The sequence below is a fragment of the Bicyclus anynana genome, chromosome 19 (assembly GCF_947172395.1).
Source record: "Bicyclus anynana chromosome 19, ilBicAnyn1.1, whole genome shotgun sequence".
Lineage (NCBI taxonomy): Eukaryota > Metazoa > Arthropoda > Insecta > Lepidoptera > Nymphalidae > Bicyclus > Bicyclus anynana.
In genome coordinates, this window is record NC_069101.1 from 1,108,571 (window position 1) to 1,230,466 (window position 121,896).

The 121,896-nt window shown below is 36.0% G+C and overlaps 1 protein-coding gene across 3 annotated transcripts; it reads right to left on the minus strand.

Annotated features, from left to right (window-relative positions):
• Window positions 1–15,141: 15,141 nt before the first annotated feature.
• LOC112056272 (potassium voltage-gated channel protein Shaw) lies at window positions 15,142–118,363 on the minus strand. 3 transcript variants are annotated; one of them, XM_052887286.1, is made up of 9 exons: window positions 118,132–118,363; window positions 55,017–55,157; window positions 53,667–54,039; window positions 40,056–40,173; window positions 33,354–33,548; window positions 32,290–32,970; window positions 31,515–31,650; window positions 30,980–31,024; window positions 15,142–24,148 (listed from the first exon to the last, which is right to left on the minus strand). In XM_052887286.1, the coding sequence occupies exons 4-9, from the start codon at window positions 40,068–40,070 to the stop codon at window positions 23,760–23,762; spliced, it is 1,461 nt and encodes a 486-aa protein (XP_052743246.1). In that variant the 5' UTR covers window positions 40,071–40,173; window positions 53,667–54,039; window positions 55,017–55,157; window positions 118,132–118,363; the 3' UTR covers window positions 15,142–23,759. The 3 variants fall into 3 exon arrangements, with proteins under 3 accessions (XP_052743246.1, XP_052743244.1, XP_052743245.1); XM_052887284.1 differs by having other exon boundaries at window positions 30,899–31,024; XM_052887285.1 differs by lacking the exons at window positions 53,667–54,039; window positions 55,017–55,157; window positions 118,132–118,363 and adding an exon at window positions 41,419–41,706 and having other exon boundaries at window positions 30,899–31,024.
• Window positions 118,364–121,896: the final 3,533 nt, after the last annotated feature.

A 121,896-nucleotide genomic window follows, 5' to 3' on the forward strand; every position in this document is an offset into this window, starting at 1 on the left:
GCAGTGTTGTGAATGCCTGTAAAAGATGGCTGCAGTAGTTCAAGAATTTTGTAACTCACTTATATATAATGTTTTCTGCTGTCATTGTTGGCGTTACATATAAATAAATAAAATAAATAAATAAATAAAATAAATAAATAAATAATTATATGTAAGATGTTACGCTAATCCGCATTGGGTTAGCGTGGCGGAGTATTGGCCTAACTCCTTTCATTCTGGGAGAAGACTCGAGGTCAGCAGTGAGCCGAATATGGATTGATAATGTTGATGTAAGTTGTTAATGATCGTGACTGTGACTGTACTTATATCATGGCAATATTAAAAAAAACATACAACATTATGTAACGTTATTTATTATATATACAAAATTTAGGTGCGAGCAGGTTTTTATAGAATTTATAAGTTATAATAGAGAGTTCATACAGACTCACATGTGTACCGGTCAAAATCAAACCCTCCTTTTTGTTTCACCACAGCCGGTTAATTAAATAAACCCGTAGCGTCCGCGCGCCCGGATATCCCGGCTTTATCGGGTGAAAAAACTGAACCAAATTGAAAAATGTCATCCATAAAATAGCGCAAAAGCTGCGTGAATATTGCAAGCGGCTGATAGTTCTAGATATTATGTGCCGATGTGCGCTATAATCTAGATACTTTATGGACGTGCAGATAGCTTTCATTTGACATTTTTTTTCTCTATTTGTAAACATTATTTTTGTAGTTCTTTTTTGATAAAAATAAGTAATAAAAAAAGTAAAAGTGAATTGACGAAATGATTGTTTTAGTGCAGTGTAGTCTGTGTAAACCCCAAACCCTGTTTTTATAAATCGGCGTTTTACATTTTTTTTGCGTTTTGGTTGATTTAAGGTACATTTTTTTATAAATTGTGTAGTATTAGGTATACATCGAAAGATATTTTTGTAATCTATATAGACATTTAAGTTTTAGGAAAATCCTGTACATATATTTGCAATTATCTCTATAAACTTGTATTGTAAAGGCGTAATAAATTAAGCTTACTTGTCAAACCAAAACACTCTATTTATAGTTAGGTACAGTTTTTTGTCTTTATAAGTTGCTCTTCAATATACGTAACCTAAATACTGTATTTTGTGTTATTGTTCATAGTCTTTTAGTGGACAGGCTAACATGGCAGCACCTGGTGACCAATCCGTCCACCAATCCGCATTATGGTAACTCGGTGTATATCATGAATGTGGAGATATAGGACTTGAGCCTAAATCCCATATCCACTCTCGTTTAAGGGGGAAGTCATGCACCTGTGGTCCTGTTTCAAAATTAGTTGGGGGGCCCAAATGTAGGGTAAGGGAGAGGACACGGTGCGCCCCCCCCCCCCTGCCGGTGTCGCCGTAGTGGTTCCGCAGGGAGCTACCGGCTCTTACTCAACAAGAAAAAAAACACACGCTTAAGATTTCTCACAAAAGAAATGACAGATAATTAACTTATGTAGGATATTTCCAAATTTTGGCTGCACGTTTAACCATGAAAAAAAGGAGATCGTGGATTACCTACATTTTACTTATTTTTGCTTTCACCATAAGGGACCCCTTTCGTCCGTGGGACCCGTACCTTTATCTACGGCGGTAGCCACGCCCCTGATAAAGATCATATTTATCACAGCTAGTTAAAGCTTTTTATCTATATTCTGCATCGATCTCCTATTAAAAAGTTAGAGGTCAATGATTTTCTGCGATATTTTGGGTAGGTAAAACATTAATTATTTAATTACATCTTTAGTGAAAATACACTTTAAACCGAGTTAATTATTTTGTATCCATTCTCCGATGTGACCCAGGAAATGCATTAGTGTTGCAGAATGCAATTGTTCCGGTCCCGACGGGTGCTGCGGTTCACTGTACCGCTCATGGTCTACTAATTACTGTATTTATTACTATACCGAATTGCTTTTTTTAACTATCCGAAAGTTTTTTAATCAACTTCAAAAAAGGAGGAGGAATTTGACGCGTATGTTTGTTTTTATTAACCGACTTCAAAAAGGAGGAGGTTCTCAATTCGGTCGGTATTTTTTTTTTTTTTTTTTTTTTTTTTTTTTTTTTTTATGTATGTACACCGATTACTCAAAGACGCCTGGACCGATTTCAAAAATTCTTTTTTTGTTTGAAACGGTATAGTCCCCATTTGGTCCCATTGCCATCATGTCAAGATCTGATGATGGAATCCTGGAGAAATTGAGGGGAACTTTCGAAAATTATATGGGTGTCTAGTGAGTTCGTATACTTTTCCATTTAGTACTTTTAAGCACTACAATTTTATGAAGGTTTAAAATCGATCTGATGATGGAGCCATAAAACAGACGAGGGAACTCCTCGGCGATTCACAGCAGTTACCTTGTGTTTGGGCTTGATTAATTTGTATTAATGAGAACTTTCCTTATAGATAGGTTGTGACTGTCATTTAGGGGTTTGGTGATGAAGACCAAGGACAATTAAGGGAACTCCTTAACAGTTTACAGTAACTACCTTGTGTTTGGCCTTGATTAATTCGTACTGCTGAGAACTTTCTACATAGATGAGTTGTGTCTGTTATTAGGGGTCTGATGATGAAGACCAAGGTCAATTAAGGGAACCCCTTAACGGTTTACGGTAGCTACCTTGTGCTTGGGCTTGATTAATTTGTATTGCTGAGAATTTTGTACCAAGATGGGTTGTAACTGTCATTAGGGGTCTGATGTGTTCGTTTGAGATGAAATTTTACACTAAAAATGGAAAAATAATAAAAATTTTAATAAAAAAAATACAACCGACTTCAAAACCTAAAAACGTACCCACGAAACTAAAAAGTGAAAAATAACATCATAATATGTTCTACCTGCTGATCAGTATGAAGGCGGTGCTTAGCCGGTGTTGTCTTAATTTAAGCCATTTCTGACAGGACCACATGAAACAACACTGTCTGCAAAATCTAAATCTATAAGATATTCTCACATGGCTTGAATTAATACATCACCGGCTTAGCACCGCCTTCATACTGATCAGCAGGTAGAACATATTATGATGTTATTTTTCACTTTTTAGTTTCGTGGGTACGTTTTTAGGTTTTGAAGTCGGTTGTATTTTTTTTATTAAAATTTTTATGTTTGATACATATCATTATTGACATTGTCATTATTAATCTATTTGGAAAATTATTTTTTGGTTGAAAGATTGTACTTCCAGATTCATCATTACTAACCCATATTCGGCTCACTGCTGAGCTCGAGTCTCCTCTCAGAATGAGAGGGGTTAGGCCAATAGTCAATCACGCTGGCCCAACGCGAATTAGAGAATTAAGAAAATTATCTGGTATGCAGGTTTCCTCACGATGTTTTTCCTTCAACGTTTGAGACGTGTGATATTTAATTTCTTAAAATGCACACAACTGAAAAGGTGGAGGTGCATGCCCCGGTCCGGATTCGAATCTACACCCTCCGGAATCGAAGGCAGAAGTCATATCCACTAGGCTATCACGGCTCTTCTTCACTTCCAGATTGGTCCCATTTAATTTTCACAAAAATCGGTTTAGTTGTTTCTGTTAAAATCAAAATAACTGAAATAAATGAACGAAGTTATATGTTAACATAGGCTTTTAAAAAGCTTTTAAAAAATTTTAAACCATTAATAGTTAAAGCCTTAATTTTCGCGGTTTGCGTTCTACCACCAATACTGTTCAAACAGATGACCGACGAGAAATTTAATTGAAATTATACTAAATTAAATCACTATCTCAATTAATATATAGTGGCTATGCCGTAATTATTTTCCAACTGGAGCCTATAGCCAGAGCCAACGATGGTCAGATCTACCTCATTGGCTATACTTTGAGTTACTTACGAGTATGAATATGAGTGAGATATCCGGCAAAAACGTACCGCCAAGCGATTTAGCGGTCCGGTACGATGTCGTGTAGAAACCGAAAGTGGTGTGGATTTTCATCTTTTTTCTAACAAGTTAGCCTGCTTCCATCTTAGACTGCATCATCACTTACTATCAGATGATATTGTAGTCAAGGGCTTAATTTGTGAATAATAAAAAAAGAGTATCATATTGAAATGCTTATGGGTGCTACATATCTCGTAAAATATGTCTCTTTAGGTATATTAGTTATACACACCCCCCGAGGTTTTATCCACTTAGTTCCCATTTCCATGGAAATACGGAATAAAATAAAATCAATCAATCAATTTATTTATTTGCAGATGCATGCATGATATATTATATACAGGTGGTCGGTAGATGTAGACGGTAAATGTATCTTGCTAATTTGGCATGCAAATTCTTTATTAAGTATGTGTTATTCGTCGTCATCAACATATTCGACTCACTGCTGAGCTCAAGTCTCCTCTCAGAATGAGAGGGGGTAGGCCAATAGTCCACCACTCTAGCCCAATATAGGATAGGCAGACTTCACAGACGCAGAGAATTAAGATAATTCTCTCGTATGCAGGTTTCCTCACGATGTTTTCCTTCACCGATTGAGATACGTGATATTTAATTTCTTAAAATGCACACAACTGAAAAGTTGGAGGTGCATGCCCCGGATCGGATTCGAACCCACCCCCTTCGGAATCACAGCTCAATGTGTATGTGTTATTAAATTAATTCAAATACCAATTTCAACATTTAAAATTTACATCTAATGTTTACTTATAAAATTTTTGTAAATATAGTTCATGTACTCGCTGATAATGTAGCTTTCCATTGGTGAAAGTATTATTAAATTCAGTCCTATAATTAAGGGGAGTGTATAAAGAAAAAAACCAAATCTTTCCTCTTAAAAATAAGCTCAGATTACGCACGGGTCATTGGCCTCGTTAATATTAAAGTTTCCCGCAGTTTCCGCAGCCGGTCCAATAAAGCCCCGGAATAAAATAGTAACTCTGCTGGGTGACATAGCAATAATCATACCCAAGTATTAGGGCCGTTATAGTGCTGTAGGAGAAATCATCGATAATGCTTTATCGATTTTTCTCCTCCAGTCTCAGTCAAAATTATTTATCTTGATATCAACTTGCATGATAGTCGCTAGACGTGCTATAATGCGATGTCTGGCACCTGCTACATTATGAGAGTTTATTATTTTATTTTTAATTAATTTCTGAGGCACCTTAAACTCAAGACTGAACTTCACAAACACATATAATCACGATTTTTGTTTTTATAGTTTAGCAACATAAACAAGAATGAAAAATAAAATGAAGAAGTAGATACGTAAAGAACACAATGTAGTCGTACTAAATAACTTAAAAAAAATCAGATTCGCACTCTGCTTCATTAATTTGTATAGAACGTTATTACCCAGCAGCTAAACATAATTAGTAATTGAGCTTATATATATATATATATATATATATATATCCCACACCCTCTGGAATCGTAGGCTGAGGTCATATCCACTGGGCTATCACGGCCAAATCACAAATTTTAGTATTATGTAAGGAAACTTCAATGAGCAATATTTATCAACATTATATTAAAATTCAACTCATCTAATTTACAGGAAGAAAATTTTTTTAGTGCGGATATTTTTATATTTTGTACATAAACAAAATTTAATGATCACGTATTTTTTCTTTTTTTTTTAACTCAAAAATAACAAAATTATCGTTAGCTAAAGTTATTTACTTTTGAACAGAATTTTAGGGTCACCCTATTGTGCGTTTATTTTATTTTCGTTTGATACCTAAAGGACGTCACCAGATCACTTTTAAGCTGAATATATCTTGTTTAGTAATAATATGTATATTATTTTGTTATTTTAGAGACATAAATTAAAAAAAAAAATTACATAAAATGTATCGAACTGTTTGTAGATTTATATTCTATTAATGATACAGAACCACGAAAAAAAATATCCGCACTAAAGACCGAATCACCCTGTATTAGTGGATATATATTAGTGGATCGTCACTTCCTTTGTTCATGAAGACAAGTTCAGGTGCCAGATAAAAATATTTTTGATATACATTTTAAAATCTATCTATACCATTTGGCTGTCGTGACTTACATCACTATTTCCCTTCACCACATCGGAGAAATTAATGACGCGCGGGAATCAGACCTTCGGCTAAATGTGATATAGCTCCAAGAATCCGTATGTTCATGCTTCATAAGTTTCATTATCTTTTCATATATTTTAAGAAAGTACTCGTATCTGCTATTTTAAAGCAATGATTATTTCATTGTTTTAAAGTAAGGCTAACCTTTGTATGTGTAAAGGAATGTTAACACTAGAAACGCGTTTTAAATTATTTAAAGTCATACAAAGGGTAGTTTATGAAAATATCGTTGCATAAGAATATGCAACCACCATATAAAATGTAATAAATTCTTCATAAGTATAATAAATGTTGATGTTCCTTCACATGCTCCTTCATATATATTTGTACACCCAAGCTCTTGTAAATTAGATGAGTTGAATTTTAATATAATGTTGATAAAAACTGTTTATTGAAGTTTCCCTACATAATAATAATATTTGTCTAAATGGCATCATTCTTGAGACGGCGCGTATTGTGAGGAGGTTCCTCACTCTGGAGTCCTGACCACCGATTGCTTGGGCACTCAAATGTCCCGCAGCGGGAGGGTTGATTTTTTTTTATAAATTTTTAATAGTGTTTTGTATTTTATATTTATATTGACATTGTTAAACATTAAAAAAAAATTATAAATAAATGAGAGAACAGAAAAATTTGGCCCGTGATTTGAGCCGTGATAGCCCAATGGATATGACCTCAGCCTACGATTCCAGAGGGTGTGGGGTCGAATCCGGTCCGGGGCATGCACCTCCAACTTTTCAGTTGTGTGCATTTTAAGAAATTAAATATCACGTGTCTCAAACGGTGAAGGAAAAACATCGTGAGGAAACCTGCATACCAGAGAATAATTTTCATAATTCTCTGCGTGTGTGAAGTCTGCCAAACCGCATTGGGCCAGTGTGGTGGACTTTTGGCCTAACCACTCTCATTCTGAGAGGAGACTCGAGCTCAGCAGTGCGCCGAATATGGGTTGATAATGATGATAAGCCCCGTTCTCCCCTATAGATCGACACGTTAATTACCCTGATGACGATTGTATCGGACCAGTTAATCAGACTAGCATACATTTATTATCACAACAGAACGCAATATCATAACCAACTAACCACACTAACCGAGTTCATCTCGAATTATCGTCTGACCGCTAATCCTTGCATATCCGGTTAATTTAAATTGAAAATTGTAATCAGAAATTGAAATTAGTAGTAGGCATTGTTTTTAGGTTACTATGTACTATATATATATATCTATCTACAAATATTATAAAAAATTGAAGTTTGTGTTGTAGGAGGGGATAATCTCTAGATGTACTGAAACGATTTTGAAAACTCTTTTACCACTGGAAAGCCACGTTATTTGTGAGTGACATCTCTATATTTCATCCCCATGTTTTCATGGGAACTTAGTATCTATTATATAAAGCTAAAAGGACATTATCACGAAATATTTCGCAAACCTATTGACTTATAAAGGTGGAATTTTTGCAGGGACGTAGTTAGTAGACGTCCGCTAAGAACGGACTTTGCGAGAGGGACAGATTCAGGTCTAAGGGGAAACGAAGTCGCGGGCTTAGCCTAGTGATATATGTACATATAAGTTATGATAATATGTAAAATACGCCAAAACAAGCGCAGGTAATTAAAATTTAATCAGAATAAACTTTTACGATAATTATTTTACTATTACATGTACTAATAATAATTAATTTATCATAATTCCCAGTAGTAATCCCGATTAATTGGTCGTGTAGTGCCGAATTATTGAGATTGATTGATTTGGGTTAATTGGTTTAATAATATGTAACAGGACTACATGGATTGTTAATTAATACCTACAATAGTGAATTATGAATAATTATTCAATTAAAACTAAGTGCGTGAAGAGTAGGTATCTACTCGTACAAGAATTCCCGATACGTTAGGTACCTATAGTCTGGCTAGTTCGTTGATTACACTCCCATGATATGCGGGCGACTGGAGGAAAGACTACATGGGTGTGAAATCGTGCGTGCGGGGAAGTGAGGTGCAACAGTCGTGGGTTTTTCATTCATCGCTACACGCTTCCTGGCCCGCGCGGACCATCGGGAGTGTTAAGAACGAAGTTGTCAAGCTATACTAAACGTGGTATTTTGTGGTTGTCCGTGTAATTATTAATTTTTTTTAACTCTGTCTTTAATAATAAAAATACGATGTTTTGACGAACTGAAATGTATTGTTAGCCTGTAAGTTTTACATAAGTGAATTCTTTGTGAAATAATAAATATTTTAAACCCATGTGTTTATAACTCGACAATTTGTGTTTCTAATTTGGCTATATCCCTCTCTATCTATAGCATTATGTTAAACAGAGAGATGGGGCAAATTTGAAACACGGTCGAGTTATAAAACTTAGTTACAAAAATCTACTGCAGTTGGGAGTCGGTTTTGTAAGCCGTCATGCGGACGAGAGCTTTTTTTAACGGACTTTTAATAAGCGTTCAAATACAAGAAATCCATTCCCAAGTATATGTTCACACGACAGCGTTTTTAAAACACGACGCTTTTTTTCGAGCAGTGTCGAATTTTCAATTTTGGGCGTTGGAAATAGACCTTCTTTTAACTAACTTCATACTATATTTTAACGCTTTTTAACGTCCATTAAAAAAACTCTCGTGCGAATGAGGGCTTAGCCTCCGTGCCTCGGAGAGCATGTTGTAAGTCAGTCATTATAGTACGAGTTCGGCGTTTGTTATTTACATGTTATTTGTATTTTCTTTTTTGTAAAAGAATATATGCCAATATTCCCATTCCGCTCTCCTATCCCTCCAACTAGTCGGGAAATACTGTAGGAGTGGGTACGACAATAGACCAACGGGGCGGGGATCGAACCACCACCCGTCGGTGATGAGTCCGACCGCTCTTACCGTTGAGTTATTGAGGCTCTCGTTTAAGTTATTTCCTAGCTATTGAATCTAATTTAGAATTAACTGAACGAGTTATAAGTCGGTTTTTATTAAACAGCTTGTCCTTTGATAAATGCCTCCTCTAACGCTTTAATTTTTTTTCTGTCGTTGACAATGCATTCAGTACACACATAGTCAAATGTTATCATGCAAACCCGCATTGGAACAGGAATAAAAATATATCTTAGTAGAAATACAGCAGTTGCAGTTTTATCTCTATTTTTCAAAGCATCCTTTGTTCAAAAGTTAAGAGAAAATCAAAAAAGTAAAAGACGTAGAGCAGCGTCTTCCGACGGAGACTGTAATGTGCAAACATCAAAGTGTACTGACGCTTCGGAGATAAAAGGTTCGGGTGCAGCTCTGAGTGCTAGCTTTAGCATCTTTCAAAATAGAGAACAAAATGAACTGAATCAATATAAATGTATTTTTTTTTGACGTGGCAACGTCTTGTAATTCGAAGAAGCCGGCTGCAAACTCGAAAAAAGATGACGTCATGCGCCGTTCCCTCGCTCTAGGGTTGTCAACTTTTTTTACAAGAAATAAAGTATATTCTGGTGTATGAAGATTATTAAACAGTATTTTATTTATTTACTTCTTATGACGTTGTCACGTTTAACTGTCGTCAGTAAATTAGTTATTAATCATTGAAATGTTCGCCTCAGTTTCGAAGCGTAAAGTAAATCTATAGCATAAAATCTTTGACTGGAACACGGTAGCAAAATTAATCCTTCCGATAAGTTACTTCCCCAAATGAGCTCGATTTAAAAAAGACCTACTATACATACACATGGTAAGGTTAAGAACCTTTCTATGTGATCAAAGCTCCGTCTGAATGTAAAGTAATATTATCTTAAGTTATCAAAAGATTTCATCCTTATTGACTTTACAAAGAGAAGCTCCATGTTTTACTCTGCGAATATAAAACATTTTAGAATGTGACTGCGATTGCCAGATATCCTTCATTTCTGAAAATATGCTCCTACGATAGCTAAGTACGGTAATTTAAGTACGGAGGTTGGTAGCTTTGGAAGGAAGGAGGTTTCAGGGGTTCCAGATTCACAATTGCCCTAGTTTCATTTTTTAAGTTATTGCATAGCTTTTATCGCGGGCTTTGAGCGCGGCGACCGAATCAAGAAATTCCGTAACGAAAATAAACCTAACACTTCCCACTACGACCGGCACCGTGGTGCGGCGTTGAAAGCCGCGCTTCATCTTACATCGTTTCAGCTCGGCAGACTTCGGCACGGTGTTTGTGTGCGTCCCGAATAAATTATATTTGCATAACTTGAGTGTCACACGTATTTTTTTTTATTCTTTACAAGTTAGCACATGACTAAAGTCTCACCGGATGGTAAGTGATGATGCAATCTAAGATGGAAGCGGGCAAACTAGTTAGGAGGAGGATGAAAATCCACACCGCAACGCTAAATCACTTGGCGGTACAGTCTTTGCCGGTAGGGTGGTAACTAGCCACGGCCGAAGCGTGCCTGGACCTGAAGACCTGGACCAATTAAAAAAACCTCAATTGGCCCAGCCTGGGATTGAATCCTGGACCTCCGTCTTTTGAATCCACCGCGCCTACCACTGCGCCACGGAGGCAGTCAAAAAGCTTTTATAAAGTGAAACGTCTGGCTTTAGCAAGCTACATTTATTGAAAAGAAGAATTTCAGCATAAGAATATTTTCCTTTCATCATATTTTGAACATTATAGATATTATCTAAGTATTCCCGAGGGCAGGTGGGAATTTGGAACATTGATTTTACGAACCATGATATCTCTTAGATATAACTGATAGACCCTTATATTTCTATAAATAGGTTTTTTACAGAGTAAATGCACTTAATATATTAAATGATTATGAAACACGGCTAAAACTCACGTGATATTACGTCGGAGTATGCCCGACTAGTTTCGAACCCATACGGGGCCCTTAATCATGAGCTGGTTCTTGCATCGCGGCACGATCCAAACTGCGAAGCGGCTGCGCGACGCGCTGCTGCACGCATTGCGCGCGCGGAGAGGGGTTGAGTGGTGGGGAGTGAAGGTTCCGTTACACTCTCCGACGGTTCATTAATGTCATCTTCATTAGACTCGTCTTCTTGTAAGCAAACCGAACTAACGCTATCATGTTCTAAGTTTGTTGTATGTGACAATGAAAGAAATAGCGGTTTCCACGCTGTGGGCAGCAACCATCCATGATCCCGATTAAAATTCGGATGACGACTAATTTCTATCGCTTCACGTATCTTACGAGGTACTAGAAACTTTTCCCTTGACAATACAGAAGCCTTATCAAAACGGATATAATGAGTCGTACCCGAAGCTAGAACATGCTCGGCTATTGCTGAACCGTCCGTGTCCATATTCTTCATGCTCCGTATATGTTCTTTTACTCTTGTGGTGATGTTACGGCGAGTCTCACCGATGTATGATCTACCACAGTCACACGGAATCTTGTACACCACTTAATATAACTACTATCTAGCTTTATCATCATCATCATATCAGCCGATGGACGTCCACTGCAGGACACAGGCCTTTTGTAGGGACTTCCAAACATCACGATACTGAGCCTGCTTCCAGCGAATCCCTGCGACTCGCTTGATGACGTCAGTCCACCTGGTGGGGGGTCGTCCAAACACTGCGCTTACAAGTGCGGGGTCGCCATTCCAGCACTTTGGGACCCCAACGTCCATCGGCTCTTCGAACTATGTGGCCTGCCCACTGCCACTTCAGCTTCACGACTCGCTGAGCTATATCAGTAACTTCGGTTCTTCTGGTTTTTCTTCTTGGTTCTTCTTCTTCTCTTGCATCTTCAATAAAATATGGCTAATAATTAATTTAGTTTTAACGTAAACAGAGTCTTTCTATTACTTTTGTAACCTTGTTTAGGCAATGTTTAAACTACCTATTAGGAGGATTACAACGAATAAGCTCCTAAACCACAGTATTAATAAAAAAAATACCAATAGAAACAACATTATCAGTGAGTAGAATAGGTTTTATTTTATTCCCGTATTCACGGGAACGGAAATACTGCGACGAGTATGCTAGTTATTTTATAACTACCATTGTTCTAGTTTTTTTTTTATCTGATTGTGTAAGTGTCATAGGCCTATTGGGATCTCAGCGGCAATACTGGAGGTTTTCGGGGACCGCAGAAACATCACCGGATAGGCCAGTGGCTTTGGATCTTACGGTCCTGGGTTCGAATCCTGGGGCGAAATAAAATGTTGAGATTCTTCTGAGAAATTGCAGTCCGGAGTTCAGAAGTTGGCGATGCTTAACTCCTAGCTATAAAAATCAGGTCTCGGTCATTATTATTATCACTCTAAGCTCGCCAACCTTCAATAGGGCAGCGTGGTGAGTCAAAACTCTAGAATAATGTATGGGAATGACAGACCTTGATCACGTGACCTGTCGATAGCAAATGTCATTCCCATCCATCTTTCTAGTTTTCGAAGCGTTAGCGATCGTAGAAAGTGAATCGACGCGCCACTTGGCTAGGGGGGGCTGGACCTGGATACAAGGGTTATGACTAATGATGATGATAACATATTTTAATTAGCTACCTCAAGAAAATATATATACCAACATCATTATCAACCCATATTCGGCTCACTGCTGAGCTCGAGTCTCCTCTCAGAATGAGAGGGGTTAGGCCAATAGTCCACCACGCTGGCCTAATGCGGATTGGCAGACTTCACACACGCAGAGAATTAAGAAAATTATCTGATATGCAGGTTTCCTCACGATGTTTTTCTTCACCGTTTGAGAAACGTGATATTTAATTTCTTAAAATACACACAACTGAAAAGTTGGAGGTGCATGCCCCGGGCTGGATTCGAACCTACGCCCTCCGGAGTCGGAGGCAGAGGTCATATCCACTATCAGGTCTCTCACGTCTCTATATACCAACATACTCGTTTTTATTAAATAAGCAAATAAAATCTCATTAAATTCTAACTTCAACAGCGGTGGTTGTATCATGAAAAACTTTAATTTCACCGACAAACTGGCGTCTGTGCAAACATAAACAAAGATAACTTTCTGCTAACATTATGTATTAAAAGTGCTAACTCGTTAGAATATTCTGGAAAGTTGAAGTTTTCCATCTAGGTATTAAGAGCGCGCAGCGCGTCGGTACGATATGGATAAAATTCGAAGCGCAAACGAGACGCCGAATTATGACTTTCACGTGAGTGACTAACTAGCACGGAGCGATTGACGCGCGACGCAAATTTTATAACGTGAGCGCCAAAACCATTTTTACCTAATTGCAAGTAAATTAAACAACATAACGAAAAACAAAATGGCCATGTTCAAGATATATACCTAATTTTGTATACAAAACAAAAATTTAAGAAAATAAGTTTGCTTTTCCTGAGATTGAAAGCAAAATGTGAGCAAAAAAATAAACTATCGAGAAAAGTTTGACAAATTGTGTATTTTGTATAGTCATAACGAAGCTAACACTTTGAAATATCATTTACCCAAATATCAGGCTTCTAACTTTTCCAGAACCTGAGATCCATCCATCATCATTGACAGTCGATGGTCGTCCACTGCTGGACATAGGCCTCTTGCATGGACTTCCAAACAAAACGGCCAGCAACCAGCAGCTTCCTGCAACCCACTTGATATCCTCAGTCCACCTAGTGAGGGGGGGGGGGGAGGGTCGACCAATACTGTCCTTTCTGGTGCAGGGTCGCCATTCCAGCACCTTGGGACCCCAACGTCCACAACTTGGCACCGCCACACACGATCAAGTAAATAAAGAAATAATATTTCTAAGTTTTTTAATTTTCTTTTCACTGCCCACATCCCTAAGCATTAGACTTGACGGTAAATAAAATTTAATTGTTAGTAGTTTGCTTATAGGTACGATGTCGTGTAGAAACCGAAAGGGGTGGATTTTCATTCTACTCCTAAGAGGTTAGTCTGCTTCCATCTTCGATTGCATCATCACTTACCATCAGATGAGATTGTAGTCAAGGGCTAATAAAGGACTTGTAAAGAAAAAAATATATATATAAAGTCAGTCCGCATTTTTTTTTTTAATTCTTTACAAGTTAGCCCTTGACTACAATCTCACCTGATGGTAAGTGATGATGCAGTCTAAGATGGAAGTGGGCTAACTTGTTAGGAGGAGAATGAAAATCCACACCCCTTTCGGTTTCTACACGGCATCTTACCGGAACGCTAAATCGCTTGGCGGTACGTCTTTGCCGGTAGGGTGGTAACTAGCCACGGCCGAAGCCTCCTACCAGCCAAAACATGAAACCAAACCGCATGATTTTGTTTAGTATGTTGCTGGCTTAAGATATTATCTCTGACAGACAAAAATTGAATTTTCAACAACATCAAACAATATAGAAGTTCCTTTCTGAAAGTTAGTAGTAAATATCTCAGAAAATGCAAGTTTCTTGATTGGAATATTCCAAGTTTTTCAGTGTAACTACTCAACAGATTTTCTTTTCATAAACTTCATAGCAATGTACGAGTAAATTTATAATGTTGTCTAGTGGGAATTTTTCTTTTTTTAAAAGATTATTTGCCATATATTTTATATTATGACCAATATTCTCATTCCACCACCACCTCTCGGACACCATGAGTCCAACCGCTCTTACCGTTGAGCTTTGAGGCTTATATATTACACTTACAAACTGGCTAAAAACAAAAAGTTATGAAGAAACAAAATCACTATTATTAAATAAACTCAAATTTACGTAGACATAAATTTAATACACCTTTACACTCACTTGCATACACACATCCACACGCACACTCACGCACACACATACACACACACACCTCCACATTCTTTCACATACTCCCATGCGCACACACACATCACACTCACGCACACACATTTGTGATAACTGTGAGTAATTGTTAAGAAAAAACTATTTGTTAATTTAGTAATTTTAATACCTCTGTTATAGAAGAGCGAGGCCTCCTAACACGGGTTTGAACTGTTTGTTAAAACTGTATATTACTAAGAAATAAACGATTATTATTATATATACTTTAACGTTATAACTTTTAAAGTATAATACTGTAAAATTGTGTAAAGGGGGGTAGTGGCTAAAACCCAGACTGCGCCACTGTGTAGTTGGAATATAATTGAAACACATTACATGATTTTCAAATATTTAATGAACAATATTTCAAATATGTTTTCGTATTGTTCAAAATTGTATAATATATAATGTATATAGAACGCTATACAATAAGATACAAGCCCTGTTTACTCACTGTAAGCCTTAACCTACGTCAACTTGTGCGACAACCAACTAAAAGGATTCAAGATTTTTATCATATTATATCTTACTATTTATATAATTAGAAATAATCGTTAATTTAATATTTTCATTTTTGAAACAATATTATAGAGCTTGCTAAAAATAAATTGTAAAAAATATATAAAACTGAATTAAATAAATAATGTTATATATTATTATTTTATTATTATTGGTATCAAATTATTTTTATATTTTTTACATTTTGTTGTATCTCTTAATGAATTTTTATAAATTTTATATTTAAAGAATGGAGCTTAGGTAATAAAAAATTGTATAAAACTCTAGTTAAATAATCATCAGATTTGTCCTTATTAATCCTTAGATGAAATAATTTTAGATAAATAAAAACTGTACAACCATAAACCGAATAAAATATTGAATTAAATAAACAAACAGTTTTTTGTGTTTTATAAATCGGATACCAGATACGATTAGTTGAAAATTTATTACGACAAAATGACGTATCCCATAACCAATGCTCCGCTGAATCCATAGAGTAGGTACTTATGAAATTGAAATTATCGAAAATCCACTTTTTGTAGGTGTATGCTCAAACATTTCTTGTATTACAATCTGAACTTATTCAGTTCACTTTTCACTAAGTTACTCACTAAATGTTTCCTAAATTTGTCGGGTTAACACCAACATAAATGGAATTTCGATAAGTCCAACTATTAGGTACAAGTCTCACTCAGTACATTCCAAATTCATGGCTTATGTATGTACCTCTATAAGAAAATGGTCATTTTATAGAATGTTAGTTAAATAACCTTCCATAATTATTTCAGTATAATAATAATTATAAGACACGTGAACTCAACTAATCATACAAGTTTATCTCACTATACAATTGGTTCAATAAATTTACACAATATTAATAATAATTATAATGATTTAATTTAATTAATTTAACATCTATACTAATCTATACTAATATTATAAAGAGGTAAAGTTTGTAAGTTTGTAAGTTTGTCACATTTTTTAAATGGGGTAATCTTCGGAACTACTGGTCCGATTTTAAAAATTCTTTCACCAGTAGAATGCTACATTATCGGGGAGTGCTATAGGCTATATTTTATATTGATATCATATATATTAGCCGAGTTATCACAGTTTTTGTCATACAGGTCGGACTGAACTCCTCTTAAACAGACTTATTCGCATGCGCTGCCTTAACTATTGTGTAAAATTGAAATAAATGTATGGAGACTTTATGTATCCTTAAAAGTTCTACAAAAAAGTCCGCGACACGATATATCTATCTTCTATATATTAGCAGATATAGTACCTTTTGTGTTTTAAAAATTATTAATTTTATATACTTAGGTTTACGTCATTATTTATACAACTAAACTTTAATCCTTATTAAAATAAATTATTTATTAATCACAAGGATATTATGGAGATAAGATTTGCCCTTTACAGTATGTTAATTACTTAAATAGTTTCGGAGATAATACAAAATTTCTAAAAGACGCAATAATTCCGCTTTATGACGCCCGGCGCTTTCATTTACGTAGTTCCCGTTCCCGTGTGAATATGGGGATCAAACATAGCCTATGACACTCGCAAATAACGTAGCTTTCTATTGGTAAAACAATTTTCCAAATCGGTCCAGTAAATCCAGAGATTACCTCCTACAACCACACGAACTTTACCTCTTTATATTATTAGCATAGAAGTCTCTATTTCTCTTGGACATACCACCACTCTCGAAGGACTGAACCGATTTTGCTAAGGGTAGGAGTAAGGTAGAGAAGTTACAGGGTAGGGTAGGGTACGGGTAGGGAAGCGTAGGGTTGTGTAGGGGTAGGGTAGGTTTAGGGACGGGTTTAGGGTAGTGGTAGGGTAGGGGTAGAGGTAGGGTAGTGGTAGGGTAGAGGTACGGGTAGGATAGGGAAGTGGTAGGGTAGGGGTAGGATAGGCGTGAGATAGGGGTACGGGTGGGATAGGGGTGAGAAAGGGATAGGGTACGGGGAGGGTGGGGGTAGGATGGGGGTAGGGTGTAGGTAAGGTAGGGGTAGGGTGTAGGTAAGGTAGGGGTAGGGTGTAGGTAAGGTAGGGGTAGGGTAGGGGTAGGATAGGGGTAGGATAGGGGTAGGGTGGGGGTAGGGTAGGGTAGAGGTAGGGGTAGGGTAGGGTAGGGGTAGTAGTAAAGTTGACATCGAAATTTACGCGGACGAAGTCGCGGGCGTCCGCTAGTTTTCATATAAATTAACTTTGTGCTATCTAAATGCATTTAAATAAGATTTTTAATTACTTGCATTTCATGCTCTAAATCAATCATTTAATGTTCAAAATCAGTTCAAAAAGCTTGGCAATAAATAACTCTATTTCGTTATTACAATTCTGTTTCAAATTAGTTTCGCATATGATGCATCAAAAGTCCCAAAGGAGAAGTATAATTGTACTAATACAATATTTACACACTCATAAACACCCTATTGCATTATGACCAGTGCGCATATTCATATAAAATGTATGAATCCAGAGGGATGTCTGATGCACACCATTGACGATCAATTTTTATCACATTTCTGCAGCACCCACGACTATAACTGATCGCGTACTGAGCTGCGTGCATGACGGCTCGACTTATGAAACGTCTTGGCAGACGTTTGCGCTGCAGAAACGTGAGAATAATTGACCGTCAATGGCTGACTTGATGCATCATATTTACTACAAAATTATAATTATATATACTTTGTAATATGTAGGCTTTACAAAGTAAAATGTCATTAATTTAATATTTTCATTTGATTATTAATTCTACATTTTTATTTCAGATGAATATAATAATTATTATATTATATTAATCTAGTACAGGTACAAGTATAATTAGAGAGGAAGCTTTAAAATATAAAATAATATCCAAATTCTAACAAAATAACATACAACGTTCTATATTTTTTTCATATTTTAAATCTTGTAAAATGGACAGGTAACATTAAATCGAGAAGCGGTTCAGTGAAATATTTATATTTTATCGAACAATTTATCGAATATCACTTCAAATTAAGCCCTAGCATATAGTGTTGTACGTTTTATACAAGCGTTATAATCGATAACAGTAATTTATTAATAATTAGTACGGGTAAATGAATTTACACTAATTAAGTAACATTATGATATTAATATAAGAAAAATCATGATATTAAATTCACAATGTGAAGATAGTTATTATATTTTTCGTGAAAACTCAGTATGTAATACCAGAAAATACACATAACTTACACTTCTAATAAAATTAATTGATTTTTAAGACAAACTAAAGCTTGTTAGATATTTAATATCATAAAATTTAATGCTGCTGATTATAAAAAAAATGTTGTTTTTAGATATTGATTTTTTTTTATTTTTTGTGATTTTCTAAAATATGCAGCATGGCGGTGTCAGCCTACGGTCAGTTTGACCTCCGATCTTCAGATAAGTAGCTTAATTTGCAGCGATATTTGGTAAATAGTATAAAACATTTCATAGTCAACTATCTAAGCCTTATGTCTATGATAATAATATATTTTAACATCTATATTTATACACGTATAAAAATAATATAACACCAAGAATGAAAGAGAGTGCCGATGATATGTGTTCTAGTGATTTTATGTTGAGATATAAAATTATTAACGCTAGTATATTTTGTTTTTTATTTATTTACAGTGATCATTAACTATACGATATTATAGAATTATACTTTTATAATATAAAGATGAAAAATGCTTGTTTAGTTATTCTACTTCATGTGTCGATAAAAGTTGTGTGTAAGTTTATCGATATTTAAGGTTACAACAATATATGAACTTATGAAGTGTTTTAACATAGAGTCCAAGCTCGAATCATGCCCAATGAATGATATATTAATTCTTAAGCGCAGTTTACATTGTTCTAAGTAAATCATCGAGTAAGTCAACTCTGGCTCGACTCAGGTAAGAGATTCAGCGCCCAATTGCCCGTAGGTATAGTGAGAAATGTAAACCTACCTATTTGAGGTCTTCTACTAAGCAGAGGCTTCAAAAGACATTTTGGTTTGAGGAAATAAGTTTCTGCGATACTTTATAAGGCCCACATACTCGTAGTAATATAATTATAGTCACAACACCTTACTTTTACCTTTTATGTTACCCACTCTTTTGAGCTCTCCATAAATATATATAATTGATTGGATCGTTGAACTGGAATGCTATTGGAGCAATGTGAGCAGGCTTTTATATTATTTGACTAACGAAGCATGAAATATTAAATTAATACTTAAGCATTCACATAATGTTTGCTTTGAATTATTTAATTAGGAAAAATGTTAAGTATTTGTTCTGTTTGATTGAATTTAGGGCAAATTCGTTGTAATCTACTTCCTTTGTGGTCGTCTACTGCGTGAGTTGAAGAATTGTTTCATTAACGTTTATTTTGGAACAATAGGCACAATATTTTCATTTTGAATCGTCGATTTTGTTATTATTTTTTTTAACATCATTACTTTTAAAGGTCAACGATTATAGCCAGGCTTCTTTCTTTCGAGCAATTGAATGCTCACCAGCTTACTCCAATATTTTTGATTACTTGTACTTTGTAGCGTTTATTTTAAAAGAGATTTCCAAGTGTATGCGTGTGTTGAAGCTAACATATTTCGAAATTCAATATATTTGTATGCTGTTAATTGAAGAAAAAATATTTAAACATTTATTTAAGAAACATAAAGGCCTTTTTAATTCAATTTATTTTCTAAACAAGCATTTTTCTGAAATGGACCGTTATGTCTAAAGGCATATGAGTATCTTTAATTATACCTATATATAGTTGAAGCACATAAATCCTAGCTGCAAAGCTGCTAGTTCCATATATGGTACTTTGATATCTGTTGTTATCAGTGATTGGAGCATCAAGTTTGACATCACAAAATACATTTCCTTTCTTTACTGTTATCATTATACGCGCAGTAAGCTCGTTATGAACGGTCTCGGGCTATTAATCATTTCCTATGTCAATTTCGCTTACACTTACGTTCCTTATATGGAACGATTTCTTATATTATACGATGTCTTTTATTGTTACTAGTAGTAACAATAAAAGACATCGTATATGTTTGTATTCTGTAATTCTGTCCTAATGAGTTAACAAAGTTTTGATACTAAACTAAATTTATGAGTTTTATGTTCTAAAAGGTTCTAAAAGGTCCAATTGGTACAAATAATATATTCACGTTAAATATTTACATCCTGCCGCATTTACTATCTAATGAAAATTTCCTTCATTAGTGTTTTTGTTCAATATATTTTGGCATTAACATTTTGTAATTATTCACAGTATTTTTCTAATATTTTATAACTCAAAATGAACAGTAAGCCATTTACCTTTGAAATATCCAGTTTATCTGTTTGTAGTTACTCCACCGATTTGAAAGACAGCTCAGCTGAACCAGAATGCCCTGTTTTATCCGATAACATACTTTACCAGTGAACTATTGGCATATTAAATCAATGATTAGTATATAGCGATAGAATGTTCCAGTTATGTCACAGAGATATTAAAAAATTCAAAAATGTATTGTGTGACGTAAAATACACTCCACGATCCAACAACATGTCAGTAGTGAAGTCGTTTAAAATATTTTTATCAATATGTTTGTGGGCAATAAAGAACAGCTCTGCAGCTAGGTTGAATCCAATAAAATTATGCTTTTAACTAGTTCCAACATAACTGAATGACTAGATAATGTTAGGTTAATATGATAGGCATGTGTCTATTAAGATACATCAATCAGATTTTACAATAACTTGATGCAATTGGTATGAGATTTCATACAAATTGAATAAAAGATATTAATTAATCGTCGAATTGTATAGTTCTGGAGTATTCAGTCAGTTATTACATTACGTATATGTCACATTTTCATACAACATTCATTTCGATGTAATATGAATACGTCACTGACAATACACTTGACTGATATTTCAAAATAGACCCTAAGTGACTATATAGAAACGGTAAAACATATTCTCGAATGAAATGAATTCTATATAAATCATAATGAGCAAGATAACGTAATATAGACCTTTATTCGTACAGCATAAAGGAAATTGATTGATGAGAAAATGTTATTGGCATCTGGAACCTTTTCTGTCCACGTCATATTTGTACGAGAAGCAGATGTCGATAACATTTCCGCTAGGGTTGTCATATCCAATTAATATTACATTAACGTCGTGTCAGAACAAAATGCTCATATAACATCTATAATAATTAATGTTTGCTTAAATAAAACAAATATGAGAAAAGGTAATTAGCACAATAAAACGTTTAGTGTGTAAAAGTAAGTTACTTAAAAGTTTAATATACTCGTATTAGGTAGGTACATAAAGGTCATAAATCATGCATTGACTTATTTAACAAGCTGTTTATTAATGCAAATATGAACTAGATTTTAAAGTAAGGCTCATAATTTTTTTTTTCAAAAATAGATGTTGAATTTTTTTAGGATGTTAATAAACATATTTAACAAATTACAAAATCAAAATTTATCAAATTGGTATTTCGTAAAACCGTGATACGTGATAGTAATACTAGTTAGATATGACACAAAAAAAACCATGAACATTAAATATTCTATAAAGTCACTTAGCTAAATGATTATTAACAACTATATTTAACTAAAATTCCAGAACCCTAATTCTCAATGACATTGAAATACTACGAAAAGTTTCAATTTACAAATTGAACCTTCCATTGTGACCTGATTTCAATGTCTAAGAGCTTTACGTTCCAGAATTATCAGCATTGTTTGGTAAAAATTACAATATAGTTACTTAACATGAATAAGTATATGATATGGATATGATAGACATTGGATAGATGTGATTATATTAAATATAAATAATAATTTAAGACTCGTGCCTTAAAACTCGAAAATATGCAACAGCCTTACAAAAGTCATTGTCACTTTACTAATTATTACATACATACGTATGTTAAAACATGTATGTAACCATGAGTAAGATGTACACGCAAATGTAGATATTTTATCTGAATCTTTCACTTTCTAGTGCAACACGACTTGTACACAATTTTATAGCTGCAATACAAGTCGGAGTCAAATGTATGGTCTTTTAAGGAAACTAATGTGAAAACTTTTACAACATTTCGTATCGTGTTAAATTTCGTTATGTGGAGCATATATGCCAGCAGCCATTACGCTTCGAGGTATTCCAGTTACACTTTGCTAGACAAATTTGAGTTGTTCCCATATCAATTGAAATTCAGTTGTAATTTCTCATCTTCAAACAAATCTGAGATTACCATAATTGGGACATTGCATTTTTTTGCAAAAGAATTATTTTGTAATCATCGGAATGAAGACTAAGTTGCTATACCTACGAGTACATAAATCAGATGATAGAGAACTTTAAGTTATTTATATTTGAGTTATGTGCTCCTTAAATTACAATGGACATTATGTTAGATATGTTGGTAATACTTTCATGGCACATTGTATTCTAGAGTACCATTTCCATTTCAATCTACTCGTATGACCCAAATTAGTTTACTGCCTACTCTTTCTTAAAAAACCTTTTCTTATTTTCGTGATTTATTGTGAATTTGCGAAAAGATCATATCACATAAAGTTTGTTGGTTTTAATTTTTTTTTATTCAATTGAGTATCAAATTCTTTACTTTTCTGACGGTGCATTCATGTTGTAAACACTCGTCGCTGGAACTGAATATTGTAAATTGAAATTGGATTTGCTTATGAGAATAAATTTGAACAAAAATAACAACGTAAAAAGGGATGGTGAAGTTTTAACAAGGCTTATGTTTAAAAAATATGTAGAGGTATTAATATAAAGGTCAAAATTTGCAGTCGATAAAGTTATTAGTAAAATGAAAAATGATAAAAAGCGTGGAAGAATGGAAAACGATGGGTAAAATGGATTAGTAGATAGTACGAATTTATGTCAATAACTTATGCTTCAACAATTTTAGTTAGTACTTTTATATGTAACACAATATATGGTAATAAAATTACGTACTTCATGAATATTTTTAAATTTAAAATAGTTTAGACTTTTCTTAATATACAACTTAAAACTATCACGGCCTTTAATGCTTAACTCTTAAAGTTCTGATGAATTGTATTTAGCAAAAAATACTTCTAATTGAATGTTCAATTTACATTTTTAATACACTTTTATGTATTACCATAGTTAATTTAATAGAAAATAAATTAGTATTATTAAATTGTTAATTACAAATTCAATTTTATTTTTAGCATTATTTTTCTAGGCTTTAGCCATTTTACCCAAATCGCTTTGATTCTAATATATTACAAATATAGCGTGCTTTCGTAATTCCAAAATAATTCTTAGTATACTATTGGTCTCTTTCACTAACTTAATAGTAATATTAGTTCGATATCATACAGTATTATTTGTTAATAACTTTATAACTGTTATTTATTATTCGTTATGTTGAAGCTGATGATTTTCTCTTTTCGATGTTGGTGTCCCTAAGTTTATTTTCATCAAGTGATTCTATTTTATGATTTCTAAGGAGAGGTGTCCTTGCATCTGTCTTTTCTTCTATTTTGTCATAATGCTCGCTGTTATAATCATTTGCCTTGACTGTGTTATCACTTTCAACCGAATCGTGTCTGCTACAATTTTTACTTTCTTCAGTGGGTTTTTCTTCTGGTCTTTCAGTGTGATATGCCATGTTATCGAAGCACTGTGCTGGCACCAAGTTGACTGACTTCATCATCGGTATAGCTATTGCTAGAGCGGGGCTCATATCGCGAGGGCTTGGAGTAAGGCGGGTTGCTACTGTTAAATCCATTCCCGGCATTAGGCTTGCGACTGTAGAAAAAAGAACACAATTAGATTCTAGATTGCATAGTGTCGTAATTAGGTTTGAAGAAAGAAGCTTAAGCATCAGTTTTCAAGAACACAGATAACCGTCTCTAGAATTAACGTTAATCTCTCAACATGGGACGACAAATAACAATTACTGGTGAAATATAACGTGACAGATTAAAGCCAACTCTAGTAGACGAGTTTACTTAAAAGATTACAATTGCTCAGTCAGCGAAAATACTTGGGTTGGATTAGTTTCTCTTTCATTGGAGTAAAAGTTATATTTTGGTTACTTATTTAAACATCAATAATGTGAGCATGCGACATTTAGATATCTTCAAGTTAGTAAACGTATAAAACATTTTACGAGTAAAGAAGAATTTAAGGTATGAAAAACATTGAAAGCTTTCTGAGTAACATCTACCCAAAAGGTTACATCACAAAGGCATAGATTTTGACACTTATATTTAACACTGAGGACACTTACAGGCCTAGCACGAACTTATACTCCTTGCCACGAAAGAAGTCCCGAAGACGCGTCGCTAACGTCTTAATGGCATTAACATTTGGTAATGGCGGTCTTATTATGTCAATTTTAGTTCAAGGTTTAGCCACGGAACTCCTTTCGTGGCGCGAAGTGTAATTATGGAATTGCCGTTGTTGTTACTGGCTAAATTTATATTTGTTTGTAGTCCACAGACAACAGTCAGCCAATCGGGAAGTGTTTTGCCATTAAAATTTCATCTGTCAAAGTTCAGTGCTAACCCTCAATATTACACAAAACTGACAAAACTCTCACAAACGAAACAATATTTAATGATTTATATAATATTTTTGAATGAATACTATCGCGTTTATGAAAATATCTTGAACTAAAAACATTTTTTTAGAATTGTGACAGATATAATTTGTATTCTCTATTTTATATGTATGGAGTTGTTAATACATGTCATTTAATTCTTCCATACAAATATTATATTCCAGAATTATGTATGTATGTACCTATACAGCAAGAATAATTTACTTTAGTAGATCCAAAGACCTTACGTTTGTAGACCTTTGATCAAAAGGAATATCAAATTAAGAACAAAAAATTGATATCTTTTATTTCTTAATTCACGAAAAAAATTGTTTAAATTAATTCCACGCATATTAAAATTTTAATAGGATTCTCTCGTCACTCCGTTTTGTTCGACTTTGTCTTTCATTCAGGCTCTGAGAGATATCTTTGGAGGAAAATGTTTCGGCCTTCGCCATTATCTAAATTGAGATAAATCTTTAGAAATGAGTAACAAAGCTAGCTTCACGTTCCGTTTAAGTCATGACACGATGAAAGCAGCTTCCCTTGAAGATATAGGTGCCAATAAATAAAACAATTACACAATATACAATATGTAAAATCCGCTCCGTTTAAGTTTGCAATATTCGAAGAGTATATTTGCATCAATCTACAACAACATCTGATATTTTAACATTTAATCTACAATTTAGTTTAAACGGTACGTTTCTAAATGTTCATATTGTTTTATCCCAAAATTCATAGAAATGATTGAGGCTTATGATTTGTACCTCAAGTAGATATGTACATAGTAGCGTATTGTAGGATAATATTTTCTACTCTACAATATGCCATAATTAACAACATCAAATCTTCACAGTAGCTTGACTCGAAATTTGACTCGTATTTGAGTGTCTCTCGTTCGTACCTAGGTGTGAAAAGGTTTCTTATTGCTGAAATGTTACTAATAGTATGTAGTTGAGTTTGTACTAGTACATTATTTAGTTTGTTTAGTACATTATTTACATGACAAAACATATTATTCTTTTGTTTTCTGAAGCTACTCTCTTTGTCTAATTGAGATTTGAAGTCGCGATAGTATTCAAGGTGAACTCAGAATTTGTTAGAAATTTAGTATTTGTTTCTTTTTTCACAAGTAGGTACACACTTTGTGAACTGCGTTATAATATAAATAGCTACATATTTAAATAGTCCCAATAAACCCAAAACCAGGTCCGCTACATGCAGACTCGATCTCTCTCATCGATCATCTCATCGATCAATCTCACAAGACACCTATGTCTAGTATCGCGTTCATCGGCTGTTGGTAATGATGATTTTTATATACATAATTAAAGTTCACAATAATATCAGTTCTCAAAGTGTGCACCATTCTAAAGATAACCGCACATCTATAAACATCGATGTCACACGTAGCGGACGTTTGTTGAATTCAAGTCACATTTTCAATGCCTGAGTTAAATTATACTTTACTTTACGACACTTACAATACATAAATAAATTGCAATTTACCGTACAAACTAGACATATTCTTGCGGCACCGCGAGAAAGTGCTTTTTTTAGTATAAAACGGAAAATATGTGTCTTTATTATCAGGATTTAATATTTCTAATCAGGAGATAGATATTTCACAATGTTCAATTTATAAATGCTGAGACATTATTGACTTTTTAAAAAGAAAACAATAAAAATTAGTAGTGATATACATTATACACAATTTAAAAGAAGAAACATAAGTGGTCGATCCAACTCCACTAGCTAGACATGTTTCTTATCTTACAATATCCCTAGTATAGAGACACGAAAATGTAGCAAAAGAAAAGTATTGTTTTTTGCAGATCACAGAAGTTCGCAAAATAATATTTTATTCAGTATTATTCAATATTGTTGTTTAACATGCGATGTTAAAAATCGATTCACTTGCATCCTATATCCTAAGAATCACAGTAAGCTTTTTAAAATCAAGTATTGGGATTAATAGGATGTAGGATATAGTAGTATCGTAATCTCGTTTGAAAGCGCGTGCGGTTAGTACGGATTATGCTGATAGATGTGCAGTCAGCTTAAAACAACTAAACTTGTACCGCCTTGTTGAGTAGTGCCGGGATTTCCTGTGGTGTTGAGTTACAAATGGTTGGTGTTTGTACGTGGTTGCCTGAAAGTATACTGTTGTATGAATATTATAACTAAATATATAATTAGATAATAATAATTATTCAAATATTACGAAGAGTTAAGTATAAGGTGTCTCTTTTCGATATATAACGCCTTATAAGAATACTTTAATGGATATAAAAACTAACGAAAATAGTTACACTCAGATAATTTTATACAATAAAAATCTCAAAAAGTGTAGACAAAAAGTAAAATCCCGTATTGATCTGTACTACCTACTCGTATATCAAAACGCTATACTTTTATAATATACTCAGAGGCAAAATTATCCGCCCACTTTAATATACTCGCGTCATATTAAAAAGGGCGGATATTTGTGCCTCTGATATTAAAGAAACTTAAATTAACTCTTCGTAATACTTGATTATTTTTTTCGAAATATAAATATACTCGTATATCTTACGGATGTATTTTACTGTGGCGTACTTTTACTTAAAGAAATAAGAAATAAATATGACAGCAAAAATCGTGTTTTACGGGGAAGTATATGACATTCTATTAAGCTGAGTGGCACAAATATTGTGATTGACTAACACTTGGGGAGAAACATTCCATTTTTGTAGTTATCATCCCATTTCTGATATGGCACTATATGGGGATAACAGGTAATCTGCTTGGATATTCGCTAACTTGATGGGCTTAGCAAAACGAATGTCATGCTAATTTCATATTTCTTATATTCGCTGCTTTATCTGCTGCTCACCGAACAGCATTTCTGTATCTTGGTCCAAAAGGCATGGTTCTCAATGTAAATACAGGATTAACACATACGCCTATAGCTGATAAACACAGAGCTTTACTTTATAGGATGTGTACTTTACATGCTATGCGAAGTGATACCTTGTTTATACAATGGTTATATTAACCGTCACATGGGGTTATCTGCTTGCTCCGTCTACCATTACCATAACAGCATAAAGAACTCAATATCTAAAATATGAATTTAGTAGATTTAATTTCTTAGAAACCATCGACTTAGCGAATATTCCAAAGGAAATTTTGGCAGTTGAATGTGTCTGTATGAATCGTAAACATAGCTAAATGATTTACGAACAACTATTCAACAGTTGATGGTAAGATTTATGAGCAAACTATTATGGTAACAATACCATAGAAGAGAAGAATTGTACTAGTACTTAAGTACTATTAAACTCACAGTAAATGAATTTCTATTCAGAAGGTTAGTAAGAAAGAAAGTTGATCTTAAAACAGAACCATTAAAATTGTTTAAAATACGCTTATAATTGTTGTAGTTATTATAGTTTATCGTTGTTGTTACAAACATTAGAAATAAATGAAGCAGAAAGAATATGAATCCGTGAATAAATTCGATAAACGGATAGCTTAGCAAGTCGATACAATTAAAATTCTGTAATCGACAGACACGTAATGAGACTGAAGCTTTAAATGTTGATTATTACAATAACTATTAAATATAGAGTGGACTAAAATTTGATGTTGTAAAACTCATTGGTACGAATATCATTAATACAATACAATTTTGGTGTAATATACAAAGGAGTAAAATTTGATGCCACAAAATGTATAGTCAGAAATGATTGTAGCGTTACCAAAACTCATTATGTACAGGCTAATGTGAATTGGAATTGCTAGATAATGTTATGCACATGAAATACGAGTAGGTAGGCTACTATAGCACATAATAGTTCAATAAGGGAACTATAGACATCTAAAAGCAGTAAGGAACAGGTAAAGCAAAACTAAACTATACAAGCCCCACTGAACATTCAATTCTCGAACCTTCCTGTCTCATCGGTGATTAGGACCTACGTTGAATCCAAGTGCTGCGTTTGGTTGAGATGCCTTGTTTGGTGCAAGTTGGTGATAAAATTAATGATCATATTAATGTGTTAGAGTTATTAACATTCCCATAAGCTATATCCGTTCGTGCAGGCGATATAGAAGCCCGTTCCTGGAGCCAGTCAGTGTGTCGCTTTTTAAAGCATATTTAAATTTTTTCTTTTGCAGTTGTTTGGTGTTGTTTGGATCATAGCTTCAAGTTCGCTACGATCACCATCTGTGGAGGATTACACCGCGTAAGCTGTTAGTTACGTGAGCACCTAAAACTATGTTACATTTACAAGGGATATTTTTAGTAAAACAACATTATATTAGTTGTGTCTAGGTTAAAATGGTAACAACTAATAAAACCTCAATCAATATATGTGCCAATTATAGATATTTACAAAGAGTTTTGATATTATAAACTAAATATATTGGACGGCTTTGTCTTAATATATGAAAATCAATTCTTGTTCGTTAGTATCGCTCAAACTCAAAAACGGCTTGATTTGATTTGATATTTTGTTTTGTCAAATAATGGAGTAGTTTAAGAAGAAATAATAATCAGGAAAAATACAAAGTAACTAATAGAGTTAGTTTTATCAAGCGGTATGAACCTTTGCATCTATTAATATAATGAAAGAGGTAAATGAAAACATAAATTCTTATTACATTATGAGAAAAGGAGTTAAGGAAAAGTAGAAAATTATTGGAATGATGTAATAATTTTATTTTTATTGGACTCTTTGATATCGTTATCAAATATGAAACATTTTATATGTTTCATATGTTTTTATACAAAGAAAATAAAGCCTGTAATAAATATAATATTTGGTGTGTCTACATATTATTCAACGTCGCAACGTATTAGCGGCAATATTTGACGTTATAGAGGTATTGAGGTTGTGTATTACAATAGCATGAAAGGTTTTCGGGTCAACTTAAAATAAAGCTGGGCTAACCTATTTTCTTCGGAATCGATTGCCTTTATCCTTTGTTATAAATACGTTACATTAATACTAATCGGTAACACATAAAATTTTGTATCATTATGTGACATTTCGTTTCAGTAAACTCGCTGGCTCATCGCTCTAAATAGGATTTTGCTAATCAATTTGTTTGTCAATTGGTTTATTGTTCTGTGTTAGCATTTCGGGGATATCAGCAATTATTCTATAGTACCTTTGTTTGGATGCATGCCATTTTATTTCTAAACATGAACTAATCTCATTATTCGTTTTACGCAATTGATATAAAAGTACCTAGAGTTCAGAATGAAAAGCAGATTGAACACAAAATATTGAATTTACAAAAGTTTAAATGCAATATCAATTATAAATATCGTTTTCAAGAATGAGGTAAAGAAAGATGAAAAGGTTCGACAACGACCAAGAATTAATTTAGATCATAATAATGATATTTTTTGGGGGCAAAGAACAACACTGGTATATTATCCGATCCGATATAGAATCCGATAAAATATGTTTCTACTTATTGTATGGTTATGTATTTTACTAGTAATATCCCTTGATTTTAAATTAATTTTATTAGCGTGTTATCTAGTAAGTTATAATACAGCTGTATTTATTAAAATCTTCAGTAAATCATACATACTAATATCACAAAAATATAGCATTGTAGCTTATCAATAAAATTATCACAATAAATGTATTTGTTTTGATTTACTGAAAATTCCATGAGACTTTCAAGTCTTTAATTAATTTCGTTGTTAATTTTGAAAGGTGATTTTGTTTGAGTAAAATCTGTAATAGAATATTTCCTTGCCAATTATGTTGTGCCAAATAAGTTGCCAATAACCCCTACCAGTTTCCATAAATGTGTTAGTTTACATAATATTTTTAGTATTATATTTATAATACAAATTTATAAATAATAAATTATAATTTTAGTAACATTTTATCATAGGTTAATAAGATATTATTTTATTTCGTTTACAAGCTTCCTTCAAAGCTTACCCATGTTAGGTCCTATCATGTCTTTTGGATGGTTTGTCTTAATGGCATTCATTCTTCGATTTACAGCTTGTGGACCCATACCTGGTGCAATGGGTCCTGCTGGACCACCGGGCACTCCTGGAGCACCTAAATAATCAAAATTATCTATTAATAAACTCATTTTACATTATCTATTAAGTTATTTAGAATGTCATCATTAAAAATCCTAGTGAACTGAAATTTTTTCCATAACAAGCTAGTCACAGAAAATGAATTCCTTGTGATTTTTTTATGAAATCACTGTCAAATCCAATATTTTCCTCAATGCTGGAACAGGTAATAGTTATTTCAAGTATTATAGATACTCAATATTGACCAATAAACAAAACTTACTGAATTCGATAGCGTGATGATCTTAAGTCTTAATTTTAATTATTTGCAAGGGTTAATTTTACTTATTTATGTTTCTAATTACACACATCATTACGATGTTTCACTATTTTAGAGTGACTAGTACCTCAACCACTTGAGCATACCCAACCCAATAATTAAAAGAGTTACAACAATCCTGTTTTGTATAGTAGATACCTACCTATAAACTGAAAAAATAATAATAATTAAATATTGATTATCTTACGCATCGGTGGCCTGGTCGGCTCCACGTTGATGACTCTTCGCCTCTTCTTGGGCAGCTTAGCTCTCGCCTGCGTGTGCGAGTAGTACATGGCGAAGTTTGACACTATGACGGGCACGGGCAGCGCTATCGTCAGCACCTGAGATGTTCATTATTGTGTTATTCAAATTCATTAGATATGGCAGCGTTACGTTGTATAACTTCAAGAATTTTCGCATAACTTATGAAAAGGGAATAATTGGTTAAATTTTAATTTTCTTCGTGAATTGACGAATCCGAGCGACAATTTAACAGATTCTTCGAATGTTTTGCAAGTGAAGATGCTCTTATTTTAGACTGTGACGTTCATAGATTTTCTGTTACGTTCCAATAAAAAAAACGTTACGTTCAAATTTTTCACGCAGAAGAGCTAAATAAATTAACTATTCCTATTGAAATTATTTAAATTTCTATTGGTTTTCTTTCTTCAAAGAAATTCTCAGTAAATATTAGTTGGACAATCTTTGGTACTACTATTATATAATATATTACAATCAAGATCAAACCATTTTCCAAAAATATACATGTATTACTTTATAATCTAAAGTTAGCGATAGCCAGATATTTGTTGCCTGCCGATTGGTTACGATGATCTAAACTATAACTTTAAATAACTAAAGATAGTTGCTTATCTAAGGTTCTATATTAAAATTAGGAAGGTTATGCCATCAAAGGTAGTTCTAACATAAAATGATTTGTTGGCTCTAACATAAAAAGATCAAAATATTGATTTACTTACACCAGCCAACGCGCAAAGTGCTCCGACGAACATACCAACGTAAGTCTTGGGCGCCATGTCACCATACCCCACCGTCGTCATGGTGACCAGCGCCCACCATAACCCCAGTGGTATGCTGTTGAAGTCGTTGTGCGGATTTGTCTGTATCCTCTCCGCATAGTACACCAGGCTCGCGAATATCACAATACCGAGCACTAAGAAAAACACTAAAAGCGTCAACTCCTTGGCGGACGCCCTAAAAGTCTGAATGAGGATCTTAAGGCCGGACGAGTGCCTTGTCAATTTAAACAGTCTCATTATTCTGATGATGGAGAAGAATTCTAAAATGTCAGCGTTCTCGACGTGAGACGCATACTTCTGGAGGATCAAGTCGATGTAGAAACTCATTGTTGCGATGTAATCGATGATGTTGACGGAGGATTTGATGAATTCGCACTTGTTGGGGGAGGAGATGAACCTAACGAGGATTTCGAGAGTGAACCACGCGTTGCACACACATTCGATGTAGAAGAACGCTACGTGGGCGTTTGTTTGCACTTTGTCCAACGCCCAACTCTGCGTTTGGTTCGCGGTGGTCACTGTATAGTTTCTTATCACTGGCACTCTCATATCCGGATGCGTTTTCAGGCAGAACGATATGATTGATACACAAATGAAAAACACTGATATCACACCGATAATCTGAAAGGAGAAAACAGTTGGTAATTTTATTATCATACTTTAACTAATGCTTAATTACATGAAATTCTACCAAAGGAAATGATTGATAAATGAGCAGATATATTTGTAAGATATAATATTATTTAAATTGACGTTATCGTTACTTGAGAAGTTCAGTAACTTGTTGAAATCGTCGTAAAAAACCAATTACGTAAACACGCTTTCGCTCACAATGTAGAGACACAAAAAGAGCATGATTAATTTTAATAACATAGTAAGAATGTTCTTTGTAATGATATCTAACATGCCATTGATTGATTGTCTTTTGTTTTTTATAGGGTCTGGTTGGCGTCACCACTACAATCATATTTTTTTCCAAAGAAAACCAAAATAAATGTTCTCACCTTGGCAGCATTAGAACTATACGGCTCGTCGAACAGTGACCACATCTGAGGCTTGAGTTGTTGCCACCACGACACCGTGCCGTTGTAGTAATCCTCTTCGAAGCCAAATTTGCGCGCCACCTCCTCATCAGATGGCTTCTCCGTGTCCAGGTCCAAGCGGTCCAGGACGGCCAGGGTTTCTTGTGTATCTCGATGCTAGAACAAATACTTACATGTAACTTATCACATAACCAAAACCAAATTTAATATAGGTATTAGATGAACCGTAGTTTCATCCACGTAGTTCTCGTTCCTGTAGGAATAAAGAGATAGAATACATCTACTCACGAATAACTTTGCTTTCTACTAGTAAAAGAATTTTTAAAATCGGTTCAGCAGATTCAGAGATTACAAACCCCACTACCTTATAAAGTTTATTGATGAGAAAAGTTGAAGTAAAACTCTGACCGAATTTCAGGTACATCGAAAATAAAGAATACAAGTTATTGGACTGTAATCACACCAGCTCAACAACAGTATTGTAGCAGCGTTGTGGGTGTCAGCTCCATATACCGTCTTCCTATCATATCTACAAGGACCGTTAAAATAGGCTGATAATGTAGAAATGATCTTCGATTAAAGAGACCATTCGATTCGGAGGGCGTAGGTCCGAATTCGGTATAGGGCATGCACCTCCAACTTTTCATTTGTGTGCATTTTAAGAAATTTAATATCACGTGTCGCAAACGGTGAAAGAAAACATCGTGAGGAAACCTGCATACCTAAGAATTTTCTTAATTCTCTACGTGTGGTGAAGTCTGGTGGACTAATGCCTAACCCTTCTCATACTGAGAGGAGACAGTGCTAAATAGTGAGCCGAATATGGTTAAGAAACACACCTGAGGTTAATAATAATCTAGTCGAAGACGGTACTTAGCTGGGAACTTTGACGTTAACAAGGAAGCTGTATGCATAAATCTGAATTTCAATCAAAGTTTTACAGTTTTAAAAGCTTTCAGGTTTTTTAATTTTTAAAAAGATCCGGCAGCTACGAATATGCGTGATAACTTTTAAAATCCTGACACCATTTTTAATTACTTACCTGATCCTTTTGAAATTTTAATTAGCAAAGCTTATAATTACATTCTTTATAGATCACGACAGAAAATAAAAAAAATATTATTTCGTACGATTCGTTAAGATCAGCCTTTTAAAACGTTTCATCAATAATGACCCTTTTTATTTTATTCAATGACAAGTTAACCCTTGACTGTGACCAAACCTGATGTTTAGTGACGACGCAGTTTAAAATGGAAGCAGGCTTACTTGGAAAAGGTTCAAGTTTATTCTACCCATACCTCTGTCGATGTCTATGTACCTATACCAACTCTATCTATCTTGCATGTCTCTCAACAAGACTTTACTTCATGTCAACACTAAAAAAGTGAAAAGTAGCCTATGTGTTAATCCAAAGTAAAACTTATATCTATTCCAAATTTCAGCCAAATCGCTTCAGTAGTAGCGGCGTAAGAGTAAAAACATAAAAAAAAAACATCCATACAAACTTTCGCGTTTATAATATTACTAATATTATACTTTTGTTTAGACACATATTTATGTAATGTGTCTGGAACTTAATAGTTTCTACAGTTGGTGAACTGATCTATCATATGAGAATATAACAAGCAATTGTGATACGGTGTTTACCAAGTGGGGCTAATTCAGAAACTTGCTAAACGAGTAGCCTCATCTATTCAATCAGCTGTAACCAAATTAGGACTTTCAAAGTTACTAAGCAATCAATCGTTAGCGTTGGTTTCACTTAACTGTTTGTTTAAATTAAGGATTAGAGCGAAACAGAAGGTTAAATAATGTAACCCTTAACAAGTATCGTGAATTAAACATTCTTAACTGGTATTGTGGCTGCTGCACGCCCCGCCGATGTTTTCTTTATTTCCTGACAAACATTGCCTCAAGTCATTGCATTGCGGCAAGTCCGAGACTTTCAGCTCTGCGTCACTTTTCAGGATACAGTTATGGGCAGTTAGCGAACGCTCGCGACTTCGTCCGCGTGGAATTTAGTTTTCCACAAATCACCTAGGTTCTCATAGCTCTCAGAAGCTTTAAACTTACTAGTATTATTATTTTATTATAATAACTTTCATGTTCCCAGTCGACCTGCTATTCATACGTCATGTTCCACCTCATTAATTCTGTGACATTTAATTTCACGGCCCCTACCAATGGGAATAATTCTTCGACATAATTTAAAACGCCGTAACTTTACCAATTTGGAATGAACCCGGGAATGTTTTATTGTTAGTAGGCTTGTTGAATTTTATTTTTGGCGAAAAAAATCAGTATCATATAAATCAGAAGCAGAATATTCGATTTATTGTTGGTTCATTTTTATCAGCTTGTTTTATCGGCCTTCTACAGGATCAGTCTTCTTTAATGAGTGGGAATATAGAACGTAGACCTACCACGCTGTTTCGATGGAATGGATGACCAGACCTTTGTGATTGGTAAGCTGAAAGTTTGTCAGATTATGGTTCCTACCATAGGTTAGTTTTGTAGGTAACTATTAAGTTTGGATAGTGACGGATTTGGGAGGTAGCTGGTTTCAAATTACCACCATATTATTATTGATTTTTCAACGGCAGTGATGTGTGACTATATTGCCCGTTCATTTATTCAAAAAATTAATGAAAATTCATATAAAAAAGGATCAATCTCATTTCTAAACTTTCATGTTTCAAAAACCGGCCAACCGGTCTTGGCGGTTGCAGCTCAGTCATGTCAGCGTTGCGTCGACGCAGCGTGTGAACACTATGATTATCAGTATGTAAAACGACAGAGCGTCAGTGCTGCGTCGACGCAACTCTGACGCAACGCGCTGTGTGGACTGGCAGTGAAGCAGATCTTGCGTCGGTTACCTAATCCCTTCAACACGGCACTCATGGCGCTCATCCGTGCGGTCAGGCGGTATCCATAAGCGGATTACATACAAGTCAATGCGAGGAGTAAAGTCAGCCATTGATGGTCAATTATTCTCACGTTTCTGCAGCGCAAACGGCAGCAAAGACGTTTCATAAGTCGAGCCGTTGTGCACGCAGTAACACACAACCAATTATAGTCGTGGGTGCTGCAGAAACGTGAGAATAATTGATCGTCAATGGCGTGCATAAGATTCGTTTCACTGCTTGCCACAGTAGTGCGCGGCGTAGTGTATAATGGCCTTACTACAAGGAGTTTTAGTAACTAGAACTCATTCATGGAAGTACTACTACATTGATTATGAAATGAAAATATACCTTATTTTACACCACCAAGAACATACAATACAATATGCAATATACGAAATGCATAAATATTAATTTTCATTCTCTCTTTCGACTTTCGTACAAACTGTAAATCCCTGTTTCACTTCCTTCTATTTATATTTCCAAATTAAAGCCGATGTTCTGCTGCAAGGTCTAATTTATGCCTTTTCATTGTAAACCACAGACAGACAGACTTTCTTATTTATAATATTATTATTAAACATACTGTTAGCTTAAATACACTGTAAAGAGTTTGTCGCTACATTTTTTCTTTTCAGCAAACGAAGCGGAAAATCAAATTTCAAAGTTTTTTACATTTGAATAAATAAATTCGCAAACATGAAAAAATCTCCAGCGAAGTTTTTCAATCCAATGAAGTCTATTCACATGAAAAATATTTGCAAAATTCAGGAAATTAAATACCCACAGGAATTAACAGTTTGAAACTGAATAATTCATGAAATGAAAACATCATGTACTTTTTCCACGGTTTTATAATATCTAGGGATAAATCAGCAAATAGAAAAAAGATAAGTATCGAGAAATTCTTTTGCCACCAATCTCGCAGGACCCAGGAATTTTCCGGAATAAAAGCTTTTGTGTTAATCCAGGTTATAATAACTCTTTTCTAATTTGCAGTTAAATGTGGCAGTAGTTTCGTGAAGGAGTAATTAACACAAATACATACATAGAAACTATCTGTTATCGCCGCATTGCAACGACTTGCGGTAGGGACGGCTTCAGTGTGCTCGTGGCGTTCGAGCCGTCCACATCTCTTGTTGTGTACTTCTTTATGGGTTACTTGGGAAAAGCGGGAAGAGTGACTTGAATAAAAAAGGGGAGTGTTTGTTAACAAGGCGCCTTTAACCCTACACACAACGTTCACAAGTGCGTGACTTCACTCAAGGTCATTCTCTGCCATTCTAGAGTCTTATTTTGGTTACAGTTTGATTTGTTAATTAAGGTGTCCTGACAAATGTTGTGAATCATAACCTTTGTTCCAAATTAGTTTTCTTATTTTAGTAATCTCTTCTGAGTCTGCTAAAATATCTAACTATTACTTATTAAGAACTTTGTGGTAATCTCTGGATCAGAACCGATTTTTAAATTACCTTTAACACAAGAAAGACACGTTATTTGTGAGTGTCATAGGCTATATCATATTATATCCTCGTTTTACACGGGAACGGGAACTACGCGGGTGAAACCGCGGGGCGTCGGCTATCATGTTATATTTCTACTAGTAGCAAAACGTTTCGCTCTTTTGTGCTTTATTTAAAACTACAAAACCCGAGCAATTTTCATTTTCTATCCTCCAGGCTTAACTCGAGACGGGCTTAGTGAACTGAGGCTCATTTCGAACAATTCAATTTGAAGAGAACTTCTGGTGAAGGATCTCTAAGAAATATTCCACAGCCTTTCAAGGATTTAGTGTAGCACAATATTGGGTGCCTTATTTCCCTACAAAATTATTAAAATACAAAGCCAGGAAGGACCGGTTTCTAAGCGGTTGATCATAATTTTATAAACAATCAATTAGACATTGACTGTAATTTTACTTGATGTTATAATTGTAGCTCTCTAATGTAATAATAAGATACAGTTTCTTCAATCACTGTTTACTCGTCTAGGCTTAGGCGCAAAATATAATTCTATGCATACTAACATATTCCGTTAAGACATATTATGTTACATATTTTATTACACTAGTGACATATTTTATTTTATTAGAATATTTATCATACGACATAATGATATATTATATATTAGTTTATTTTATGATTTTTATAATTATTATATAATTTGTGAATTATGGTTTAGGTATTAGTGTGTAGTTATTTGTATGTATGTATAATGTACATTATTATTACGTACAAACCACCTACAGTTGTCTTAATAAGTTCCTAAGCCTAAGGTTGCCTGGAAGAGATCGCTACTATAACGGCGATAAGGCCGCCTTTTGTATTCTACTTTTCCTTTTTGTTTCTGTTTTGCTTGTTTTCTTTGATTTATTGTGGTGTACAAACAAAGAGTATTAAATAAATAAAAAATAAACGTACCCCTAAAATCTATAATATGTTGAGGTTTCCAAATATTTTTAATATCGTAAACCTTAAGTTTGATAGGAAAACTCTGAAACATTCTTTATATCCACGTTATATAGGTAGATGTAGGTAGAACTGTGTATTGAAATTGAGACAAGTGATTGATGTATTAGGGTCTTTATTAATGAAAATTCCATAACCTACTTAAGGAAACCCTCTTCAGAAAACGATCAACGATTTTATAATTTATTCACTAACCAGCGTTTCAGAAACCGTCCGTAAGTGTTTTAAGGTGTCGAAGTAGATGACAATCACTTTGATGAATTATGCTGAGCATAATCATGGTGGCAAAGGTAATGGGTTAACGCTCGATCATATAGAAATCTAAAAAGATATGACTGTATGTACCAGTCTATCTACTCCTACTGTTTGAATGAAATACGTTACACGTGCGTTACGTGTAACTTACGGGTACGTGACGTCACGGATACGTGGTTTTTACAAAAAAAAAACCATTTTCAAGCCCTGTTAAATTTACTGAATAAAATCACGACTATTTCACTATTTTAAAACACTTAAGTAAAGTAAATCACTGTATACAGATTATCCAGGTTTCTAATAACAATTATTGTATCCACTTAATTATCATAAACTAGACGAAAAAAAATCACGTTAATTTACTTCGAGCTTACTCGTAGCTCGCTCAGAATGGTCCTGCCTCTGCCTACTCATAAGAAAAACACAAACAAAAACACGCACATTTCATGCTATGATTTTATATAATCATAATAAAAGCTTGGACCACAAAGTGCACTTCCCACTTTTCGATCAACATGAAAGTTATAGATTTCTCATTTACGGCCCAAAGTTGACATTACGCGTCCACAAACTTCACTCGCACCGTTTCGTTATCGAAAAACGCTCGCTCGTAAAAAGGAACGTCACGGCTTATTGATGCCTTTTAACGATACAATAACGTTCCGTAATACGTAACTTTTATATTAGTACTACAGCTGGTGCGGGGCTACATAGAATGTTGTTCTTGTCATATTACTCGTGGGATTATGTTAGTTAAAATAACAGTTACCTACCAATAATAGAGTTGATATTATATTGGAATTGTGTATTGCTAAACTAAGTTGTATTTATGAAGATTTTCTGAAGGTAAATATTTTTATTGGCTATGGGAACACCTACATAGAAGATTTAAAAATGTGCGTTAGATATTGTCATTCGAACTTAGGTTACGACTAAAGGTCGCGTTCCATACGGTAAGTAAGTAATGGTTGGGACGTGGACGGGACGGGACGGGATGGGACGGGATGGGAAGGGATGCGATAGAGTGTGGCAGTCACCTGTGTGTACGTCATCCAGCAGCACGGCTCCACCTGGTTGGCGTCCAGTCCCCAGAACTCCAGCTCTTCCTCGAACAGCGGCCCGCATACATCCGTGGGGTAGTGGAGCTTGCCGGTTCTAGAACATAGAAGAAATCATTATCATCCATCATCATCATCATTTGTAGAAACTTCGTGACTATTCTGAGCCGTGCATCCAGCGACTCCCTGTGACTTTGGGGACGTATGATGTCGTCGAAAAAAAATTATAATAAACTAAGATATAACCGACCAAGTGTGAGTCGCACCTTCGCACCAAGTGACCATGAGATATTGTGTGTGTTTGTGAAGTTAGCAACAAATGACTGCGCAATGAATCAAAACGGTATAAACGGCGCGGACGGGAAGTGTTCGCGTCTGTACGAATGCGCAAACTTATTCCACAGCTAACTTCACAAACACAAAGATCTGTGGCGAGCACTGTACCTACGAAAAAAAGGTAGCCTTCCGTTCTTGGCGACCGCGACCTGCGACCGTGCGACCCACTGCTTAGTATCTATACTAATATATAAAGCTGAAGTTTGTTTGTTTGATTGAATGCGCTAATCTCAGGAACTGCTGGTCCGATTTGAAAAATTGTTTCAGTGTTAGATAGCCCATTTATCGAGGAAGGCTATAGGCTATATATTATCTCCGTTTTCCTTCGGGAACGGGAACCACGCGGGTAAAACCGCGCGGCATCAGCTAGTGAATTTATATGGAGCACTAAACAAAGCCCGCACCGCGTCGCGCGACCACTTATGTTTAGTGCTCAATATAAATTCATATTCGCAGGTCGCGGTCGCGCATCACGGTCACCAAAATTGGAATGCTACCTTTAAACGACAATAAAAGAAAACTAGCTATTCTAAGAAAAAGATAAACAGATAAAGCTTCTGATTGCAAAGTCGATCGAGACACGGTATAACGCGTTAAACTTTAAACTTGCAAAGTTTTAGAACAGTTTCCACCGCATAAGTTTTGTTTGAGTTACAAAGTTTCAAACTTATAGGGTCTCCGAGCCAACGTTTGAATTAACTATGGGCGGAAAAGTGCAAAGTTTGTGTCGTTCATTAATCGTGTTAATTTGCCGCCATTTCAATAATGGAAGCCTGCGATAGATGTACTTCATTTTATATATCTGGTGAAAGTTGGCTAACCCTTGGTACTACCATAGGATACCGTAAGTACGGTAAGCATTAGGCTATTATAGGATTAAAAAGTAATTACAAATGTAAGAAAACTAATGTCGAGCAAAGTTTATGATTCACAACACTTGTCAGGACAACTTAATTAACAAATCAAACTGTAATCAAAATAAGACCCTCGAATGGCAGAGAATGACCTTGAGTGAAGTCACGTACTTGTAAACGATGTCTGTAGGGTTAAAGGTACCTTTGACTGTTAACAAACACTCCCCTTTTCCACTCAAGTCACTCTCCCCGCCTATCCCAAGTAACCCATAAAGAATTACACAACAAGAGATGTGGACGGCTCGAACGCCACGAGCACACTGAAGCCGTCCGTACCGCAAGTCGGTGTAACGCGGCGATAACAAGGCTAACTTTTTTTTAATTGTCCTAAATTATCGCTATCATTATCGTTCTACTAGATTGGAAAAAAATATCATATTGTTTTAAGACGTGATAACTGTTTCATGACGGTACGTTAACTAATACCTTTACCAAACGGAGCGGAGCGGAGGACAAAGATATTAGTTAATAATTAGTTTAACGTTTAGTACATCAAGTAGATAACATTGTGGCGTCTCATAATGGACGACAGAGGTTTCACGTTGAAAAATTAAAAAAAAATACATGATTGTTAAATTAAGTTAGCTTTCATTAATTCATATCAATATATTTCGGACCCATAATCCATGTAGTCACTATACGAAATTAATATTTTTTATATTAAATTCATATGAGTCAACTACCCAAATATAGAGTTTGAAAAGCCATGCTGTTGTGAAGATACAGTGTTTTGTGGTTACACTCATAAATAAGGTCCTCGATCATGAGTTAAAAGTCTGAAAAAATGCATTAATAGTATACAGTATTCCTAGCTCCCCTCCTAGGGGACTCATCATCATCATCATCATTGTCAGCCGATGGATATCCACTGCTGGACATAGGCCTCCTGCATGGACTTTCAAACAAAACGGTCTCGAGCCGCCAGCATCCAGCGGCTCCCTGCAACCCGCTTGATATCTTTGGTCCACCTAGTGGGGGGTCGACCAACTGCGCTTTCCGGTGCGGGGTCGCCATTCCTGCACCTTGGGACCCCAACGTCCATCGGCTGCCACTTCAGCTTCGCGACTCGCTGAGCTATATCAGTGACTTTAGTTCGTCTGCCTAAGGGACTATAAACAACGAATTGTGATTTCTCAAAAGTAAATATTTTACATACAGTGTTTTGTCATGGTACGGCAGCATGGCTTTGGAAGGTAACTGGTTTAAGTATCTATCGTAAGAGCATAGTCTAACACACTTCGTAGAATGAGGCATATCTGGCTATGGCAGGCTCGTCTTCAATAAACATGGCGACAAGGATACGTTTTTCCGCCATTATTTTACAACACTGACGTCAATTAATTCATATCAATTAAGTGATATATTAAATTGTATTTACGTTGGAATTTTATTGGAGGATTCGGCGTTGTGCAATTTAAATATTGTTTTTAATTATTGCCTGAGGAAAATTGTATTTTATTACTGGCGCTTTATTAAATAAACAATATTATATAGGTATTTTTGAAAGCTCGAAATTCATCATACATTAATTTATTTTATTTTATTTTTATTTATATACAATTAAATTATTAAATATCTCGTGTCTCAAATGGTGAAGGAAAAACACCGTGAGGAAACCTTAATTATCTACGTGTGTGAAGTCTGCCAATCCGCATTGGATCAGCGTGGTGCACTTTTGACCTATCCCCTCTCATTCTGCTCGAGACTTGAAAATGGGTTGCTAATGACGATTTGTTGTTGGCTGTATAAAGATCTGAATCTCGCAACTTGCTCAAACGATTTACTTGAAATTTATTTATTTTTATTTATTTAATACATTTTATTTGTACACCACAAAAATAAAAGAAAACAAGCAAAACAGAAACACAAGAAAAAGTAGAATACAAAAGGCGGCCTTATCGCTTAGTAGCGTTCTCTTCCAGGCAACCTTAGGCTTAGGAACTTATTAGGACAACTGTAGGTGGTGTGTACGTAATAATATTGTACATATACATACATACAAATAACTACACACTAATACATAAACCATAATACACAAATTATATAATAATTATAAATATCATAAAATAAACTAATATATAAATATATCATTATGTCGTATGATAAATATTCTAATAAAATAAAATATGTAACAAGTGACTAAGATAATATGTCTTAACGGATTTTTTAAACATACCAAGGGATTTGGATTTCCGAATGTCGACTGGGAGTGCATTCCATAGCTTAACAGCACGAACAACAAATGAACACTTATAAAATTTACTCCTATGGAAAGGCATACACAGAGTAAGAGCACGACATGTTCTTAGCTCTGTTTGCACTCCCAGAAATGTGAAATTCTCCTTAAGATAAGGAGGATATTTTGGATTGAAGAGCACACAGTACAGAAGAGAAAGTACATGCAGATCCCGGCGACGGCGAATAGGAAGCCACTTGAGTTTCTGACGAAATTCAGATATATGGTCATATTTGCGAAGGCTAAATATAAACCGAATTGCAACATTTTGAAGTCGCTCAAGTTTATTAAGATAGTCCTCAGTCAAACTGGGATAGCTTGCGTCCGCATAATCGAGAACAGAGAGTAGGAGAGAATTTGCTAACATAACTTTGGTAGGAATTGGAAGAAGAGAACGTAGGCGTCGTAACGAACTCAACGTCGCAAACGTCCTCCTACTCAACTCCTTGATATGCATGCACCACGATAATTCCTTGTCCATAACAACTCCAAGGTTTTTAACCGAATCACAATACGGTATCATGACACCGTTGTAAATAATAGGTGGTACGTCGCCCCAAACAACTCTTGAGATTAGACTAGGACTGCCAATAATAATTGTTTTTGATTTAATAGGGTTAACCTTAAGCCCATACTGTTTGCTCCATACTGAAATTGCATTTAGATCTTTATTAATAGCAGACACAGCAGAGCCAAGGTTCTCAAGAGTTGACGAGCGATATATTTGCACATCATCTGCATACATATGGTAGAGAGAAGTGAAACATTGAGTGATAGAATTAATGAATATGGAAAAGAGTAAAGGAGATAACACGCCACCCTTAATTTACGCCGAAATTTAGTAGGTATACAAGGGGTTTTTGGGACATAAAATCGATCTAGCTAGATTCATTTTTAGAAAACGTACCAAATAACTATATTATGACCTAACAAATGAACTAACTAAAAATGACCATGTAGTTAGTCTGTACGCCGTAGAAGTAGGTGCAAGAGGATTACCAGCAAAATCTCTCTATAACTTGCTTAAAAACCTTGGCCTCTCTAGAAGTGCAGCTAGTTCTATATTAGAACGAGTATCCAAAGCTGCTCTAATAGGATCTTACCAAATTTGGCTAGGCAGGGAGATCAACACGAGCAGAGAACGGGGAGTGTTGATCGATCGTCAAGGAATTCCTTAACCCTACATTCTGTAGTCACAAGTTCAAGACTCTGCTCGGAGTTTTTATCTTTATCACGCGTTAGACACGGCACCCGCACGGTGAATCCATGGAATGCTAAGATATTCATCTCAATACCAGACGGGTGTTAACAAAAGAGGTGCACTTAGTAGATACAACAGGGTATCTACTAAGTGCACCTCTTTTGCTAACACAAATCCAAAATATAAAACAAAGACCTCTATCAGTTTTATTATAGTACAGAAATTTGCAAAAACAAAATTTTCCAATGCCCCAATCAACCCTCTAATCGCCACGATCCAAAAGTACAAAGTTTGACATTCATTGATCGAGCCGATTTGTTCCCGGCGAGGTTAATGGCGCACAATGTGTCCTTTAAAGCCTTTATCTACATCGTTAACCCGTTAATTTCCCCGCCCTCGAAAACCGTGCTGTAGTCAAGCGCAAACATTCTATTGAAAAATACGCATCACTTACCATACCAACCCGACTTTGCTGGTTTTTAGTTTCTATGAAACACTTTCTAGTTAGTAAATTTTAAAATAATCATTGGATTTCAAGCAGGCGTTATTTTTGCAATTGCACGTTGTAGAGTCAACACCTCCTGAGGATGCTCCGGTTTCGGGGTGAAACATACGTAGAGAGTATTTTGTCGGACCTGGGTGACGTTGTCGCATGGGTTCGTCGGCTTTTCGGATGATAGCAAAATAAATAAATGATTATAAAATCATCATAAGCAGCCAAGCCACTATAGAACAAGCAAGGCCTCAGTCTTTATCTATCTAAATAAGAGTGAAAGGTCACTCATCACAAGATTTACTACCTAATGAAAATCGCTTGACGTACAAAGATGAAAATTTGGCAGGGAGGTAGTTTCTAGTTGATAGACGTCGGCTTAGAACGGATTAAGGAGGTCTAAGGGCGGACATAGTCGTGAGCCTTCGCTAATATGATAGGTATACTTAAGTACATCTTAGACAAACCACGCTGCTCTAATGTGGGTTAAGGTGATAATTTCTTGATTGTATAACGATCAAAATCAAAAAATATTTTTTTTTTGAAGTAGTAATCAGGTATTTTTTCACTTTCAAGAGGGATGGCCTCTCCGAGACACGGGGGTGTAATACAAATCCAGGCTGCAAAATATAACTAAGGATTTCTTGGAAGAAAGAAAAGTTAGTATTTCTTACACCCTCATTCGCACGGGAGCTTTTTTAACGGACGTTAAATAAGCGTTCAAATACAACAAATGCATTCCTAAGTATATGTTCACACGATAGAGTGACTCTACGTAATATCTACTCTATTTAATGTTATACTGTTGAGCTCGAGTCTCATCTCAGAATGAGAGGGGTTAGGCAAATAGTCCACCACACTGGCCCAATGCAGATTGGCAGACTTCACAGACGCAGAGAATTAAGAAAATTCTCTGGATCGCAGGTTCATCATAATGCTTTTTCTTCACCGTTGAGACACGTGATATTTAATTTCTTAAAATGCACACAACTGAAAAGTTGGAGGCGCATGCCTCGGACCGGATTCTAACCCAAACACTGCGGAATCGGAGGCAGAAGTCTGGGCTATCACTGCTCTAAATACTCGTACATATTATATCTTCTATATGATTTTAGAAAAAAAAATGTTGTTTAATTTATCAATACAATATTCTGGAATGAAGAGGAGATTATTCATTGGCTGTTTTTTGATCAATTTATATATTCTAAAAGTAAGCCATTAATTCCAATGATAACGACACCCGAACCCCGTGATTTATGCAACGTTTAAAATTTTAACCATCGATTTAAGCCGTGACAGATTTATCGCCCACCGCCGGAGACACTACAATAATAAATCTTGATAGTGTTACACAAATACATAGTCCGGACGACAGTTACGTCAGGAATACGGAAAAATTGCTTTATTTATTTTTATTAGTTATCCTAGCTTACCATAGCGAGCCGTGATACTGATAGCCCAGTGGTCACCTCTGCCTCCGATTCCGAAGGGCGTGGGTTCGAATCCGGTCCGGGGCATGCACCTCCAACTTTTCAGTTGTGTGCATTTTAAGAAATTAAATGTCACGTGTCTCAAACGGTGAAGGAAAAATATCGTGAGGAAACCTGCATACCAGAGAATTTTCTCAATTCTCTGCGTGTGTGAAGTCTGCCAATCCACGTGGAGGACTACTGGCCTAACCCCTCTCATTGTGAGAGGAGACTCGAGCTCAGCAGTGAGCCGAATATGGGTTGATAATGATGAAAGGAGTGTGTTCAACAATATTATACGGAAATCTAACCAAAATCCACATGGATTTGAGTAGCTATTGAAGTTGTATTAGAAGGATTAGCGAGATAATTTTGTTATTGTAACTGGAGTCAGACATGATCCTGATATCAAAGGTGGTTGAGATAACATCCGACCTGTCGCGCCTCTATCAATTAAATTATTTCCCTCCGTATCCCTCCGGAGGGCGAGACCCTCAGGGCGTGGCGAGACGTGCTTACGAAAGTTTTCTTTTACTTTATACTATCTGACTCCAGCTTTTTTTATTCCCGTAAAAAATACTTTTGCTAACAAAAATTAAAAGAAAAACCGCTCTGAGTATACTTGTTAAGCCGATTTAAGATAAGGCTTATTTTATTTATCAAAGTTAAGCTTGATTTAACGGTAAAGAAGCCGTGAAATGCTTAGTTCTTATTTTTTTTTAACTACGGATTTTACATTAATACTAGCTGACGCCGCGCGGTTTCACCCGCGTGGTTCCCGTTCCCGTAGGAATACAGGGATAATATAAAACCTATAGCCTTCCTCGATAAGTGGGCTATCTAACACTGAAAGAATTTTTCAAATCGGACCGGTAGTTCCAGAGATTAGCGCGTTCAATCAAACAAACAAATTCTTCAGCTTTATAATATTAGTATAGGTTTACGGCGTCGATCGAGTTTTTGTTACACATTAAAACGAAACGTTTATCATTAGACCATCTAAACCAACTTATTATATATAATCGTATTACTCGTCATCAACCCATATTCGGCTCACTGCTGAGCTCGAGTCTCCTCTCAGAATGAGAGGGGTTAGGCCAATAGTCCACCACGCTGGCCCAATGCGGATTGGCAGACTTCACACACGCAGAGAATGAAGATAATTCTCTGGTATGCAGGTTTCCTCACGATGTTTTCCTTCACCGATTGAGACACGTGATATTTAATTTCTTAAAATGCACACAACTGAAAAGTTGGAGGTGCATGCCCCGGACAGAATTCGAACCCACACCCTCCGGAATCGGAGGCAGAGGTCATATCCACTGGGCTATCACTGCTCTCTAATCGTATTACTAAATTGCTCTAAACTGGGAATCGTACTCAGGACTTTACCATTGTAAATCGAGCCATCGAGGAAACTGTGGTTTATAGGCTAATTTTTAACATAATTAATATAATAATTTAGTACGATTGATCCATGCGTCAGGTGACCCAAGAGCTGGCGCTTATTTGGCCCAAAGAATAAGTCTTGCTATCCAGAGGGGTAACCTTGGGTATTGGGTACCTTGTCTATAGGTGAACAATTACATGGTGTGTATTTGTTATAATTATTTTATTTATTTAAAATTTATTATTTTTTTTTAATCTTAGTCTTAATTTATGTAAAAATTTTAATATACATAATCTAATTATTTATTTATTTATTTATTTATTTCCTTAGCATCCATGCATATAGTTTTTAATTTCATAATTAGAATATTATGACACGAGATTAGATAAAATATATTAAGTACATTTCATTGGACAAAATTAAAATTAAAATAAAATTAAAGTAGATATTTGAGTACCTGAGTGAATTATAGAATTAAATTATATTGTTCAAAATTTTAAATAATATAAATGTCAGGTATGGTAATGTCATAATAATTGATTAAATAAAGCTATGAAAAGTAAATAAACATATCCAAACAATTACAATAGTCAAAAATAATGAAATTAATAAGCAATTTCCAATTTTAAAATAAATTGTAATAATATTTTTAGTTATTTATAAGTCGATAGTTTAAAAATTTGTAGGCTGTCGTGCTGGATTAATATAGCCAGGTTTTAGATTGTAAAACCCCATCTATTTTATAAAAACAGGTTTTTATAAGCCATTTCCTATTTCCGCTTAAATGTCTTATCATTATTTTCCTTTGAGATATATTTCGGGATTTTATTATACATTTTTATCGATCGATATAATGGTCCACTGTTCGACATTTTAAGTCATATTCTACTCGTACGATAGATATAGATCCTTCTCCACAACGCGGGGTCGTACCCCTTCTCCCACGAGACTGAAAGCAAATTAGTTAAATTGATAAGGGAGAGACAGTTCGGCTGTTATCAACAACCTCTGATATTGGGATTAAGTTGGACCCTTTCAGAATATAATGGACATGCAAATTATGCGACAAAACTTCGTTATTTATAACGAAACTTTTCTTCAATTAACATTCAGGTGCAAATTCAGCCCATAATTAAAGGTTATCACAGGTTATGACACTTTTTTTAAATGGTCTTATATAGTTCATATTCGTTCTACTAGATTGAATTTTTATTTCTTTTATTTTTTGAGACGTGATTACATAAAAATTTTAGTACATCAAGTAACATTGTGACGTCACAAAATGGACGACAGCGTTTTTGACTTTTGGAAAATTTGAAAAAAATACATTTTTAAATTAAGTGTTATAAAATCATTACTTTTATTAATTAATATCGATTAAGTATAATATAAAAATAAAATTAATAACTTCCTTAAAAACCAAAAATTAAACTATCTGAATATAATATTTATATTTGGCGCTGTTATTAATTTATAATGTAAATTATCTCAGTTGAAAACAATATACTGCGTCCATACATTCAGCCCAGGTAGAGCGGTTTGTTCGTTCTACCATCAATAATTCAGAAATAAATTTCAACTCACTCCCGAATTTCACTCTACAGTGACGCTTGGGTGACTTTATAAAATGAACTATAGGTACGTACACATGAGAACTCGGACTGGTATTTTATTTTTGGGTGTTCCGCAAAAACGCGGTAGGGGTAACACTGCACGCTCCTTTTTCCATTATCGCTGCAGCCATTGGCGTGTGCACTAAATAAAGCCTTTTAGGCTTTATTGTGAACGATTTCCCGACCAAACGGAGCGCGTAACGCATATAAATGGAGGATTTTTTGGATTTTTGTAGGTACGAGTGTACGCAGTAGTAAATTTGTTTTATTATTTTTTTTTATAGCCGCCATTTATTTCTTGATTCACATTACCGTTTATTGTGTTTGTGATGCACCAAAAATGATATAAATATAATTGTTTCGATCATTTATGATGATTGCTTTTACGATTAGGGAATTTTATTGTATTCATATATACAAATTTACTATTAATAAAAAAATGAAAAAAATTGATGATTGAAAATTGAACAAAGGCTTTTATTTTTTAACTAGCGAATGCCCGCGACTTCGTCCACGCGGAATTGAGTTTTTCACATATCCCTCGGGAATCATGGATTTTTTGGGATAAAAGTGGCCTATGTGTATCCAAAGTCATATCTAATTTACATTTCAAATTTCAGCCAAATTGGTTCAGTAGTTAAATAGTAACGAACATCGAAACATCCATACAAACTTTCGCGTATAATATTAGTAGGATATAATATTTTTTATCTTACATTATGTGTAAATTACATTTTTATGTGTTAGAAACAACCTCTTTGGTAACCATGGCGTTATAGCTAACATAAGTAAACTAAATCATTCTAAACCCAAAAAGGTAGACGCCGAATGTTACCCGAGAAAACAAATGAATGGTGCAGGAAAATAGAATACGAAAAATGAAATCCGTACAAGGAAAATCTTTTAACACCGACCCTCGACCATAATAGCGTAGTCAAGAACTCAGTTTCTTGAGAACAATCGTTAGAACATGGATAGAATGGAAGGAAAATTATTATGGACGCGCGAATAAAATTCCGAGAAAGATTATTATAATTATGTTAAAATTTCGTGTCGATGTTATTTTTTTACTCCACTAAGAATAGCTTGCGGCTTTTTTTATTAAACTTTATATTTATAGGAACCTTCCTCTCTATATTTATGAATATTGCATTAAAATCGTAAAAGGTATGTAGTTTAAATTCAAGAATTTGATTTTAATGCGAAAGATCAAGTAAATAGTGAGTACTTACAGATATTATATCGCAATAAAATCAGTTTTTCACAAATCCAAAAAAAAATATATATATTACTCATATCGTATCATAATTATGTAATTCATCATTTTTAATTTCAGCTAAATCGGCTTAGTAGTTGCAGCAGCGTGAGGAACTAACAAATATACATGTGTGTGTAAATATACACTCCCACATATAATACAGAAACTTGATATTAGTGTTTAGATTGTATAAATGAGTCGCAAAGAGCTCTATATTACAAAATGCGACATTTCGATGAATGAAAACTCCCAGTCCCAATTCAGATTTGAATAAGTGATGGATCGCGACTATTTACATTGGAAAGCACTTCACTTTTTATTTTTGAAGTATTTTTCTCCCTTGGGTCCCGTTTACTTTACGTGTGACAGGTTCTTTGGACAATCAATCAAAGCCGTTCTATGTAAAAGTATAATTTTAGGGATCCGTACCTAAAAAACTTAAAAAAGAATCCTTACACGACGAGGGTATTAAGACGTTCGCTGTGGTACGAGGTCAATTGACCTCGTAAGACTAGTGTCTTCAAGAGTTACGAGGTCAATTGACCTCGTACCGCACCACATAAAGTTTTAGTATGAGGTCAAAAAACCTCGTAACGCAACAGAGGAAAGTACGAAAAATCAGTGCTACAGCGAACGTGTTATTCAGATCTTCCTTATTTTATAAAGGCCTAAGGACTGACTGTTAAGGTAAACTATGGCTTTCGGAGGTAGCAGGGTTCTTGTTTATACCAGCTATGTAAAAGCGTATTTTGTTATGAAATCTCTTGTGCAAATCGCTTAGTTTCGTTGCAACACTTCGTAAAACACAATCGTCGATAAATTAAAAAAAAACTTTTATGGCTCTAGCGAAGACTTCACATAAAACTAAGTTTTTAGTGACTGAGGTTGTGAAAAATCGACATCGATATCGCGCCGTCAAAAAAGTTACAAACGTCAAAAGGTCACGAAAATCAGTTTTTCGCAAATATTCCGCGACCTATTAATCTGTAAACCGTTAATTTTACAAAGAAACTGCAAAAGACATTATTTGTAGATAATTTTATAAGGAACAATTTTTATAATGACTTCTATTGACCTCCGAGCAATAGATCGCGAAATATTTGCAAAAAACTGATTTTCGTGACCTTTTGACCTTCAATTCAACAAAAAATCGATAAAATCGACAAAAATTCAGCTTAGAATTTTTTCCCCAGATTAAACCTAATATTACTGGACTATATGATTTCTCATGATGTCAGTAGAAAATAGAAAAAATCGCGTTTTATACTTGAACCACTAACATACCCTCGAAACCTGATGCCTCCCAAAGATACCATTTTCCATAAAACACTCCATATAAGCTTGCCTTGCTTACCCGTAAGTACATGAGTAGAAAAACTTTTATAAAATAAAAAATATATGCCCATCACACTCTCTTACTCCACTAGCATCCTTTAAGTTTTAAAAATGTTCCTCCAATTAAAGTAAATATTTACCAGAACATTATTTCCGGAGGCTATTAAAAAGATATTGGATTTTTCTCCGGATAAGCTGATAGCTATTTTAATTACAGCGGCTTTTAATATCGTTAAGGAATTTTAAAAGAAAAGAAAAGGATTAAATATTGGTAGAGAGTTAGCGTTTATTTTCTTAGCATTTGAATATTTTATGAAGCCACTTACCCGGAGTTAATAAATTTTCATTTAAAATTACTTGTGATCAATGATATCCTATACTAGAGATGGGGCACTAGCGCATCAAAACAGGCTAACAAATGTGGAAATTTGATTTAATTTAATTTAGTCGCTTATTAAAAATCGAACGTTATTTAAACCAATAATACCTAAATATCGTCTACAATGTCGAGTTGTGTGTTCAGGAAGTGTAAAAACTATATATACATAAATATATACCGGAATTAAAGACAAAATTGTGCATGTGTGCGCTCAGTTGTGTAGCTAAATTTGGATCGCTTTTTGCGGTGATTTTGCAGGGACGTAACCTATCTATAGTATAAAATTATCATTGCTTGTGATAATTCAATATTATGATATTATTTTAGGGCTGGTCAAAAAAAGACTCGGAAAAAGTTACATGATCTCGTAGACGTAAAGTGATACTAAATGACAACGCAGAAGCTTCCCTTCCAGCATTTTACTTTTTACAGTCTGTTTAATACATCTCTACGCAATTAAAAATAGGTACTTATTAGTTGGAATATAAGTAGTATTTCATTAACGATGGAATGGTAAGAAGGCCACGTAAATTGTCACTAAACTTAAGTCTATCAATTTAGAAACTATTATATATACTTATGTCCTACCAAATCTGAGAATCGAATTTAGGAACAGGTATAGGTTAGTGCATTATCTATGTTGAGTATCTATGAATATTTCTGTGACACCAGGACATGTTAAGGAGTTACTATCTTATCTAAGACTACTACTAATGGTTATAAATAGAGAGTGCCTTTCATTCATTCATTTTTATCATTACCTTGAGGAGGCTCTGCGTGAAATTGGTGCTTATCGGAGCATCCCTAGTTTTGAGCCCTGTGTCGTACTTTGCGACCGCCTCCGTCAACCACGAGAGCTTGATGTCCAAGATCTTCCAAAAAGTACCCGCTTCTTTTAGCTTGGAGAGCTTGGTAACTAGGTTCTTCTTTAGTTAAGGAGTTTCCTTGCAGTAGTTGAGGAGTTACCTGTAGTAGTTGAGGACCTGCGCGAAGACGCCCGGGTGCCTGTCGAAGAAGTACTCGTTGAGCACGGGGTCGTAGTTGGCGAGCGCCTCCGTCAACCGCGAGAGTCTGGTGGCAGGGATCTTCTGTAGTTAAGGAGTTTCCTTGCAGTAGTTGAGGAGTTACCTGTAGTAGTTGAGGACCTGCGCGAAGACGCCCGGGTGCCTGTCGAAGAAGTACTCGTTGAGCACGGGGTCGTAGTTGGCGAGCGCCTCCGTCAACCGCGAGAGTCTGGTGGCAGGGATCTTCTTCAGCGTGGCCTTGTACGTCTCGTGTCGGATGCCGCCCACATTCAGAACCACGCGGTTCTCCGCGTCCATGTTGAGGAGATTCATCTCTGATGGCAAGAAGGTTGGACTTAGAAAGAAGGTAACAATAGAATCATCTACGAGTATATTTATAAGTGTTGCCTAATAAATTTCACCATGTATCACCATGGCTGTACCAACGCTAAACAAAAACAGCAGTAGCGGAAAACTAGGACAATTACCTAGGGTATATAATCTAGAATTGCTTAGTGCTACATTATCCTCGTCGTCAGCCTAATTATATAGCCATACTGTCATGGGCTCCAAAAGGGGCCTTTTGAAGCTTAGACCCACCACGCTGCCCCAATGTGAGTTAGCGTGGTTAAGGATGATGGGTTTGTTACTCTGCAACATGATCTCTACTCGTTTCTCCAACTCGGAACTAAGATGAATTTCTTGAAAGAAAGAAAACTGAATATTTCATAGACTATTCAGATATTCAGTTTCGAAGCTGAATTGGCTATCATTGTGTCAGCCATTAACAATCAAGTATACTCACAAGCCTGCACCACTAATAGCTTGATGTCCCATAAAACTGATTGTTTGTTGGTCGCGATCGGCATGCTGTCATGCACATCGCGACCAACACACGATCAGCTTTACTCGTATCGGCTGACAAGACGTTAGCGCTGCAGGCATGTGCATTTAATTTATCGTCAGTGGCTAGCATTAGACCTACGAGGTACGTAGCGATGATTTATAGTTGGGTTTTTCAGTTAAATATCATACATAATACTAGCCGACATACCGTCGTTACGTACATCGTCGTACGTCGGTACATACCATAGTTAGAATTTCCGGAAGGATTAATTAAAATATAACCACAAATACACACACAAATTCTAGTGGTAAAAGAATAAAAATCGGTTTAGTACATCCAGAGATCGCCCCCTACCATACTACGAACTTTACCTCTTGATAATATTAGTACCTCTGGATAAGCAAGACTCTAGTAAGTAGTAAGTACGTAAACAAATATATTTTCCTAGTTAATTTATAAACTTACTTGAATCTCCCCAATCCAACTTGACAATAATATTGCTATGGTGACCGACTTTGTCCTCGACGCCACATCACCTCGATATAGTCGTCCTCTAGTCTGCTGAACCTTGGGTGCGATGGCATTGCTGATGGAGAATCGTTAGGCCTGCAACAGAAGAAACATTTCTTACTTCTGTCACTATTCTAGAACATGTTAAAGATGCAGATTTAGTTATTCCTTCACTTTTTTGCTACAGAACTAGCAAATTGCATACTTTTTTATTAATTGATTATGAAACGCGGCTAAAATTCACGTGATATTAGGTCGGAGTATGCCCGACTAATTTAAAACCCATACGAAGCCCTTAGTCATGAGCTGGTTCTTGCATCGCGGCACGATCTAAACTGCGAAGCGGGTGCGCGACGCGCAGCTGCTCGCATCGCGCGCTGGGAGAGGGGTTGAGTGGTGGGGAGTGAGTTAGCCTGGTTTCATAATCAATTAATATGAATAACATTTAACAGCCTATACAATTAAAATGACATATCACCTATATTTCAATATTTATATCATTTGTAGAAGCTGGCCTATTTCCAATTTTGATCTTTATTATCAACCCATCAAAATAAAAAACAAATCAATGGACAAAATGTCATCCACATACTATGATACAAATTATAAATGTCATCCGGTGCTTACGGTGGATATCATAGTATGTAGATGCACTTTGTGAAATTGAGTCGTTGTCCACTTCAATGGGTTGATAATAAAAACCAAAAATAGTAAATAGGCCAGCTGATAACTATTTTATTCAATTATGACTTAAGCTTCCACAAAAATTGATTTATAAGAAACGAATTCAACTTTAATGTGACATGAAAATATGAATCTTCAGTTATTTTTATATGAAGTCTAATCGGATTGCACTGCTCATTATTATTAACAGACGTCAAATCTATGGAAGTCACCATTCAATTTAAGCTGGGGCTGGGAAAAACACGGTCTTTTTATATTAATACAAGCGTTATAAATATAAATAGGACGCGAAACTTTGCGGGTACTTCTGCATTTACGGCGGCTGTGAATGAGAGTGGCACAGACTAAAGACTTTTTGTCGGACGACAATCTTGTCGGGTACTTCATCATAGTTATTAGCCTATTTTAAAAGACCCAATACAGAGTCATGCATCCATCTTTATACAGGGAGTTGTGGAGGTCCACCATGCTGCTCCCTTTATAGAAGGGGTGTGGAGTAAGGACCCACCAAGCTGCTCCGGGTTTAAGCGCTTGGTGGGTTAAGGGTGATAATAATTAATTAACCGCGACCGACTTAAAGTGTTCTCCAAGGCAAGTGTGTCATACAATCAATATCCCAACACCGGGTTGTGAGCTTTTAATTAAATTAACAAAAAGCTCACAATCTCATAGCAGAAACTAAAACGGACCCCATGAGGTATGGAGCCATGAGGTAAGAGTATTCAATTCGTATGAAATACGAGTATTCAAGTGCAAATGTAATGGTTCGGTAACGATTAATGAATGTTTAGCTTAATTATGCGATTGCTTTGATCTATCGGCGGATTTTCGGCTAGATTTGGATTTCGAGCCATTAAGCAAATAGGTTAGCTGTTTAACTTTGCATATACGGTCAATTGTAAACGTGGCTTTGTACGATTAGCTACGCTGAATCAACCGAATTTATGGCATTAAAACTAGATTTAGGCCCTTATTCGCTCGTCCAAATATAACAAATGCATACCCAAGTAGGTATATGTCCGTTGGAAATTGATCTATCTTCATTTAACTTCATACTATATTTGAAAGCTGTTAACGACTGTTAAAAACTTTTGTACGAATTAGGGGTTAGAGTCTGCTATCCGAAAAATACATATAAACCCAGAAATCTATACCTCTATACTAATATAAAAAGCTGAAAAGTTTGTTAATTTGTTTAATTGAACGCGCTAATCTCAGGAACTATTGGTCCGATTTGAAAAAATCTTTCAGTGTTAGATAGCCCATTTATCGAGGCAGGCTATAGACTATATTTTATCCCCGTATTCCAACGGGAACGGGAACTACGCAGGTGAAACCTCGTGGCGTCAGCTACTATTAATATATTCTCGGAGAATCAGTATTGCCATACGAGGTGGCAATATTGCCAGCCTTCTGGGCACTTTACCAATTGAAATCGAAGTCTTTTATCCGGAGAAACATATTGTCATGTCTGAAGTCTGCAACTACTTAGTATAAAAAAAAAACCTTTTTAATATCGCAGTGTATGCTAAAATCCTGCAGAAAAAGCCGGCTCATGGCAGCACTCAGATGTGTGCTTATTAGAATTTGTATTGAAGGAAGCAACTTCGCTAACGATGTTGATCTTATGCTGGCGAAATGAGTTTCGTAATAGGGGATGAAGTACTCAGCTTTCAAAAATAAATTAGTTTCTCTTTAATTATGCGTTTATTTTGTGTTAATTTATTCATTTTATCGTCATTATAGACCTCTATTATTGACACAATACTTCCACCTTTTAGGACATCGAACTTGGACCCATCACGCTGCGTCAATGCGGCATGGCGGGCTTTTACGATCACTATCACATGTTACTAATTGGGACTGACGGCATGACGTGTGTAACACTGTATGCAGCCTATTTCCCCATAATCAATTTTTACTGAAAATTTCTTAGAAGAATAGTTGAGATTTTTAATTTCTTTTTTATAATATAAAACCTTAGTTTTTAGTTTTTACTGACCAAAGAAATACATTTTTTTATATATTTTATTTCACGTGGTAGTTCGTTTACTAAATCATATTATAAATGGTTCTTCTGTTTTTTGTTACTCTTGTCTTGCATTTAATCAATGTGTGTTTTAATTTTGGTCCAGGCTGGTGGGAGACTTCAGACGTGGTTAGTCACCATCCTACCGGCAAAGATGTACCGCCAAGCGATTTAGCATTCCGGTACGATGCCATGTAGAAAACAATGCAGATGTCATGTAAAATAATAAAAAAGGGAACGTTGTTTCTAATTCGGATCTTCCACTTTATGTGGGGTTCATAATATATCACGAGCAGTGGCGTACACTTCATAGATGCAAAATTGCAGTGCCTACCCTATGTACTCAATATAAACCTATGTTGGACCATAGAGTACATAGTTGGACAAGGAATTTTCTAATCTCTACTAATGTAGAGATTAGAAAATTCCTTGTCCAACTATAAGGTTTAAGGCTTTTAACTAGGGTATGCATTATTAAATGCATACCCTAGTTAAAAGCCTTAAACACGCCACTGATCATGAGGTCCCAGGTTTATGAAACAGAGAGCTTCTATTCCATGCTATTCACAATATTTATTATTTACTGTATAATTCTCAACTATTTCCACCGCAAAGTTTGTACAACGGTAAACATACTAGTATGTGAAGTTTACTTGTTTCAAGCAAATATTGATGTTGTTTGTTTACAAAATTAGTTGAGTTTTATTCATTTTAGTTTGTAACTTTATTATGCAAGAGCAGCTTTGGAATTTAAATAAAATTGAAGAATAATATTTTAAAAATAATGTTACAAATTATTTTGTTACGATTCTGTTGAAGTATGGGAATAAAATATAGCCCATAACACTCACAAAGAATGTGACTTTCCATTGGTAAAAGAATCTTCAAATTCGGTTCAGTAACCCAAGAGATATCGGTGAAGGAAAACATCGTGAGGAAACCTGCAAACCAGACAATTTTCTTAATTCTCTGCGTGTGTGAAGTCTACCAATCCGCATTGGGCCAGCGTAGTGGACTATTGGCCTAACCCCTCTCATTCTAAGAGGAGACTCGAGCTCAGCAGTAAGCCGAATATAGGTTGATAACGAACGAAACCCAGAGATACAACCACACAAACTTTACCTCTTTATGATGTTACAGATGATAGAATACATTTATTTTTCATTTATTTATTTGGTCCACTAGTGATTGTTACAGTATTTATATAATTACAATCTCAAAAATACAAATACAAGGCTCTGTACAATCAAATTAAAGTAGACCCTTTTTTGGCTTTTGGAGAGTTTTTGGCTGGTGGGAGGCTTCGGCCGTGGCTAGTTACCACCCTACCGGCAAAGACGTACCGCCAAGCGATTTAGCGTTTCAGTACGATGCCGTGTAGAAACCGAAAGGGGTGTGGATTTTCATCCTCCTCCTATCAAGTTAGCCCGCTTCCATCTTAGACTGCATCATCACTTACCATCAGGTGAGATTGTAGTCAAGGGCTAACTTGTAAAGAATAAAAAAAAAAAAAAAAATAAATAAAGACCCGGCATGCTTATTTCCGTAATATTAAAATCCGTTTAAAGATTACATAAAATTATTACATAATCTTACTTCCTACTAGACATGGACATTAGAATCATTTCATCATCATTATCAGCCGATGGAAGTCCACTGCTGGACACAGGCGTTTTGTAAGGAGTTCCAAACAGCACTTGAGCCGCCAACATCCAGAGACCCCATGCTAAACGCTTGATGTCATCGGTTCTCCTAGTGGAATATCATCTTACCTATACTAATATATATGGTGTCCCGTAATTAACCGTTCGCGTTTTATCCAATAATTACGGGACATCCTATATAAAGAAGTAAAGTTTGTGAGTTTCTGAGGTTATAGGTTGTAAATACTGAGTAATCTTTGAAATGCTGGTACAATGCCCTTCATATCTTTCAAAGACCTATCCAACGATACCCCACACTATAAAATAACCAAATAAAATAAATCAACTCCACTTTACATGTAAGGAAGGTACCCTAAAAAAATATATCCCCGTCTTCCTACGGGAACGGGAACCACGCGGGTAAAACCGCGCGGTGTCAGCAGGTGTTGCATATTTTGACACTCCTCGTGTATATTTTAAGCATATTTAATGCATATTTCAAGCTTTTTATGTCGCATATGGTTTCTAGTATCATAATAATTATGCGCACGACTTTTAGATATAAAAATAATGAATATTCTATTATCTCGTATAAAAAACAAGTACACAGTACAAAAGACCTGGACACGCGGGCTGTTCTTATTAAAAAAGAAATTTGTTCCAGTCACACTGCCAGAGAATTTACCTAGGCGGCAGATCCAATGGAAAATCAACCATACTCCATTGAATTATAGTTCAATTTTGAGCAGATATAGTGGGCGGTTGAAAATTTTTTTTTCGCCTTTGGGAGCGATATGAAATGTAGCCAGGGCGAACAAAGGACTGTGGGAAACTTCAACAGATATAAAATGTTAAAGGCTACAAGACAACTTGAAATTCAAAATGGACATCAGAAAAATGTTCACAATGTTCTAAATTAAAAAATCTGACATTTCGTAAAGGTATGACTTTGAAGCTCCACAGTTAAGTAGTCGGATTTACAAGGGTTGGGTTGGGAGAGCTTGGGTTCAATACCCACCTGCAAGTCTGTCGACCCCTTCCTTTTCTTTTAGATCTGTGCTGTGAATAATTTTAATTATCATTGTCATTCATCATCATTAACAATCCATTTTGTCTCAACCTGTGCTGAAATGGCGACCCCGCACCGGAAAGCGCAGAGTTGGTCGACCCCCTACTAGGTGGACTGAGGATATCAATCGGCTTGCAGGTAGCCACTGGATGCCGGCGGCTCAAGTCCATGCATGAGGCCTATGTCCAGCGGTGGACGTCTATCGGCTGATAATAATGATGATGATGATTCGGCTCACAGTTGAGAACAAGTCTTCTCTCAGAAAGTCAGAACGAGAGGGGTTAGGCTAATAGTCCACCTGGCCAAATGCTAAAGTGGTGGGTTTTGCAGACTTCAGAAACGTAGATAATTAAAAAAAAATTCACGTGTCCAGGTTTCCATGTAATTTCTTTCCTTCTACGTTTCACAAACGTGATGTTTATTTTTTTTAATGCTGAAAATTTTGAGGTGCATGCCCCGGACCGAATTCGAACCTACGTCCTCCGAATCAAAGGCATAGGTCATATCCACTGGCTTGTCACGGCTCTCATCATCAACATCACCAATCTAATATTAAAATCCCATTGTAGAGCATGGCCCAAGTTCTTACAGATACATTTACCATCTACATAAATCTACCACCTGTTTATATGTACCGCGTGTATCTGCAAATAAATACATCGATTGATTGATTGATTGATAGATTGATTGATGGATTGATTAATTGATTGATTGATAGAAGTGGTGGGTGCAAAAGTTGTAAGTGGTGTTTAAAGGCATGGAATTTAAGTATGTAAAAAATATTTATTTATTTTGCTTTTGCTATTCATTAAAGCTTTTGCATGATTTTAACTCGTATCCTGTTTTCTAACTAGTTCATAAAAGTTTTCTAAAGCCACTGTAAGCTCACTGAATAATTTAAAACAACAAAACAAAATTAAGCATGTTCAAAGTTCTCCAAGTAGTTTATGTATTAAAAGGTTGAAAATGTCAAAGAGTAAAGGAAGTCCGTTTATGAAAAGCTAAATTGAATTTAGTAAAGTCTAGAACTATCGGATATCTAAGTTCTTCAATTCACTCACAGACTGAGTTAGTTTGTTGAGCGGCTTCTTTGAAATGGAAATTAATAGGAAAATTATTCATAGACTTGTCAATAGAACTTCGATAGTTTCAAAACAAGTCGGGCTTACACCGACAGAACTGTTGGCTATAAAAAAGGCGTCCACATATTCGTATCGTACGCAACGCAATAAATGGATTTTAAAAAAGGTTGATTTGTGCGATCCGGATCAGTGGACGCACTTGTATGATTTTCTATATAAAGAATACTACGATCACTTTGATGCGATGTGGTCAATACGTACGATGCGGATATTATGTGGACGCCTACCAATTAACAGCAATGGACCTTAGAACTTAACCTAACCTAACCTCTGTGGAGATCAACTTGAGTCTTGACAATAATTATTATTAACATGCCCAAGTCTTTTTAAAAAATGAGTTTTGGTAAGTTACAGATGTTGGACTGCATTTTTAACCGATTTAAAAGGAGGAAATTCTTTATTCGATGTTTGTTTTCTTATAACTACGTCGTTTTGAGAATTTTTTGTACTTTGATAGCGCTTTTAGATTGGTCCCATTAACTATTTACGAAAATTGACTCAGTGATTCAGGTTTTAAGAACAAAATAACTGAAATAAGTGAACGACATTGCGTTTCCTCCCAATGAACTTAGCTTCCAGTTTCATCTCCCAATGAACCTAGTCCGGTTTCATCATCTGATGATAACAAAGCTGGAAGGTATGACAGGAAACTTCGTAACATTTTTTTTGGTTCTAGTTAGTACAGTTATTTTTTTTTAATATAATGGTTGATGGAACAAATGGTCCACCTAATCGTAGTAAATGATATTTTATTAACAGAGCAACATTTTGCAACGCACACGTTCTAAAGTCTACAATGTTGTCAGTCTGAGGCGCTAATAGTACAAGTTCTGAGCCGCATATGCCTGGAAAACAGTAGTAACCAAAATAAGTAGACCAGGCCTGAAGCCAAGTGGTACGTCGATTCTCTTTCTACGTTCGCAAACGCTTAGAAAATTCAAAAATGTATGGGAATGACATTTGCTTTCGACAGGTCACGTGATCAAGATGTCGATCGGATCTGTTATTCCCATACATTTTTCTGGTTTTCGAAACGTTAGCGTATGTAGAAAGAGAATCCACGTGCCACATGGCTACAGTCTCTGTTACCTACAACTCTAAAGTTCTACCAAAATTTCATTAAAATAACTAGTTTCATTAAAACTTTCAGTTGTGATGTTGCAAATCAGTGGTTTTACATCTCCCCGTCTCGGAGAGCACGTAAAGTCGTCGTTTCTGGTCAATCATTTTAATAGCCTATTTTAACGACCCACTATTGAGCAGTTGTCTTTCTCCAAATAGTATACGGATTATGCAGTTCAAACCCACTACGTTGCTCCAGTGAGGGTTGGTGGGTTACGGTGATAATGTTTGGGTGTAACACAAGCATTAATCAACTCTGGACTTACAATGAAATTTTTTCGGAACCAAGAAAACTTCAATATTTCCTATTCATTAAAAAAATCATCTGTTACGTTGTCTTAACAGTGACGCAAACAACGAATCGCAATATAGCGATCAGCGACTAAACGTCAACTTATCTGCATCGTAGGTACGTATCGGACACATTGCATCAAATAGTTTTTAGTATTCTTTGTGCAGAAAATCGTACAGGTGCATCCTGACTGATCCGCGCGCATCGAATGGATTTTATGTACTGTAAAATTAAAAATCTGTTTGATGCGATGCGTCCGACGTGTTCGATTTGGTTAATGGCAGGCGTTCACTGATCCGCATCGAACGGATTTTATCTACCGTAAAATTAAAAATCCATATGTTGCTATGCGTCCGATACATACGATGCCGATCTGTGGACGCCTGCCATAAGTGGATGCCCACCTTAACAGAGTTTTTAGCCACTTATACATACATATATATGAAGTATAGATAAGCCCTCCACTACACAATTTGTCATTCTCGTATCTCGCCAAGTGACGTCACACAAAACTAGTCGGCATTTGGAAAGGTATTTTTAGCGGGAAAGCCTCCGTTCCGTTTCACGCGCGTTCGACACGAGCGCCACAAAGATGGGAACTGTGAAGCTGTAGCGTTCCGTTTTACGTTCCGCTTTGATCAAAGTGCTCATGTTACTGTAACTTGCTACGTTTTTTAGATAATGGTTCATCCCGTTGGCTCTGTTCTGTTTTGATGGTCAGTGGTTTGCCTTTGTGTAACTGCGGGTTAATTTTTGTTGTTTTTAAAGACGTTAGCAAGTCTCATATCTTAACCATTTTTAGGATTCCGTACCCATTGGGTAAAATGGTTATAGTTTTTAATGGTTAACAAGAAAGAAAGAACCAAAATACATTTATTGAAATTTAAGTATTATAGTTAATCCTACACTAGATAGGACTGTAATATAATTTTCTATTTATTATTTAAACTATTTACATATAACTTTATACATACACATCACATTATATTATTTGGAACGCTCGTAACTTTAATTTTAAGTTTTCGACTATTACCACCATTAGATTAAATTAAACTATGACATTACCTGACTTTTCAAAGTGCTTGTAAACTAAGCCTAATTGAAATGTATGTTTTATAAAATTATATGTTTAAATTACTTTATATCACTTTTTATATCTGTAGTTTAATTAATAATTATTTATTATTATATTGTACTACATTTATTTACTGCTTATTATTTTAATTTATTCATATTTTATATAATCTGTGACGTCACACGTTTAGCTGAAATTCAGCGGCGTGTATTAAGCTTGTATGTAATACTAAGTAAGACTAGTAATTCACAAAACAATTAAAACATAGCAACATAGCAAATTGTAATCAGTGTTTTAATGACAATAGGTTGTCGAATTGTAGGAAACATTGTTTAGTGAATGTAAATGATTTTATTAGTATTTATATTTATAGTCTCAATCTAATGTAAACGATAGGGGGGATGTGGGAGGTCATTTAGTCCCCTTTCCCCCCTGGAGTTCACCAAAAACGGATTTTAAATGCTTACAGGTGAAATCGCGCGGATTTTTATTTCCTTCCGCGTACAATAATTTACGTCAGTCGTTACCGTAAATACGTAAAGCGACACGCGTAAAAGACGACTTTAAGTTACAGCTCTTTGTGAGAAAGCTCATGCGAGAAACGGAGTAGCAGAAAGTACTTAGTAGAAATTAAATTATTTATTCAAATGTTTTATATAATATTTTGTCTTTTATTAAATTATTACAGGCTCTGTTAGAAGTCTCAATACAATACATATACGGTAAACTGGCTGGATTGAAGTCCCCAAAGGACCGTAACTGCAGTACAACAATAAGTGGTCGTTACTTCTCTTAGTCTTCTTTGAGTGGCTCTCCGACTAGCGACAGAGAGAAGTTTACAAAGCGGACTGCCAACCCGCTTTGTAAACTTCTCTCTGTCTTATTTAGGCGAAATAGTAGAGCGCTCTCGATTCCGTTCCACTCTCTGATTTTCCTCAACCAGGACTTTTTCTGCGATCAACTCCTCTTCTACCGGAAACTTTTCCCATCTTGATGAGCTGTAGAAGATCGTATGTCTCGTGCCGTAGCACGTGCCCCAGATACGTAACATTATCTACTCATTTTGACCCAATTCTAGAAATAGGTTATTACATTTTATTTTTTGACCAAGCGGGCCGGTATCCTGCTCGAATAAAACTGTTTCATATTTATGTTCCCCCATAAAGGGGATGTTATCTTTTAAATACGCATTTAAACGGAAGCTCAAATGTCTCATAACGCTTAAAGAAGCTAAGGGCTCGTGAAGGCAATGATTTTAACATGAATAGCGACATATTTTTGTTGGCTGTACTATCTTACTCGCTGAGATAAGTAGGTATTTTAAATTTCGAATTGCTTGAAATGTCTTTGTGCTTTTGTGCTTTGTGCTTTTATCTTTTTTACCTGCTTTGTTGGTCCAGCTGTTAGCTTGTGTGTCTTTGGATAACGAAGTGCTGGGTCTGAGTCGTGGATTAATAAAATTGGGCAAGTGCGAGTCGGACTTCAATTTCTAGGGTTCTGTACTAACAGAACCTTCGGCGGGCGACTGACAGGTGGACATAAATGTTATACTATTCTGTGTTTAGGGTTCCGTACTCAAAACGGGACCCTATTACTAAGATTTCGCGGTCCGTCCGTCCGTTTGTTACCAGGATATTTCTCGTGAACCGTGATAGGTAGACGGTTGAATTTTTCACAGATGGTGTATTTCTGTTCCTGCTAACAACAAATACTAAAAAACAGAACAAGATGTGTATGAACATTAAAATGTAACAATACCTATCTGTATATGACCACATTCTGGTAATAAATGATTTATGATATATGATTATGATTATGATTATGACTAAAATTAAATTAAAGGGGGCTTCTATCTTCTTCTTTCTTCTGGGTCGTTTCCGCACTTGGCCATGTGATTGGCCGTTGTACCCGTCCTTTAGGAGGCTCTCATACTACAAATGTATTTTTTTGCTTTAATGGATAATGGTACGGAACCCTTCGTTTTTGTTTAATTCTAAATAGACTTGCGCTTGACTAAAATCATGCCTGGTGGAAAGCAATGATGAGGTCTAGTTTGTTTTTTAGAAAATGCCTATTTACTCTTGAAGGTGCACAAATTATAAGTGTTAGGAAACACAGAGCCTTCGTGCGCGAGTCTTCCATTTTGCCGTTTTTTTTATGCACAGAACCTTAAAAACTGTTTTTTTTTTCGTGTGGGACCACTACGGCGTCACTGGGGGGTCAGAAGCATCGCCTGATGAGACCCGAAGGCTGAAATAAAGATAGAGGACGGAATGACTCTTTAAGGGCGTCTTCTATGAGACTCGGACCTCGGCTTAGAGGACCATTTGGGAGGGTGTAACCGTGATCTCAGTGAATCAGTCCGGACGCCCCCAAGATCGTGAGTTAGAAAAACCCACGTCCGGGTGAAAATCTGCTACGATTACGTCACAGCTCTGTGTAGAGTGGTATACTTTCCTATATAGTGCAAGGTATTTGTGTTACGCGTCATTGTCGCATTCAACTATTGAGCGCGTAATACGTCTCACCTTGAACCAAACTATTGTTTCCACCGCGTTGCCATGGCAACCGCGACCCGGCCCCGCCTGACACTGATGTGCGTGTCACCTTTATATTGGCCCCTATTGGGTTTATTTTGGGGTGTATTGGGTTACAGAATATGGATTCAATTTATGTGTCAGTTAAACCTTAAAAGTTACATTGGGCGGCTGGACTTATTATTATAATAATTACACCATTGGATAGCTGTAGGATCTTTTTATAAGTAGGAAAACTCTTATAAGTCATATGCAGTGGAGAGAGAAGCGCTTCTAATTTGAAGTCATTTTGTCGGTTTTCGAAATTTCTAGTTAAAGATGAATTTAGTCTATCCGAAAATATTATCGAACGGCTGTAAAACCAGCTCTACGAATGTATATTACGAAGCTAAGTTATTAGTCTCTTGAAAGCTTAGATCGTCGTTTCTTCGTTATCAACCCATATTCGGCTCACTGCTGAGCTCGAGTCTCCTCTCAGAATGAGAGGGGTTAGGAAAATAGTCCACCACGCTGGCCCAATGCGAATTGGTAGACTTCACGCACGCAGAGAATCAAGATAATTCTCTGGTATGCAGGTTTCCTCACGATGTTTTTCATTCACACCTTGAGACACGTCATATTTAATTTCTTAAAATGCACACAACTGAAAAGTTGGAGGTGCATGCCCCGGACCGTCTGTCTGACTATCTCACTAATACACTATTATACACTATAATAGCCAGCGGCACACGTCCGCCATCTCTCGATTAAAATGACAGACTGCCCGCTTTCTCCTACTACCGGTGTATATATAGGTAGGTATATTTTATTAAAAACTTGATTTATATTGCTCAAAAAGAGAAATATGCAGACGTTTCTTATACAAGAATAAGGGTTTAATCATAAGCTCAAATCTGTGTTAGCAATAAATCCCTCGTAACGAGAGGCTGTGGAAACTCGTCTCGGCGCTGCGGGAAATCCAACGTTTTCCGTAATCTAATTAATAACTTCCCACGCCATAAACATTTCAAAACTGAGTTTGGTTGATAAGATATAATAAATTGGCAAATTACTTGTATATTTCTCAAGCTCCAAGGGACAGGGTTTCCACAGACTTGTGTTTAGTTAGATACCGCAAAAGCTTTTGTAACAGCGCTCCGCTCCTTCAAAGAAACAATAGTTGTTGATTTCAAGTTCATGTTAATTGTACAATACCACTATTATCTATTCTGAGTACTCGTATTTACGATTGAACAAAAAATATAAATAATCAGAATTTTTGTCAACCGCACGTGTGTCGTAGAATAATTATGATTATTGGTATAATCCATTAATAGCATAAGATTGTAGTATAATTACTGTTTAGTAATGTAATCTTCGAATTATGTGCCCCGCCCATTGCCACTTTAGCTTCGCAACTCGTTGAGTTATGTCGGTGACTTTGGTTCTTCTGCGGATTTCCTCATTTCTGATTCGATTACGCAAAGAAACTCCAAGTATAGCTCGCTCCATCGCTCGCTGAGTGACTCTGAGCCTTCTAATTAGGCCTATAGTTAGCGACCAAGTCTCGGATCCGTAGGTCATCACTAGCAACACGTTTGTTTATTTTTAATTGTCATCATAGTAATGACATTTTTTTTTTAATTGTTTACAAGTTAGCCCTTGACTACAATCTCACTTGATGGTAAGTGATGATGCAATCTAAGATGGAAGCGGGCTAACTTGTATGGAGGAGGATGAAAATCCACACCCCTATCGGTTTCTACACGACATCGTACTGGAACGCTAAATCGCTTGGCGGTACTTTGTCGGTAACTAGCCACAGCCGAAGCCTCCCACCAGCCGAAACAACACTGACAAATACAATAACATTTATACATAGAGTAAATAGATCGATGCAATTATACTATGACATGATTAGTATTATTGGATTATCCTTAAGTCCCAGTCGGAGTTGTGTATATATTTATATTGCTTCATTGAGTATGAGCACAGGCTTTCATTTGACTACATGGTTCACTGGAGCTAACTGGGTCACGCTACCGAAAGCAGACAAATCGATGACGGTCGCACGGTACAGACTGACCTTTTTATTATAATTTGTCATATACGCTTCACGACGGATTTGAATCCTACACTGTGTGAGGGATTCATTTTATGTGTATTGTATTGTCAACCCATATTCGGCTCACTGCTGAGCTTGAGTCTCCGCTCAGAATGAGAGGGGTTAGGCCCACCACCACGCTGGCCCAATGCGGATTGGCAGACTTTACACACGCAGAGAATTCTCTGGTATGTAGGTTTTCTCACGATGTTTTTCCTACACCGTTTGAGATACGCGATATTATTATTTTTTTTAATGCACACAGCTGAAATTGGAGGTTATATCCACGGGGCTATCACAGCTCGTTTATGTAGTCAAATGAAAACCATTTTTATTAACCGACTTCCAAAAAGGAGGAGGTTCTACGTTCGGCTGTATGTAAATTTTTTTTTTTTTTTTTTTTTTTTTTTTATGTATGTCCAGCGATAATTCCGTCAATTATGGACCGATTTTGAAAATTCTTTTTTTGTTTTGTAGGGTTTACTTCCAGGGTGGTCCCATTTTTTTCATGTCAGGATCTGATGATGGCATCCTGGAGAAATTGAGGGGAACTTTCGAAAGTTGTAGAGACGGCTAGTACGTTTGTTAGTGTTTCCATAAGGTATTTTAAACTACTACAACTTTATGAAGGTTTAGAGTTGGTCTGATGATGGAGCCGAAACACAGACGATGGAACTCGTCAAGGATTTACAGCAGTCACCTATTGTTTGGGCTTGATTAATTTGTATTGATGAGTACTTTCCACCTATATGGGTTGTGACTGTATTAAGGGTCTGGTGATGAAGACGAGGGACAGTGAAGAGAACTCCTCGACGGTTCACAGTAGCTACCTTGTGTTTGGACTTGATAAATTTGTATTGATGACAACTTACCACCTATATGGATTGTGACTGTATTAAGGGTCTGATGATGAAGACGAGGGACAGTGAAGAGAACTCCTCGACGGTTCACAGTAGCTACCTTGTGTTTGGACTTGATAAATTTGTATTGATGAGAACTTTCCACCTAGAAGGATTGTGACTGTATTAAGGGTCTGGTGATGAAGACGAGGGACAATGAAGAGAACTCCTCGACGGTTCACAGTAGCTACCTTGTGTTTGGACTTGGTAAATTTGTATTGATGAGAACTTTCCACCTAGATGGATTGCGACTGTATTAAGGGTCTGGTGATGAAGACGAAGCACAGTGAAGAGAACTCCTCGACGGCTCACAGTAGCTACCTTGTGTTTGGACTTGATAATTTTGTATTGATAAGAACTTTCCACTTAGATAGGTTGTGACTGTACACACGCAGTGGGTATGCTAACACTAAAAATAAAAAAATAAAAATTTTAATAAAAAAAATTCAACCGACTTCCAACTCAAAAAATAACTTTAACTAAAAAGCAAAAAATAACATCCTACCTATGTGCTACCTTCTGATCAGTTTGAAGGCGGTGCCAAGTCAGTGATGTTTTAATTAAATACGTTTAAACTACAAAATTTCTGTGGTTATTCCAGAAACAGCTTTAATTAAAACACGACACTGGCTTGGCACCGCCTTCAAACTGATCAGAAGGTAGCACATAGGTAGGATGTTATTTTTTGCTTTTTAGTTAAAGTTATTTTTTGAGTTGGAAGTCGGTTGAATTTTTTTTTTTATTTTTTTTTTGTCTGTCTGTTTGTTTGTCTGTCTGTCTGTGGCACCATAGCTCCCGAACGGATGAAGAAATTTCAATTTAGTTTTATTTATATGAAAGATGACTTACGGGTTAGTGTTCTTAGACAATTCATGTTTGATGAAAATCGGTTGAGCCGTTTAAAAGTTGTGGGGGGTGAAAGTGGGGAAGAATTACTGAATGTCTGCAAAAATTTGACTTCGATGACTTGATCGAGAGTGTAATTAATAATTTCATGACCTTCGGGGGTATTTCAAAATTATCATTTGTGTTATTCACTTACTTTGAAGATGTACCTTCAAGTTTATTTAATGCGCACCTCTCGCCTCTCGTCGGTTTCGTAACTGAATGCTAAATGGATCGCGGTAGTTCTTTGTCGGTAGGGTAGTAACTAGCTACAGCGAAAAATTAGAGCCAGAAAAATTATTAGCTACGCCCCTGGACAAGTAACAAATTACATCGTATGCAGATATATCTTTGTATTATAAAGCTAAAACTTTAAAGGGATGTTTCCACGCGTAACCCACGCAACATAACGCTATTTACTTATATATATCATCTCATTATTAAAGTAAATGTTAACACGCGCCAGTATAATGGCGAATGGAAAATAGAGAACAGAAAAATATTCTCTCTCTACCACGAATACCGCAAGAATATCTTGTTCGCAGTACCTAATGCTAGGTTCCCGCGGGACTTACATTTTGCTAGAACCTAACGAGATGATCCCATTATTTCCACTTCTATTTTCCATTTTTTTAGGGTTCCGCTGTGGATTATGCAAATTAACGCGCTTCAATAAGTTCTATGCAAGCTTAGCTGTAGTTAAAGCACAGCGATTTAGTTGATGGTTTGAATTTTGAGATAAAATAAGTTTAATCTTTGTACGTTGCAGCAGGCTTACGCAACTCGGTGTACCATTCAAATAATAAGTCACTACGTCTTTTTTTCGTAATTGTGATCATCTAACATAGATATTTCAACGAAATTATCGTGACTACGTCACCTTACATCTAGTGGTGGTGAATTTTTGTTTTACGATCATCTAACTCACTTAAGTTAACTGATCATCTTAGATTGCATCATCACTTATCACCAGGTGAGATTGTAGTCAAGGGCTAACTTGTAAAAAATAAAAAAAAAAATGAAAAAATATCATGATTGAAATGACGAAATTACGTGAATAACGGTTTTTCGTTAAAATAATGTTTCTATTTGCTACTACTACTACTAGATTTAGAGCAGTGATAGCCTAGTGGATATGACCTCTGCTTCCGATTCCGGAGGGTGTGGGTTCGAATCCGGTCCCGGGCATGCACCTCCAACTTTTCAGTTGTGTGCATTTTAAGAAATTAAATATCACGTGTCTCAATCGGTGAAGGAAAACATCGTGAGGAAACCTGCATACCAGAGAATTATCTTCATTCTCTGCGTGTGTGAAGTCTGCCAATCCGCATTGGGCCAGCGTGGTGGACTATTGGCCTAACCCCTCTCATTCTGAGAGGAGACTCGAGCTCAGCAGTGAGCCGAATATGGGTTGATGACGACTACTAGATTACTGTCATTTTACGTAAAATGAAGATACTTATGTAATTTCGTTGAAAATTCGATGTTAGATGATTGCATAAACGAAAATATAAAGATAAACCTGAGATACATAATAACCTTGCTGGTCAGTTTTGATCAAGTTATGCCTTAGCTTATGACAACAAGACCCTTTATCACAGCAATGCTGCTTGGTGGCAGGTGGAAGAAGCATCGCAGTATTACTTCAGAGAACGAGCTCTATAAGTGAGTCAGGGTACGCAGGGCATTTTTGCATTATATTAAATGCAAAAATGCATGCCAATATACAGAACCATAATTTAAAGACCTCTTTTCAACATTTATTGTTTTTATCTTCACAGCAAACAGCGCTCGTCACGTTTCAAATTATAATTTTACAGGGACGGTGCCTTAATTACAATTAGACTTTTTCATGGTTTTGTACGAGCGGATTCGCTCTACCTTTCGGCACATCTGCGTATATTTTGCGTTTTGAATGTTAAAAGGATTACGTTTTATTAATATTTATAAATGTGTATGGCTTTGTTGTTAGTTAATTTTGCATTCATCATCAGTCTATTTTAATGTCTCACTGCTATTGCGGTAAAATTTTTGTTTCTATAACGATCACTAATGTATAAGACTGAGATTAGATGATAGGAAGAATAAAGTTACTGTTACACATGCTCTAAAATAGCATGCTAAAACGTGCTATTGAGTATGCTCCATACAAGCATGCTTATCATCAGTTTACATTTGCTAGCAATAAGCATGCTATTTTTAAGTATGCTCCTGAATAAGCATGCTCAAAGCAAACATTCCAATTAAACATGCTTATTTGTATCTGTCGCTCTCTGTCTATAGTGTCATGTTAGACATGAAGAGATGAAGGTGAAGAGAATACAGAATAGCAATGCTGATCGACTAGCATACTCAATAAGCAAACCTGTTCAGGCGCGCTAAAAGCACGCCCCCTTCCAACCTCGCAGCAAGTAGCATGCTCATAAATCGCACGACTATTGATTTTTGAGTAAGCTCGAAAAAAACATGCTCATTATTAGCAATGTTGCGATACACATGTTATTAAATAGCAACTGCTCAATAGTAGCATGCTTTCGTGCTTGTAATAGTAGCTTAATATTTATTAAACAAAACGTAAGTTTAAGTGTGTAACATATTCAAAAAAATTTAATTGCAATTATCAAACTTGAGTTATTTAAATATTTGCACTTTTGTTTTGGGAACGCCCTCCATTTTTTTAATTTGCCGGTTTATTTCAGTCTCTACTTTCATTAGCCAAACTCTAAAAATATTTTTTTTTTCATTTGGCATAAGTATTTCCTTAATATAATATTTATTATAATAGGTCAATAGCTGAGGGCCAATGTAAAGTTCAATCTTGGTGGAGGCATCATCATCATTAACAACCCATAATCGACTCACTGTTGAGCACGAATCTCCTTTCAAAATGAGAGAGGTTAGGCTAATACTCCACTACCTGGCCCAATGCGGATTGACGAACTTCACACGCAGGGAATTAAAAAAAAAAGGTATGTAGGTTTCCTCACGATGTTATTCCTTCACCGTTTGAGACACGTGATATTTATCTTCTTAAAGTGCACACAACTGAAAAGTTGGAGGTGCATGCCCCAGACCGGATCAAAACTTATGCCATCCGAATCGAAGGCAGACGTCATATCCACAGAGCTATGGGGTATACGACAGCCTAAAGTGTTTCCTCGATTAAATCCTAAGACCCCGTCTTAAGCTGCCATTAAATATAATTAAAATATAATATTATTATGTTAAATCCAGATTATTTCTAGTTTATAATGGAGTCTCTAGGCTCAGAGTAAATAATTTGAGTTTCAAATGAGATTACGGAGGCTTTAATTAAAGGCTCAATCAAAGTGCGCCGGAAGTTGGTTCCCGTAATGCTATTATACCATTTGCGGATTGTGTAGAGGCTAATTCACGGATTTGTATTTATCTAGATGCCTTTATTTTATAATGATAATATGAATTGTATTTTTTTTTATTCTTTACAAGTTAGCCCTTGAATACAATCTCACCTGATGGTAAGTGGTGATGCAGTCTAAAATGAAAGCGGGCTAACTTGTTAGGAAGAGGATGAAAATCCACACTCCTTTCGGTTTCTACACGACATCGTACCGGAACGCTAAATCGCTTGGCGGTACGTCTTTGCCGATAACTAGCAACGGTCGAAGCGTCCCACCAGCGATATCTGGACTAATTAAGAAAAACTCAATCTCTCTAGCTGGGGATCGAACCCAGGACCTCAGTTTTGTAAATAAACCGCGCATATAACTGTGATTAAGTTTACGTCAAATGTGAACGTGGCCTTACAGTTATTAGTACAAACTTCTGCTTAGTGAGTTAGTGAGTTAGTTTGACGTGCCGTCTGTTCCAAGCTGCTGGGTTACTTCAAACGACGCATTACGTTATAATGTTTAATCAACATCAGGTATTTACGGTTCTCCAGTTTTGTGTATATTGCTCTACAGTAGTAATTAACAGTTTCAAGTTTTCTCGTTGGTCCAGAGGTTAGTTTATATAAATAATCGCTATCAACCCATATTCGGCTCACTGCTGAGCTCGAGCCTCCTCTCAGAATGAGAGGGGTTAGGCCAATAGTCCACCACGCTGGCCCAATGCGGATTGGCAGACTTCGCACACGCAGAGATTTAAGAAAATTCTCGGGTATGCAGGTTTACTCACGACGTTTTCCTTCACCGTTTGAGACACGTGATATTTAATTTCTTAAAATGTTGTGTACATTTCCACTGAAAAGTTGGAGGTACATGCCCCAGACCGGATTCGAACCCTCACCCTCTGGAATCGAAGGCAGAGGTCATATCTAGATATAAATAATAATCTAGATATAATAAAATGCTTTATTTAGTACACACAATTGAGAAAACAAAACAAATACAAATTAATTTAAAAATAATTAAAAAGGGACTGCAAGCCCAAATGTCCCCCCCCACCTCACAAACTTTATCTCTTTTTATTGTCATGCGACAGCACAAGTCAAGTTTATTACCGTAGATGCATACGGAAGTGACGTCACAAAAAAAAAACAAAATGTAACATAAGCGGTGATGTGTAGCAGACAACACATAAATCATTGTTCCATACGCCGGATGATTTACGCGCTGTGTAGGAAGACTATAAAGTTCGGGAAGCGTAAACGGCGTAAACACATCTCTGCGGTTTTTCTTTATTTATGTTTGCTCCGGTTCGAACCGATTCACCTAATATTAGGGCAAGGGATCGCTAGCGACATGTCGCACCGTTGTTTTGCTAGTATTTATTTAGTTTTATATTCTTCAAAGTCTTCCACCGACGTGATAGCCCAGTGGATATGACCTCTGCCTCCGATTTCGGAGGGTGTGGGTTCGAATCCGGTCCGGGACATCCACCTCCAAATTTTCAGTTGTGTGCATTATAACTAGCTGACACCGCGCGGTTTCACCCGCGTGGTTCCCATTCCCGTAGGAATACCGAGATAATATATGGGCTATCTAACACTGAAAGAATTTTTCAAATCAGACCAGTAGTACCTGAGATTAGCGCGTTCAATCAATCAAACAAACAAACAAACAAACAAACAAACTCTTTAGCTTTATAATATTAGTAGAGATTAAATATCACGTGTCTCAAACGGTGAAAGAAAACATCGTGAGGAAACCTGCATAACTGAGAATTTCTCTGCAAATTTCGCTGAAAATCTGAATTCTCTGCGTGTGAAAAGTCTGCCAATCCGCATTGGGCCAGCGTAGTGGACTAATCCCTCACATTCTGAAAGGAGACTCGAGCTCAACGGTGGGTCGATTATGGGTTGATAATGATGAAAGTCTTCCACCGCGTTTGCCTGTCTGTTAGCCATAAACTCAAAGATTTCTGAACGGATTTTCATGCGGGTTTCCCCAATATATAGAGTTGTTCTTGAAAAACGTTTCAATATGTTCAGATTTTGTATAAATTGATTGAAATACGACTATAATTATTGAAACAGGACCCTTTCTTTGAAAACACTACAGTTATGCAGCTTTTCCATATTCAAGTTTTAATTAGATGCATATTTTTCAAAGAAAGTTGTATAGCAGGTATAGAAATTAAAGGCAGTTTCTCTCGATAAAAAACTATAAGAACTTCATATAAATAAAATTTATTTGTTTAGAAAACTTTGAAATTTAATTTATATGATTAGCGTATCAACTGTTTGAGCGGCTTGTCGCTAGGTTGGTCTTAGCCTTAAACTGAGGTTACGCGGTTTTGGTGATATATCGTAGGGGTCGACCATAATGTGGATGCGCCCTTATTTATTGCCACTTTCAGTCGAAATATTGTTCGTATTATTTTCTTGTATTTTATGATAAGTACTTTTTACAAACTGGTACTTTTGTCATGTCAGTATGGTGTGGGTTGAGTGGAATCAAGTTTGGTATACTTGGGTATTATAAGTGACAATGTATGGTGTCCGAATTAATGTCATGGAGCTGATCTGTTGTGTTAGTTGTATTATTTGGACCCGATGGAGTCGGAAGGTAACGATATAAACCCTCAAGGTATACCTACGGTTATTTTAAAAGTACCTATTCTGACTTTAGGAAGGACCATAACAAAGGAGATGGTCCATTTCTGGTCCACTCTTGTACGCCGTATCATTAAAATTTAACAAATACAAGGATTTTATTAAAGTTTATCAAAGTGAAAAAAACTAAATAAAAAGAAATAAATGAAATTAAAACCCAAGTTTTTGAGTTATATTAAGATGGCGCCCATAAAGCAACTATGACATGACAATTGACAGCAAACGTCAAATCGATTACTGCATTGAAAACGTCATCAATCCGTCAATATTATCCTTACTAGTGTTTACATTTCTGCGGTGATCTATCTATCTATATATATAAAAATGAATTGCTGTTCGTTAGTCTCGCTAAAACTCGAGAACGGCTTAACGGATTTATCTTATCTTAGTCTTGAAATGTTCGTGGAGGTATAGGGAAGGTTTAAAAGGTGAGGAAAAATCAAATAATTTCCAGGAAAACCCTAAAAACTGCCCTTTTCTATTTCCCATACAAACGTTTAAGAGTCAAGCGGTAGGGGTAGGGTAGGGGTAGGGTAGGGGTAGAGTAGAGAAGGGTAGAGTAGGGATAGGGAATAAGTGCACTTATGTCAAAACGAAGCTTGACCGGGCCCGCTAGTAATGAATATTATTTTAAAAGAGTTGAAGAAATCCGTAGATTTGTATAATTAAAAATAGTTAAAAAAATATTTTCTTATATGCTAGAAACCTAGCTACTGCTAGAAAGTTCAATGTTTAAATTCAAATTTTAAAAAAACAATTCGGCGTAAATTCTTCTAGTAACAATCTTTCGGCGTAGATACTTCTACGCCGAATTTATTTTTGCCTTGGCGGAGGCACTCCCATGCACCCAGGTAGATGAAATAATATTCATGAACAAAATACAAAGTATTACAAAAAAATATACCCACAAAAATGTAGCAATATGAAGTTAGTTAACAAAAAGAGCCGTAAGTGCAGCTCCCACGTCCAGCCAATATACCAAGTTATCTGTGTTGTAAAAACCAGAGAGAAGCTAGACGGCAAACACCAGCTGTTCGCAGCGTTATGTAAGGAAAATCGGGTCATGTGAGTCGTGTTAGCTAGAACATTTGGTTCCGTATCATCACGACAAATGTTTGTATGTGTGAATATTTGTCACTTATTTACGCTACTAATATTGAATCAATTTGGAACAAAGGTTGATTATGTAGCGATTTAGCGTACCGGTACGGTGTCGTGTAGAAACCGAAAAGAATGTGGATTTTCATCCTCCTCCTAACAATTTCGCCCGCTTTCATCTTAGATTGCATCATCACTTACCATCAAGTGAGATTGTAGTCAAGGGCTAATTTGTAAACAATAAAAAAAAGTCCTCATTCGCACGAATTTTTTTTATAACGGACGTTAAAAAGCTTTCAAACATAGTATCAAGTTAAATTAAAGTCTATTTCCCAAAATTGAAAATGCAACACTGTTCGAAAAAAAAGCGACGTATTTTAAAAATGTTGCCGTGTGAACATATACTTCGGAATGCATTTGTTGTATTTCAACGCTTTTTTAACGTCCGTTAAGAAAAATCTCGAGCGAATGGCTAAAATTCTGACATTGAGAACCTCCTCCTTTTTTGAATTCGCTTAAAACAAAAGAGAAGCAAGACGGCTAACAACAGCTGTTTACAGCGTTACGTAAGGAAACTTGTCATGCGAATTGTGTTAGTTGTTTGGTTCCGTATCTCCACTAAACTAGACGAATATTATAAATTTGCGAAAAAAATATCCACTAAACAGATTTAATTTTGTTTTGCACCAATGAAAAACTACGTAATCAGCCAGTAAGAAAGATTATATTGTACCCGCATATTCTCACGGCAAAGAACTACACGGGTAAAATCTGCTGGTTACAAAAAGGATTAAGTTTGTGTGTATGCCTGTTTCTGTTTCATGCCGTAACTATTGAACCCATTTAGCTATAATTTGTAATGAGATAATACATTAAGATATTTTTCATATCCAGAAAAAATTCATGGCTTCCGGGGAAGTTAAAACATCTAAAGTTCACTCGGATAAAGTCGCGGACATCAGCTGTATAAGCTGGATATAAATAGGAAGTTAGGTTTCTTTGTTTAATAATTAACAGTTACTACTATTTAATTAGATCTGTAGATTATAGGCCGGTGAAACTTCAGGACAGGGCACTTTTACTGTCATCCACCAGTATAAAAAAGGTCTTTTTATTTGACCAAGGAACTCTAAAAATGGCTTAACAACCAATCTGCTCCAAATAAGTAAGTTTCTTTCGACCTTGAAATCGCATCATTGCAAATTAGACTTTATTGTGCGTTGATACAACTGAGTATTGTCTGAGGGGCTTGGAAGAAGAGAATTCTACCCTCTAATAAACTAAATGCCTATTTCCCTTTCGCTATGGATGTTCATTATTATGTATTTTGCGTGCAATCTTTGCCCAGATGGTCGATGTATCATGTTTGGAAGGAAAAATGTTTTGTGTAATAATATGTTATCATTTTTAGAAGTTTTGTTGAATTCTTTTGGCACAAATCAAGAGGAGAAAATTCGGAGAAAGTTCTCATATTAATCCGTGGGTTTATGACTTTTTACAGGGTACCTAATCAAAACTTTTACTTTTTATGCTTTAAAAGTAACCTTTACCTACCTTACCTGAATGGAAATTAAATAATGAATAAAAAAATATTTTGTGGAAAAAAATTAAACTAGACCTCCGTAAGCATATAGATAAATATAAAAATAAATAAATTGATGCCCACATAGATGGAGCAATTGGTTTTTATATTTATTTGTAATGCCAACAATGACAGCAGAAAACATTTACAAAATACAAATACAAGTTACAAAATTCTTGAACTACTGCAGCCATCTTTTACAGCACTGCAGAGACCGGTTAAAAACTTAAAGTAAAAGATTAACCTACACTTAATATAGATAGTAGGTAAATATAGTATAGATGGTAGGTAAAGTATTTTATTATTATTATTATTAGTTATTTAAGTATTTATAGCCTCAATAGCTCAACGGTAAGAGCGATCGGACTCTTCACCGAGGGTAGTGGTTCGATCCCCGCCACGTTGATCTATTGTCGTACCCACTCCTAATACAGTCTTTCCCGACTAGTTGGAGGGAAATGGAGTTTGTACGAGTCCTATTTTCATAAATCCAAATAAATAAATTCTACAATCCTCACGGTACAGCGTGGCGTATTTTAACTACAACTCCTAACACAAAAAAAGAAATTACTTTTCATCTTGCCTCCCATAAGTGCTCCCATATTCAGATTTCATCTATTCACGGTATACCTCTGCGTTTGGGTAACAGAAATTGATATGTTCCAAATGTCAACCTAATTGGTTTAGTAGATTTGACAGACAGACATTAAAATGTGCGTGAGTGATATTAAAAGGGTTCCGTTTTTTATTACGTACGTTCGGAACCCTAAAAACTAACAAAAAGTACTATTCCTTTCTAGATTTAGTAGATAATTTTATTTTCACAATTCGAAAACTTGCGATCATTGTTGGAAAGTTCCAGAGCCAGCGGAAGATTTGCTCGCCCAACTTTACTTTTATATTAGTTCCGTGATGAGCTCGGTCAATACTTTTAACACTTTCCACACTTTCCCCGGCTCCCTTCGCAGTCATTATTGGCTTTAAACGCTGGGAAACTTTTTAGGGAAAATAAATTCAGTGAAGTCGGAACTTTGATGTTTGGAGATAAAAACATTAGAAGTTTCAAAAGAAAGTTTGCTAGTTTTTTTAATAATAGTAGTAGGACGACCTCTCTGGTGAGTTGGTAAATTCTGTGGTTTTCAATTTGAAAGGCCCTAGGTTCGATTAAATTTATTTTAGCTAATTGTTCAATTGTTCAAAGGTTCAATTTTATTTGTAATTAATTTAGGCGTGGACTTGTCAGGAATTAGGCGTGATTTTTTACCTATCGGCAAAGATCTAATGTAACGCCAAGTGATAAAGCGTTTCGGTAGGTTGCTCCCGATGATCCGCGCGGGCCGGGGGGCGTGTAGCGATGAATGAAATATCCACGACTGATGCACCTCACATCACGCACGATATCACACCCGCGCAGTATTTTGCCCCGTCGCCCGCATATCATGGCAGTGTCATTAACAAACTTGCCAGACTATAGAATAGACTATAGTATAGGTAGAATAGGTACTCTTGTATCTCCCAAACTTAAGGGAAGTTTAGGGAAGAGTTGCCATTAAGTTGTCTGGAGACATGATATCTAATAGAAAATTAAAAAAAATACATTTTATACTAGGATAATTCGAGCACCCTCGAAACTTGATACTTCGTAAAGCCAAGTTCTTAACCCCATAACCTGCACTACCTATACCTGTGGTAGGAGCATGACAAAGTTTCAGCTTTTATAAAATGACTAAGCTCTGGCTACCACTGGCTCTTAGCCTATATGCCTAAAAGCTTTCCAAAATGCTTTGTTCTTTTATCATAATATCTGTAATAATCTCATTACCATTTCCTTTATAGTAATTACACCGTTCCATAATACAAGGGTTTGCGAGCAACAAGGGAAATGCTATAAATAAGCAATTTCAGGGATATTCCCTTATCATTCACGAGATTATGGGCTCCTTAAGGGTTGTATAAGGGTGGCTAAATATATCTTGGTTCACGTAATTTAATATTTTTATACAAGGTAAGGGTAGTCATTATTGTGATAGTAAAAATAGATGAAATGGATGAGGCAACTTTGACCCCACGCAGTTACTAAAAAACTAAAATAATTGACTAAGTATGACGTCTTAGCACAGTCTTTATTTTTTTAAATTGTTAGAAACAAATAACGGTATTTTTTTAATCCTTTAGAATACACCATAAAATAACGATATCGTAGTCTACCTACATAATTTGTAGTTCCATCAAGTAACAATTTACCGACCGACATTATTTTCATCAATGTAGAATTAATCTAATATATATAGAATACCTGTTTATCTACCTGTGACTGTTTACCTACCTTTAAATATCTGTCTTGATGTTTGGAAGTCTCTACAAAAGGCCTATGTCCTGCAGTAGACGTATTCAGAATAAACAAAAAAAAATCGCTAAATACATAAATTTTGTTATTGACCTTGTCATGCAAAGAAATTATTTATCGTTCTTGGATATAACATTCTAAATAATATTATAAACGATAGCGGACGTGAGTTCATTCTTAGTAATGGAATAAAAATAGTCGGGATAACGAAAACTACTCTACTTTGATTGCGCTAACCAGCACAAATACTTCAAATCACAGAGTGTTAAAGTAAATAAGCTATTTTGATAGAATGAGTAATGGCGTACTGTACTGTTGAACCCAGTTTATCTCTTTCCACGCTTAGAATAGACCGTTACAGCGCGCTTACAAAATCATACGTATAATATTTATTTAAGGGTTATAGGAAGGATCATATTAAAAATAAGCGCGACGACCTTAATAACCGCTTTAGAAACCTACTCTGGCTCCTAGGCAGGCAGTCTGTATTGTCTCTCAACAATAAATTGCTAGTGTATTGCGCTATTCTGAAACCTATTTGGCTCTATGGAATTCAGATCTGGTCTACCGCTAGCACATCCAACACTCTAATCATTCAAAGAGAACAGAATAGAATATTAAGAACAATTGCTAATGCGCCCTGGTACTCACGCAACACTGAAGTACCAATACTTGGAAATACCAACAATTCAGAAAGAGATAAAGAAGCACAAAATGCAACATCGGACACGCTTACAATACAATGCAGACTTGAGGACAGTGGTCCCCAGTTCTGCCAACGCTACGCTTTCCTACCACTAATCCGCTTATAGTCTGTCGACTGATTGCAGATAAAACCAACAAAAAAAAAGGGTTATAGGTGTTAATGCCTGCACGATATACTGTTTTATTAAAGTTATTAAAATCGAAATTTTACCATCTTCGATGCGATATGAGGTCTAAAAAGTCTCACATGCGGTGCGGCTTCGAAATATTTAAATTTCTCTATCATGTGAAAAGTATTATTTGCCGCTTGGTTAAGAAAAGATGATGTGGCAATGTGGAATGTTTCATTCGATCCTTTATTGCTCCATTTAAGACACGGAAGGTTGCGCTGGGCTTTCGTGGTTATTCTGATCCTCTAGCCTGCGAATCCCACATTCCCTCCAGAGGGTGTCATAGAGTATTTCTTCCACGACAACTTCGGAGGGAGGTATATTTTTCTGGGATAAAAATTAGCCTGAACGTTGCTCAATGACCTTCTCTATTTTCCAGTAAAAGACCCATTAGTTATTCCAACGACTCGTTCAAAGGAACACAGAAAAAAAATAAAAAAAAAAACTATAAAAACGGTTATTTTGAAATCACAGACAGACAATTCAATTTTATTTATACATAACAATGGTTATGTATTGATAGTATTTACAAATTATAATTAGCTTTAGCTTAACTTGCTTAGCTAAAACAGGCAGCATGTGCTAATTGAGGAGTCATCAGATGACGCTTGCTCATATACTTGTAATTAAATGACCAATTTTTGCATGTTTTACCAACAATATAAATTAAAATCCAGCGATATTAAGAAGCAATAAGAATAATCTTTGTAATTTTGCTTTTCCGTCATATTAAAAAGTCTTTCGGAATAAAGTCAAATTGATCATTACTTTTTATGATCTGGAATGGAACAACGGTAATGGCAATTTTAGAGCGTACTATTAAAAATTTAAAGACTGTTTTTACACGTATTTTGTGTTTAATGTCAGGAAAACATGCAAAATGATTTTATACATATATAAAGTACATTTACTAAATACTTCAAATAAGAATGAAACTACTCCTGTAGGCCTAACATGCAACCCTCGACATAAATCTCGTGAACAGAAAAAGTCAGTCCACCAATGGCTGCCTAGCCGGAAATATCGCTATTTCGTCCTATCGCAACGAAAGAGAAAGCGATATATAGCGGTACGGCACTTTCGGACGACAATCTAACACTTTTCTTCAAGAGATTTATGTCGTGAGTCGCATGTTAGGCATACAGATTCGACAATCTAGGAGACCATGCACAACGCCAATTATGTATTATGTACCAAGTTTTGTTAATTCTTTTATCATAGTCGTAGAAAAATAGTCGTATGCCACTGCACTTAATTAGCCATTCTAGCACTCGTGTTGTTTATAATGCAAAAATCACTCATGCTATAATGGCCCTGCTATGGCATGCTATAAAGTCACGTATTTGTGAGTTTTATAGCTCATATTTATCCCCTGTAACCTCAGGAACGGGAAACCACGGGGCGTGTGCTAGTTTAATCTAAAAACACAAGTCGCTCGTATTGCTTCTAATAGCAGCTAAAGCATGCTATTAGGAAGCTTTTGTTCTCATAATTTTCACTACAACCCGGTGCAGCTAATCGCGTTCGCGCAAAACGCGCCCTCTAACGGCAGCGCGGCGCACTGATGCAGTTAGCCGTCATCTGATTACAGCTGCTGCCTCGAAGCCTCATTAACGGCTAACATTTTGAGCGCCATATTTTAAGAGGTTTTTTAAAACATGCGCTTATTTTTTTTTTTAATTTCAGCCATAGGGAGTGGCTTGAGTTTGTGATTTTTAGGGCAAAAGTCGGTGTTATTTTGCTGCTAGATAGATTGTAGATACAAATAATGCTCAGAATTTCTGTATTCTGAGAAATAATGATAGACTAGGCATAATGTTGAGTCAACCGTTATTATGTCGATAGTCGTTTAACTCGATTGGACCTGGAGCTAGCTTTAGCTAGCCATCCCTAATTATAGGAATGCTGTAGGTTTGACAGCTTATGGTCCAACCATAGGTGCGCAAGTACGGCTACGTACTTACGTGGTACGGTACGTGGTGGTTATTTTGGAAGGTAGCGTACCAGGGGCGTAGCTTCAAAAATTCAAAATTCAAAATTTAAAATTCATTTATTTCAAGTAGGCTTAGTTTACAAGCACTTTTGACACGTTAGTTGACTATTTGTAAAGATTCTACCACCGGTTCGGAAGGCAGGTTCTGCTGAGAAGATACCGGCAAGAAACTCAACAATTGCTCTTTTGAAAAAGTCATACAGTATTATAATTTACAATTGATAACAATTAAATTACAATTTCTTATAGTTTTATTTCCTGTGTAAAGTTGGAAGCTGATCCAATGGCCTCCAAGCACCTTTATCGTTAAGGAACTCATCAATAATGTAGTAACCTCGACTAAGTAAATTCTGAAAAAAGCTTCTGGGTGACCGATGAGGGGTTCCCTCATCTATGTTTCAGTTCTATTATCAGATCGACTATGTTACATTGCAGTGCTTAAAAATATTTAATGAAATAAATAACAAACGCACTAGTCATCACTACGATTTTAGAAAGTTCCCCTCGATTTCTCCAGGACCCCATCATCAAATCTTAAAATTATGAAAATGGGTTCACCACAGGAATATACCCTATCAAACAAAAACGAATTATCTAAATCGCTCCAGGCATCTTCGAGTAGTCCCATAACATACAAGCAACTTTCTTTTAGTTCAATTTCTCATCTGGTACTTTCGCAGATGTCACAGAGCACGTTTCCACGAACACGCAGGTATTCAAAGCTACGGTTTCATCTGTGTGGAAATAAGATGTGTTTTAACACAATTTTTGTCATACAAGTGCTTTGCAATACATTTTTAATAGTAACCAATTTTATTCAACCAATTTTAGCAATCATTTAGCCGTGGCTAGTTACCACCCTACCGGCAAAGACGTACCACCAAGCGATTTAGCGTTCTGGAACGATGTCGTGTAGAAACCGAAAAGGGGTGTGGATTTTCATCCTCCTCCTAACAAGTTAGCCTGCTTCCATCTTAGACTGCATCATCACTTACCATCAGGTAAGATTCTAGTCAAGGGCTAACTTGTAAAAGAATAAATAAAAAAAAAAAATCCGCTACTCACCGATTGAAAAGTATTTATGAAATACAACAAAAAACGCGACATAAAATTACCGAAAGAATTTCCATTTTCATTTTTATGAAGCAATTTTTGATTACTTTTCTGTTATCCGTACATGTTTGTCAGTGACATGGATGTTTTCATTTATGAAAAATAAATAAATGAAAACACCACGCTCGCAAATTTTTGATAAATTGATCGTTCGTTGTCGCTATATGGGTAGCTTTTTGGTTACGTGAAAATTTATTGGAAATTAATGTTGTTTTTTTATAAGCCTTATATTACGAGTAAATTTTAAGGACTTATATTTATTTTTTTAAATTTAATATTGCTTTAAAACAAAGTAGTCTGTTTGGTTGGATAACTTCCTTTTCTCGTGTAGAAACCGTAAGGGGTTTGGATTTTCATCTACTCCTAACAATTTAGTCCGCTTGTATCTTAGATTGCATAATCACTCACTTACCGTTAGGTGAGATTGTAGTCCAGTGCTAACTTGTAAACAATAAAAAGAAACTACTTGCTACTGCTGGACGTGGGCCTCATATCATATCACCTACCGCTTGGAGCCACTTGTTTTCAGCTCTTGAAATACTTTTAGTCAGTTCACCTAGTGGGGGTTATAATAGAGTGAATCGGAACACAATGACAGCTGACATTGTCAACTGTCATTGTCATCTTGTCATTATGGACAAAGGGAACTATCGCTCTCTCTTGCCCGACGGTTGACACACACATATCACACTAAATGGTATAATTAACCATTTAGTGTGATATGTGTGATATAAATGTAAAGAAAACTTCTTATTTTCTGTTATTGTATTTGCCTGCATTTATTGTCTGTCCTTCAGAGACAATAATGACATTTGAGTCATTTGACAATAACAAATGACAGAAACTTAAAACAGTAAGAGGGACGGTTTTTTTTTCGAGGTTAAAATTTTGTTAATTTTGTAATAAATTGCTCACCTAACCATAACAGTGAAATAATAAGCTTTGTATGTTGTTGTTGGTTTCAGGTGAGTTGTTTTCTGTATGTCTGGTTAATTTTGTTATAAGTACCTAACTACATAACCTTGTTACTTTACTTTGTGTTTTGAACAATAAAATTTTGGTTTCAGAAACAACACATTCTTGTTTATTTTCACAGAAAGTTATAAATTATATCTTACATAAATAAATTAGTAAAAGAAATAAAAGGATTTTATTATAACGAAACCAATACCAATACAGGGGTAAACCAATACTACGAAATCTGCTCGCCTTCCAGCACCTTAAGGTCTCAACGTCCATTGACTCTTTCAACTACATGTCTCACCCATTGCCATGTGGCTTTGTGATTTGTTGAGCTATGTTAGTGACTTTGATTGATCACGCGACATACTCAGAGCATAGCTCGCTCCATCACTGAGTGACTCTGAGCCTTCTTATGAGACCTCATTAGCGTAGACATAGGACAAAAGAATAATTAGTTATTAACAACACATATTCGGCTCACTGTTGAACATAAGCCTCCTCTCAGAATGAGAGGAGTTAGGCTAATAGTCGATCCATCACGTTGGCCCAATGCGTATTGGCAGATTTAACACTCGTAGAGTATTAAGAAAATTTTCAAGTTTTCAATAAAAGGAATTCAAAATTCAAATCATTTGCTTGTCTCCTCTCTTTGCCTCGTGTTATGTATCACGGAATGTCATCCGATTTCAATTCATGTTTGCTACTCCATTCCATCCCTGTTCTGTAAACTGTAATTTAAAGTTTTCACAATGAAAGTATTCACGGATCTAGGTTACTAGGAAATGGGATGGAGTCGAACGTATTCCAAGTTATTCGAACAACTGGGACGAAGACCGCGTTTGTTGAGGGCGTGGATATGACACGTTTTAACAATCATTTGTAGTAATATGTTTATTGTTTCTTTGAGGGAACGGCGTGTTGTTTCATAAGATATTTTTAAAGTTAACAAGAAGAAATCATGTTGATTCTAAAATCAAATAACAGACTTAGAAAAAAAATTTAAATTATTAATTAAAATTTTGTTGCAATAATGCGTGCTGTCCCCCTAGTCAAGTAACACGTCGATTTTCTTTCTACGATCGCTAACTCTTCGAAAACTAGAAAATGTTTGGGAATGACAGATCTTGATCACTCGACCTGTCGATAGCAAATGACTTTTGGATATTGTAGTATCATTTTATCATGATGTAAAATTGCCATCAGTGTTCATTCATACTCAACCCATATTCGGCTCACTGCTGAGCTCGAGTCTCCTCTCAGAATGAGAGGGGTTAGGCCAATAGTCCACCACGCTGGCCCAATGCGGATTGGCAGACTTCACACACGCAGAGAATTAAGATAATTCTCTGGTATACAGGTTTCCTCACGATGTGAAGGAAATTCACCGATTGAGACACGTGATATTTAATTTCTTAAAATGCACACAACTGAAAAGTTGGAGGTGCATGCCCCGGACCGGATTCGAACCCACACTCTCCGGAATCGGAGGCAGAGGTCATATCCACTGGGCTATCACGGCTCTATTGTATTACTACTGGGCCATCAGTGTATGTAATATGTAATATGGTCCACTATAGGACTACACCATACTCCTTATACGAGAGGCGATTTTAAATTTAAAACTAAAGGTGTTAATAATTTTCACAATTACTAACAAATAATAATAATATACATGAATTACAGCTTAAGTTTCCTCTCTGAGGGAATAACTGTACAACGTGTCAAATCTAGACTGATTTTGAAAAAAAAAATAATTTTATTAATCCAGGACATAATACCATTGTAGCAATCAAAAAGTAACTAGGAAAGACAGAGAGAAAAAACACAAGTAGGTAAACTTGTGTTTTTTCTCTCTGTCTTTACTTTGTCTATCGGAAATCGCCTGTAGCCATGTGGCACATCGGTTCTCTTTCTCCAAACGCTAACGCTTAGAAAACTAACAAAATGTATGGGAATGACAGATCCGATCGATAACTTGATCACTTAACCTGTCGATAGTAAATGTCATTCTCATACTGTTTATTTCATTTTAGAAGCGTTAGTGTATGTAGAAAGAGAATAGATGCCACATGGCTATAGGTCCATATCACTTCAGGTTACCGACGCGTCACTGTTTCGCCTAGGGATATAAACTCGGTGAATAAATACGTACAGAAATGGAATACGGTGGATTATTTTTTTTTGGTAACCTATTTTCGAAGGTTTTATTATTTTTCCACGTTTAGGAGCTATCGACCTCGTTGGTCCAATGGGTAACCTACGACCTCGAATATATGTCAAATATAAATAAGTTAACCTCGAAGGTATGTCAAAGGGACTAGCTGACGCCGCGCGGTTTCACCCGCGTGGTTCCTGTTCCTGTAGGAATACGGGGATAATATATAGCCTTTAGCTTTCCTCGATAAATGGGCTATCCAACACTGTAAGAATTTTTCAAATCGGAGCAGTAGTTCTTGATATTAGTGCGTTCCATCAAACAAACAAACTCTTAAGCTTTATAATAATAGTATAGATGATCAATTGTTGAGTCAACATATCCAGAGGGTGTTGATGGTAATAGTGGATCTTGAGGATTTTATCCTTTGGCTAAAATAAGAGCAGTGATAGCCCAGTGGATATGACCTCGACCTCCGATTCCGGAGGGTGTGGGTTCGAATCCGTTCCTGGGTATGCGCCATCAACTTTTCAGTTGTGTGCATTTTAAAAGGAAGAAACAACATCGTGAGAAAACGCGCATACCAGAGAATTTTCTTAATTCTCTTCGTGTGTGAAGTCTGCCAATCCGCATTGGACTACTTGAAAACCACTTACTAGACTTGAATTTTTTTATATATTCTATAGTTATTACAGAAAAAATAATAAAAATACTAAGTATTCATTGTAATGTTATTCATTTGAAGTAGTTAGGTTAAATTGTAAGATCATGAAACCAATGAGCATCAAAGTATCTTGGATGGGGGCCAAGACAGATAATTTTTGTGTAAGTATCCGGAAGATACATTAAGTATCCACCATCTGGTACAATTGTACAAGGTACAATGTTGAATATCCTAACTAATATAATAGAGGATGTAAGTTCGTTTGTAACGCTTTACGCTTAAACAAATAAACCAATTTAAAAAAATCCACCAATGGAAAACTACATAATTAACGTTATTATTCTCTAGGTGTGTGAAGTCTGCCAATCCGCATTGGGGCAACGTGGTGGACTAAGATATAACACCTCTCGTTCTAAGAGGAGACTCGTGTTCAACAGTGAGTGAGTTGCTAATGATGATGATGCGGTTTAGGTTACAGGCTAATCAGGGATAATATCTATGGCTTGGTTAAAGGGCGTAGATAGATTTATCAATACATCAAAGACTTCATTTAAATTCATAACAACAATAACATTAAAATCAAAATCAAGCAAATATTCGATTACATTTTGGAAGTAAAATCTCCGTAAAATATTGCATGAATGAAATATCATATATTTAGGTCCATAACTTTATCCGGTTTGATCCGATTAAATTTGATGAAAATCTATATAGATGTATCTATATTGAATTTAGCTAGCCCAAGCACAAAGTCCAAGAGCACGTGTACAATTTTATTTCAATGTTTATTCATTTACATGTTCATACATTTTTTATACTATTAATATAATTTTAATACTATGATAAACTGAATAGTTTGTTTGTGTGAAATTCTTCTTTCAGGAACTACATGTGTGAAATAAATTATGAAAAAACTCTGGTTGAGATTGTTGTACTCGTATGCTCTTCTATACTACGACCTTTCTTGTTGAGTACTGTTTACCAACAAACAAATTAAAAATGAGAATATAAATCACTAGTCATTTCAGACCTAATAATAATTATAATTAGCTTGTTCTTAAATTAATAAAAATAAATTTGATTAATTAGCTTAGAACAATTAGATATGTTTAATATATTTTATATAACATTTTAAAAACAAACCATACATAATTTAAAATAAATAAGTTATGAAATGACATGCGTTTTCTACCTTTATTTCTAATTTATTTGATGGTAAACAGTACTCATCAAGAAAGGCTTAGCATAGGACCAAGATTCGAAAATTTCGATTTTGAAACTTTACACAACACATTTTCGAATAAAAGACTGGTACTGTTGCAGAATGATACAGTAGGTCTTTACCTATATGATAAAAATTTTCATAAATAATTTCTACAGTAAACATCTGAGAGAAAATTCTCTCCTTTTTTCTATATAAGACTAGACTTAGAGTATAAAGAGCAAACAAACTATACTTACTTTTTGTTTGTTTCACTACCTAAGCATAAAAAGTCCTAGCTCCTACACTATATAAGCTTTGAAATAGAATAGAGGTTTATTGGCTACATATAGATAAATTAAGGCCGATAGTGGGTAATATCCCACCCTTCTATTCAATAGGTTTTATGGGAATATAAAACGAGAGTTCTGCGGATATCTAATCTATTGGATATTAAAGCAGGATATTGATATGGAAATGCATCCTTATATTATTATTAACTAGTGAATGCCTGTGAATACTTTTGCTTTGATCAAGGGTTTTATATTAATTAAGTAAATTATTTTTATCGGTCACAACCATTTACGCCCTGTACTTTGCATAATTACCAAGCTGAATGATGATGATGATGTTGGATGAACCTTGCGTTAGATCTTCATTTTATGAAGGGTGAATTTCTTTTTTTTTATACATTCTACCCTACCACTGACGAACGAAAACCTTCGAGAATATTTCTCATCTCTTATTATAGCATATTAAATTGTCTCTATATGGAAATAGCTTAGGGTTAGGGTTCCGTTTTTGTACTACGTACGTTCAGAACCCTAAAAACACGAACCTACGTAAAAAACACGTGTTTTAAAAAGGGTGTTCGTATGTTAAAAAGGGTTACATACCTTACATAACAGTTGAAATAATTTGTACCTTTATATATGCTACGGTTTTCTTAAAAGGGTTCTATCTAAGGTTCTTTTCGTAACATTGAAATCTTTACAAACAAGTCTAAAAAAGGTAGAAATACAACTTTTCCTTTGCGTTTTTTCTGGGAATTAATTGGGTGTACAATCTCAAACTAAGAAGTCAATACCTAAATATTTTAGGAATAACGTTTACTTTAAAAGCATTTTGTATAAGATAAAGAACCGATGAACTATTTGATTTTATGCTAAGTATTGCACCAACAAGGCACAATGACATACTAGCGGACGCCCGCGACACCCCCGCCCGCCCACGTCTGCGTGGAGTTCAGTTTTTTACAAATTAACCATGGAACCATGGATTTTTTCGGGATGAAAAGTAGCCTATGTGTCCATCCAGAGTAAAATCTATTTCCATTCCAAATTTCAACCAAATCGCTTCAGTAGCCGCAGCGTAAAAGAGGAACAAACATACTTACACACTTTCACATAAACTTTCGCCTTTTTAATGTGACTACAAATGAATTTCAAAATTCGTACTACCTCAAAATCCGTTCATGTATTGGAACACAGACAAAGGCATTATAAATTGTAAGTATAGAACAACCGAATAGATTTAACCAATAAGGCTCCTTTCAGACGGCGGAAACTAGCTGGAAAATCTCATTCCCGAGATTTTCATCAAGCTTAATCGGATCATACTGCTTGTGCGAATGTGAACCTTAACTAATAGGTACTATGAGCGAATTTCGCCTGCACGCCGTATATATGTGCTAATTCCCCGTAATGTTATTTGAAAATGATTTAAAATATGATTTTCGTTAATGAAACTTGATTTTACATGGATTATTCTGTGATGAAAGTTGCGTTATACTATTAAGTGGATATTCAGTTGCGAATATTTTGGTCAGATATATCAATAAAAGTAAAGGGTGTGGGGGGGGGGGAGCACAGATATATTTATACCTACCTATAGATATATAGATATACTATAATTGCACGCCACAAAGACAAATACAAATTAAATTAAAACACATTATGAAGAGATCAGCATACAAAAGGCGGCCTTATCGCTAATAGCGATTTCTTCCAGACAACCTTCGGTTTAGGAAAACTTAAGGATATCAGCAGGTGGCGTAAAACAAACATAACCATAGTATTAGTTATACACATCAAAAATCACAAAAAGTGATCCGAATTTAGCTACTCCACTGAGTATACGTATGGTACCTACCTATTTACCAAAAAGAGGTTTTTTAATGGTATGCGCGGTTAATTTACAATACGGAGGTCCTGGGTTCGATCCCCGGATGGGTCGATTGAGGTTTTCTTAGTTGGTCCAGGTTTAGCTGGTTTGGCTAATTACCGGCAAAGACTTACCACCAAGCGATGTAGCGTTCCAGTACGATGTGGATTTTCATCCTCCTCCTAACAAGTTAGCCCGCTTCCATCTTAGATTGCACCATCAGGTAAGATTGTAGTTAACTTGTAAATAATAAACGAAAATGCTTCCAGCCTTCATAAAAAGAAGTATGTCTAACTATCGCAGTCCCTTGGTCCATCAGACAGAACCTCTTTAATGAGAATGCAGAATATATACTCAGAGGCACAATTATTCGCCCACTTTAATATACTCGCGTCATATTAAAGTGGGTGGATAATTGTGCTTTTGAGTAGGTATATTATCATGTAAATTTTAATAAATATGCATAATATATTCAGCTAGGGCTAAATAGATTTTTGTACGAGATTGATAAAGCCAATCCAATTTCCGTACAAAAGCCCCGTCGGCTTTATGGACAGACAGATTAGATTACGCATTCTAGATATCTAAATTTATTTTCACATAAAACCTATTGAACGAAAAGGTCGGGCTCGGCTTTAACTATCAACCTTTATAGGCTTTATCTATTCAACGTAATGCACCAAGCTGTAGTTATATATGTGACAAGATAAGATGGCCTTTTTGACGGAATATAATAGTGATGTACCTAAACGTATAGTTAAGATTCTAAATTTCTTTCTTCCAACCCCCATTTTCCTAAAATGGGGGTTGGAAGTTTGCATGAAGCATTTCACAAGGTAGAAAGCTTGGTATGGCTAATAATTGTGACTGAAAAAACTGTGCATCATTTTTTTTGAGAATCCGCCCCCAACTCATTAAAAGAGGGGATGAAATTTTAAATAGGACTTTTCGCAGTTTTCAAGGTAGAAAGCTAAAAATCGTTACACAGAGGTAGGATAGAGGTAGGGTAGGGGCATGGTGGGAGTACGGAAGGGTAGGGAAGAAGCGTACATTAGTCATAGCGAAGCTTGACCGGGTCCGCTGGTAAAATAATAAAATAATCATGTAATAAAATTTAACTACAAAATCAAGTGCAGAGGATTACGTATTTTCGTTTTTAATATAATTATTTAATCAACTATAAACTAGTACAAATAAACATCAGCATCATTATCATCAGCCAAAAGACACTTGCTTCTTCATGACATCAAGTAGGTATAAATATAACTGGACTTAGAACCATTAGAATTTCTTTGAAAAAGCTTACATTTACACAGATATTAAACAATTAATGTTATTTTAATAAATATATTGATAAACAAAATCTACAATTGATAAAAACCATAAACAAAACGTAAAAAATCAAATATTTTACTACTCTTTGTCTTAGCTTGGGCAAACAGCCGCAAAGTGGGTGCATATTGTAAGAAAGAACAAAGGTCGATAGATACAATCGAAAACAAAGTGACCAGAGTGGTATCGATGGCCGAAGAGAGATTGCCCCTCGCTAGAGTGCTCTCCGCTCTCGACCCGACCTTGTTAATTGGATAATGTGTTTGCTACATGTGCCACGGGCTTTACGTGGAAAAATATCGCATGGGAAGAGATTTCTTTTGTCGATAACTAGTTTTGCACATCACTAATGCGCCTAATTGTCATGTCACGACAATTAGGTTGGGAATCGCTCCAGGGTTATCTGCGTATCGGGTTTTTGACGTGACAACGTCTTTTAATTCGATGAAGCCGGCTGCACATTCGAAAAAGATGACGTCATGTGTCGTTCTCTCGCTCTAGGGATGCCAACTTTTTTTACAAGATATAAAGTATATTCTAGTCTACGAAGATTATTAAACAGTATTTAAAAAAAAAACTAACGTTTCCTTTTGAGAAATGCGACCATTTCATCAGTATTTTCTTATGACGTTGTCACGTTCAACTATCGTCAGTAAACCGACTTTGCAGACAACCGATTTTTACATGATATATTTGTATAGCTTCGGATGACGTTCTAGATTCGAGTCCTTTTAGCCGTTTAACTTAAAAACGGTTGGGCGTATGAATATCAACTGATCAAAAACAAAGAAAAGATTAACAATTCGACGTGTATATTTTTTTCTATGAACATCTGTAACTTTTTACTGAGTAGTCCTCAGTGAAAAAAGTGAAAAAAAAATCTAACGATAAGGGTAGGAAAACTGGGAATGATTGAATGTATACCCACTAATTGTAAAGTAAACGAATAACTTTTTTCAACAGATGGTATTACAAATTTTATAATTAAAAATTTTTAAAATAAAGAAAATGGAGCTATAGAAACCGAGGTAATAACAAAAAACTGATTTTTGTGACCTATTTAACTGATGAACTTACGGCGCAGACGCGAGATTTTATGAGACTTTTGAGACTTTTAGAACAACAAAATAAAGGTGTATATATTCTCTCATTCCGAGGTTGACCTCTTTAATTATCTTAATTTAACGAAGAAATAGCACGGAAAACAAAGTAATAGTACAAATCATAGATCTAGACCATATGTCATACTCTACATTTTACTACGACAAATTACATCATCATTATCAGCCTATTATAATATAGCCTATAGCCTTTCTTGACAAATCGGTTATCTAACACTGAAAAAAATTTTCAAATCGAACCAGTAGTTCCTGAGATTAGCGCGTTCAACTAAACAAACAAACTTCATTTTTATAATATTAGTATATGTGTCACAAAAGGAACGTGGAAATTACTCGCTAAACTCTGAGATAGGATGAGAAAATAAGTGCGGTTAAGAATCTCCAATATCGAGTAAAGTGCAAACATATCAGCCAATTAGCGCTGGAGCGGAGGGAAGCTCTCGCGAAGATTTATTCTCTTAATCTTATCCTACGTCGAGCATTTCAGCTGGCTTTATTGACCTGTTGATATCTTTGTAAAAACGAATACATTTTTATTTTCCAAGTATATATATAATAGATTCTTATTAAGATTTGATCCTTTGCGTAAGTTTATTATATACTTCCTCATTAAAAAATTAACTGACCATACAAAGTATTAAATGAACAAAGGACTATGTTGATTGTTTGATTAATTTACCATAATATTGTATGGTACATTTCATGCACATATAGGTACATGTAACATTGTGTATACTTAGCTACAGTTTAAAGATTCATATTTATGTAACTCGCAAATAACGTGGCTTCCCTTTAGTAGAATAATTTTATTTTACTAAAGGGAAATTACAGTAAATTTTGCTAAAAAGGAATCTGAATATTTTTACATTACAAAATATACTAGCTAGGATAATAATACTTAACTAGGCTAAACTTATTATAAAAATAAAATAAAAGGAAAAAGATGACTGACCATAGATGTATTTTTGTCTAGTGGCTTAAAGAGTGCACGTAAAAGTTGTTTTCGTTTTTTTGAGGGGTTATATAGCTTATAAAGATTCTCCAATATTATTATTGTTCCGATAATTGTTTCAGTCAATAGTCTTAGAGCGAAAAGCTTCGACAAACACCTTTCCAGCTTTCGCATAACTGCTGGATCAAGGGTCGGATACAGAAGGCAGTGATTCTTGAGACGGCGCGTATTGTGAGGAGGTTCCTCACTCCACCCTGACCACCGGTTGCTTGGGCACTCAAAGGTCCCGTAGCAGGAGTGTAATTATTTTTTTATACATTTATAATATTTCGTATTTTATTAGCATACTTCAAAATTCAAGTTCAAGGACAAATGAATTAAATAAGAGGAAAAATAATACCTAGATAGTAATTCTTCGTAAGGCATTATAGGAATTTGAAAAGGTGTCAGACGAAGACAATGGCGGAAGAGTGTTGGAAGTGTTTCCATTGTCTGATAAGGTTACTATTGAGGCGAGATGCGCCAGATGCTCTCGATTGTCCCATTTCACAGCCGATAGATATTCTTCAGCCGGTAGTTACGACAATAGAGAAATACTCTGTTACTACCAATGCCTACTACTCTTAGTATATACATATATTGTAGTATGATATATACAATTTATAGATAGATTATTATATATTAATAAAAGCGAAAGGTGTATAAATAGAATAGTATAGAATAGAATAGAATATCTTTATTTGTCCACACACAAATAAAATAAACAAACAGAACATACAAAAATCTGGCCGTGGACAAAAAGGTGTCCACCTCAGCACGATATAAAAATAAATCTATACTAATATTATAAAGAGGTAAAGTTTGTAAGTTTGTCACATTTTTTAAATGGGGTAATCTTCGGAACTACTGGTCCGATTTTAAAAATTCTTTCACCAATAGAATGCTACATTATCGAGAAGTGCTATAGGTTATATTATTATATTGGTATCATATAAATTAGCCGAGTTATCACAGTTTTTGTCATACAAGTCGGACTGAAAATCCTCTTAAACAGACTTATTCGCATGCGCTGCCTTAACTATTGTGTAAAATTGAAATTAATGTATGAAGACTTTATGTATCTTTAAAAGTTCTACAAAAAAGTCCGCGACACCATATATCTATTTTCTATATATTAGCAGATATAGTACCTTTTGTGTTTTAAAAATTATTAATTTTATATACTTAGGTTTACGTCATTATTTATACAACTAAACTTTAATCCTTATTAAAATAAATTAATTAATAATCACAAGGATATTATGGAGATAAGATTTGCGCTTTACAGTATGTTGATTACTTAAATAGTTTCGGAGATAATACAAAATTTCTGAAAGACGCAGAAAATCCGCTATATGACGCCTGGCGCTTTAATTTACGTAGTTCCCGTTCCTGTGTGAATATGGGGATCAAACATAGCCTATGACATTTGCAAATAACGTAGCTTTCTATTGGTAAAACGATTTTTCCAAATCGGTCCAGTAGATCCAGAGATTACCTCCTACAACCACACGAACTATACCTCTTTATATTATTAGCATAGAAGTCTCTATTTCTCTTGGTCATACCACCACTCTCGAAGGACTGGACCGATTTTGCTAAGGGTAGGAGTAAGATAGAGAAGTTACAGGGTAGGGTAGGGTACGGGTAGGGAAGCGTAGGGGTAGTGTAGGGGTAGGGTAGTGGTAGCGTAGGGGTAGAGGTAGGGTAGTGGTAGGGTAGAGGTACGGGTAGGATAGGGAAGTGGTAGGGTAGGGGTAGGATAGGCGTGAGATAGGGGTACGGGTGGGATATTGGTAGGAAAGAGATAAGGTACGGGGAGGGTAGGGGTAGGATGGGGGTAGTGTGTAGGTAAGGTAGGGGTGGGGTAGGGGTAGGTTTGGGGTAGGGTAGGGGTAGGGTGGGGGTGGGTAGGGTAGGGTAGGGTAGGGGTAGGGAAGATGTAGGGGTTGGGTAGGGTAGGGTTGGGGTAGTGGTAGGGTAGGGGTAGGGTAGGGTAGGGTAGGATAGGGGTAGTAGTAAAGTTGACATCGAAATTTACGCGGACGAAGTCGCGGGCGTCCGCTAGTATAAATATAAATTACTTCACGAAATATCGCAAACCACAAGACGTACAAAGATGAAATTTGGCAGAGAGGTAGTTTAAAGTCATCAGCGGCCTTATTACGTATCTCAGTGTACCATTCAAACAATTAGTCACTACATCGATTTTCGTCGTATTTTCGTTTTTGTGATCATCTAATATAGTTATTTCTACGTAATTACCTTGAGTACGCCATTTTACATCAAGTGGAAATGATGTTTTGTTTTAACAATCGTCTAACATGAATATTTCAACAAAATTACGTAAATTTCAGTTTTTCGTTAAAATAACGTTGCTACCTGCTGGTAGTACTACTGGTAGTCTACTAGACTAATGTTACTTTATGTGAAATAATGATTATTATGTAATTTCTTTAAAAACACAATGTTAGATGATTCATCATCATCATCATCATATCAGCCGATGGACGTCCACTGCAGGACATAGGCCTTTTGTAGGGACTTCCAAACATTACGATACTGAGCCATCTGCATCCAGCGAAGCCCTGCGACTCGCTTGATGTCGTCAGTCCACCTGGTGGGGGGTCGGCCAACACTGCGCTTACTAGTGCGGGGTCGCCATTCTAGCACTTTGGGACCCCAACGTCCATCGGCTCTTCGAACTATGTGCCCCGCCCATTGCCACTTCAGCTTCGCGACTCGTTGAGCTATGTCGGTGACTTTGGTTCTTCTGCGGATCTCCTCATTTCTGATTTGATCACGCAGAGATACTCCTAACATAGCTCGTTCCATTGCCCGCTGTGTGACTCTGAGCTTTCTTATGAGGCCCATAGTTAGCGACCAAGTCTCGGAACCATAGATCATCACTGGCAACACGCACTGTTCGAAGACTTATGTCTTCAGGCACTGAGGAATTTCGGACGAAAAGATGTCGCGAAGTTTCCCGAATGCAGCCCAGCCGAGTTGGATTATTGCAAAAACGAAAATACTACGAAAAACGATGCAGTGACTGATTGTTTGAATGGTACGCCTAGTTACATAATAACCCTGCTGATGTTGATGATGAGATGGATTTTACGACAGTGCCGGATCAAGGAGGTCTAAGGGTAAATGTCTATCGTCTGTACAATGTCGGTAGAATTTTGTTAAAATTGGTTGGCAAATTCTTCATTTATCGATAGTGTGTGTTCGTACGATCATTGTGTCGATTCGCCAATGTAATCACCATTATTTATATCTGAAATGTAATTTAGAATAATACACACGCAAATTGACAAGAACCGCGTATCAGTATTAGCCAACACAAACAAATATGGCTGGTTTATATTTGACTGCGGTGGAAAGTAAATAAAATGGTGCTATAAAGCGTTGCGATCTGTTTGCCGTACAATACATGGAAGAATAAATGAATTGTACTAATATTTGCTACATATATTTTTAATGAAATAGACACAGATTAAAGAATAATAGGCACATAGATAAAAAGCAAGGAATGCGCCAGTGATGCAGGCATTCCAATTACAAATTCAAAAACGAATCCATTTTTTCATTAAAAAAGTAACACGAAGCGTCGCGTCAGTAATTTTCAATATTATTCAAGAAAAATGGCGTCTTAAGTTTTAAATATTTTATAAACTGTTTACAAGAACTGAAAAAATAAACAAATAAGATGGAGTATTTTTTTATAGGTAGATAATGCATGTTATGTAATGCATTACAAGTATGATAATAATTTACGGATATTGTTGTTAGTGTTAAATCTTGAAATACCTACAAAATATTAAGTCAAAAGTTTGTCTATGGTAGATAGCAACATTATGTGGATGTCAAGGCTCAAGGAGACGAACGTGTGACGTTTGGCTTTTTTTATTGGTTTTACCGGCTTCACTGCGCGGCTTGTAAATACTCATTCTGTATCATTCTCTATTCTGTGGTAGTATATTGTATATCGATTAATAAATAGCATTTTTCTAGTTGTAGGTTTTTTTTTTAATATGGCCATGATATACCATTTTGAAATTCTCTTGATGAGCCCTTGAATTTGATACTCATATCGTAATATTCGAAAAATATGTTTTTTTTCCCCTCGGGTCTATAGCGTCTCACAACTGTCATGTTGGTTTTTTTTAACTTCACCTATCTAAGAACACTTGTGTTATTAAGACGAATCTAACAATATCTTAATTACGTAAATCCGTTCAGCGATTTGCAAGGTATGAAATAACCCTTCTTGCAGACGGGTAAAAACGAAACTTCAGTCACAGTTCCTACACTGGGCAAACAAGGCAGTTTCTATATCTCAAAATCTCTTTCATAATATGAATAACATACGTATCTGCTCATTAAAATTCCGCAGCGAGCTGAAGCCGGGTATAAACAAAACTAATTCTAACGGTATACATTTTCAATAACTACCCGCACGAGCCGATATGCTCTCGTATCAAGAGGACTGCTCCTCAGTCAGCCCTCTCGATGAGCTATGCATACAGATTGAGTTTGTTTACTATTCTACTCGCGATTTATTTTTTATTCAACAGCATGTAAGCCAAGGAACAGTGTTTCTATATTTTCTCGTACATTTTTTCAGAGTTCTGTAGTTGAATTTTAAGAAATATTTTTTATAATAGGGTTTATGGTTACGACGTTAAGTAACTTTAAGTAAGTTTTATATTTACTCTAGCAAACGCTCGCGACTTCGTTCACGTAAAATTCGGCTTCACTTCATTGCACAAAATATACTTATTACATAACAGTGGCTTGATAGGATAAAGTTGCAGTCACAGATAAAGGTGCTTGGAGGCCATTGGGTCAGCTTCCACCTTCACAAAGGAAGTAAAACTATAAAAAATTGTTATGTTGTTGATTTTTAAAAAAAAGAGCAACTGTTGAGTTTTTTGCCGGCTCTTCTCAGTAGAACCTGCCTTCCGAACCGGTGGTAGCATCATCCTACTAATATTATAAACGCGAAAGTTTGTATGGATGTTTGGATGTTTGTTACTCTTTAACGTCGCTGCTTATTAACAGATTTGGAATGGAAATAGATTTTAATCTGGATTAACACATAGGCTACTTTTTATCCCGAAAAATTCCATGGTTTCCCGAGACTTGCGAAAACTGATGTTTTTGATGATAGGAATGTTTGTTACTCTTTCACGCCTCGACTACTGAACCGAATTAGCTGAAATTTGGTATTGAGACATATTATAGCCTGGATTATTACATAGGCTACTGTTTATCCCGGAAAAATCCATGGTTCCCGAGGGATTCGTGAGAAACTAAATTCCACGCGGACAAAGCCGCGGACGTCCGCCAGTTACAAATAGTCAAGTCTATACACACTGAAGGGGCAATTACACTTGCATATCAAATCATATATAAGCAAAGCAATATAATTCCCGCATCATCGGTTCATGGAATGGCGACCTTACCATAAACAATAAACATTCGGTACCGCGGCAAACACTACAGAAACGTAAACAAACCAGATGAAACAAGCGAGTCTATAAACTGCACTGTTTCCGTTTTAATGTACTCGATACAGACGTACAGCCGAGACTTGAAAGAGACTTGAGTTCAAAGTAAACAGTAACAGATCTCGGGTTTCTGAGTAACTCTTATCGAGATTTGTTACTCTTTACTATTACTTGACTGTGCTAAACAGATGCCAGAATAGGTAAGCGGGGTATCCATACAACTCATCTGTACTTTTATCTATACCTATATACTTATAACTAGCTGACGCCACGCGGTTTCACCCGCGTGGTTCCCGTTCCCGTAGGAATACAGGGATAATATATAGCCTATAGCCTTCCTCGATAAATGGGCTATCTAACACTGAAATAATTTTTCAAATCGGACCTGTAGTTCCAGAGATTAGCGCGTTCAATCAAACAAACAAACAAACAAACTCTTCAGCTTTATTATATTAGTATATTATATTAGTATAGATAAAACTGGTCGAATTCTGTACATTTGTTCGCAATTTGAGATTTTACTTACCTATACCATTTGTAACAACAAACGTTAGCGTGGCATAACGGACGCCAGCGCCATCTAGAATCTATACTTATAATACGAATTCTGTACATTTTGTACATTCTGTACATTGAAGATACTTTGATTTTTGTTGCAAGGCATTATACAATCGATACTGAAGCCAATGGAATTCAAGGGTTTTCATGCCAAAGGAGTGACGGTAGGCTATTTCGGCATGGCTCTCATAATGATATAATAAAAAGGGCTCTTGCCACCACAACTATTCCTGCGCTAATCGAGCCGAAACCGAAAGGAGTGTGGATTTCACCCTACTCCTATTAAGTTAGCCCGCTTCTATCTTAGATTGCATCATCACTTACCATCAGGTGAGATTGTAGTCAAAGGCTAACTTGTAGAGAATAAAAAAAAAAAAAGCTGCGCCACGGAGGCCGTCAAAAAGGGTGTCTGCCTTCCAAACCTACGATGCGAACTCCACAATTATTTACCGTACTTTCGCGTTGTTATTTTTTAGTATGCTATTTTATTGTTTTTCCCTTTTTAATTTAGTTAATTGTAATGTATTATTTTAAGTTTAAGTTATTATTATTGTTAATTTTAGTTAATAAGGTTGTTGTGTGCTGTGTTTGTGGCGGCATCTGGTCAATGGCTCAAACTGAAAACCAGCGCTGCATGCTCTTTTTATTCAAAGAGTATGTAGCATTATGCTGAGTTGGATCCCTTTACTGGGTTGTGCTACACATCGCAGGATATTGTTATAGAACAAATTGTGTTGTGTGGCATAATCTATACTAATATTATAAATCTGAAGAGTTTGTTTGTTTGTTTGTTTGTTTGTTTGTTTGTTTGTTTGTTTGTTTGTTTGTTTGTTTGTTTGTTTGTTTGTTTGTTTGTTTGTTTGTTTGTTTGTTTGTTTGTTTGATTGAACGCGCTAAACTCAGGAAATACTGGTTCGATTAGAAAAATTCTTTCAGTGTTAGATAGCCCATTTATCGAGGAAGGCTATAGGCTATATATTATCCCCGGATTCCTACGGGAACGGGAACCACGCGGGTGAAACCGCGCGGCGGTCAGCTAGTTCACTAATAAAGCTTTTTTCTTTCTTTTCTTTCTTACTTTCTCGTACCTATGGTAGGAACAGGGACTGACTAACAGTCTAAAATAAACTCTATTGAAGACATTAGCTCTATTATTACCTTACGATGTTATCTACGACAGTAGATATAAAAGCTATGTGATGCTGACTATGTGCCACTAAATAGGCTGTATACAAACACGAAACACAATCAAGCGAGCCTGCACAAACAGATATAGCGTATAAACGTGCTATAAATAATAATTATACACTATCAATCGGTTATTTGTAACCTCCGATATCATACGAAAGCACAGCCCTTTTAGGTATAATATTATACGTGTATACTTAGTATACATAGTATACATAGTTTATCTTGTCTACTCTACTCTGGAGAGTATAGGTTCGAATCCGGTCCGGGGCATGCACCTCCAACTTTTCAGTTGTGTGTGTTTTAAGAAATTAAATATCACGTGTCTCAAACGGTGAAGGAAAAACATAGTGAGGAAACCTGATACCTGAGAATTTTCTTAATTCTCTGCGTGTGTGAAGTCTGCTAATCCGCATTGGGCCAGCGCGGTGGTTAGTCCACCGCGCTGGCCCAATGCGGATTTTCCTCTCATTCTGAGAGGAAAATCCAGCTCAGCAGTGACCTGATGATAATGATGAAGAATACCTAGACTTATGTATTATAGAGGTAAAGTTTGTGGTGTAGTGATCTACTGATCCGATTTTGAAAATACTTTAACCACTAGAAAGCCACGTTATTTGTGAGTGTGAAACCGCCGGGTGTCGGTTAGTATTTCAAATATTTAATTTTTTTCTTTATTTTCTCAATTAATTTTTGTATCCATGTTTACGCGAGTAGTTTAAGAAAAACATCAGAAATTGAATGAAGCGGTTGTGTATGGGGATGCTTCATCATCATCATTATCAACCTATATTCGGCTCAATGCTGAGCTCGAGTCTCCTCTCAGAATGAGAGGAGTTAGGCCAATGGTCCACCACGCTGGCCCAATGCGGATTGGCAGACTTCACACACGAAGAATTAAGAAAATTCTCTGGTGTGCAGGTTTCCTCACGAAGTTTTTCTTTCACCGTTTAAGAACGTGATATTTAATATCTTAAAATGCACACAACTGAAAAGCTGGAGGTGCATGCCCCGGACCGGATTCGAACTCACATCCTTCGGAATCGGAAGCAGAGGTCATATCCACTGGGCTATCACGGTATGCTGAAATAATACAAATACTTAGAACAATAGGAACTATTTTGTTCTAAGATCTGCGATGGACGATTGCATGTTCAGTACCGCTTACACTGTTAATGGTTACATCTTGAGGATTTTCTCAAGAAACATCTGAGTTGATGTTAAGGTACCCACCTACATAATAATGTTATCAAAATAAACTGCTAACCGTCTATATCGCCCTTTATCACGCTAATAGTGAAAGGCGCCTTGCTCTTTGTAACAAAGTTTGGAAGCCACCATTTTATTTTTTTTGTAAATATCTCTCATTGAATTTGTGATACCCGATGGAATACTCTTACATTTAACTTGAACGATCAAAAGAGCTTTTGTATGAATAATGAAAATGCAATGAATAAAGTTCTGTATCGTATCCGATTATTTCTTTTACTGTTTTAACAACTATGTAGTATTTAATAAATTAATAAGCTTCTGTCTAGTTTAGTTACATTCAGTAATTTTAAAAATAAGTAAAGGAAAAATCCAAAAGGATAAAAAGGAAAAATGAGGGTCGTGATAGCCCAGTTGATATGACCTCTGCCTCCGATTCCGGAAGGTGTGGGTTCGTTGCGTGTTTTTTTCAGTTGCGTGCATTTTAAGAAATTAAATTTCATGTGTCTCAAACGGTGAAGGAAAGACATCGTGACGAAACCTGCACACCAGAGAATTTTTACTAATTCTCTGCGTGTCTGCCAATCCGCATTGGGCCAGCGTGGTAGACTATTGGCCTAACCCCTCTCATTCTGAGAGGAGACTCGAGCTCAGCAGTGAGCCGAATATGGGTTGATAATGATGATGAAAGGAAAAATAACATTAATTTGACAAATTCAAATATTACATAGGTGACTAAAGCCGGATTGACATTTGTCTGACGTGTCGAGCTGTGACGCAACAGAACAGAATACATTTTGTATATAAGAAGTCGTCACGACATGTCACAACATATAAGTGTAAAGGTTGCCTTATAAAAAACTAGCTGACGCCGCACGGTTTCACTCGCGTGGTTCCCGGTTCCGTAGGAATACGAGGATAATATATAACCTATAGCCTTTCTCGATAAATGGGCTATCTAACACTGAAAGAATTTTTCAAATAGGACCAGTAGTTACTGCGATTAGCGCGTTCAAACAAACTCTTTAGCTTTATAATATTAGTATGATACCGATACTGTTCTGATGCGTCACGTCAGGTCACGCCAGAAAAATAGAAATTCGCCTTAAGACGTAAAAAACTTTACATTTTAGTATCCTTTTTTTTTATTCTTCAAAAGTTAGCCCTTGACTACATTGTCGCCGATGGTAAGTGATGATGCAGTCTAAGATGGAAGCGGGCTAACTTGTTAGGAGAAGGATGAAAATCCACACCCCTTTTCGGTTTCTACACGACATCGTACCGGAACGCTAAATCACTTGGCGGTACGTCTTTGTCGGTAGGGTGGTAACTAGCCACGGCCGAAGCCTCCCACCAGCCAGACCTGGACCAATTAAGAAAAACTCAATCTGCCCAGCCGGGGATCGAACCCAGGACCTCCGTTTTGTAAATCCACCACGCATACCACTGCGCCACGGAGGCCGTCAAGAAATCTTTATAAATCTTACGTTCTATCTATGACAAATTATAGGTTGACCCATGAAAGCTGTTTCCTAAAATGTTATAATAAAATATTATTCTCAACAAAAACGCAATTAGATTTTGAAACTTTTCCAAAACCTTTTTTCCCCATGATGATTTACGGTTTATTCCCAAAAATCGGAAGCTTTGTTATTATTGGCTAATACAAAACATAATAAATATGGAAGAGCAACAAACACGGGGCACTTATCACGCCAACTGTTACAATAATGCAGTACGTGGGAAGGATTTATGATAATCTACAACCAATATCAACACCCACACACTGAGTACTATGCATATATTTTTTGTTCTAGCTCCAAAATATACAATTGCGATGGCACAGAATAGTGTAATACCCAATGACATTTTTTAACAATAGATATGTTACGTGACTACAAAATCACAGTAAAAAGTGGTTTTTTCTAGTATACGATAAATGTACTGAATGCGTTTCGTGACTGGTGTATCGCCAGTTATTTATTGAGTATGTGAGCTTTGTCAAGGCTATCGCTGTGTATGCGGTGTGTTTAATGAATGGGTTTCCCTGGGAAATCTAAGGAAAATAACATTAATGCCATATATTCGCTTGGGTGATTCACGTACGCGATCATGAGTTTTAGTAAAGAGTAGCTAACCGTGCGGTTTCACCCGCGTGGTTCCCGTTCCTGTAAGATTATTCCTGGGATAATATACAGCCTATATCCTTCCTCAATAAATGGGCTGCTTTTTAATATTAGAATAGATTTATTTTAAAGTATAAAAACCATACTGATAATAAATACGTTTCCTGTGCTTCATTTTCTAAGCACATATACGAAATCGTAAAAAAAACCAGAATACATCGCTATTTTACACAAAGGCGCGCTAAATAAATGGAACTACTACAGTAGAAGTCTTACGTCAGGGCTGTATCAGGGCAGTCACGAAACCGGAAATGGATGATTTGACCGCACTGTATTTGATTTTGGACCGGCAAAGTTATGTTTTTTTTTATTCAACAGTTATCGCTTAGCTGTGATTTCATCTGACGTAATAATAATAAGTGACTATGCCTAAAACGATACTTATTGGACAAACAGAGAACGGTTCTAAAATGTCATTTATTTCAAAAATTTACCGAAAATTCCTTGTAAGCGCTAGCCACTGTACGGATTTCCATGCGGTTATTACCAATAGTTATAGTGAATCATTAGAAAGGTTTACCTAATAATTTGTTTTGATTATGTGTATATTGAAATATGATGATATTAATTTGTAAATAAAGAAATTTATTGAACTTAAATAAGGATCAAAGATTTCAAAGAGACGAAGTCGCGGGCTGTTTAGTAGTAAAAAATAAACTGTACATTTTATATATGTTGTGAGTGTTAACTAGTTTTAAAAGGTATCTTTAAACCACACCCTTGTCACAAGTCCTGGGACTTGCTCGATGCGTTTCCTCTACCACAAATTCCAGGGTAAATTGTAAAATTGTCTATTGTGTAAGCGCTTAGAGAAGTTTATGCCTAGCGTACCAATTGTAAATGACAGAGCCGATGACCGAAGTCAGGTCAGCGGTTCTGTCCATATTTTTTATAAAATATAAAATGCATTTTTACAAATCGAAGGTAAGTTAGATAGATGATAGATTTCATATTTTCCAAGTGCTTAGAAGTCGAGAATTTCCCGAAAGTCGAATATAATGTCGCCAAGGAGCGAGTAAAAGCCGTACTAGTCGATAAATATCACCTGTCCCATTCAATATGCGAAGATTTTCCCTCCGCGTGTGGCGGCACTATCTATCTGGGTTACAGGCGGTAGGTACTCAGTACACGGGTTATAAAATATTTAGATTGTGTTTCAGATACTGCGTCGGGTCGAACTCTAGCGTAGTTTATATTTCCCTGTTGTAATATATAAAAAAGGCTTGATAGTCCAGATATGACCTCTGCTGTCAATATATATATAACAGTATAGTCTATGTAAGACAAAATATTAATTTGTACAAACGAAAAGGAGATTTAAACCCACGTCTTACTAGACACGGGCATAAGTTAGTTATTTCTGCATATCGTCTCCAAAGAGTAAAAAAAATCTTTTGTAGGTTTGGGTGTACTCTTCTATAACAAGATCCCTAAGACTGCGATGGACCTGCCAATGCATAGCTTTAAGCAATGTGTTAAAAACATTTACTTAGTCGAAGTTACTACAACATTGATGAGTTCCTTAAAGATAAAAGCGCTTGAAGGCCATTGGATCAGCTTCCACTTTCACACAGGAAATAAAAGTATAAGAAATTGTAATTGTTATCAATTGTAAATTATAATACTGTATGACTTTTTCAAACGAGCAACTGTTGAGTTTCTTGCCGGTATCTTGTCAGCAGAACCTGCCTTCCGAACCGGTGGTAGAATCTCTACAAATAGTCAACTGACGTGTCAAAAGTGCTTGTAAACTGAGCCTACTTGAAATAAATGATTTTTGAATTTGATTTTTGATTTGCTTCCGATTCCGGGGCATCCACCTCGCACTCTTCAATTATGAACATTTCAAGAAATTAAATATCACGTGTCTCAAATGGTGGAAGGAAAAACGCCGTGAGGAAACCTGCATACCTGAGAAATTTCTCAATTCTCTACGTGTGTAAAGTCTTCCAATCCTATACGGATTGGCCAGCGTGGTAGACTATTGGCCTAACCCTTCAAATTCTGAGAGAGAATATATAATTGAGACTCGTCCTTAGCAGTGAGCCGATTATGGGTTGATAATGATGATGAATATACTAAACATTCTAGCAGAAGCTCGGAAAGTTGTCCTCCCATTGATCTCTTTAATCCGGCCCTGTCGCAAAATCCATTCTAAGCGTATGTCTAGTCATTACAAACTACCTCTTTCCCAAATTTTATCTTTGTATATCAAGCGGTTTTCAAAATTTGTGATGAATGGTTTTTTTTGGTATGTTTTCTGTCTGTCTTTTTGTCTGGGCTATTCTTTACTAATACGGTTTTTTGAAGGCCTCCGTGGCGCAGTGGTATGCGCGGTGGACTTACAAGGCGGAGGTCCTGGGTTCAATCCTCGGCTGATTGAGATTTTCTTAATTGGTTGGCTGGTGGGAGGCTTCGGCCGTGGCTAGTTACCACCCTACCGGCAAAGACGTTTCGCCAAGCGATTAAGCGTTCCAGTACGATACCGTGTAGAAACAAGCCAGCCTGCTTCCTTGTTAGATTGCATCATCACTTACCATCAGGTGAGATTGTAGTCAAGGGCTAACTTGTAAAGAATAAAAAAAAGAAAAATATATAAAAGCAGTCAAAGGCATTTCAGTGGAATTCTCAGCGCAAAACGACACGCTTCTGCGTCTCGAGACGCCGGCGAGCGACAAAGCCGCCGCTCGCAGATGACTCGCATTGTTTTTGTAACAGCATTTTATTATGTAACTATTTTTAGAATGACAACGAGGTTTGGCGTACCAGTACGATGTTTGTATGTCGTAAAGATAGTTTAGTGTAACGAATTCTTTTTAATCAACTCCCAATTTCAGGCTAAAAATATTTGCTGAAAATTTATCATCATCATCATCATCATATCAGCCGATGGACGTCCACTGCAGGACATTGGCCTTTTGTAGGGACTTCCAAACATCACGATACTGAGCCACCTGCACCCAGCGAATCCCTGCGACTTGCTTGATGTCGTCGTCTGAAAATTTATAGTACAAAGAAAAGCTGTATTAGAAACAACCTCATAGGCTTACCAGTGGACCAAGGACGCTTACGTGGTCGGCTTATTGTTTTAAACATTTTTTTTAAAACATAAGTTAGGCCTGCTCTGGTGTGTATTGTGATAAATATCTGATATTATCACCATGTATCTGATAATATAATAATAAGCTTTCATTCGAGAAATATTCATACGTATAGTGAACAATTAAAATTAGGTTGTTGAGTATTTCAAATGTAGTTGACCTAAAAAGGATAAGCTTTCATACGAGAAAGAATCATACGTACAGTGAACAATTAAAATTAGGTTGTTGAGTATTTCAAATGTAGTTGACCTACCATAAAGTTAATGAAGTATTTTCTCCATTCTACGATAACAAAGATCCCTAAATAGCCGGACTACTGAACCCATGATTTTAGTTAACAATAACATGTGGCGGTGACGTAAACGACGTTGCAAACGGATACACAATCAAGTGTTTTACGACTCGATACGGACGGTGGAAATTAGTTTTTTCCTTGTAATTTTATAGCGCTGTAAAGTTCGGTTTGTCCGCGTATGATCGGTGTACTTTTTGTTTGTTATGTTTATTTTATTGCAAAATGTCTGTATCAAATCGGTTCAAAACATTTTTGGTTCTGAAAAATCTTGGAATCTAAAATAACTGTAGTTATAAAGTGAATTTACCTACACTTACTCTTTATTTAATTAATTAAATATGAATTTTCTACTGGTAACCAAACGTTCGTCGATATAAAGAAGCAAAAACTTTTTGAACCATATCTTTTCATCCCAAATTCTATGAATGCCTAAGAAAGAATCTTCAAACCTTGCTTGTTGCCAGTAGTGACCTATGGTACTTTATCCTGGTTTCAATTGAGTATTTGTTATAATAATTTCATCAAATATTTAACAATCTTGGACTTATGAACGTCTTTTAACGCATTGTTTAAACTTATGCAAATATCAAGGTCATTGTCAAAGTCAAAATTATTTTACTTCAATTAGGTTAATTTATAGCACTTTTGAAACGTCAGGTAAAGTTTCTAGATAATGGTGATAAATAGTTATTAAAGTCAGGAGGATTCTAAATGCGCCTTGGTCCGAGAAGAGACCACAATAAATTCCGCTAGAGATTTTTTGTCTATGACATACAAAATTTAAGTAGCTAGTCATATAGAGCATTTCATTTACAAGTCTTTTTATGGCACTATCACACTAATATTATAAAGGTGAAAGTTTGTGTGTAACTGTGAAAGTGTGTAAGTGTGCAAGTATGTTCGTTTCTCTTTTACGCTGCGGCTAGTGAAGCGATTTGGCTGAAATTTGGAATGGAAATAGATTTTACTCTGGATTAACACATAGGCTACTTTTCATCCCGGAAAAATCCATAGTTCTCGCGGGATTTGTGAAAAACTGAATTTCACGCGGGCAAAATTTGGGGTCCGCTAGTTGTTTATATAACCATTATTATCACTATAATACGACTTTTTTATGAGATTGCGTTTCATAATTGAATTTATGTGAGACGTCTCTGAAAAGTTCCTCCCGAAATAACTATAGCCTATAATATAGAAAACCAATAAGCAAGAGAACTTTCTTCTCTAATTGCAATTAACGATGATTAGGTATAATTCCTTATGATAATGAACACTGAAAATGTTCCGAAACAAGAAAGAAAGAACCCTTTGTAAGCAGGCAGAGTTGGCTTACGCCCAAAGTGTCGCATACATGCATTTCACTTGTCGACGCGCTTAACACGAGTGCCTATTACCTTGCGCTGTCAAAGAACCCCTATTTTGACTCAGAACAAACGTCAAGCAAGAACTGATGTTTCACGAAACGGTATTCAATTCAATTCTTCTATATGGAAAACGGTATTCAAAAATAACTTAGGAAATGACACTCATGAGTTTAATTAGAATAACGAGTTTTGTAAAATAAATTGTTTCCAACATTTAAGAGAATCACATGAATAGTTTCGAAAACTAAAAAACACGCTTGATACTTACCTATATCATGGGGGTGCATTTCAAATAGCCTGTCCGCCATATTGAATTTAAGTCACATGACTATTTTTTTGGTATTCCTGACAGCAAACTCTTTCATATGATATCCATAATTATAATGGTTTCAAACTGCCAGTTCGCCATCTTGGGGAGGCCGCCATATTGGATTTGTAATGACGTGTCTTAGATAGGCTTGTATTGTCATCAGATCTCAGAGCGTGTGCAAAATTTCATCGTAATCGAAGACCGGTAAGGGGATCAAAAAGATTCCAATATTTTCTTACATACATAGTTAGTTTAAAGTGAAGCTAATATAAGCGTGATATAAATCAGATCTTCCGATTGTCAGATCATCAACTTACTCGTATATATTTTTTTATTCTTAGCCCTTGATTACAATCTCACCTGATGGTAAGTGATGAGGTAATCTAAGATGGAAGCAGGTTAAATTGTTAGGAGGAGGACGAAAATCCACACCCCTTCGGTTTTTACACGACATCGTATCGAAACGCTAAATCGCTTGGCGGTACGTCTTTGCCGGTAGGGTGGTACCTAGCCGGGGCCGAAGTTTCCCAATAGCCTGGACCAATTAAAAAACCTCAATCGGCCCAGCCGGGGATCGAACTCAGGACCTCGGTCTTGTAAGTCCACCGCGCATACCACTGCGCCACGGAGGCCGTCAAATTTAGGGTTTTATAAGTTCTGTGGGATTGCTACTGTAATATTATTGGTTAGAAACTATATTTCATATTCCGACTCCATGACCTTACGATCTAGAGTCGCATATTCTAACCACTGCACCAAAGAGCACCTTCCACTAACTCGGATAACGCGTAATTACATATGATTTTCTGATTTTGACTCAACGCGTTTTGGAATATTACTTTGACTTGGGGCGGCAAATAAAATACATTTACCTCATATTTTGGCGCCACGCCAGCTCTACCTGCATCAAATTTCGTTTATGTTAACTTCGCAGAGTACCTTTTTAGTAGGCAATTTTGTAATTTGACCTCTGGCTTATTAAGCGAATGTTTCTTCGAACGTGATTTCATAGTTATTGTATAGTATAATTATGTAACTTTGCCGGTGGTAACTAGCCAGGGTCGAAGCCTCCCACCAGACCTGGACCAATTAAGAAAACCTCTATAAGCCCAGCCGAGGATCGATCCCAGGACCTACGTCTTGTCAATACACCGCGCATACCACTGCGCCACGTAGGCTGTCAAAACATAGAGTAAGAATCTACGCCAGACATTCTCTATTTTATAAATAACTAGCAGACGCCCTCAACGTCGTCCGCTTTGAATTCAGTTTTTCACAAATCCCGCGGGAACCATGGATTTTTCCGGCATAAAAAATAGCCTTTGTGTTAATCCAGAGTAAAATCTATTTCCATTCCAAATTTCAGCAAAATCGCTTCAGTAGAAAGAGGAACAAACATACTTACACACTTACACACAAACTTTCGCCTTTATAATATTAGAGTGATTAGTGTGAAGTGTGATGAAAGTTTTCTCTGTATGCTCCTACCATAGGACCTTTGAAACCCGCTATCTTCCAAAGCCACAACAGTCCAAACTCAATATTGGATAGTTTTTTTTTATTCTTTACTAATAAGCCCTTGACTACAATCTCACCTGATGGCTAGCGATAATGTAATCTTAGATGGTATGGGGCTAACTTGTTCGAAGTAGGTTGAACACCCATACTCATTTCAGTTTCTACACGACATCGCACTGGAACACTAAATGGCTTGACGGTACGTCTTTGTCGGTAAGGTGGTAACTAGCCACTGCCGAAGCTCACTAGTTAAAAAATAGCTTTCACTATAGAACGAAAGTATTACGTTCTGTTAAAATTAGAACATACAGTAATGAATGTATTGTATTACTTTGTGCGTTATTAAAACTTTACCTAAATAAGTTAAGAAGTAACTTCTAAAAGTAAGTAGGTGTCTAATGGTGGATAAGGCATAAAGCAATTTGGAAGTTATAATTAATTTGTGCGCCAAAAGTCTGACATTGGCGGGCGATCAATCAAAATACGATGTACGTTGTCTTAATCAATTTGGGATCAAATTCATTTGATTCTATTTTTTTTTATAACTTTTATACGGTTCTATTTTTTTTAATTTATTTGTATATTTATTTTCAGTCCTGTCATACGATTTTTATTTTAATTTTTCTCGAAAGAAAATTATACATAGGGCTCATGTCACTGGATGTGATGCCCTCCAAGTCATGACAACATTGATGTTTGATTGATCATTGTTGTTGAATGTTTCTTTAATAGCAAAGAAAAAAATAAAAAAAAAAAATCTCGAGAACCTTTCTTATAGTACCTATTTATGTTGTGCAGCTGCGTATAATTAATAAAAATTAATTAGCATAATTTCGTTTCATATGACTTTATAGAGTAAGTACATAAAACTAATCTATTTGGTAGGTATAAGAACAAGTCGTAAAGGATTTTTATCATTTTGGGAAAAGAAATATAAATGACAGAACAACGTTTATCGGATCAGCTTGTGTATTATAATTTCTTGTAATTATCTATTAAAATAAAGCCGTGATAGCCCAGTGGATAACCTCTGCAGATTCCAGAGGATATGAGTTTGATGGCATGCATCTCCAACTTTTCAGTTGTGTGCATTTTAAGAAATTAAATACCACGTGTCTCAAACGGTGAAGGAAAACATCGTGAGGAAACCTACTGTCTGCCAATCTGCATTGGGCTAGCATGGTGGACTATTCGCCTAACCACCTCTCTCATTCTAAGAAGAGACTCAAGCTCAGCAGTGAGCCGAATATGGGTTAATAATGATGATGATGATTATCTATTAAAATAAAATAATCAAACTAAAGTGCACTAGTGCAACAATAAAAAATTACCTTACAATAATTCTGTATAATTGAGTAAAACGTGTAACTTAGAGGTTTCGTGTAGTTTCACGTTTACTAAAGCTATTTATCAAACCGTCGTTGGCCACGGAACCACACTACGTATAATAAGTTCAAAGCCAGCTGCTCGCGTGAAAAATTGGTTCATGAACAATACCCGATATCATTCGTGAACAATTTTTCAGAATATCATGCCGGAAGTTGTTTGTTAATAGCTTACAGGATAATTAGAATTATGAATAATTTCTACACCATCATATTTTGAAAAGCCATAAGTAACGTTATGTTATGTTTAGTTAATTTACTCATACTTTGTAGTTACAACACCCTCACAGTTCCAATTGTAATAATTATCACATTTTACTCGTATGACATGTGTTAAATAATATAATGGAAATTAAATGAATAAATAAATAAATAACGCTCTATGGTTCATTTACACGAGCAGCGTCTGCTACCGAAGACTGCAGTCGACTGCAGTCAGCGACTGCCGTCGACTGCAAAGCATCTGCGACTGCTAACATACGTCAAAGATAGTGAATTAGCCTGCTGGTGTACAGATCCTTGAAGCTTTGATAATAACCGAACGTATAACAAAGATACGGCCGTTTATGCTACAAAAACATATATTACGACACTCAAGAGAATTGAATTAATGATATTTGTCAAATAATATACTACAAGTACAAATCGGCATTTACAAATTTTAATCGGGATCATGGATGGTTGCTGCCGACAGTGTGGAAACCGCTATTTCTTTCATTATCACATATAACAAACTTGGAACAAGATAGTGTTAGTTCGGTTTGCTTACAAGAAGACGAGTCTAATGAAGATGACATTAATGAACCATCGTAGAGGGCAACGGAACCTTCACTCCCCACCACTCAACCCCTCTCCCAGCGCGCGATGCGAGCAGTTACGCGCCGCGCCGCCGCTTCGTAGTTTGGATCATGCCGCGTTGCAAGAACCAGCTCATGACTAAGGGCATGGGTTCGAAACTAGTCGGGCATACTCCAACCTTATATCACGTGAGTTTTAGCCGTGTTTCATAATCAATTAATACAAGTATAAACTTCCAAGAAAGTCAACTTCCATCTAAGATTGCATCGTCACTCAACATCAGGTGAGATGGCGGTCAAGGCCTAACTTATCATTGAATAAAAAAAAAGTATTTACATTATTGTATGTAATATTTAGATTATTGTATGTAAGTGTAACTATCAATGTCAATGATGATAAAGATCTTGAAGAAAATCCTAGATGTCCATGGTTTAAAATAACCGGAGCTGGGGTTAACGTACTCACCGAGGTACGGGGTTGTGTTGCCACTAATTTTCCAACTCCGTATTACCCGTATATTGTATAATAATGGCAATACCAAATTATACAATAATTAATAGTATAATAGCAAAGCAACCAGCAGTCCGATAGTGATCTGACCGAATTTCGAGCCAATTGACGCAGGGCTGTCGCGTATTTTTGGTAAAAAAATTATATAAGGAACAAGAAAAAAGTGTTAAAATATTATATTATCTGGAATAATAAGGTAAGGTAATTTAAGAAATATATATGACGTGTCACGAGCGGTGAAAGAAGAACATCGTGAGGAAACCTACATACCTGATTTTCTTGATTTTAATTTTGATTTTGAGAATTTTCTGTGTGTGTGAAGTCTGCCAAACCGCATTGGGCCAGCATGGTGAATTATTGGCCTAAACCCTCTCCATTCTGAGAGGAGACTCGAGCTCAGTGAGCCAAAGATGGGTTGATAATGATGAATAAGGCAAGGATTGTATCGTGTTCTGCGTGAATCCTCTCAAAAAGACAAACCCTACACTTCAGCTACTCGTAGTATATTTCCCTGACCGTTTCGTTACTCAAGGACCTAACTAGAACCTCATCATACGTCCTCGTATAGTTAGATGAGGTTGCGAGTCAAAGAAACGACCAAGCCATTGTGACATGACAACAGTCATGTCACAATGGCTTGTAGAACGGGTTTCTAGAACCCTATGACGAGGATTCACGCAGAATACTACGCTATGATAGAGTTGGAGAGTGTTAGGTCGTGTACTGTGTAAACTTGGAATGTTTATTAAGTAATCTAGTTACATTTATTTTTCATCAATGGATACAAAGTTATCAAAAAGCGCTTCGAGAAAAGGTAAAGCTGATCTTACTTTCATTCACATTGGAAAGGACGAAACTTCGTCACGATCTGGAGGCACTTCTGAGACTACAGATTATTGTCGAAAGATTATCTGATGAGTTGGATAGAGACCCAATCTGGAGCTTCATCAGATGTTGCCTATACAATACTTACAAATATGTTATCTTCTTTTGGATTCGACGAAAGAACTTTTGTTTTCTGTTTTAGCCACCAATTTTATAGGCTATATTTTCATAATTATGAAAATTTGAGCTGCATTTGAAAATTTCTTGAATAATTTTCAAGATGTTTTATCTATCTAAGTTAGGTTCACCGTCAGCTGTACAATATACAAACTGCACTCAACTTCAATACAGATAAACAAGTACCTAACACAATTTTACATTATTACCTTCATTTAATGAATACCCATGCAATTTTACTTAATTCATATCTATCAAGATGAACTTTTGAATGCAAATTTCGTGGGTATTTCAATGTCATTTGATAGTTCTCTCCATTGAGTTTATAGTGTAAAAACTATGGTTTTCCCACAGTTGACAAGCAAAATTTATATCATAGGGTCAAGAGATCTTTTCCGCCCACTATAATATAGGTAACGTAAGAGGTAAAGAGGAATATTTATTAGTTATTTATAAAGACGTGGTTAATATTACCCTTGAAAACGAGACATGTATATTGTTGAGTAAAATTAAGCAAATACGGCAACTACTTACTTAATTTTGATAGTTACAATAATAAAATGCTATACGAGTACCTATATCTTATAGTAAAACGAAGTTGATACATTAATAAGTTAACGCTTGGACCTTCAGAGGTCTCAAGGTTCAGGTCATTATCCCATGATGAGAGTTTACCTAAAACGCTGAAATCATTAACCTCAATTCGTCAAGCCGCATTGTAACTCCTTACCTAAATAACGCAGCAGTATGTCCAATTAGGTAAAAAATGACTATGATATTTTCTATATTGTATGTAGGTTCGCGATTTTCAAAATGTTCTACAAATTGCAGTGCTTCAATATTCCAACGCCAGAAGTAATTATGTTTCAAATCACGAACGCATTATTTCAACCTACCCTCATTAAAATGTTGAAGTTTATTTTCATACCAACTTTGATTTGTTGGATTTATAAAAACGGTAAATGGGACAACCCTAATTGCACCCAACATGAATAGTTCATAAACACACGCAAGAAAGTAATTTAATTTACTAACCTGTTTCAAAACTATAGGGGTCGTATTTCACTCACTGGAACACGCTAGCGCACTGTATTAAAAATTCAATATAAAAAAAAAATCGATTCACACAAACATCTACAACCACTACGACTCGAGTTGCCGATAGATCGATACGAATTATTTATTAATCTGTATTATTGTGCCGTCACTTTAGAATTCCATTTTTGAATTGGCGTCGGCGGCACCGCGGCAAACCGCGCGCGCCTTCCGGCTAGCGTACAGTCACTGACGTATTCTCTCCCCCGCGCATGCGTTTTCCGATACATAGGTACATTTCATTTTGTAATGAACTGTACCACCCTACTTACCAGTCGACACCCTAGCGCTTATCACCAAAAACATAAAGGTCACTTTCCCATGGCGCCCTAAATAAAAGGTAGCGAGTTGGAAATTGTTAATGTTTTGCTGTCTTAGTCGCTCTTATGAGGTTACAATTCCTATGAATTTTAATTGAGCAGAACCGAGGGATTGTCTGGGTTTAAGTTTGTAATAGCTAATGCTAGCAACACATTCGTACTTATTCTGTTTTAGTGCTTGACTCCTAATTTATCAACTTCATTAAAATTAAGGGCCACTTTAATTATTGCCACAATGGTTCAGAGGAGTGAAACTAATGAAACTGAAATGTAAAAGAAGTAGTAAGTAAGTAGAAGTCTAGTAAAAATAACTTCTCTACTGTCTTACTTACTAACTACTACTAATAAAAATCTATTTCTTATATACGTTTTTATTATTATTAATAGACAATTTAGCCCTTGATTGCAATATAACCATAAATTAATTGACTATACATATTATAGTAAAATGGTAGCGCACTAACTTGGAAATAGTACAATGTTTTTCTACATGCATTTCTCTTCATCTTACTGAAACACTATATTCATTACGTCAAGTTATAAACTCATCATCATCATCATTATCAACCCATATTCGGCTCACTGCTGAGCTCGAGTCTCCTCTCAGAATGAGAGGGGTTAGGCCAATAGTCCACCACGCTGGCCCAATGCGGATTGGCAGACTTCACATACGCAGAGAATTAAGAATAATTCTCTGGTATGCAGGTTTCCTCACGATGTTTTCGTTCACCGTTTGAGACACGTGATACTTAAATTCTTAAAATGCACACAACTGAAAAGTTGGAGGTGCATGCCCCGGACCGGATTCGAACCCACACCCTCCGGAATCGGACGCAGAGGTCATATCCACTGGGCTATCACGACTCACAAGTTGTAAACTATAATAAATAAACAAAGTGTTTGTGAATTTTTGAAGTTAAAAAAAAATTATAAACAAATAAATATTTGATATATTGTAGAGGGTAATCAATAGTTCTACTGCACCGATACTGAAAATTATTTTAATAGTAAGCCACGATCTTTGCGAGTGTTTTAGGCTTTATAATTATCTCCGTATTCTCACGGGAATGGGAACTGCACGGGTGAAACCGCAGGGCGTCTTCTAGTAAACTATATAGTGATAAATATCATCTAAGTCATCTTAACCATTTTAGCCTGATAATTTAAAATGGAAATATGACAATGTAAAATTCCTTTTTTGCCTGTTAAATATGATAATGTAAAATGTAACAAACATAATAGAAACTTTCACAATATAATATTAATAGAATTCTTGAAGTTTCTTCCTTCAAGCTCTTTCTTCGAAACTAGGGAAGTTGTGGCAATTTGAAAATGGAATAGCAAAGATACTCGTCGACTTTGTCGAGGAGTTTATTTATAGTTAGTTAGTTTTAGTCTTCTTGTCGATTTCATCGATAATATAATTCTAGATTATTTATGAATAAAAGCCGCTCAAATTTGAGCCACACGCTGTGTATTTCCGTGGTTTCAGCAGTTCCTTTTTTTTTGTTATTCTGTGAATTTTGTATCCATCATAGACGTAATAAAAATTCCAGACCCCGTCTCCTGAACTGATAAAAAGTGACGCACCCAAATTTTGCCAATTCCCTTTTTTTATTCTTTACAAGATAGCCCTTGACTACAATCTCACCTGATAGTAAATGATGATGCAGTCTAAGATGGAAGCGGGCTAACTTGTTAGGAGGAGGATGAAAATCCACACCCCTTTCGGTTTCTACACGGCATCGTACCGGAACGCTAAATCGCTTGGCGGTACGTCTTAACCGGTAGGGTGGTAACTAGCCACGGCCGAAGCCTCCCACCAGCCAGACCTGAACCAATTAAGAAAATCTCAATCGGCCCAGCCGGGGATCGAACCCAGGACCTCCGTACTCACCGTACGCGCACACTGATGCATATATGAAGACAGGCGGCCTTAAATTTCAGATACTCGGTGCCATTATGGTGCTTCAATTGTTTGACAACGAGATACAGTCTGCTTATTGTCAGTCTATGGTATCCATATAAAACCGATTGGCTGGGTAAGCAAAGGGACAGTAGCACTTTGTCTTGTCTTGTCCTGTCTTATAGGGTTCCTTGTTACCTACGGAACTTATAACAAATTAGCCCGCTTCCGTCTTAGATTGCAGAATCACTTACCATCAGGAGAGATTGTAGTCAAGGGCTAACTTGTACAGAATAAAAAAAAATCTCACTACGAGTATATAGTCTAGTCCATGTATATTCTTTAATAATTAGTTACTAGCTGCTTTTTTTATTTGCTGGTGGAAGGCTTTGGCCGTGGATTTAGCATTCCGACACGATGTCGTGTAGAAACCGAAAAGGGTGAGAATTTTCGTCCTACTCCTAACAAGTTAGTCCGCTTCCATCTTAGACTGCATCATCACTTACCACCAAGGCGAGATTGTAGTCAAGAGCTGACTTGTAGAGAGTAAAAGAAGAAAAAAAATGCGCTTGGTTTGTTCCGGGATAAAAAAAAAGGCTTAAAACCTCCTCCGCGCACGTTACGCCTCTGGATAACACTTAAATTTTATAGTTTATTCGAAAACTGTTGGAGAAGTCCAATTTCGTACTAAACCCCTGCTAAGTACAAGTAATTCGACAACAGGTTAAGGGGGAGTCATTTCGCATGCTAATCCCTTCAATAGCACCTTAAGGGCGAATAAAATGTAAATGAGTACTTTAACGGCGCGATACGGACGCTGAAAAGTGGAATCATTATTAATATTGAAATGAGGGTAGATTACCTTTTGTTACGTACTTCGTAATGCAATAATATTTTAAAGGTGAATTATGGCAGGAAATGCCTACTTTTCATCATCATTCTAAATATTTTTCAAGCCTACGAGAGGCTGGACTTGATTTCGAAAAGTTACGGTTTGATTAAGAGGTTAATAATAATTTAATTAAAATTTATAGTTTCTGAGGTTTTATGATTAATTCTTGAGCCTGCTGAACCGATTTTAAAAAATCTTTAAGGAAATTCTCAATTCAAAAGTGTTTCAAAAGTAAACAGTGGCGCTCAAGTTTTTAACGTACGAAATGTAAAATTACCTATAGGGTCATAATAAGTCAGGGTACGCAGGGGATTTTTGCATCTAAAAATCACACCCCAATCTATGAAGTGCGCGCAACAGCTTGAAAATAAAAAACAAATTTTGTTTATTACATTTTGAAACTTAGTGGATAGTTTTCTAAACTTGCATATTATATGTCTTGTACACATAGCTTTTGCGACAGTATGGATAGTGTGCATTTTAGATGGTCACTGTAACTGTGGGTAGCATCTAAAATGTATGCACGTGATTATAGCAGGCACCCTAGAGACGCTACTGTGCGCTTAGTACTAAAGAGCATCGCAGAC

Coding starts and splice junctions, on each gene's coding strand:
- LOC112056272 (XM_052887284.1), bottom strand. Junction 32,971..33,353: donor ATAGTTCTAATGCTGCCAAG/GTGAGAACATTT, acceptor TTCTCCTTTCAG/ATTATCGGTGTGATATCAGT. Junction 31,025..31,514: donor GCCGACCAGGCCACCGATGC/GTAAGATAATCA, acceptor TTGATTATTTAG/GTGCTCCAGGAGTGCCCGGT.